The 144179-nt window shown below is 39.7% G+C and overlaps 6 protein-coding genes across 6 annotated transcripts in view; 3 read left to right on the forward strand and 3 right to left on the reverse strand.

Annotated features, from left to right (window-relative positions):
- The first annotated feature begins 6892 nt into the window (after positions 1-6892).
- LOC131257962 (uncharacterized) lies at positions 6893-22715 on the forward strand. The gene is made up of 6 exons (XM_058258949.1): positions 6893-7255; positions 10365-10487; positions 18590-18769; positions 18847-18928; positions 20093-20157; positions 22237-22715. Exons 1-6 carry the CDS (start codon positions 6962-6964, stop codon positions 22534-22536), a joined length of 1044 nt encoding a protein of 347 aa, XP_058114932.1. The 5' UTR covers positions 6893-6961; the 3' UTR covers positions 22537-22715.
- A 3721-nt stretch (positions 22716-26436) lies between these two features.
- Positions 26437-52085, reverse strand: LOC131217335 (protein trichome birefringence-like 19). Its single transcript, XM_058212248.1, has 4 exons — positions 51983-52085; positions 29943-29982; positions 29516-29801; positions 26437-27342 (listed from the first exon to the last, which is right to left on the reverse strand). The coding sequence occupies exons 1-4, from the start codon at positions 52083-52085 to the stop codon at positions 26539-26541; spliced, it is 1233 nt and encodes a 410-aa protein (XP_058068231.1). The 3' UTR covers positions 26437-26538.
- Positions 52086-58286: 6201 nt separating this feature from the next.
- LOC131217336 (protein trichome birefringence-like 19) lies at positions 58287-74376 on the reverse strand. Its single transcript, XM_058212249.1, has 2 exons — positions 73783-74376; positions 58287-59123 (listed from the first exon to the last, which is right to left on the reverse strand). Exons 1-2 carry the CDS (start codon positions 74374-74376, stop codon positions 58359-58361), a joined length of 1359 nt encoding a protein of 452 aa, XP_058068232.1. The 3' UTR covers positions 58287-58358.
- Positions 74377-86806: 12430 nt separating this feature from the next.
- On the forward strand, positions 86807-93344 carry LOC131257346 (protein trichome birefringence-like 19). Its single transcript, XM_058258241.1, has 2 exons — positions 86807-87241; positions 92171-93344. The coding sequence occupies exons 1-2, from the start codon at positions 86831-86833 to the stop codon at positions 92978-92980; spliced, it is 1221 nt and encodes a 406-aa protein (XP_058114224.1). The 5' UTR covers positions 86807-86830; the 3' UTR covers positions 92981-93344.
- A 41121-nt stretch (positions 93345-134465) lies between these two features.
- On the forward strand, positions 134466-139005 carry LOC131257963 (protein CHAPERONE-LIKE PROTEIN OF POR1, chloroplastic). The gene is made up of 5 exons (XM_058258950.1): positions 134466-134647; positions 134897-134979; positions 136399-136781; positions 138540-138616; positions 138708-139005. Exons 1-5 carry the CDS (start codon positions 134586-134588, stop codon positions 138856-138858), a joined length of 756 nt encoding a protein of 251 aa, XP_058114933.1. The 5' UTR covers positions 134466-134585; the 3' UTR covers positions 138859-139005.
- Positions 139006-143007: 4002 nt separating this feature from the next.
- Positions 143008-144179, reverse strand: part of LOC131217337 (tetraspanin-8-like) — an 11569-nt gene continuing 10397 nt past the window's right edge. The window contains exon 2 of the mRNA XM_058212251.1: positions 143008-143459. Coding sequence (XP_058068234.1) covers positions 143145-143459 — 315 coding nt within the window. The 3' untranslated portion in view covers positions 143008-143144. The remainder of the gene's footprint in view (positions 143460-144179) is intronic.

Raw genomic sequence — 144179 nt, forward strand, 5'->3', positions numbered from 1 at the left:
ACAGGTTGGATGGAAAATAAACATCACGGTGGTCCCTAGGACGTTTTCAACGGTAGGAATTGAATCCCCACTGGCCAGGTCCCCTTCGGTAGAACCCAATCCGAGCAGCCAAGCGCTCATTTTATACTCTGGCATTGTATGACGCTTGATATGCAGGCGCTCAGAAATTGTACACGTGGATACATTAAGTGAAATTAAACACTCTAAATTGCGAAAAGTCAACTTACTATCTCAAATCAGATTGGCTGAACGATGCTAACCTCTTAATTAGTGGACACTTGTTAGCTGAAACAGGACCAATGGGTAGTTTTTATTTGAACCGTCCATTCCGACGGCCAGATATAAAACCAGTGTACTTTTTGGTTCCGTAAGTTATTCCTAGGGCCTGTTTGGTCGGTCGAATCCCATGGGATTAGGAGGGATGTGATGAATTTTAAGGTAACGATGAAGGTGTCAGTGTATTGGTTTAAGATCCATAAGATTGCTATATCCCGGGACAACTTCACTGGGTCTGTTTGGCATGCCCCGTATCCCAGGATTTTTGCTTCCAATCCATCCAACCAAGGGATGGGATCAACTTTAAGGTAATGATGGTGATGTCGCTGGATTGTTTTAAGATGCATGAGATTGCTTATATCCTGAGACGAGTTTATCGGGTCTGTTTGGCTCGTCATGCATATCCGGGGATATCTAATACTGTGGGATCCGTCCGGCCAAACAAGCCCCTAGTTGTATTGGTTTGCTTGGACGGTCCAATCGACATATCTGAACCGTCTCTTTAGTTCCTAAAACATTTCTTCTGAGACCAATGAAAAATGGGACTGATCAGATGGTTCCATCATCCTTGCTTTGGGCTTGTACAGCCGTATCCACCGAAGTAGTTGGGACCCCTGACTGTGTGGCTCACAGTGATGTATGTGCCTTAAATCTACACCGTCCAATTATTTTGAAAGATCACTTTACTTCATGAGCCCAAAAATGAAGCTGACCCAAATCTTAGGTGGGCCAAACCACGGGAAACAGTAGTGTTTGAATCCCCACCATTAAAAACTTAATGCATTACACCAGAATGTTAATTTGTAATCCAACTTGTTGATAAGGTCACAAACACCTGGATGAAGAGACTCCACAAATATCATCTTCATCCAAAGTTTCTGTGGCCCACAAGAAGTTTTTAATGGTCAATCGCCACTGTTTCTTGTACTATGGTCCATCTGTGATTTGGAAATGCTGCCTTCTTTTAGATCATGCCCTAAAATGACCTTTCATTATGTATGGACGGTGTGGATTTAGTCACATACATCACAGTGGGCCCCACAGTCAGGGGTCCCACCCACCTTGGTGGATCTAGGGTCTCACCTAATCCGCTCCATTTAGAGATGGGATGGTTGTGATTGCCTATCAAAAGTGATTTTCTGGAATCATAAGCAATCCCCGATTGGCCCCTGCAAATAGACCCTGGACCTATTTTTGTATAAACAATCTTGACCGTCCACGTTGAATGCCGTTTATCAAACGGTTAATATTTTTCAAAATTATGTGATGTTTTCACGGTAGACCATGAAATATATCTTGGACTAATGGACGGTCTGGATCAGTGGATCTTACTGTCTAAGTGTCAACATCTCCATCCATAGAAATTGTTAAACATAACTTGGACAGTTTGATCTGAACTAATTGGATTGGGAGCGGCCCGGCCTCATCCAAGACACTGTGGCCCTTACAGTGGGGCCCACCTTGATGCATGTATTTTATATCGGCGTTGTCCATTCATCACTTTTTCTATATCAATTTAGGGCATGAACCCATAAGTGAAATAGATCTAAGTCTCCAGTGGACCACAATGTTTGTGTCATTCAATCAAAGCCCACGCGTGTTAGCTAGGGTTTGTATTCGGTTAACGTATATGATTAGAAAATTACAGGCTTGCTATTATACTCAATATTTGATTAAACAGCGGTGCCCATGCGGAGATGAATCATTTAAAACTAAATAATAGGATTATAGGAAGCCCACGCGTGTTAGCTAGGGTTTGTATTCGGTTAACGTATATGATTAGAAAATTACAGGCTTGCTATTATACTCAATATTTGATTAAACAGCGGTGCCCATGCGGAGATGAATCATTTAAAACTAAATAATAGGATTATAGGACTCAACCACCCATTCAACTAGATGTTGTAATAGTCCTTTCTTATTTTTTATTTTTTGCCTTGTGTGTTAAAGACTTGTTTTTTTATCAGTAATTACAATCAATGTATTTCTCTTTGGAAGGAAGATGAATTGGTCAAAACAAAAGAGAGGTAAAAAATTATTAATTTTATTAATTTATATATGATGCATGGTACAATTGACAAAGTAACCATTCACCTTGAGATAAATAAATAAATACTAGAGATAAATAGCTGAACAACCCACACGCATAGACGATATAGGTGAGTGGTCAGCAAGATGTCACGGGAATATTTGGTCTTCTAAGTAGGGATTTGGTTGAGATTGACCCTATAACAAAAGGCTATGGATATGCATCCTCCTATGGTACTACAACAGTGATGCTTGATAGTAGCAACCTAATTTAAACCTTAAACGTTATGCAGCATGGCTAGAAAAAGCAAAGGGACTAAACTATATTGAGATAGATTATGTTTTGCGTAGGCCTGAAACTATTCATCGCGTTTTCCTTTTACAACCATTGGAAGGGGAAAAACCTCATTAAGTTTACTTGCTAGACCAGGATTCTTCGTAACCATGACGCTTAATTGTTCTCTTATCATCCCAGCCTACCTAAGAGATATCTTAATATCATTAACTATTTTTAGTTCTTTTGTCAGCGTGGCTGGATCTTTGGAGTTCAATCTCATCCCGATTGGTCACATATGTTTTCATGACTTCTATTGTGACCAGGGAAATATATAGATATGATGAACCAATTCCACTAGGTTCGGATAAAGTCTCGATCTATTGGTTTTCATCAGCTCAGATATGGTTCAATTTTCGAATTTTTGTAATCATCGAGAGAGCTTTGAATGTTTTTGGAAAGATCTTCCATTTTTGAATGGCTGTGAGTGACAATCTTATTAAGCATATATGAATATGCGATATGATCATTGTTTTGGTGAGTCTTTTTATAAACGTGTTGAACACGCTGCTTCGATCAAATGCCACATAAATTAGGGCTACGTGTCATGCTTTGTTTCCTCTCAAAATGTGCATACAATTCATCGCCATTACTTTTGGCAATTGATGGGTCGTAGAAAGATAATGACATAAGATATCCCGAGTGTGATTACTATTATGTTGCTATTAGGTGCATAGTTCCGACACATGTTGGTATCTTGTTGGCCATGATGGTGTGTAAAGAATAAGTGTAAACATATACCATAGGAAACAATGGTGAGTAACTATTAAAATCTTCTCATGAGCTATAAAAGTCTTGGATCAAGCCAATATTTGTTTCTCCCCTTCATCAAGGTTTGTGTGACCTTATTAATGGATTCACTTAAAATAAACATTACCAAAACCTTATGGTTTGCTTTAGGAAATTTATTTTTTTATTTTTTATTTTTTATGATATCGGTCGATCGCCACCATTTCTTATAGTGTTGTTAACCTAAAGGGCTGTTTGATTTTTGAGGGAAAAGGTAATTACCTAGTAAATAAGTAATAATTATATACGATTAATTATTGTATCGTTTTTTGTACCGACCTTGAGGGCTTAACTTTTCAGCATTAAAACTGAGGAAGGTTGCCAAATGAACACAGGGCCCAGTGTGATGCACGTGATGTATCAAAACCATTCATCCTATATGTTAGCCTCATTTAGGCCAAAAATGAGGTAGATCTAAAGCTCTAGTGGACCACACCACAGGAAACAGTGAAAATTGGATGCTTGCCGTATAAAAATTTATGTAGCCCTCTGATGTTTTGGATGAAGCTGATATTCGTGTTTACCCCTTATTAATGTTTTTATGACTTCATGAACAGATTAGATGGCAAATAAACATTAATGTGGGCCCAATAAACAAAATAACTTTCAATGGTGGACGTTTAAGGCTATTGTTTCCTATGTTATGGGCCACTTGAGCATTGCATTTGTCTCAATTTTGGACTTAGGCTCTAAAATCTTTTGATAAAATAGATGGACGTATGAATATGTCATGCACATCACAATGGGGTCCACAAATGTAAGTCAGATTTTTTGGACTAATTTTGGAGAAGTAAATGCATTTGAAAATTCAAATACAGCGAAAAGGTAATAATGAGCTTTTCCAAGGGCATTTCCTTATTCACAAAAACCAACACAACCACTTCATTTTTTTTTAAATGATCGGAAAAAATGGATGGAGGCATGAAACACATACATAGGATGGGCCGACATAGATGTTAAGCTTGGCATTGGAGGGGTCACTACCAAATCCGAATCCTCACCCAAGATGGTGCGCCTCTTAACATGGGGCCTACCTTGATGTAATTATTATACATCCATGCCGTCCATCCATTTTTCCATATCATTTTATAGTATGAGCCCAAGTATATCCAAATCTCAGGTGGACCATACTGTATGAAACAATAATGATTTAATAATTACCATTAAAACTTGCGGGGGCCACAAAAGTTTTGGAACAAGCTGATATTTGTGTTTCCCTTCATCCGGGTTTTTGTGCCCTGATCAACAGGCTGGATAATAAATAAAAATTACAGTGGGCCTTAGAAAGTTTTTAATATTGGGTGTTTAATCACAACCGTTTCCTGTAGTGTGGTCCACTTGAGATTTGGATCTACTTCTGTTTTGGTATCATGCCGTAGGATGGTCGGCTTGAACAAGACACATACATCATGGTGGGAGCCCACATAGCCTTCTCAGCACTGACCGGTACCTACGTTGGTAGAGGAGGGGTCACCGAGGTGGTTGAGATCTGTGGCTGTGGGGTCACCATGATATATGTGCCTTATATCCACACCGTCCATCGGTTTTAAAAAATCATTTTAGAGTATGAATCAGATTAAAATCTCAGGTGGACCATAATGCATGAAACAGTGGTAATTGACCATTAAAAATTCCTCGTGGGCCACAAAAGTTTCGGATCAAGCTGATATGTGTGGGGTCTCTTCATCCTTGTGTTTGTGACCTTATGAGCAGGTTGGATGGCAAATAAACATTCCTTTGGCCCATATGAATTTTTAATGGTGGGGATTCAATCACGACTCCTTCCTGCGTCGTGGTCCACCTAAGATTTGGATCTGTTTCATTTCTAGGATAATGCGGTAAAAGCGAGCTGTCAAAACGGATTGGCTACTCCCCCTCCCACCACCCAATGGCTGGTGGTCGGTGCTCTGTGGGCCCCACCATGATGTATATGTTTCATCCATGCCGTCCATCTGTTTTTCTAGATAATTTTGTGATATGAGACCAAAAATGAGATATTTATCAATCTCAAGTGGACCACATTATAGGAAAAAGTGTTGAATGACGTAGACCATTAAAAACTTTTTGGGGGTCATAAAAGTTTTGGATTAAGCTGATCTTTGTTTTTTCCCTTCATCTGGGTCTGTATGACCAAATCAACAGATTGGATGTTAAATAAACAGTACAGTGGGCCTTAGGAGGATTTTAATGGTGGATATCCAATCGCTATTGTTTTCCTATGGTGTGGTCCACCTGAGATTTATATCCCTCTCATTTTTTAGAATCAAGCCCTAAAATGATCAGTAAAAATGGATGAAACACATACATAATGGTGGGGCCACAGAGCACCGACCATCAACCATCGGGCTGGTGGCAGGGGAGTAGCCAATACGTTTCCTCGGTGTGGGCCCCACAGTTAGGGATCCACTTAGGGCTGTTCACGAGTCAAGCTAGCTCGAAAAGCTCGCTCGACTCCGCTCGAGTCAGCTCGGATTGACTCGGCTTGAATGACTGATTCAAGTCGAGCCAAGCTAATTATTTGAAGCTCGAGTTGAGTTCAAGCCAAGTTCGACCAGGGGACATTTCAACTCGACTCGACTTGAACTCGACTCGACTCGAAGCTCGAACTCGAGCTCGACTCGACTCGATTAATAAATATATTAAATATTTTATATATATATTATGTTAATATAAGTTTTAAGTTTAAACTTAAAAATTAAAAAATAAAAAACAAACCCTAAAGTCTCTACCCGATCGCACGCACCCCCTTCCCTTTCCCTTTCTTCTCTTTCTCTGCCCACTACTAGTTGCACGCCCGTCCCAACCACCATCACCAGTTTTCATTTCAGCTCCACAATTATATGATTTCAATCTCTTGAGATCTACTTCTTAGGCGAGAAACCTAAGAAATTCGAGATGGGTTCTTCTCAGATTTGTTAGAGCTTCAAGGAAATCCAATGATCTGATTAGCTAGAGCTCTTTACTTAGATTTCTGATATGTGTTTTGCTCTGTTTCTTTTCTAGTACTTGGATTTCTACTGGTGGAAGAAGATCAAGAACAGATCGGTTCTTACAGGTTTCCTCATCCGATTTGAAACTTTGTTTGGTTTTTTCATCGGGTTTTGTTTTAATTCTCTTAAGATTTTTGAATTTTTCATCAATGGAAGAGGATTAAGAACAGAATCCATTACTCTCTCACCCAACAAGCTCGAGCTCGACTCGAGGTAAACTTGACTTGACTCGAACCACTAGCTCGACTCGAACTCGACTCGACAACTTTGGCAAACAAGCCAAGCTTCAATGCTGAGCTCGAGCTTGAACTCGAGTACATCATGGACAAGCCAAGCCAAGCTTGGCCCACCTCGACTCGACTCGGCTTGATGCCCACCTTTAATCCACCCAAACCGGCCGGGGCCACACCTAATCCGGTCCCAATTGTATCCTATTCTAAAGTAATTTGTAAGCGCCTGCGTATCATCCTTCCCTCTCTACCAGAGCATAAAAGGAATACCTGTTCTGCTCCCGAGAGAGAGAGAGAGAGGGAGAGAGAGAGAGATGGCTGGTTTGCTTGCCTGGGCTGCAGATGTAGTGGGTGGCGGTGGTCACGACGAGCACGGAGACGGAAAGGATCGACCGTTCCCCGTCGTCGTTTTCACGCCCGAGCAGCAGCAGTACGCCCGAGAACTCGAACAGAGGGCTGCTTCCCTCCGCCGTTCCATCCAAGATCTACGGCTGAGAATCCCTCCCCCTCACATCTCCCAACGTCTGCCCCACCTCCACGCTCACTCCCTCGCTTCCAACGCTGCTCTTGCCCTCCAATTGAATTCTCACTCCACCACCCGCCAACAGGTCAGATCCCACTCTCTTTTCTTCTTCTCCTCAATTTCTGATGGATCCAACGGATGTGATGATCTGAATTCAGATCGGTAATCCCATGGGCCCCACCGTCGACATATGCTAGCTTCCTTGGTTAGTTTGTCACCATTTAAAAATGGTGGTGACTGATCCTCCTCGATCGTGGCACTGATCTAAAGCTATCCAAAGACCATCTAGATTGCGGGTCTCATTGTAGATGGGGTTATTATCTTCAAAATCATGCTGATTAAGCGATCCGAACCGTCCAATTAATGGCTATGAAATGGATGGTTAGAAATAAAATGGTGAGTGGTCCACATTTGAACGAGAGAAAAATAAAAATAAAATTCAGATGGTTAATATTGTCTTCTCAGTGCAAATTTTCATCTATGCACCATCCACAGTTGGGGCAGTGATTTGGATGGTCTGGATTGGCATACAACTATGTCATGTGTCCAGTTGAAGAGTCACCGCCATTTTGTAAATGGTGCAAAACTAACATAGTTGTCTAGTCATTGGAAGATAATGAGTTTTTCACTTCTGATGAATAAGGCCCATGGTTACATAATCTGGACCGTTTGTCTGCTGTGCTGTGTCCAAACGTCGTTTGAGTATGACTAGAAAATGTCCCTGACCCTGACTAGAACGTCGGTATGCTTTCAAACTGAAAATTGGTTCTGATATTGTTGAATGAACAAGCAAAAGCATCGTTGTTCTTCTAATGTGTGTTGATGATATCATTGTTACATGGAGTGAAGTGTCAATACTCTGAATTTTAGAAATATTTGGGTAAATGATTTCTACCAGGGACTGGGTGCACTGGTATTGAAGTGGCAAGGGAGAAGAGGGACTTATGTCACTCAACCAAGGTATTCTATAATGGTAATGGCGATGGCTTTTTGAAAAAAAAAAACTCTTTTACCCCTATGACGGGCTGTTACGAGCCATTTTTCTGTAATGCCCATTACGGCCCCATAACGTGTAATGTTTGCCACTGTTACCAGCCATCACATAACCATTTTTCTATACCTTGTTCTCAACACAAATATGCCATAAGTTTGTGAGAGCAGTTTCTTAGGTGCTAAACTAGTTGATTTTCCTATAGAAGTTATTCATAAGTTAACCCCATGCGAGGGGGAGCCTCTCTAGGATGTAGTGCCTCTCATGTGGAAGTTGTCCATCAGACCCTTCGATATTCAAAGGCCTTATTTAGGCTGTGATGTTCTCTATGTTTCTCATGGTCTTTATTTTATTTTTCATTTTTGCTTATGTTGCCGGTTGTGTTGGGTCAGTTACTCTTCGATTTTTGAAGGCTTATTTAGGCCGTGAAGTTCTCTATGCTCCTCACGGTCATCTTTTCATTTCTGCATATGTTGTTGCTGATTGGGTTGGTTGGTAAGTGGTCAACAATCTGCACAGGGTTATTGCGCTTTTGTTCATGGGAACTTGGTCACTTGGAGAAATAAGAAGCAATTTGTTATGGTTGGATCATCGATAAGAACATGGTAATGCAGATCATATAAACGGATTAGATCATTGATACATGGCCACAGATTCAAACTCTAAAGTCCTAACACAAAGTGAGTAATGCATCGAGATGTTTTGTAGCGAACCTCACTAAAAGTTATCACTTGATTGACGAGATGAGGGAAGTGGTAACGAATGTGATTGAAAGAGTTTCAAGAGGAGATATTGATATGATTAAGAAATAAGGATATATATGAGGGCGCGGTAACAAATGTGAGGACCACTAGTGGAGAGGGCAAATGGGTTTCCAATTACTGTAGGCTTACATTAGGGGCCAATGTTGAGCTTGTATCTTTTTTCATTTGTTATAGACAACAATTTAATGAGTCATTTACAAGAAGAGGGCCCATGGTGCGTGTTGTTTGCAGATGACATAGTTTTGATTGACGAGACAAGGGAGGCGGTAAACGCAAAGCTAGAACTATAGACAAAAGCTTTAGAATCTAAAGATTCTAAAATCAGTTGGACCAAAATAGAGTATATGGAAGGCAATGCTAGTGACAGTTGGAGGGGAAACTTGGAAATAATTAAGATTGTTTTTTTTTTTTTTTTAATGACAATAGGGTGTCCCAGCCCCTTATTAAGGCGAGACTATTCCATGCGGATGCATGCAATCACCCGCATACCATGTGCTTCGGGTAAAAGCACTGAGAGGGGAATTGAACTTGCACCTGTGGGGAATTAATTAAGATTGTTGACCTAGAGGTACCCCAAAATCACCATTTTCAGTATCTTGGTCAATAATTCATGAGAGCAAAGGAATAGAGAAGTATGTTGCTCATAGAATTAGAGCTAGGTGGATAAAGTGGACATGCACCTCTAGAGTTCTATGTGGTTGCCTCACACCAATTAGACCGAAAATGCTTTATGAGACAGAATGTTGTAATTGAAAAGATAGCTATAAAACCAAAAATGCTTTATGGGACAAAATGTTGGTAGGATGGATAAGTGTGGCTGAAATGAGGATGTTGAGGTGGATGAGTGGCAAGACGATGGGGGATAGAATTAGAAATGAATGCTGCTGATGGAATTTAGGAGAAGCACCAATAGGTAATAAGAAGACGGAAAGTACGGAGACGAAGAATTGCATTAGTTAGGAGTGAGTTGGTTCAACTTGAAGGCTTTAGAAAGGGCAAGGGGAAGGCCCAAAATGGTGTGGATGGAGGTAGTAAGAAAAAATTTAATGACCTGTGGTTTAACCGAGTATATGGTCTTTAATAGAGTGGAATGGCGGAAGATGATTCATGCAGCCAGTTCCAATTAGTTGGGATAAAGGCTGAGGTGATGATGATGATGGTCACCCTAACATCTCATCAATAGATGTTTGCTGGATTTGGACCATTAAAATTTGCTAAATTCTTAAATTTGCAATGATTCCATCTTTATGATTTTAATTACCATTGAGAATAGGTTTCTACAAAATACGCCATATTGTAATGAGTGAAACTTTATATGTATTTCATGGTCAAAATATGTTTTGGTCCTGAGGTTGGCTAAAAATTGTGGCTGTGTACCAGTATGCTGTGTTCTTCTCCCTATATACTTAATTGTTGGGTTTTTCCCCCTTTTTTGCTAGGCACAATTAAGAGAGGTCACACTTCAAGAAGAAAATGTCGCATATGAAAAGGCTATATCGAATTGCCAAAAGAAAATTGAGGAGAAGTTGCAGGAAGCAGATCTACTGCAGCATAAGCTAAAGGTATATGGAGATCAAATTGCTCTAAAATTGTTCTATATTCCATAGTTAAAGGTTCTTGTTTATCATTTTTTTGGAACTAAATAATTGTTGAGAGTATGTTATTGCTAACAGTTTCCTTTACACAATTGTCTTACATATATTTATTTATATTTGTTTCCATCTACTTATGGATTTCTATTCTACAATCACATATCGGCATATGACTTTCATCAATTATCCCAGTTAAAATTTACTATTTTTTTTCCAAAAAATTTATTGATGATAGTTTAGAAGCATACTTGCCAATGTTGTCAAAATCGTTATCGTATCGCAAATCGTAATAAGGGTTGAATCGTATTGAATCGCAAATCGTATCGTGAATCGTAAGATTTTTTCAAATTCACAAAAATATATATAAAAGACATATGAAAAGATATATGTAAATCATAATAGATTAAAAACTCATCAATCATCCATTTACTATCAACATGTACCAAAAAAGTTAATGCAGAGGCGTTTCACACCGGGCTCGAGTGGGGTAGCCCATGGGATGCGACGACACACTCGGGGTGGGCGGCCCATGTGATTTGGGGCCCACGAGCTCACGAGGGGGGTTTGGCTGAGGTCCTAATCCATGAAATGTGGGGCCTGAGCTATGACATAAAAAGATTAATTCGCCATACTTTAACAATTCGAGCTTTTAGAGCAAGTAGTTAATTGTCCTGCATCAAATTGGTATCAGAGTGGGAGGTCTCGTGTTCGAGACTCCTCACCGGGGGTGATTAATGTAGGGGCATTTTTACACCGAGCTTGGGTGGGGTCGCCTGTGGGGTGCAGGGGCACACTCGGGGTGGGCGAGGCCTACAGGGGAGGTCTCGTATTCGAGATTCCTCACCGGGGGTGATTAATGTGCATTTCACACCGGGCTCGAGTGAGGTAGCCTGTGGGATGCGGGGGCACACTCGGGGTGGGCGGCCCGTGTGTGGCGGTACCCATGTGATTTGAGGCCCACGAGGGGGGTTCAGTCGAGGTCCTAACCCATGAGATTTGGGGCCTGGGCTATGAGATAAAGGGATTAATTCGCCACGTTGTAACAGTTCGAGCTTTTAGAGCAAGTGGTTAATTGTCTTGCATCAAATTGGTATCAAAGCGGGAGGTCTCGTGTTCGAGACTCCTCACCAGGGGTGATTACTGCAGGGGCATTTCCACATCGGGCTCGAGTGGGGTAGCCCATGGGATGTGGGGACACACTCGGGGTGGGTGACCCATGTGATTTGGGGCTCACGGGGGAGGTCTCATGTTCGAGACTCCTCACCGTGGGTGATTAATGTAGGGGCATTTCACACCGGGCTCGAGTGGGGTATCCCGTGGGATGCGGGGACACACTTAGGGTGGGCAGCCCATGTGATTTGGGACTCACGAGCCCACGAGGGGGGTTCGCCCGAGGTCCTAACCCATGAGATGTGTGACCTAGGCTATGAGATAAAGGGATTAATTCGCCATACTCTAACAGTTTAAGCTTTTAGAGCTAGTGGTTAATTGTCCTGCATCAAAAGTAATACATATCATGATATTATCAATTGAGAAAATGTATATGGTATACACATCATGATAGTAAAGGATCTGTCCTTTTCCTTTGTTTTCTTTTATTGCCTTTGAAAAATTTACCTTTTAAAAAATATAAGTCCTTAAAATTTTGTTTTGTACCTTTCTTAAGTGTAGAATCATGTTAGAAAACATGACATTGAATTCCATTGTGAATAAAAAGATATCTTGATTTCTTGATTTTGAGTTTTTTAATATCAAAATCCCCAAAAGAAAAAAGTAGGACATTTTTAATAGGAGAGAGCCTTTTTCATATTTTATGAGCAAAAGGGTACAAAGAAAAGGAAAATTTGAATAGAACATAATAATAAATTGAATTTTTAAAGTATTTTTTGCGGCCATTTACGTAGTCTACAATTATCTTACGGTTCGTATGATTTGATACGATTATTATACGATTCATACGATTATTTAGGATTTATAATTTGGGTGTATGATTTGATTCGTACACCCATACGATACGATATGAATCGTACGATTTTAATAAACATTGGTACTTGCTGATGAAATTAAATGCTTGAATCACATCTCTCTCTCTCTCTCTCTCTCTCTCTCTCTCTCTCTCTCCACAACTGAGTCTAGCATTAGCATGTTCTTCTCATGGAATAGTTCTCTTTTGGCGAGATGCCTGTAATTTAAGGTTCATCTTTCTCGAACCTATGTTTCCATCTTTTAGAATTGGAAACCTTGTATGACCTGTTGATTTGAACCTCCTCTCGTCATCCAATGTATGTCTTTGCATCTTTTTCAATGTCATAGTACTCTATAATACATTTTAAGCAGATGGGTAGACTAGCAAACTGGAGAACATAGAAGTATGTAGTTCCACGACCATCTTAGAGATAACTATTTTTCCATGCCACAATTCTGGCTATGATGCAAAAGACAATTATAGCAACATGTTTCAAAGAGGGATGCCCAACTTTAGACACCCTTATAGTAATACGAGTACAGACATGGGAATGCTAGGCGTCTGGTTAGTTTCTAGAAAGTTTTTAATGATGAAATAAATATTGCAAAATTGTTAGGAGCAAGGTATTCAATAAAGGCCGTAATAGCCAGCTTTATGGCCACAATGATACGGGCCATAATGCTTTTTGTTAGAATGATCACACATGTGACGTGCTCACACATGCGGACACATGTGACGTGATCACATGTGGTCATCTTGATTGGGTTCGGTCTTTATGTATTGGCGGCATGTGTACATGAGCCTTGGCTCTTTGGTGGTGGTTTTTAATTATTGAGGGTATTATTGTAATTTCACCTTTTCTAAATGAAAGCCCCGATATAATAAAACAAGTGGTGGGACATGTGGGGCTGCTAGAGCATCCCATTCTCTCTCTCTCTCTCTCTCTCTCACGTTTTTCTTATCCTTTTTCTTTCTTTCTTTTTCTCCAAAATCAACATGGTATCAAAGCTATGTTGATCCATTTTTCGTCTTGATCTCTCACTTCTTCATCTTACTTTTTTTTTTTTCCCATTCTCCCTGGTGGGAAACCCTAATGTGTTTGGGTCTGACCTAACCTAATCTCTTCTGGTTGTTGTACCCCCATGCAATGGGTGGTGAAATCATGTTTAACAAGGGTGTGTAAGGCCTGTTTTTGCATTATACCCACGTGGTGGGATAAAGTGGGCCATCTTTCATCCAGTATGCAATCTACGGTTAGTTTTGAAGTATGGAATCAGATTTAAAGGCTGAAAATTCAGAAATTTATGTAAGCCCCTTGTGTATCCCGTATGGAAGTTGTATTCCGCATACTTAAATATTTAAAGGGTGCCCCAGGCCGTGGAACTCTCTACAAAAGAAATGGACACCTTAGAGTGGAAGGATTCTCTGATGCAGACTGGGTTGTATCTCCTTTAGATAGGCGATCGAATTGCATTTGGTCATGTGCAAATTCCCTCCGGTGTTTGATATCAACAAGAAGGTTTATGTGAATCCTGATATCACATATTCCAATGCCAATTGTGTATTGTATAGGATTTCCAGTGGATTTCAAAATCCACTACAATTGTGGGCCCCATGTTGATGTGCGTGTTTTATCCACACCAAGATATTCCGTAATGGTAACGGTGGTCATAACGGTAACCATCGTCACCTTTACGATGCGGGTTGTAATGGCTGTTATGACCCCTGTAACGGTCGTTATGGTCTCTCTCTCTCTCTCTCTCTCTCTCTCTCTCTCTCTCTCTCTCTTTCTCTAAAAAAATCCAAAGAACCTATATCGGACTTGTAATGGACTGTTGCGGGGCCGTCATTGCCTTTACGAGGTGCGTAACGGGCCATTACGGGGGCTGTAATGACCTTTACGAGTCATTTTTTCTGTAACAGCTGTTACAACCTTTATGACCTGTAACATGTGATGGTTTCCATTGTTACCCTTATGTAATGGCCTTTACGACACACCATGATCCACACTGTCTATCCATATGTGCCCTTTACACATGACATTCCAGCTGTATATGCGTACAAGTGACCGACATTAGTTGTGAAATGTGGCCCATTGATTATAATTCCACATTTTCCCAAATGTGGTATGGAATCAAAAGAAGGCATTATACCATGTCGGTAGATGACACAAACATGGGATGGAATAGGATGAATCTCATAGAATGGGAGACAATCCACTACCAGTAGCATTAATTGCAAAAATGCATTTCAATCTATTACAATACATCCTAATCCCGTGCGCCAAATAAAAGAGTTCTAGGCAAGGTATTCAATAATGGTAATAGTGGCCTTAATGGCCACTGTAATTATTGTTAAGATACAGGCCATAATAGCGGTTACAACCATTAAAAAAAAACTGTGTTGGCACTGTAACGGCTGTTACAACCCTGTAATGCATAGTGGTTCCTAGTGTTACCGTTACGTATGGCCGTAAGATAACTATTTTTGAATACCTTGGTTCTGGCCAATGTTCGAAATATCTCCGATATTATCGAAATATCTCCAATATTATCTTTATCTCTAGCTCAGCGATATTGATAACACTGGTAGTGATATCGATAACGTTGGTAGTATTAGAAATTCTAGGTATTAGAAATGTATCGTTAAGTATTGCCAACATATCAATATCGCTAATGTAATTGCCAATATTTTCAACTATGTAAATTCTAGGTGTCGCTTGTATTGCCAATGCATCAATATTGTCAATATTTTCAACTATGTAAATTCTAGGTAATGCTTGTATCATAATTGTATTAACGATATTTTAATAGTAAATTTTTATTTCAATTTTATTTCTTGGACACATGGTTGTATATAGTGTTCAATTCGTAATTGATAATATCTCGATATTATTGATATCGCAACATGCGTGATATTGAGACCACAATCTTTCGTTTCCTTGCCAATTGTTGCTGATTTCTTTATGAAATATCATGTGTTGTTAATATTTTGGAATATACATGGATGGTTGGATGGAGGGTTCGATGGTTAAATAGACCGGATGGGATGGTTGGACTAATTTCTTACAACAATACATGCTTTTAAGGCCCCATTAAATGGAAACTTGTTATGTATGCATTCTTTTTGCAATTTTTTAATTTCTAAATATGCAAATATGTTCATTTTATCATCTCTTGAAGTTTAGCTGAAAATTCCACCGTTTTTCCCATGTTTCCTTGCATTTCTGGTTATCAACGATATTATCGGTTATATCGATATTGTTTCTGTATCACTGGCCAGGGAAACTTGTAGTGATACCGATATTTCGAACACTGGTTTTGGATAGATGCAGTAAACAAAGACTTAATGACCTATGGTCTAATAGAAGTTAAGTGGAATGGCGGAACATGATTCATGTAGCCAATCCCAATTAGTTGGGATAAGTCTTAAATGATGATATTATAATATTTCTCTTCATTTCAAAAGGAACAATTAAGGTTTTCGCCTTGTGCAAGTGTTGTCTAGCTTCTGTTGCAAGTGCTGCCTTTTCTCTCCTGGCCGCAGAAATTTAGAAAAAGAGGCAATAATATATACGTTACTCTGGTTGACTATGAGGGATCACATACATGCGTCTTATGGGTAATGTAACCCAAGTATAGTATAATTTCTCATTAAAGAAGGCGACTTTGTTAACGAGGAATTATTCCATATTCCATCTGAAATAGACCTTTTTAAAGTTTATTTATTTATAAAATATATATTTTTAAATTAATCAAAGTAGATTATTTAATCGATAAATCATATTTCTGAGGGCTTGGTGCATCTGACACTTTCTGCTGTTTCAGATTCCGACACCTGTATCTGTGACCATTCAATATAGTACAAAATAAATAGTGTATGAACAATGGGTTCTCATTTAAACTGTGCCCATGCTGTATCATCCACATATCAGGCATGCATCTGTATTTATCCAATGAATGATGCTACTCAGGGGCTTTTGGTTATCCTTGTATAGATGCCCAATAACAAAGGAAAACTAATAAGCATGCATGAGAATGTCCATTTTATATCTCAAAATACCTTCAATAATGGCACAACTAGTTTGTCAATAACAGTGAGCTTAAGCTTGTTTTTGGCCAGATTAAGTTGGGAGCAATGTTACCTAATTGCCAATCCACTACTTTTTCCCGCAACGGATTATCGGTCATCTATGTTACCAGCCCAAAATTATCTTTTAAACTCTTATCATTGATTAAGTAATTTAAATTTAAATTTATAATTTAGAGGTATGTACTTTGATTTATGTAATATTAGGCATGTCTTTACTATATATAAAGCGAGTAGGTCTTGGAGATTTTTGCCCCTGGCAGTAGTTTTCTTAGATGGAGACCTTGAATATTTTAGGGATGTGGTAAGACATTTTAAATAAAGTTAAGGATATTTTAGGAATTTGAAAATGTGGTTGGTGTCAGTCGGATGGCTGAAATAAATTTTTTTTTTGAACATTAATGATTTTATTAAGATGCCAAAAATTACAAAGCCCGAAAAAGGTTACAACTCAATCCGACTATCCGGAAAATGATCAATCGCCTTTGAAGCTATCTCCCACTCCATCACATGATATTTAGCCCTACTGAAGATCTCCATTTCTTTCCCCTTCCTGTTCCGAAAACATATATCACTCCTTTCTAACCAAAGGAAATGGATACCTGCTAGTAGACACATTTGCCATACTTTTTCCCCAGACTTTCCTTCATTGGCTCCATGCTACATAAAAAAGAAGGAATCAATGGAAACCGGCATCACCCATGCTACACTAAATAATTTGAAGACAATCCAATAACCTTTTAGCAAACAACCAATGGATAAAAAGATGATCCACCGATGCCTCATCCTGAACGCACATAAGGTAGGCGTTTGGAAGAATCATCTTTCTCTTGCGAAGATTATCGACTGTTAGCACCTTTCTCCCCACAAGCTAAGCGAACGCTACTACCTTTGGAGAAACCGATGTCAGACTTCCCTCTTCATTGATCCCTATCCCACTTAACTGGTTGTAGAAGGATTTCACCAACAAGGTACCTGATTTATCTTCTCTCCAAATCAGCGAATCCGACACAGACATTACCGGATGCACCTTAGATAGCAAACCCATCAAATTCAGTAATTCTACGATTTCATCATCCTCGAGTTTTTTTTTTTGGTTAGCTTGTTAGTACACCCCACTGTCAGTTCACACTTCACTGTTAGCCACCCCCACTAGGGATTGATACCAAGACCTCAGTGTTGAAACGAGGTATCTTTCACTCAGCCTACCACTTGAGCTATGGATCAGGGTTTCATCCTCGAGATTTCTTTTACACAACAGAGCCCAAATAACTTCCTCTTTGTGCACTGAGAAGCATCTATCCACTCTTAAATCTACCTCCAAAGCAATCCCCACTAGCTGCAAAAGCCAGCAAATGGTGATGGCTCAGATTTTACCTGCAAAAGCCAGCAAATGGCTTATATTTTACCTGCAAAAAAGCTTGTGTGGCCAACTTCTTCTCTCCCCCACTTGAGCTCAGATATTCTCTCCCCTTATTTCTCTCTTCCTTCATCTCTCTGTGTGAGTTGCATGTCCCAAACCCGCTAGTAGAATATAATACACATGCAAGATTTACAAGAGTAACATTCACCATTCAGTGCAAACCTTCTAAAAAAACTCATTTAGTGGAGAAATTGCAACAAACATAGGAACATGCAACTCACACGAAGACGATATGGTGCTTGATAGAGTGGGAAGGTGGAACAGTATTGTCTAGCCAACACTAAGTAGCTGGTATAATGCTTAGATGATGATGAAGTAAACTTGGTAATATGCCCTGGAGCAACGCACATGATCCTACTGCTAGAGTACAATGTATTGGAGGAAGTAACATACTGCATTCCTGTTCATGTACCATGTACTTGAGTGGCCGACGATTTAGAGAGAGGGTGCAACAGCTTCTTTTAGTTTTTCTGCAGCCACTGAGCCACATGCTCCTAAGCCTATTCCCATTCAAGGGGAAGGGGTTGCCAGTTGAGGTGCTGTTAATGGTCTGCGGAAGTATCTGTCATGTTACTGAATAATGCTTCCTTGCAGGAAATGGACTTGACAGAGAAGTCTTTGAGAGCTGATCTGGAAAGAACACTAGCTACAAAGAAGAACAGTCAGTCTGGTGAATCTGTTGATGATCCCAAAACCAGAGGAGAACCTCACACAGACAGTGAAGCTTCAAAAACCATCTTGCAAGAAGAATTAGACAACAAGAAAAAAGAACTGGTCAGTTTGCATCCTTTGTCGTGTTCATCACATCATTGACTGACAAGAAGGTTGATAATATTCTTTGCTACTTCCAGAGTTCTATGGAAGAGATGGTCCAAGAGTTGGAGGAAAAATGGGGACAGATTCAACAAAGTTCGATGAGGCAGCCTTCACCAGGTAAGTCCACGCATTGATTGGTTCCAAGTTCATTGGTATTGTGACTTTTCTGATAATATCAATCAGATTCATGTTAATCTGTAGTTATTAATACATAAAATTGTACTTTTGGGTCCATTTGGGTGCATTAAATATCATGATATTTCATGATCTTTTGTGCCAAATTCGACTGATTAATCATAAAATATCATGATATTTTGGCGCAACCAAACACACCCTTAGCTTGAAGTTTCGTGCTATATGATCCTCTACAATCGATTCTAGCTCATGATATTATTTTTGAAGAGCTAATTTGGTAAATTGGTAGGTTAGATGTTAATCTGTTAGTCTCATGACAAAATTGGTGGTTTTTTTTTTCTTAAATTATATAAATAGTTAAAATATGGGATTTTTATGACGAAAATCCTCAAGAAGTCTGATTTTCCCAATAACGTCTTTGACTTATTTGAAGTCCTGAAACAAACTTTTGGGGATGAAACGGCCAAAGTTCCCTTGATTCTTTTCCACCTTAAAAATGTAGTTGAGCATTGTGGGGTCCATATGAGTCCAACAGGTGCACCCCACCTTGATGATCAGATGTCTAAAAAGTCCAACAGATCCAATTACAGTTCACATGTTTATTTTGAGGTTTTCAAGTGGTGTGCATTGTTCTTTATACACATGCCAGGTGGGCCAACGTGCTTGACTTCACTTTAGAGAAATAGATGATAGGCATTTGGTCATTTCACCCCCTCAGAAAGTCTTTTTGGGACTTCTAACCGGTCAAGGTCTTTCTTGGGATAATTAGAAGTCTTGAGGATTTTGTAAATCCCAAGAAAACAGCTGATGTTGTTTTCTCCTGATGTTAATTTGATCACGGCGTTGATTATAAGGGCCTGCTGGTAAAATCTACAGGGGAAAAATGTGTAAGATATTGTTTTCGTGTTACTAAATTCTGGTGTCTCATCCATGCGTTCTTTGTGTAGAGATGTAAATATGCACATCCATAGATGTGGTTATTCTCATTCATACTCATAACAAACCCAATCGCCTGTGATGCTTGCTGCTTGCACTGATTTCTGTATGTTTTAAGTTCATTGCATTTCTTTGCCAATCTGAAGGAGAAACAGCTTTGTAAGTGTTGGGTTGTGTATGTTAAGCTTATATGCCAATCTTGTCATGCAGCACAAAGAGAGAAGGTTTTGGATAAACAGCTTCACAGCTTGATTGAGCAACTTGCAGCAAAGCAGGTCAGTTTCATCATGCATGATCTTGAAACCATTGGAAAAAGAAAAAATAAGAATGCTGATGTGATTCATGGGAGAGAGTAGATTGTACAGACATTCTTGACATGTGGTGGAGAACCTTGAACATTCCCTGGCCCAGAAATCAGGCTGGTTCGCTTATCATGTGGGCTACACTTCTTTTCCAAAATGGATGGTTAGAGAAAGAATAACTGACTGTCTATTCTCAATGTACATAAACAGTCACATTCCAGCCTGATTTTTTTTAAGTGCATGTTCAGGATGGAACTACCTGATGAATTGTCCACATGTCACACACATGTGCCAGGTTGGCATGTATACCATGAATTGTGTCTTCAAGATATCTATCTTTGCCGAGGCTTAAGTATCATCCGGAACCAGCCGGATACGTACCGGTATCGTCCAAGGGAGATGTGAACTGCCAGGCCTGTATGCCAGAACCATGCTAGAATCGGTCAGCCTTGTCCTGACTGGTCCGAATTCGCCCAACTTGCTCGATATGGAAGCGTCGTGGCCTTTCTGACTAGGTCCGCTACAAAGGTTCAATAGAAAATTTCACTCTCTTTTTTGCAACTCTCTCAAAAAACCTAGATGTAGGGTTTTCCAACCCTCTGAGTCCGATTTTGACCATGAAATCAACAAAACACACCTACAAATGCAAGATTCAGCCACGAAGAGTGATTTTTCCTCCATTTCTTTGGATTTCTGAAAATCTTTCAAAATTGAGGTAAAAACTTGCAATTGATTAAATGGCACACAGGGTGACCTATTGTTGATGCGATCCGTTCATTCATTCATTCATTCATACAACTAGGAGCAAGCCATGGTGCAAAAGTCATGCAATCAAGTGATCTGAAGCTTCCAATCAATAGCATGAAAATAGACAGTGAAGGTTGACTAGGGACAAAATAGGTCCAATAATCATCTTGAAACATCTAGTAGATCCCACTTTGTAGTTCTTCTGATTCTAAAGTAATAATTTGATTTGACGATTCTAACCATGTGATTTATGGCTCAAAACAATGGACGATTGTAAGAAATTGGCCCCATTCAAAGGTGATTTATGGCTTGTAAACAATGGATGGTTCTAACAAATTGGCCCCATTCAAAGGGTTAGGATCATCCTTCGGCAGGATTCTTGCACCATGGCTTGCTCCCAGTAGTTTGAATGAAGAATGAATGGTTCAGATCAACGATGTGTTGCTCCATGTGCCATTCATAAGGTATGGGGATGTTGCTAACATCCTATGAAAGTGTGGACATTAGTAAAACCCACTCACACGCATGTGCGCATGGAGGGAGGGAGATGCTCACACACCAGTTGGATGTCCAACTAGTTGTCATGTGGGGCCCACCATGGTGTTTGCATGATGAGCTAGCAAGGTTGTCCCATCCTTAAAATGGGATGCCCCAAAAATCAGGCCGATCCAACTATCAGGAGGGTCACACCATAGAAAACCATGGACAACCACCCAAAAAACTCCACATTCACGTGGGGCATCCCGTTTTCCTGGTTGAATCAACCTGATTTTTGGAGCATCCCATTTTCAGGGTAGGACAACCTTGTTAGACGGGCAAGATGTCGTACAAATACCATGGTGTGCCCCACGTACCAACTAGTTGGACATACAACTAGTTGTGTGTGAGCATTTCTCACATGCACGCACGCGTATCATTTCTTCTTTGAAATCATAAAATGTAAATATGAATTTCTTGAAGATGGTATAAAATCATAAAATTCAAAAAATAAAAAAAGAACGAAGATAAAAATGAATTTCTTTGCTTTTTTTATTTTTATTTTTTAATGGCCAAGTATTAGCTAAATTTGCACGTGGAATGTTCATTCTAGGATTTCCTATTCGTTTGGATTTAACATTTTTCCAGATTATTTCCATTTTCTTAAAAAAAAATGGGGCCGATAAGGGTCTGTATGTCCAATACAGGTACACCGCGCGGCGATTGTCAAACCTTGATCTATGTACAAACACCTAGCATTTCTCCAAGTGTGAAAGCTTTTTCATTTTCAGTGCTTTCACACTGAGAGGGATGTTTTCTTCTATGTAGGCACAAGCAGAAGGATTGGTAACTGAAATCCATATTAAGGAGCAAGAGCTGGAGAGATTGAACGGGTTGCGGAGGCAGCTCGAGAACGGCAGTATGGAAGCCAGTGCAGCAAGGAATCGGCTTGGAAGAAATAGTTCGATGGTTGGATCTGCTTCTGCGGACTACATTGTCGAACCCCATGGCAGACCGCATGTCGGAGGCAGGATGCAAAACCAGCAGAAGCTCATGCTCATGAGGTCTTCCTTTGTGCTCTATATATTGATCCTTCATGTGTTGGTCTTCATCAAGCTTTCATTCTAAGCGCTCTCGCTCCGATGATTCATCACTGGTTCTGATTGTACGGTGTTGGTATGTATTAGCTGTGTATATAATTTGAAATCGTTTTGCCATTTTTTTTCGAGCATATGATTCGGCGAACATTCGATTGTTGTTGTGAGGTTGTGCATGAATGACCATTTACGAATGACCATTTATGGTGACCGTCTGTTCTAGAAATCCAAGGGCATCTGTGAGTTTCATGAAATGCCAACCGACCTAAGTCATCTCTACTGCATGTATGGCATGTTTATACAGTCATCGGCAGATCATCGATGCCATTGATAAAATTCATATTGGTGGATTTACCTAATCGTTTGTATGAGGCCTGAAATGGATGGTGATTTTCAACATATAACGAAAGTGACCGATGATGCGCGGCAAAACTAGCAATGATCGGATGGAGTTCTAGTCTGTGTCCATCATCGATGTGGCATGTGTGCTTTGATCATGACCATTTATCAGTAAACCACCTTTCCGTATGCCACATTTCAAAAGTACAGTGGCTAGTGAGACTTTGCGATTCGCTTATGGCATGTTTGGTTGCCAAATTAAAAATGAGTTCATCTCATTTTAGTTTATTTAATTTTTAATTTTATTTATTTATTTTTACACACACACACGGGCACACCCACACACTACAATGGGTACTCAAACCTATGACCTTAAGTCTTGAAACTCTTGCTAGTCTACAACTAAGCTATGAATAAGGACCCAATTCATGTCATCTTTGTTATCATAATAGTTTATATAAATTGTTGGTTATACTTTTAATTGCAGCCCAAAAATTCAATCTCTTAAACTCATTTTTAAGTGGTACCCAAACAGGCCTTGTTAACTGATGAATGGATTCAGTAATTCATTGTTTCTAGTTACACAAGACCCAAAAAACTAACCATCCGAATGGAGAATGTGCATAAGATCCTCACCAGCCATCAAGTGCGGTGCTTCATGATCATCTCGAAAGCTAAAAATTGGGTTGGTCTAGAATTTAGAAGGCCATAGTGTAAGGAGGAGTGGGGATGGGATGCTCACCATTCGTTGAGTATGGGGCTCACCATGGTTTATATATGACATCCAATTCATTCACACATCTCCTCACCAAGATGAAGATACTCGAGAAAAATCACAATATTATGAAATGCAGGTGAACCACACCAAAAAGTTTTAGCAGATTTGGTTCATCCAGCACCAAGTCTACTGGCTTTGTTACATACCTCTCAACATTGTAAAATCCAAAAAAAAAAAACATAAATTCGGTGGGGGTAGAGCTGGGCATCGAGTTGAGTCAGATTGAGTTAGGGCTGACTCGACTCAATCCGGTTTTGAAATAGGCCTGACCTGAACTTGATCTGACTCGATAATGAGTCCAACATGCCTGACTCGATCTGAGTTCGGTCTGACCTAGACTGATCCCGACCTAGTCTGATCTGGTTAGAAGTATCAAGTCGGGTCGAGTTGGCATCGAGTTAGATGAGGGAGGGAGGGAGTGGAAGGAGAGAGAGGAGGAGTGTGATGGTGGTGGGTGGTTGCCGGGCTTGGAAGAGGAAGAGGGAGGGAGGGAGTGGAGAGGAGAGAGAAGAGGAGGAGGAGGACGGTGATGGTGGCGGGTGGTTGCCGGGCTTGGAAGAGGAGGAGGAGGGAGGGAGGGAGGGAGAGAGAGAGAGGTTGGGATCGGGTTGAGGTAGGGTTAGAGAGTCAGGTCGAGTCGGGTTTCAGATAGAGTTGAGTCTAACCGGATTGAGTTTCGAGTCGAGTTACTGGGTAACTTGAATTCGACTCGGTTTGAGTTTGGATCGGGCAAAGTTTACTCGGTTTGGACCAACTCGCCCATTTAGTTCGGGTTGAGTCGAATCGGATCGAGTCGGACGAGTTGAGTTAGCTGGATCGGGTTGTCCCGTGCCCACCTCTAGGTGGGGGTGAGATTTTAACCTCACAGGGGATTTGAAACCATGACCTGGTGTTGAAACTTATGTTCGTATACTACCAAGGCATGAGTAAGGGTAACACACACTAAGGCCTTAGAATTTATTTACATGCATATTCATAGAATGATGGTGAATGTTACAAAGAAAATTGCCTTTAATATTTTAACATGATAAATACCCATAATATTTCATAAAGTATAGTTTTATTGGGAAACGGTTTGGCTACTCCCCTTGCTACCAGCCAATGGCCGGTGGTCGGTGCTCTATGGGCCCCACCATGATGTATGTGTTTCATCAAGGCCGTCCATCTATTTTTATAGATCATTTTATGGTATTACACAAAAAATGAGGTATATCCCAATCTCAAGTGACCACATTATAGGAAACAGTGTTGAATGAACGTCAACCATTAAAAACATTTTGGGGCCCATAAAAGTATTGGATCAAGCTGATCTTTGTTTCTTCCCTTCATCTGGGTCTTTATGACCTAATAAACATATTGGATGTCAAATAAAAATTACAATGGGCCTTAGTAGGATTTAAATGATGGATATCCAATCACTATTGTTTTCCTGTGGTGTGATCCACCTGAGATTTCCATCCCTCTAGTTTTTGGGATAAAGTCCTATAATCATCTTTAAAAACGGATGAACGGAATGGATGAAATACATACATCATGGTGGGGCCCACAGACCACCGACCATCGGCCACGGGGCTGGTGTCAGGGGGAGTAGCCAATCCATTCCCGTTTGATTGAGGGGAGCGGGTTAGGTGTTTTCCAGGTAATACTTTAGAGGGTGTTACCCTTACAGCGTGGGGCCCACCTTGATGAAATTATTGTATATCCACGCCGGCCATCCATTTTTTCAGCTCATCTTAGGACGTTATCCCAAAAATTAAGCAATCCAAATCTCTAGTGGACTATGAAAAGGTGTTGAAAGACTATGAAAAGTTTTTTGTATGCCACAAAAGTTTTGGATCGAGCTAAATCTTTGTATTTTCCCTTCATCAAGGGTTTGGCCTTATAAACAGGTTGGATGGTAAATAAACATTATGGATTTTCTTATAGTGGGCCTTGGGAAGTTTTTAATGGGCTTTCAATCACCACTGTTTCCTGTGGTGTGTTCCACCTGAGATTTGGATCTTCGTAATGTTTAGGATCACATCCTAAAATGGGCTGGAAAAACAAATGGACGGTGTGGATATACAACACATCATCAAGGTGGGTCCCACGGTAAGGGTAACACCTAATTCACTCCATGTACGGAGTAATTAATGTAAGATAGCATTGGCAAAAAAAAAAGAAAAAAAAGATAGTTCCAAGTATAAGGTGGTCCACTAATTTCATATATAAGTAATTACATGGGTAGTCTAAAAATTTCATGATTTTTTAGCTCGTGATAATTCAATGACCATGATTTTATAGAATGCAATTATCTTGGTACAAATGCAAAATGTAAATGAACACGAACACATTATAAATAAAGAAAGGAGAAGATGGTAGTTATAACAATTAGAAAGGTTTCAAAATTTTGGAGTTTGAAGTTAGGATTCCCCATTAGAATTGAAAGACAATGAAAATCCTGATTTTTGATCCACTTTGGAATTGAAATATTAGATTTTTCAGTCAACCAAATGACCCAATATTTGCAAATCCTATATTTCAATTCCCAACTGACCCAACATAAATATGGCATGCATACATGTCAATCCATGCCATCCAAATCGTGGGACACATTATGAATGGACTATATCCTGAAAATCACACTATCAGATAATCCTAACCATCCACTAAGTAGAGGTTAAAACAAAAATAGCCAACGATCCAAATTTATCAGCTGAGATCAGATGGTTACAATGATCCAATCAGAACAATTTTCAATGTATCCTCCATCAAACAATATACCCATAGAATGGAAAATTCAGATCACCACACATGCATGCCACGTGTGCATTAGATGGGACACCAACATTTGAAAATAGATAATCCAAATCTACTGCAAAAAAAATCTCAATGTGCCATCTGATTCACAGATATCTCTTAACTTTGATTGTGATTTCAATCAGAAGATCGTCCACCGTCCATCTTCATTATATGAAGCAAGAAATCATTCCACGCGTCGATCGGGCCCGGCAAGCACCAGTGGACACAATCATGGTATCCATGATCATCAGGGAGGCGTCCATACTTATCAGGATGTCCATCTGGCCTCATCAACATGGCCTTTGTAGTATCAAGCAATCTAAATTTCAATCCATTCCTCCATTTCTTCTTTGCTATTTTAAATTCCATCAACTGGGCCATGTACAGATCTTTATTAGACCATTCTAACTTTGTTTCATGGCTCTTAAGTGGCCTGGTCCACCCACATTTCCCCCCATTATTCCACTCACCGTTCTCGTAGTGGCCCGGCGAGAATGTCCTTAGAAAAACTGTCCGATCAGAGTGATCATGGCCGTTGATCATGCGATCGGAGTGATCATGGCCGTTGATCGCTCGGAATGAGGTCTGGAGCACCTTCCGGTAGCCATAATACATGGTCAGATCAGTGATATTTTTCTGTGCACAGGCGTGGCATCCGACGATGCGGCCGCCTTCGTAGAAGATGAGCGGCCGGAAAAACCAATTTCCAGCTGATATGATCACGTAGTCAAATCGGTCGATCTGGGCTGTCCATTTCTCATCGAATTCATCAAGATGGAGTTTGAGTATACGGTTGGACCAATCGTCGGTGGAATTGGCTTCTGCAGTTTTTACTAGATAGGGTGACCAGAAGGATGCAAGGGTGAAATTGTAGCCGTTGTATAGCAAGTTTTTGAATTTATCATCAGGTGTGTATGAATGGTCCATTGGATATTCTACCTGAAAACATAATGAAAGAAGACTAAGTAATTGAGTCAAGAAAGAAAACACAAGTACATACATGTGCATGTATATATCCACACGTGCAGACACGTGTGCGTTTATCCATACAATCGTGTGTGTTTGTGTGAAATATATAAGATACATGAATGTATGTACGTACCACGTACTCATTCATACATGCATGCCATATACTGCTAACACGTGACATTTATTCTTTTTTTATAACCGTTCAAGAGGTGGGCCCCACGATGAAGGACCCTGGACGTTCAGATCTAGCTGATTGATTGATCATCTTGGCCCCATCATAGAAAACATTTGATACAGACCAGCAATGGATTGGCTAGTTAGACCACTAATATAATATGGAACCTTCCATTTCATATCCATTGATCAAATGACTAGGATCATCATATAATCATGATTTATGGAGAGATAGGCTTGAAAGGTGGGAGACCCAATTATTCATTGACAGTTCAAATCAATGACTTGTTCATTTCTAATATAATCAACGTGAATTTTCCATTTTCATAGCCACTTGTTAGAATAATGCAACCAAAATGACATTTAAAAGGAATGGATAATTAAAAGTAGGTCCCATATAATGGACGGTTCAGATTGTATAATCAACATGTGGAAAATGTATTATACTTATCACATCAAAAAATGAACTATTATTTTCCTGTTATAATTATTTCAAAAGTGCTTTTAAATTACACATATTTTAATTTGAGATACTCACGTGTCTTCAAATCATTCATTCTTTAATATAAAAGCAGCCCACCACCCTGTTATAAGGACAGGCCATTTATCATTGGCCCTTGCCAGGGACAGTGTGGACACCAGGCCTAGATTTCAAGCTGGAGTCGTCAGGAGCCTAACCCTTGGTCCTACAGGGCCAGGTTTGCCACCCTCTAGGACCATTACATCAATGTGTTTGTCTCATGGTTAAATCCACACGTAAAGGTGGTTATGTGATCACGACCCTTCATTTTTAATGCCCTAAGCATGGACCACCGTCCAATAATCTCCTTGGAAAGAATATGTTACTATTGTAGGTAAAATAGGAAGATTGATGTGTGGACAGTTTAATTGCTGGGAGAGAGACTAAGATAATGATGGTGATAGTATAACACGACATGATATTATACCTAAAACCATCCGTTCATCACGGATTTATTGAGTTATGGCCCATCTTCGATAGCAGAGAATATGACGGTTTCAATCATCCATCATCTCTACGTGTATGTCTAGCTCGAGTTCTTTTTAAGTTCCAGGCAAATTCATACATCTAGCCCAAGTTGGTCCCCACACACACACACGTATGGGAAAGGTACTATGCGCTCGACCTCACGATAATCTCCCGTGAGGTCGAGCTGTGTGGGCCCCACCGTGATGCTTGTCGACCATCAACACCGTGCATTTGATGGGTGCCCTCTAAATTACAGGATATGGCAAAAATCATCCGTATATGGAACTCAGGTGGGCCATACCATCTAAAATCATGTGAACACACCGTTAAAACATATAAAAGCACTTGGTGGGGCCCACTGAGTTTTGAATGCTGCTGAAACTTGGTCTGAATCCTCATCCAATTGGGAAACACATAATGGATGGGCTGGATTTGCAAAACACATCTGGTGGACCCAAAAAATGATTATGAATTTTTTAATGGTGCATGGCCCCTCTCCACTTCTGTATGTGGTGTGGCCCACAAAAGTCACGGATTGACTTGATTTTTGAGACCTAGGCCCACGATGGAATGGTACACCTGACTGATGGGGTAGATGCTCTAAATGCATCACGCTGTGGTCCACACAGCTCGACCTCATGGGACGGACTCTTGAGGTCGATCGGATAGTGTGTGTGTCTATCTCTCTCTCTCTCTCTCTCTCTCTCTCTCTCTCTCTCTCTCTCTCTCTCTCTATATATATATATATATATATATATAGATTGCTCATTACCTAAAAAAGAAGACATGATTGGATAATCATATCCATACGAGTGCATGCAAATAGATGGTAACCCTATTTTCTGGCCCTTTTTGGAATGGCTATGATTATGCCCTAATGCACAACACATGAGATAATAGAAACCTATTCAATGGCCCACCTAGATCACAGATGGGCCCACCATGATAGAAAACAAAGCTGCTAACAGAGAACTTAATTACCTTAGATAAGAGGCAGATCAAAGATTGCATATGGTTTCTTGCTACAGAATCACCAACGAAAGCCATGGACTTCCCTCTAACAAGTTCCAGGAAGCGGGCCGGGTCGAAGATCGGTAGATCGCAGCCGTTGGGCTTCCACCTCCATTTCAAGAAATCGGTGTTGGGTCTACCATACTTCAAACAATTCTGCCGATCTGAAATGGCTAAGCAAGTGGTGTTTGTGTAATATGGGGCATCGGGATTCCAGACCCACTCACCCTTAGAAAGATCACACTTCTTATCTAATCTTGTGATCTCAACCGTTGAGTTGTCGATGAGGTCGAATGATGATGGTGGTAATAGTGGAGATGGCAATGATGATGGCGAGGAAGGTGAAGATGACGATGATGATTTTAATCTTATGATTGCTGTTGAGTTATTGATATCATGTAGTAATGATGATGGTGGTGATGATGTTGATGATGGAGCTAAACAAATCCATAAAAATGGAGTTATAGTGAGAAGAAGTAATAAAACAATATTTGGGGTGTTATGTAGAGTGGTTTTCTTTTCAAAGGAAAACTCCTTTGCATGGAGCTTCATTGGAGAGAGAGAGAGAGAGAGAGAGAGAGAGAGAGATTATTACGTGAGTTTCTGAATTCTCCCTCAAAATCTCATTTCTCCCTTTTGTTTCCTTTGAAAGGAGAGAGAGAGAGAGAGAGAGAGAGAGAGAGAGAGAACATGCATGAGAGCGGGCTGAAGTTTCTGTTTATAAGTACAAGTTGAAGTCTTGAAGATGTATAATACAGAGATTTTCTGATTCCACGCGCGCGTGAAATATGTACACATACTTACGCAAGTGAGTGGGTCATAATTGACACGTGTGAAATCTGAACTTTCCAACAGATGCATTAAAAGGTTTAAAAATAAAACTAGTCGATTTCAAATCTCAAGTGGGCCACAACATATCAAAAGGATTTTAACCATCAATTTACTTTGAGTGTCATGGCCCACGTTAGTAGTACATTTTTCTGATACTTTATGTAAAATATCCTATCTTTGTCCCTAACTCTGTGGAAAGCTTAGATCTAAGACAATTATTTCATATTTCCACGTATGCGTGCGTGTGGATGTGTACGGATCTACACGCGCGTGTGAAATTAACGAATTATTTTCAATATAACCTAATGATTCAAAGGTGGCGATTGAATACTATCCACTTGGACGAGTTACGAAACTACCCTTGGTTTTAGAGAAAAGAAAAATACAGGGCCCGCCCCTTGCATTCCTATATCTGGTTTGATTACCGTCGGATTACGTAAAAGGAGGCGGGAAATGGTCAGAAACAACGACTGTATCTGAACATTCACATACGACCACTTCTTTCTGGACAACATGTCATATATAAAACATCCTATCCATTAAAATGATGGAATATGCCATGATAATTACCCATTTTGAAAAATAGGCTGATCCATCAATTGGGTGGACCCTACCTTGAAAATAAATGGAAACCGATGAAAAGGTCTTTATACTGGTGTGGATCACCCAATAATTGGATTGTTCTGATTTTCATAATAGATAATCTTCATAGTGTGGTCCAGCTTTTACACGGACCTGATTTTTTACAAATATGACAAATTGGCAGAAAGAAATGGGTGTATTAGATACAGCCGGTGTATCTAATTATTTCTCAAGGAATGATCAGATGTTAGTGTGAGTGGGTACCAATCAACAGATCGGCCGCCTTTTTCGATGGTTGACTTCAAATCTTACACAGTTTCTACTGAACTGACGGACCAGCACCTTGGATTTCTTCATAACAGTTCGAGTACACGATCCCACATAAGTCTTGTATTTGATGCATCAATCCAAGCCGTTCAATCGATGAGCCACCTTTTAGATGGGTTGTAGGTAGAATGTCACACCAGCCGTCCCTTCCTAACTGCTCGATTAATAGTCTGGTTCCTAACCCTTGATCAGTTGCAAAAAAGAAAACAGATTATCGGCTAAGAGATGTCAAGATTGGATGGCTAGGATCTTCCAATCTTGATATTTTTGACGGTCTGAAATTGGCTCATTAGGTCCATGGGCCCACCAGTGGCGCCTGCCAGATTGGAAAAATCTTTACGGTGGAGATAGTAGTGGGGCCATGCCTGGGATAGGAGATGGGGAGGTGGATGATGTTGAATTTGGACGGTGCATTTTCTTCTAGCCGTCCATTTCTGTCGTACAAGTGTGGTCCGCCTGATCTACGGTCCAATATTATCTTTTGGGCCACGGCACGATCACAATATTCATCATCTGATGAATAGGCTTGGACCTTTGACACGTTTTCCATGTTGTCACGTGTGCCCCCTAGTTCCCAATTTCGGTCGCCACGTCAGATGCATTCCAGATTGGGGGGCGGCTTCGGTGGATGTCTGACTGTAGGGTCCACCCTGATGTATGTGACTTACATCCACGCCGTTCATCCGTTTTTACATCTTATTTTAGGGCATTACCCAAAGAATGAAGCAGATCCAAATCTTAGGTGCACCACACCATAGGAAACAATGGTGATTGAATACCCACCATTAAAAAGTTCCTGGGGGCCACCGGAATATTTATTTGCCATCGAACAGGTTTTTAAGGTCACAAAGACCTGGATGAAGGCGAGACTACATAAATATCATCTTGGTCCAAAACTTTTGTGGCTCATAAGGTTTTTAATGGTCAATCACAACAGTTTCCTGTGGTGTGGTCCACCTGAGATTTGAATCTGCTTCGTTTTGGAGTAATGCCTACAATGAACTGTCAAAACGGATGGACGGCGTGGATGTAAGTCACATACATCATGGTGGGCCCAGAGTCAGGGTTCCACTGGTGAAGCCGTGCCCGCCGATAGGCTGGTAAACATGGAAGCGGATTATCGCGTGCTGCCCCGTTAACCCGCTCGCGCACGCGAAGACGCACCGCGGATGATGCCCATGCTTTTCTTAGCTTTCTTGCTGTCTCTTGCTCTGGCATTGATTTAATTGAAACGCGGTGTTAGCTCAAGGATAATTGCTGGTTTGACTTGGAGACCGGTTAGGAATTATATAATCACTTACGGGCCAAAGAAAGGAATGAGTTAAGCATCCTTTTCCATCCGTGCAATGCACGGCCTCTATTTTAGGAGGCTGTACAATTTTTAAAGAGATTCGGAAGAACTTTCAATGCTACGTAAAAGGCTATATTTCGCAGGCTTTTTAGGGCACGGATAGGCAAAATAGAAAAGAAAAGAAAGCAGTGTAAGTAGGTGTGAATGTGGTAAGTATGTAAAAAATGTGTGGAGTAGAATACAACTTGATTATGAGATATGAGAGGGAAAAAAGAAAACCAAATATCTTTTTGGAGAGAAAAAAAAGAAGATAGATGGACGTCTCAAATTTTGACCATATTTGTTGACTTTAGTATCTTTTTAAGCTTTAACATTGATTGTTAGGGGGAGTGTCGTGAGATGAGTATTTTAATGAGGCCATGGGGTTAGACACGTTCTGCTTTAAAGCTGATGAACGTTGGTTGCCATCCGAGTAGTGTCGGACAGAACCTTCTTACTTCGACCAAATCCCCTAGCCACTTCTATTTTCACTCCCCTCACAAAATCTCTCTCTCTGAATTTTTTTGTTGTCTCTCTGTCTTGCTCCCTCTTTGGACCTCTCTCTTCCCTCCTCTTCTCTCGCTCGCTCCAACTAGTCTCTCCGTGTATTCTCCTCTTTGGTTCGCTCTGATTAGTCCTCTGTGTATTCTCCTCTCTGGTTCATTCCGATTGGTCCTCTCCTTTACTGGGCATTGGGGATTTGCTTAAAAAAGCAACGGGCGCTCCTGCCTCTGGGAGGCAGAGGATCCGCACTCGTTTGGTTGAGGCCTAGGTGTCGACAGAAGGCAGATGGCTAAGATTGGCCCAACCTAGATGCGGTCATGTGTAAACCGCATTCGCAAATGTGGTTTACATATAACTGCATATGTAAAATTGCATCCGCGATGTGAAATGCCCCATGGTTGGCGGATGAAACAAGTCTGGTGCTCACTTGCTTTTTGGGTTTGCTCATGGTTGGCAGGTGAACCCGGGCTGGTACTCCTTCGCATGTCTCATGACCTTTACATTCGAGTCTCAGCCAACACAATCTGGTAGACATTTTTAGGTCATACATTTAGTCATATGCTGCGTTGGTTGGAGGCCATTGAAGTCACTAAATTTTGGTACATTATTAAAAAAAACTAAATTAAATATTTAAAAATTTTATTTTTAAATAAAAAATAAAAACAAGTCAATAGTTGAGTTGGTAGCGAAATTCTTAGTTGAGAGAGAGGTTTAGGGATCGATTCTTGAAGTGGTAAAAATAATTTTTTTATTAAATATCATAAAAAAAAAATTCAAATTCAAGATAAGGAAGGATGTGCTCATCCTATCTTATGAGAATTTTCTTTAAAAGGGATAAGGAAGGTTTCTACATTAAAAAAAAAAAAAAAAAAGAGATAGGAAGCCTAAAGTAAAAGGAAGAGGAAATTCTAAGAAGGCTCGATTAGGTAAGTTCTAATCGTTAGATCTTTTTAACTTTTTATTATGTTGTTAATTTCTTCTTGATCTATACAATGGATGGCGTGGATCATTCACACCATCATTGTATAGGTGTGTAGAGTCAATTTTAATGAAGTGATGATTTTATGATTTCAGTCTAATTAGTAATATTTTAAGAATAAATTAAATGGATGGAATCTGATTGTGCTAAGATAGATCTGTACGGATCATATGATCCTTAAGGCCAAAATATACAAGGGCCATAATTTTTAGATCAATCTAACAATCAAATAGTAGTCAGATTTAAAAGTGTTTAATAAAGGAATCTTAGATTTTTGCGCAAGTGTTGGTATCACTTGGCGTAGAAGGTCGAGATGGGCCATCGGTGTATGTGTGGTTAGATCCACACCATCCATCTAATGTGTAGAGGCAAAACATGATAATACCTCAAGAATCTGGATGATCCAATCATCCGGTGGGCCACCCCGATTAATTATTTGACATTCAATTTCAGGATCTTAAAAAGAAAATCTAAATCTTGATAATTAAATTTACATAAACATATAATTTTAATTATTTGATTATTTTAGATTTGGCCACTTAGAATGTTAATCAAAGGTGGACCCCACCATGTAATACAAATAAATGAATAATAATATCGTTGATATAATTGATAAGACCCCGAAATTCAAATCAACCTAATTACATGGCAGAGTCAATACTACCAAACTCAGGTGAGTAACCCAACTTGTCTCATAATTCATTAAAATTAAAATAAATCATTGTGATTGTTTGATTGATTTACTGGTTTGAATATTTTGATATGATAATTGTACGATAAATTTATATGTGAATATTTTAATCGAGACAACTATGCCAAATATGAAAAATATGCATTTACATATCATCCCTCATTCATTACATTGCATAATGCATGGTCGATCCTAGGGGCCCTCCCTAGAAGAAATGTCGATCCTGGTAGAGCGTTACCAGATGCGGGCTATGCCCAAGCCTACCGAAAGGTGGAAGCCTACCCAACGGGTGGATGCGGGTTGACGACCTCCAACCCAAGCAGATGGACGATCATCCCATCTGATGCATTCATACATCATTTTACATTCATATCATTGTACATGTATTTATGTATTATTTTAATTGCTATGATTATGAACCATACTGGGTTATATCACTAAGCCTGGCTAGCTTACATTTTTATTGATGAAAAAACCGTACAAAGGAGTTATTAACAGATGATGTGACGCAAGAACCGGAAGAATCTACTGTACCTGAACACGACCCACCTGAAACATGGGCATACTTATCTGAAGATGAAGTGGCGGCATTAGACAATTTTTTATTATATGTTTTATTTTGTTAGCATAGTTTGATAATGCATACTAGTATTTATTTTGAGACTTTAAGCAATTATTTAGATTTATTTCTTTGAAATAATGTTAGCATGGAATAAATATCATTATAGTATAATGGTATAATAAGTGAATGATTTTAAGGTTCATTTTATTTTAAGGGTCGTCAAGATTTATATATGTTTAGTTGATTGGTGCTAAGTATTATGTATGTGTGATTGAGATTATGATGGACCTTATATTAAATATAATTATCATCTCTGATTAAACCGATTAAGGAATTAAATTAGTACACTTTGTGTACGAGTTACGAATTGAAACTCGGGTCTGAGGGTGTATACTCTGCTGCCTTGGTTGGAGACCATTGAAGTCGCTAAGTAGGATTCATGAAGGGGCACTGCATGTTCATGTGCTACCAAGTGGTGTATGCAGGACCGCATCCATGGATGCGGTTTACACACCACCGGATCCAAGGTGGGGTGTCTACAGATGCCCCCCCCTCTAGTAGAGGTCAGAGTACAATCAAATGCCAAAGGGAGCGGACACCCCACCTCCTGGATTAGACATAGACGCGATCTGGTCAATTCCTTGTCAGAGTGTTATTGTCGAGAGGCTCGCTTGGTTAAAGTTTAACATGGATGTCTCACGAGGGTTGGAGAAACATTATAATTTGTCCTCACATGTTCTAGGGCTTTACGAGGCATCAAATTGTAACCCTTTCACGCTGTGATCGACATGTGTCAATCAAGGAAGTCAGTGAATTTGGATTGTGGGTGGTTAGAGCCCATGCGCTTTTTATTGCCTTACGAGGATAACACACTTCAATATGAAAATGTAGTTTTCGATGCTGCACAATCCCCTAGGATCGCTTTATAAGACTGGTTGTTTGTAATAGACAGTTGCCCGCAAATTCTATTGCTTTACGAATCTTTCACATTACAATGCTTTAGGCTTACAAGTGTCCTGGACTAGAGCCATCCGGGTTATTCTTTTGGCATTCGAGTTCTCGATTTTGTCACTTTGGTTGTAGTAGACTTTTTTGCAACTGGAGTTGCTGTTGCGCTAATCTAAAAGTAATCATTCTATATTCCGAGACGATCGGGTTGACAATTGTAGTTCAGGTTGGCCACCCTATGTTCTACATATAATCTCGGAGAAAACCGACAAGTCGAAGAGAATCAAAATCAATTATTAGTATTGCGTTGGCACCCACCGGGAAGTATGGAAGAATTCCTAGTGCCTTTGATGCCTTGCGTGTCAATGTTTTTTAAAAATTTTGATTTCTTTATTTTTAAAATTTTTGCAAATGGTCCCCATCTAAAGAACATGGTCTCATGGGTTTTTATTATAAAATATTTTTCTGGGCCATTTATTTTGAAGAAATTCACTCGATCTCGCAGGTGGGCCATTTATTTTAAAGAAATCCGCTCTATCTCATGGGTGGGCTCTCTCGGGAGGACTGCTTCTGAGGGAAAAAGTCATTCAGGGTCAGCTAAAATAAAGATCACTTTATCCTCGAAGACATAATTGACCCTTAGGTGAAAGGTTGATGGTATGACCCTAACCTTGTATAGCTAGGGCCGTCCGGGAAGGAGATTGAATGCTGAAGGGATGTCCAAGACTTAAAATTTGATTGCAGATGTGTCTGGACTAATTTGTTGTTCAATTTCGATGGCTCCTTAGGCCCGTCTTTGAGAATTATCAAATGCTCTGACATTCATGTTACTCAGCCCGAACATGGATGGTTCCAGTCTTAGATATGTGACAGTCCAAAGCAGGCATGCATTCAAGATTGAACTGTTGTTGATAAGTATGAGTGGGATACTACAATCCTTATGACAAATGACTATATTTAATTGCTGCACATAGTTGCAACCCTTTGGTGGCAACTCATCGTTAGAAAAGGTGATGGATTGTGAAGCGAGGAGTTGTCCTATCATATGTGCGACCATTTCAGGTGGTGCTTTTCGAGAGGTATGTGCGTCATTCAGGGTCATGACAAATATTTCTTAGTGGATTTGTGACGTGCAAAAAAGTTCCTAAACCGAGATTTGGACAGGAATATTTTTAAGCTAGGCCTCTACATCATATGCGATTTCAACATTGGATGTCAATCCTGCCAAAGATCCCTTGGGATCTCCTCTAGGCATATCTCTCTGGAAACATCACCAATTTGGGTTTATGATTTCCACTTCTGAGCACTTTGGATAGTGTCATGAGACTGCTTTGCTATCAAGGACTAGCACCGCCCTTCCCTGAAGAACTAGAGGAGGTTGTGATGGTAGAGTTATGGTTGGTAGGAGATGGAGGTCGGGTGATTTGGCAAGGTTGCTAGGCTTGACCCTAAGAGAACGAGAGGATGCGTAGGCGGATTTTTTGGGATAAGAAATGTTTGGGATGATTTGGTTAATTCATGTGGCATGTAGAATGGGAAGGGATATCATTCCTTGTAGGGTGACTGGTGGATGGTTGGTAACGGGCAGTAGCTCTAGGATTTTTCCCATGAGAACAACTAGATGGCGAGTCCAAGACTGGCTGTGACTGGTGACTGGATTGGTTGTTGGGGGATTGTAAATTGGGTGACGGGTTGGTTCAGGGGCTTTTTCTTGAAGGATTAACGGAGTAAGGAGTGGTGCCCCTTGCAAGATGAGAGGGGAAAATTCTTGGCCGGAACTCAGGGCCGAGTTTGCCTAAAAGACATGGGGTGGATAATATCCTTGGAGGGCATTGATGGTGAGGGTTCTCGATGTGCTAGGATCTGCCTGATGTTGCGGTGTTATAGTAAGGGATTTTAGAGTGTGTTGTTGTTGCTTGCGGTGGCAAAGTTAAGGGTTGCGATTGTGATTTTCTTCTGATCGATAAAATTTTGGACCGCATGCTTTAAAGAGAAACATTATTCTATGGTATGACATCTTCCTTCGTGGAATGCACAATATTTATTTTCATTGTAGTTTGGAAGCAGTAGATTTGGCAGAGGCCTAAGCTGGAGAGGAGACAAGGGTTTCCTTTGAATTAAGGTGGCCAGAATATCAGTGTACGATTGGGCCAATGGAGTGAACTGCCCAGGTGCCTGTGCTGCATATGTTTGCCTATTTTGATTTGGATATTGCATGTTACATATAGGTTGCTGTTATTGTCCTTGTTGGGGGGCGATCAGTGCCCCTTCTGCTGAAGCGATGGGATTGTTGGTTTCTATTGGACAAAGAGCGACTATATCTTTGTTTCTGGCTTTGTTCTTTTTTGTCTTTTCTTTAATCTTCGCTTTTTGTGCAAGTGCAGGTTAGGGGGGCCATGGTGCAATTGTGCCAACTCTTATTCTGGCTTCCACCTATTCCTCTGCATAGATTAGCTGGGCGAAGTTGGTATATAGGTATGAAATCAGATATCTTGATATGTTTGGATTGGCCGAGTGGATGATCATGGAGATTTTCTCATCGTCGTCAATGGGCATTTTCATACTTATGGCCATGGCTCACCATCGCCCAACATACGTAGATAATGTCTAGTCGTTTTTTGCCTAAGGGCAGCCAAATCAGCCCTTTGAGGTGTCGCATTCAGATTGTACACAAAACGGTCTATTAATGCTTGGGATAGGTCTTCCCAAGTCCTAATCTCATGATAATTGAGTGATGTGTACCATTCGGGGGCATCATATCTCAAGGAGTTTTGAAATAGTCATATCAAGGAAGGCTCCATTATCCCTTGCCACGGCATCAAGCTCACCACAAGCTTTCAAGTGGGCGGTGGGACATCCCTTGCCATCATATTTTTAAAATTTGGGTACTTCAAATATTTATGGTTACCCTAGAGTATATGAAAAGGAACAAAGATCCTTGAACTTGGTGGAAGGGAGTTCCACCCCATGTTGCTTCTGGAGCTTATTACTCATGGCCCCGAGTTGGTCCTTAAAATGCTATCGGAGTCGATCGATTTCATTTGGTTATTGAGGAAGTGACAATGCCCCTCGCGGAACTTGGCTGGCTTGATTCCTTGTAATGAACGATTTCTTTGGCATTTCTTCGATCCTTGACGAGAGGATTCTGTTGAACGGGGAAAGCTGAATATGGGAGTTGGAGAGAAGTCTTTATCGTGGGGCATTGTTGATTATTAAGATGTACATAGATAAAAAGTAGATGTTAAACTTGATTGGAATTCAAATGCTATGGTTGACCGAAAGATAAACGCTGCTGTTGTTTCGATTGGAATTGAAAAGCGTTCCCATTAGGGGGAGGCTGCTGGAATTGGCTGGACTGAGATTGGCTAGAGTGTGCTTGTTGAGGCATTGGTTAGATCCCAATAGGGGGAGAAAAATGGACAAGTAGGTAACTCCCTGTCAAGCCCTATTGTTGACTCTCGTTAGGGGGATGGTGTGCCAAAAGTTGAGATGTTGTGACTGGAGGATATTGAAAATGAACCCGATTCCCATTAGGGGTAATGGGTTGAGATTAGTTAAGGGTTGGGTTGGAAAGACCCATGTGAATGCTAGGATATTGCACGCTATTTATGGATTGGGTGGCTCTTTCCAAAAGCAGGCGGGTCACTGGATCCTCCAGCCTATGCATGCTGGGGGTGAGGTCGGCCACTGAAAGATCGACAATAGGCTGAGGGTCTCACTACATGGGTGAGTCAGGGATGGGTTCTGGCATGCCCCTTGGACAGACATGGTTGTCTGTGCACGGGTTCAGATAATGATTTGGTATGTGCTTGTTGATTTGGCAGGACGGCGAACCCGCATTGATTTTTGGCACAATGCTTGAAGACCGGCCCAACGTTTCCTGATTTGGTTCATTGTGCAGTCTCTCTCTTCTCTTTTCTTTTTTTTTTTTTCAATTTTTTTGTCCTTGGTTTTTTCGATTTTATATGTTCTTTTATTTTTTCTATTTTTTATAAAGAGCAAACTTGCGAAATGTAAATGTCAGAAAATACAGGAGGACTGGTGCACACTAGAATATATAAATTGAAATGTAAAAGGAATAGTACGAACTGGATTACAGGAAAGTAAACAGACTAGTGGTAACTGAAATGCACGATGCTCATAGGAAAGTAAAGGGACTGATTTGCACTAGAATGCAGAATGCTGGAAGGAAAGTAAACGAACCAGTATAAATTGGATAGTTAGCCGGTTAGTGAATTAGTAGGTTAGCATATGACTAGTATGAATTGGAATGGTGGAAGTCAAAGAACCTCCGAAAAAACTATAAAGTCCCATGTTTCGAGTTAGGCCTTGTCCAGTGGCTAGCAGTTCCCAATAGAGTCGTCATTCTATGAACGTCCTACCGTGCGCGAAGACGCACAACAAAATGATGCCCACACACTTTTCATGGCTTTCTTGCCATCTGACGGCTCTTGGCTTTGATTCAATTGAAATGTGGGGTTGACTCAAGGATAAATGTGTGTTTGACTTAGAGTCACCACTAGCTAAAAAAAGCTCAGAATTTACAGCTGGCTAGAAACTGTAGAATTGCTTAACGGTCGGCAAATCAGAAGATTCCCCAACTCAAGCGACTCTGTTATGAAAAAGGAAGGGATTAGGCATCCTTTTCCGCCCGTGCAACATATAGTCTCTACTTTATGGTGTTGTACAATTTTTAGAGGGATTTGAGAGAATTTTCAATGTTGCGTAAATCAGGCCATACTTCGCAGGCTTTTTAATGCCCGGCTAGGTAGCAGGAGTTCAATCCATCGTGATTAGATGAGGCAAATAGTGCGTTGTAGGAATCCGTGGCGTTTGTGATTGATCGAGGCCTAGGGGTCTGCCAAAGGTAGAGGTTGGGCTAACCTAGATGCGGTCATGTGTAAACCACATCCGCAATTTACATGTGATCGCATCCCGGGATGTAAAATGCCCCCTTGTTGGCAGATGAAACAAGTTTGGTGCTCACTCACTTTGTAGTTTTGCTCATGGTTGGCAAGTGAACTCGAGCTAGTACTCCTTCGCCTGCCTTGCGACTTGTACACTGGGGTCTCAACCAATTCGATCTGGTAGACATTTAGCTGTACAACTTCCTTGGTTGGAGCCCATTGAAGTCATTGAATAGGATTTTTTATCCATGCCGTCCTCAGGATTAAACACCCACCATTAAAAACCTCTTAGGAGTCGCAATATTTAAAAAAAAATATATATCAAGCTAATATTTGTGTTTCCATTCTCCTTGTATAAGTGACCTTGTGAACAAGTTGGATGACAAATAAACATTGTGGTGGGCCTAGGAATGTTTTAATGGTGGGCGTTATTATTGCTTCCTATATTGTGGTCCACTTGAGCCCTAGATATATGTCATTTTTGAGTTCATGCCCTAAAATGATATTGAAAAAATGGATGCATGGGATGGCATGGATAAAACCCATACATCACAACGGGCCCACAGAGCCCCTCTTGGACACAGGCGAGGGCAGGATGCTTTCTTAGGGGAGTACACGAACCGAGCTAGCTCGGTTAGCTGGCTCGACTTAACTCGAAAAAGCTCGATTCGACTCGGTTCGAAGCTGAGTTCAAGCCGAGTCGAGCTGATTTTTTGATCTTGAAAATGAGTTCGAGCTGGCCCCAGCTCGACTCGACTCGGATCAAACCTAGCTCGAATTGAACTCGGATCGAACTAGTTCGGTGATTGGGTCACTTTGATATTGATGTTGCTCACCAAGTGTTTGATGAAATGTCTCAACGGAGTGTGACTGGTTGGAAGGAAGGTATGTATATCAGTGTCACCAGACAATCCTTGTCCTGGCCAGACCCAGCTGCGAATCGGCCAATCACCTCGTTGGAAAATGTCTTACTCTTAAAGTTCAAAGGCCCTCCAGCTATGTACTTTGGACAGTCGGATCTTTAATAATGTAATTTTCAGTACTTTGAGCAGTAAAACTATCAACTTATTAGTAGCGGATGGCAACTCCATTTTTAATATGAGAACTGATTAACTATAGGCAACGGCCAGCACCACTTGTGCTGCTGTAATATCTTTCATGCTGATGTGCTACTTTTGTAGGCCCCACCAAAAAATCACCAACGCACAAAAAACAGGCTGGCCCAACTCAACAGATGGACCACACCATTGAAATCACTGCACAACCGAAGATCCGGACTCACAAACAAATCTGGCCCACCTATGAGAGATGATACAGCACCACAGCTAGGTGATCTGGTCTGTTCTTACTTGGACTTTTCGTACAAGTGGGAAACAATATAGTCTAAAAACGGAATATGGGAATACTTAGAAGGTATCTACAGTATATGAAACATATACCCTTTTTTTCTTGATGTCTATATTGCTTAGAAGGTGTTTGATAAAATACCTGCAAAAACCATTGCTGCTATTTTACACACAATGAGATTTTGAGGGTGCAATCCAGGTGTTTGTGAAAATGCTGCACAGGCGAACTTGGCTGGATCTTGGCTCGAACTCGGCTCGAACTGCCCCGTGCTGCTGACTGAACCGAGCCGAGCTGGCCAGTCAAGCTTGAGGACTGAGCCGAACTAAGTTTGAGCTGAGGCCAGCTCAACTCTGTTCAACTCGATGTACACCCGTATGCTTTCCACTAACAGTAAATATATGTATTTTATACACGTCTTCCATCCGTTTTTCCTGCTCATTTTAGAGAACGGGAGTAAAATTTAAGTACAAATCTCAAGTGGACCACACCAAGGGAGAGTGCAATTAAATGCCGACGTTGAAAATTTCTTGAGAGCCACGGAAATTTTGGATCAAACTGATATTTGTGTTTTCCTTTTATCTATATCTATGTTACCTTAATAACAGGTCAAATGACAAATAAATATTATTGTGGTAGTTAATTAGAAGGGTTTCAGGAGGTCATTATCCCCACTGTTTTCTGTGGTGTGGTCCACTTGAGCTTTGGATATGTTTCAATTTTAAGTTCATGCTTTAAAATGAGCTCTAAAAATATATAGACGGCATAGATATTTAAAACATGCATCATAGTGGGCGGAGAGAGTCTACTCACCATGGTATAGAGATATGAATATAATTCACTACGTACGCAATCCTCATCATCAGTAGCAGCACGTGTGCACATTGAATGTGTACAGTTGGCAAGTATCTATAGAAAATCCATTCATTTCTTATGAAAAGTGATTCACATGATTAGCTGATTTTAAGTGCATTGCCAGTACATAGCGTGGACCGTTAGATTAAGTAGATTAAAATAATTTCATTCACGTGGATTGGTGATAGTTCAAAAGTCATGGAATTCTAATTTAAGGAACCTTAAAAAGGGCATTCGTGGTCAACCCTAATATCCATGTGTGCTTGAACCTGGCCACTTGACATTAATTGAACATGCTTGACCTAAAATAAAAAGCTCTATGAATTTTTTTTTAAAACCAAAATGTGTGATCAAATCACGATCTTATACTTATAACAAGAATAGGGCTTTTTCCACCCATCTCTGACCCCCCTTCTTTATGAATTTAAAAGATCGTTTTGGAGTCACCTCCCCCTATAGTTGGACTATGATATCTCTTCTAAGATGAGAAAAGTGGATTGTGATCTTTTTGTTTAAACAATAATTAAGGAGAATGGATCTAAATAGATCTATTTATTAGGGGTTGTTCTTGCAAAGGATTAGACTAGCGACGTATACAATATTTGAATTATGAATAAAGATGATAATTAGGAAATCTTTTGGTTTATTTATATTCTGAATAATTTTTTTTTTCTTAAAAGGGTTTAGTCCTTTACCGTATACTTGAATTATGAATAAAGATGATAATTAGGAAATCTTTTGGTTTGATTTATATTCTGAATATATATATATATATATATATATATATATATATATATATATATATATATGTATATATATATATATTTTTCTTAAACGGGTTTAGTCCTTTACCCCTTAATGTCGCATTGGAAGAAGAATACACATTCTTGTTATTTATATCCAAAAGCCAATTACATATTAATTAATAATGATCGAATAATTTTTTTTTAATTTTTTTAATTTATTTTTAATTTTATGATTCATCAAAAAATCAATCCATCTAATGGTTTTTTTCTATTCGATGGGAATGGACAAAGAAATGCTATATCATCTCATATCGAATCTAGAATTCTAGTTCTCCTTAGGATTTGTGAAACTTTATGATGAATATAAAGATTAAAACATGGATCATACTAATTAAATTACATATTTTTAATTTGATTGGAAATGAGAACATTAGTGAAGAGTAATATATTTTTCAACATCTTTCTTTGATTCTAATTTATCTAATAGTTTATATCTATATAGGATTTAGATATAAATATTAGATCATGACTTCATGTACCAAATATTTTCATATTGATGCATTAGAAATTTTTGCAAGAAAGGGACTTTCACATATGTATCATGGTATTTAACTAATTTAGTGTGTGTGTGTATATATACACTCACTTGCACACCAATTCTCGCTAGAACTCATGAGAACTTTTTTAGAACTCATCTCCCATGATATGAGCTTAAAATATGAATTGTAAAAGTTGGGCCTCGGTAGTTTCATGGGGTGCTACATCAACTGGATGATTCGGATTTTGGGCTCATATCACGGAAAAGTGATCTCCGAAAAAGCTCTCATGAGTTTGAGAGTTTCAAGGACAAAACCCTAGTTTTGATCCCAAATGATGGTTTTGTGGCCTGTTTGGATGCCACCGGCAATTATCACTTTGGGACTCACCATACGATTTGGACGATAAATACTCAAGACCCCAAGTCGGCAGTCCTCATTCAGCAATCCTTTTGGTCATGGATTGCTGAATGATGACTCATCCGAGTCGTCCCTGAGTTGGACTCGGTCCATACCTGTGAAGGTTGGTAACATGAACCGATACAACCCAATTCAAGCGAGTCGAGTCGATTTACCTCTGACTCAAGTGAGTCTTGACTCGACGTGAACCCAAACGAGGGAGACGAGTCCCCGGGTGAAAGAACCGTGGTTAGGGTTGGCCCTCTTTGAGGGTTGGAATGCAATGGTGCAATATTCGTAACTCTATGGGGTTTGGGTCTAGATAGGATAGCACCAGAGCGAATGACGTGGCAGGTTTACGGCTGTCAACGGTCGTGATCTGAGACAATAAACAGGGGGACCCACTTTTCCCACGTGGCACACGTGTACGGTTATCGATACCGTTAAAATTCTAGGCACATTGATAAATGAAGCATTGCTTGAACATTGCATGGCTTGAGGAATGGGAAAATTAGGAAGCGGATTGCGTCCTTCCCCCTCCTGGATGATAATCCATCTATGCAGGGCTCTGTGGGGCCCAACGTGATGTATGAGTTTTATCCACACCGTCCATCAATTTTTCTAGATCATTTCAGTATATGAACCTAAAAATGAGGTAGATCCAGGGTTCAAGTGGACCACACAGAAGGAAGCATCAGTGATAGTAACACACAGTTGAAACCTTCCTAGGGTCAACCGTAATGGTTAATATCCATCTAACCTGTTCATAAGGTCGCAATATATGGACCTGAATGAAATCAAAGAAAAAAAAAAATTAGCTTGACCCAAAACTTCTGTGACCCCAAAAAGTTTTCAACGGTAAGTGTTTGATCCCTACTGTGTGGTCCACTTCAACCTTACTTACTATGAGGTATGATCCACTACAAACGTTTGTAGGATTAGCTTAATGTAAAAAAAATCAATGTGTGGGGCCCACCATGATATTTATATGACATCCAACCATTCATCATGTATGGCCCTCTATTCTCCCCGTATCCTGAAAATCAGGCCGATACAAGACTCAGGTGGACTACACCGTAGAAAATCATGCCTAAAAACTCTAAAATCTCTGTTGTGGCCGTCTCCAGTTTACGAATGTCTTGCTTCTTGGGGTGTCCATTCATCTTGGTGAGATGCATATTTTCAATGGACTAGATGACATATAAAAAAACACTCCTGGCCCCACACAATTTTTGAAAGGTTTTTGAAGTAGTGTCATCATCCAAACCATAATTCCCTATGGTATGGCCCACTTAAGTTTTAGATCAGCCTTATTTTTGGATTAGCCTGATTTTTGGGTTCACATCAATGGGCTCAAATGATGGATATGATCATGAAAATGTCACGGTGGGCTCCCACATTGACTTATGTTAAGCTTATGGGGAGCTGATTGGCTGGTGTGTATTGACGTCAGCAAGTTCTGTGGGCCCCATCATGAGGTATGTGTTACATCCAAACCATTGGGTCGAAAAATAAGACAGATCTAAAGATCGGTTGGACCACACTGCAAAAAGCAATGGGGGATTGAACGTCTACCATTGAAACCATTTTGGGGTCACAGAAGTTTCGGATCAATGTGAAATTTGGTTTCATCCATATATTTGTGTCCTTATTAACAGATTGGATGGAAAATAAACGTTATGGTGGGCCGTGCAAATTTTTTAACAGTGAAAATCATTATCCTCGCTGCTATTTTTGGTGTGGTCCATTTGACCTTTGGATATGATTTAGTTTTTGTGTAATGCTCTAAAATGATCTCTAAAAATAGAGGAACGGTGTGGATATAATAAAAGCATCATTTTGGGGCCATATAACTTTGATCTCATTTGAACCGTTGGTACAACTTGGAGCTCGAGAGCGTCGGTGCTCGTCTTCGCACAACACGTATCTACGCCAGCTATATAGCTGATGTGTGGTACACCAGCCAATCCGCTTCCTAGCTTACCCTACAAATACTCTTTGCATTGGATCCTGCCTCACTCTAATATCCAATGAATGTTGGGAGTGGGGTCCACCGCAGGATGGCTAGATCGTATTCAAGAGAGATGATTCCCTTCATCTGCTAAACTGCTACGATCTTGCACAAACTTTTTATATTAACACGTGTTGAATATATGTGTTGACTTGATTATGTAATTAGCTTAATCCCCGAAAGAGCATGCGTAGGCATGGGAAACGACTTTAACATGCACGTGATCAACCCTGTTATCATGATTGGATGGTTGTGACGACAGAAGAGGATTGCAAGGTGGTGTGTTGACATCACCAAATCCTGTGGGCCCACCATGATGCATGTGTTATATCTACCGTCCAATCATTTTGTGAGATCATTTTAGGACATGGACCTAAAAATGAATCAGATTCAAATCTCAAGTGGACCACCCCACTGACAGCAGTGGGGACAATGATAGCCACTGTTGAAACCTTCCTAGGGCCCATCATGTTGTTTATTTACCATCCAACCTGTTCGTAAGGCCACAAGACCTGTATGAATGGAAAATTAAAAAGTTAGTTTGATCCAAAACTTATAAAAACCTTTATTTCTTAAAAGGTTTAATCCTTTACCCCTCAATGTCACATTAGAGGAAGATTATACATTTTTATTATTTATATCCAAAAGTCAATTAGAAATTGATTAATAATTATCAAATAATTGATAATAAATATCTTCTTTATCTCACAATTCATCAAAAAATCAATCCATTCAATGGTTTTTTCATTAGATGGAAATGAATAAAGAAATGTTATATCATCCCATATCAATTCTAGAACCCTAGTTTTTCTCAAAATTTATACTACATGCATGTAAGATTGTACCAATCAAATTACTTACTTTCAATTTAAATGGAAATAAAAATATTAATGACTTTCTTTAATTCTAGAAAAAACCTGTTTATATCTATGTAGGATTCAAATATAGATGTCAGATTATGACTTCATGCACCAAATATTTCCATATTGATGCATTCAAAATTTTTGCTCTCCCAATGCAACGGAGATGTGCGCCAGAAAGGAACTCTTTCATTTAAATCTCATATTATTTAATATTTAACTTAGGGATGGACAAAATATCACTATGGATTCTCCTAATTTTAGTTTATATTAGTACAGCATTATATATATGGGAAAATGTTTTATTCCATCGAGCTCATGGGAACTTCCCATGAGATTGAGTTGTGTGGGCCCCACTGTGATGTGCGTCGAACATCTACCCTGTGCATTTGATGGGTCCCCTTTAAATTATGCGATATCCCAAAAATCAGCCGTATACAGAACTCAGGAGGGTCATACCATCTAAAATCATGTGAAGACATGACTAAAACATATAAAATCACTTGAAATTTGGATGTCTGAAACTTGTTATGACCCCTCATCCAAGTGGGACACACATAATGGATGGGCTAGATTTGTGAACCACATCTCAATGGGCCCAAAAAATCATTATAAATGTTTTAATGGGAGGGTAACCCTTCTCAACTTTTTTACGTGGTGTGGCCCACCATGGAATGGTGCATCTGAATGATGGGGTAGATGTTCGACACACATCACGGTGGGGACCACACAACTCAACCTCATGTGAAGTTCCCATGAGCCCGATCGCATAGAACCATTTCCTATATATATATATATATATATATATATATATATATATATATATATATATATATATTAGTGCTCTTTATCTTTTAAATTATTAGTCTGTTTGCTAGCCTTTTTTATTATATTTCTTTCAAATGAATAACTTTTCATGGGTAGATTGAGACTGTTAGCTAGGGTTCACTTATACACTGTAAAAATTCAGTTAACAACAAAACCCTCTCGAGCCCGGTGTGAAAATGCCCTTGCATTAATTTCATGGTAGTGCTTCATATGTCCAGTAAGTCTAATGCAACTTAGTTCGTAGAGTGGATGTGTGGCAAGCAAAGAGAAGAGGGCGGCAAGATGTTACCATTGTTGTTTTTTTATTTTTATTTTATTTTTAAGGACAAATAAATTAAGGAATATGAGTGGGGAGATGAACTTGGACTAGAAGCTTTTGTCCTTTCCGGAGTAAATATTCCTTAATCCTATCATATTTGTTAGGATTTGTGGGGAATCACACGATATGGATCTAGCATAGCAATCCAATGACACCAAGCAAATACAAGAGAATACAAAGATTTAACGTGGAAAATCCTTTCGGAAAAAAATCATGGTACAAAGTGATAGAATTCCACTATGAAAGTATAAATTACAAAGAGAAAGGACTTACCCGATTCAAACAACCTCGAATCTCACCCTTCTAGACCTTTTGAAACCTTAGAACCCCTTCTAAACCCTTAGAATACCTTTAGAATGTCTTAGAATTCTTTAGAATAGCCTTAGGGACTCCTATTTATAGTTTAGGAAACTCTACTTACGCACCTTTCGAAATCGCCTTAAATTTATGCGGTCATGAAGAATCCGTGTACCCTCTGTGTAACCTTCGACTAGTCGAGTCAGGGCTTTGAGGTCGAAGGGCTCGGACATGAAAAACAGGGCTCTTTGGACTTTGAGTCGAACTTGCTTCGACTAGTCAAACTTTTTCAGAACTAATGCCTAAGACATCCTTTTTAGCAACAAAAAGGTAGGTGTCTTTAATTTTCAAACGTGTAGCTTTTTGATCTCTTCACTTATCTCTGCATCACATCAAAGCTTCTCATGAGTTGCCGAACTTGAACTTCTTTGCAAGAATGACCTTGGTGATCATGTCTTCCGGATTCACGCTGGTAGAATCTTCTCCAGTGTTACGCATCCTTCCTCAAGCATCTATCGGATAACATGGACATCCAACTAATTGCTCTAACTGCTACTACAAACGAGTAACCTAAAGTTGATTTTCTGAAATCCACAGCCTGCGTAATCTGAATTCACATACCCAACCAAATTTGTCATTGTCTTCCCAAAAATAAAGACATAGTCTTCTTACATCGAATGTATCGAAGTAATCATCTCACCGCCATCTAATGTTGCTTGCAGGGTATTTGCTCACAACACCGATTGCCTGTGAAATAACCGGCCTAATTCATACCATGGCATGCATTGTCAACCGCATTCGAATATGGCCCATGAGACATATCCCGCTTTTCCTCATCTGTTTTGAGACATGTCCTGAAGAAAACTTGAGGAGAGATGTGTAGGGAATGCTCTTAGCTTTACCAGGTCCATCACATACTTGATCAATATCTATCCAAGGTATTCTACCAGATAACCAAAGCTTACTCCTTTTCCGGTCTTTATGAATATCAATGCCAAAAACTATCTTTGTAGCCCCCGATCATTCATCCTGAATGTCCCACTTAATCAAGTCTTTAGTACATTGATTTCAAACAAGTCATGATTGGCGATGTATATGTCTACAATTCCTGACTAACTATGAAGGAATCAAATTTTATACCACTGTCTAGGCGACAAGTCGTACCACGACCTCCTGCAAAAAATTTTCTCAGCCTCTTTAAACTTCAAACCACTCTGGTTGCTTCATGAAGAACCGCTCTTTCAATTTTTCATGCAGAAGTGCAGTCTCCTCATCCATCTGTTCCAACTCGAGATCACATTGGGTAACCAGCACCAATATGAATCTAATAGATACTTGCTATACCGCTGGTACAAATATCTCCGAGAAGTCGATCCATTCTCTCCGAGTATAACCATTCGCTACTAGCCTTGCTCTGTATTTATGTTGTATCTCCTTAAACATCCACCTACATCCAACTACTTTTCGGCCCACTCGAAGCTCCACCAGCTCTCATGTGTCGGTTTGGTACAACGAGTCCATCACATCGTCCATAGTACTTTCCACTTCTCAAAGACTAGACTCACTAGAGCCATCGAATAGTAAATGCAGATCCCCTCGCAGAACGAGAGCATATACAATATTGGAGTCGTGCATGTACCTTGTCGATATCCTGCGATTATGCTTTGTGATTCTTCTCACAGTGGCCGCTCCACCTGCTTTGTATCTCTATCCACGCGTCTCAACCTTCATGCCCCGCACACTCATGTGGCCTCGCTCATGTGGCACACATGCAGAGGTGGAATCTGCTACATCACTGCAGCTCCACTGTTGAAGTGCTCCCGATAAACCTATAAAGATTACCGAGTCATTGTGCTTTCATGACTACTCGTGCCCCCTTAAATACTTTAAGAGCACCATTAATACCAGTGAACTTGCACCCCATAGCCTCGAGTATACCAAGAGAAATCAGATTATTCTTCAAATCAGGAACGTACGACATCAATCAAGGTACGCTCCATCCCATCAAATATCTTGATGCGCACTGTACCAATAACCACAACATTACAGGCAATGCCATTGTCCATAAACACTTGTCCACCATTGCACTCCTGTAGCTAGTGAACCAACTCCGATGAGAAATCATGTGAAAAGATGCTCCTATGTTTAGAATCCACTCGCCCTTACGATCATCGTATGACCATCTGATCGTAGACACCGACAAAACATCACCATCACATCCACTCGATCCATCCGATATGGTAGCATTGGCCTCCCGTATGAATCCTCATTTCTTCTCTCTTAGATTAAAAATTTTTACAATCATTCTTCATGTGTCCTTCTATCCCACAGTTCAAGACTTTAACTTACCTTTGCCCTTGCCCTTGGATTTGGATCTAAAACTTGAAGATCTTGTACCTTGTTCGAATTCTTGCCCCTTGTAAACAGTGCATCGAAGATGTTCCCATGTTGTCGTTAAGCTTTCTCATAGCATTCTCTTGAAGGGCTGAGACAACGGTGTCGACACTCGGGGTTTTTTTTGTGGTGCACATTGTTTCCTTGAATAACTCTTACGATACCGAAAGAAAATTTGACAACATACATGCTTGTTCCTCATTTTTCATCACTTCCTCCTTATCCACAGAATTTGCAAACCAATTTATTAAAGTTCCTGATGTGAGCCTCAGATCTCCACCCTCCGCCATCTTAAAGTTATACCATTGACGCTTCAAGTGTAGGCGATTCTCGGTTTTTTTTTGCATAGACATCTTCTAATTAACTTCGCCCATAACTTAGCCGCAATTTTCTCCCTCATGACATTGTAAAGAACCTTATCCGTGAGACATAAGCGGATCGAAGATAAGATCTTATGAAGAGTATTCCAATCATCATCGGTCATAATAGACTTTCGCTTTCAAAAGCACCATCTTCGCCTTACTTGATTAAAGAATTGATCATTTTGATCTTCATAACTCAAAGTTAATTTTCCTCGAGTACTTCTCAATATCATACGTAGTGCTTACCATTATTGCTTATCCCTCAAATTCAGATCTCTGCCCTAATGATTACTCTGATACCACTTGTTTGGATCTAGGATGTCAATCCAATGGCACGAAGCAAACACAAGAGAACACAAAGATTTAATATGGAAAACCCTTGCAGGAAAAAACTATGGCACAAAGCGAAAGAATTCCACTATGAAAACGTAAATTACAAAGAGAAGGGACTTAAACAATTCGAACAACCTCAAATCTCACCTCGAATCTCTGCAACCCTAGAACCCCTTCAAGAAACCCTTAGAATACCTTTATAAAGCCTTAGAAATACATGAGAATGGCCCTTGGGACTCCTATTTATAGTTTAGGAAACTCAACTTATGCACCTCTTTGAAAATCGTCTCAAATTTACGTAGTCCGTGCAAAATCTGCACACCGTCTGCGTAACCTTCGAGTCGAGCCTGGGCTTCACCGCCGAAGTCTGCTCTCAACCGCTCAAGACCTCAAAAATTTTAGAAACATTGTTGCTGGACTTCAAGTTGAACTTGCTTCGACTAGTCAAACTTTTTTCAAAACTTTTCAAATTTAAGACATTCTTTTTAACAACAAACCCAACAAAATCGGGTTCTTGATCAAGAGGAGAAGTGAGCCTCCATTCTTGGTTGCTTCTGCACTTAGCGTAATATGCCACCTAAGTATTTTAAAAAAGAAAAAGAAAAAGGTGATGCCATGAAAGGTTTGGGCTGTTTCTTTCAAATGAATAACTTTTCATGGGTAGATTGAGAGTGTTAGCTAGGGTCCACTTATACACGGTCAAAATTCAGTTAACAACAAAACCCTAGTTTTGATCCAACCCGGCGGTTTTGTAGCCTGTTTGGATGCCAACAGGAATCGTCAGTTTGGGACTCAGCTGATGATTTGGACGATAAATAGTCATGACTCCAAATGGGTAATTGCAGGGATTCTACACACTCTGTCAAGGGACCTGGGATTGTGGTCCACCTGAGGGACCCACTTTTCCCATGCGGCACACATGTATGGTTGATACCATTAAAATTGTAGGCACATTGATAAATAAAGCATATATAGCTTGATGATTACATTAATTGATGAATGGAAAAATTACAGGCAAACACCTGTAATTATAGTTATTTACGTATTATTAGTCTAGTTACAGTTATATTTTAATAATTTTATAATACTTTCTTTTATGCACTTAGTAAGAGAAAATTTATTTAATGGCCAAAATATCATTTTAAATAATCCAACTTATCATTTTTATAAACGGAGATTGAAATTATCTACAACATTGATTTTACGCTGCGTTTATAACAGTCAAGTTCTTTGGGGCCCACTTATTATATATGTAAAATCTACATGGTCGATTAGGTTACAACTCTTATCTTCACCATACAAGCAAAAGCTTAGCCTGTTAAAAAAACTAAGATGGACCACCTCCATTGGAACAAATGTAAAATTGCCTCTAAAATCTCTAACTTAAATGTTGGTTCACCATGATGAATGGATTGCCAAAGAATAAACATTTTACTAATATTTTTACATTTTTACTATATTTTAATTTTTACTAGGTTGATCTTTGTTGACTCTTCAACCAAGTGTATAAAAAAATATTGCAAAATTCTTAATATATAAATGTAATTAGATGATTAATATGTGGATATCTATAATTATACCGTAAATATGGGTTTTTTTACTATAATTTTTTCTTAAGGAATACTAGCCATCCAATTACTACCTACAAGATGAATAGTTAAAATAAAATAGTTAGCGGTTCCAATCCAATGACTAAAATCAGATGGTTATTATCATTTGCTCAATGTGACTGCACTGTAAAATAATGCGTAAAACCTTTAAAAATTTTGTTGTGGTCCTCTCCAGTTGAAGAATGCCATGCTTTTTGGAGTGTCCATTCATCTTATTGAGATGCATCTTTTGAATGGATTAGATGATGTAAAAAAGAAATAATAAGAATAAAATCTTGGCCCACATACAATTTGAAAGGTTTTTAATGGGGTGTCTTCATCTCAACTGTTTCCTATGGTGTGGCCCAACTGAGTTTTGGATCAGCTTGTTTTTTGGGCTCACATCAATGGGCTCAAATGATGGATATCATGGTGGGCCCCACACATTGATTTGTAGGTTAAGCTTACCTACAAATCTATGCATTGGATCATGGATCACTCCAATTACGGGCATACCTTGCCATTGTGGTACACGTGTATCATCGGTGACCATCTGATAAGTGGGCTGGCTTAATATTTAGCCAATGAATGCTGGAAGTGGGCTCCACCCTAGGATGGCTAGATCCTATACAAGAGAAACGTTTCCCTTCATCTACTCAATTGCTTGGATCTTGCACAAACTTTTTATATTAACACGTGTTAACACGTGTTGACTTGGATTATTATTATTATTATTATTATTTTTTAAATTCTTGAAAAGCTGGCATAATTGGCTTAGGCATAAGAAACGACTTTAGGTGCCACCCTTACCGTGGGGCCTACCTTGATTTATGTATTCTATATCCATGCCGTCCATCCGTTTTGAAAGATCATTTTAGGTTAAGAGCCAAAAAATTAAGCAGATCCAAATCTCAGGTGGACCATGCTACAGGAAAAAGTGGTGATTGAAGGTCCCACCGTTAAAAACTTCCTAGGACTACTGTAATGTTTCTGTAATTTTTATTTACCATCTAACCTGTTGATAAGGTCAAACAAACCTGGATTAAGGATAAAACAAATATCAGCTCGATCCAAAATGTTTATTGCCCATAAAGTTTTTAATGTTCAATCACCACCATTTCTTTTGGTATGGTCCACCTAAGACTTCGATCTGTTGATTTTTTTATTTTTTATTTTTGGCTCATGTACTAAAATTATCTGAAAAAACGGATGGAAGGTGTGGATACAGAATGCATACACCAAGGTGCCATGACACCATCTTGGGTGAGGCTAGACGGGGCGCACCTAATCTGCTCCATCTAGGACAAACCACCCCATCTCAGTGGTGAAATGACCGGGTGAGATTTGATTGATGGGGCGGCATTGTTTGAGATGAGAGTGGATTAGGTGCGGTCCCAGCCTCACCCAACACTGTATGGCCCTGACCGTGGAGTTCACCTTGATGCATGTGTAAGTATATCCATGCCATCTATCCATTTTTCCAGCTCATATTAGGCATGATCCTAAAAAATAACCTGAATCTCAGATAACTAGTTAGATCTAAATCTCAGGTGGCAACACTGCGAGAAACAATGGTATTTGAACGCCCATGTTAAAAAATTACTAGACTCACTGTAAGTTTTATTTGCCACCCAATCTGGTCATAATGTTACATAGACCATGATGAAAGGAAAAAATAAATATTAGTTTGATCCAAAAACTTTTGTTACCCACAGAAAGTTTTTAATGGTCAATATCGCCACGTTTTACTGTAGTGTGGTCTACATGAGCATTGGATCTGGTTCATTTTTTGTCTCATATCCTAAAATGATCTGAAAAGATAGATGGTTGGCATAGCATAGATATGCTGAACATATATAAATTGTTAGTTATATCTTTTATTGTGGTCCAAAAATTCAATTTCTAATGAATCATCACAAATGAATAGAATGAAATTGAGGTTCACAATTTCAAAAAAACATGAAGTCGTCTATCAATGTAAAAGACGGATGGATGAGATGGATCTCATACACATGAAGTCGTCCATCAATGTCAAGAAGACAAGTTTGTTGGCTTTGTTACATACCTCTACATTGTAAAATTGAAAATAATAAAACTGTCTCCAGAGAAAAACAAACAAAGTTTATTAACTTTAGGAGTCGTTTGAGAGCATGGGTTTGAAACCTTCGGATCTTAATTTTTTATTTGTGTTTGACACTCTAAGTTAAAAAACCGTAGCATTTAAAAATTTTGTTTGACAATCAGAATTTTCACAACTTGACCTCATGGGAGCTTATCATGAGCTCGAGCACATAGTACCTTTTCCCATATATATATATATATATATATATAAATATATAATTCTTCAATTGCTGCACAAATTTCTTGAAAACTAATTATATTTCATTTTATTTAGGCATTGATTTTCGAAATTGTTTTTTGAATGATAACAATTTGTGAGTCCCATTGTGATGTATGTGTATGATCCACGCCGTCCATCCATCTTTCCAACTCATTTTGGGACTTGACCCAAATAATAAGGTATATTATAACTTCATGTGGACCACACAATATGAAAAAAGGTGGATAATGACGTCCACCATTAAAAGTTATGTGTAGAGGTAATCCAACCTATTCATAAGGTCAAATAGAAATGGATAAAGGGAAAACACAAATATCAACTTCATTTTAAAATTTTGTAGCCCTCGAGAAGCTATCAAATGTAGGCATTTAATTCCCCATGTTTCAAGTGATGTGACACACATCACAGTGGACCCTTAGATTTTAGTTCTCATTCATTGAGTTTAACATCAAAAGCTACTAGCTGTGATGTGGTTGGCTGGAGAGAATTTTTTTGAGTAAACAATAAATGTTTATTTACGACCAATATAGAGAAAAATGAAAAATCAAACAGCCCTTTAAAAAATCATTGCATTGAGCACATTATCAGATAGGTTGGCCAAAAAAAATAAAGCAATTTTCAGTATGAGGTGGTCCACAAATTTTATAAGCGATTATATGGCTATGGGAATGCTATACATTTCATGATTTTTTAGCTCATGATAATTGCTTAAGCTTGATTTTGTAGCATCCAATTATTTTAAATTCAAATGCAAGTGAAAAATACTTGACAAAATAAATGAGCATTGAATACATTAAAGAGAGTAAAAGAGCATAATTATGAAAGCTAGAGAGAAGTTAGAAAATTCAGTATTTTGCAAGCTAAGGATCCAGTTAGAAAATCCTGAATTTTGAACTATTTTGAAATTGAAATATTGAATTTTTAAGCAAACCAAATAACCCATGTTGACAAATCTTAGATTTCAATTCCCAATTGTCCAAAATCTATTTTATCAAACACCTTCTAAGCAACATAAAATCAAGAAAAAAGAGGGTGTTGGTTTCATGTACATACCTTCCTTGCCACCAACCACACTTCTTTGAGTCATTTCATCAAACACTTGAAGGCAACTCAATTTCAAAGTAACCGAGTCACCGAACGGCTTGATCCGAGTTCCATTTCATGATTTTTTAGCTCATGATAATTGCTTAAGCTTGATTTTGTAGCATCCAATTATTTTAAATTCAAATGCAAGTGAAAAATACTTGACAAAATAAATGAGCATTGAATACATTAAAGAGAGTAAAAGAGCATAATTATGAAAGCTAGAGAGAAGTTAGAAAATTCAGTATTTTGCAAGCTAAGGATCCAGTTAGAAAATCCTGAATTTTGAACTATTTTGAAATTGAAATATTGAATTTTTAAGCAAACCAAATAACCCATGTTGACAAATCTTAGATTTCAATTCCCAATTGTCCAAAATCTAGGATTTGGGGTGTGCCAAACGATCCCTACCACCTTCCCAAGGCTACCCAAACAACAATGTTCCGTATTCTAATAGTTCACCACTATTTTCATACCAGTGCACTGATCCAGCGTAAATATGGCATGCATACATGCCAATCCAGACCCTCCAAATCGTTGGACACATTATAAACGGACTATATCCTGAAAACCACACTATCAGATAATCCTAACCATCCACTGAATAGAAGTTGAAATGAAAATGATCAACGATCCAAATTTATCAGTTGAGATCAGATTGTTAGGATGATATGATCAGAACAATTTTCAATGCAAATAGGAAGGAAGAATCTGATCACCCAAATACATGCCATGCGTGCACTGGATGACACAACAATTTGAAAATGGACCGAACAAATCTACTGAAAAAAGAATTCTCAACGTGCTATCTGATTCACAGTTCCTCTAACTTTGATTGTGATTCCAATCAGAAGATCATCCACCGTCCATCTTCATCATCTGAAGCAAGAAATCATTCCACGCATCGATCGGGCCCGGCAAGCACCAGTGGACACAATCATGGTATGCATGATCATCAATCGGGTGTCCATACTGATCAGGATGTCCATCTGGTCTCATCAACATGGCCTTTGTAGTATCAATCAATCTAAATTTCAATCCTCTCTTCCTCCATTTCTTCTTTGCTATTTTAAATTCTTTCAACTGGGCCATGTACAGGCCCTTATTGGACCCTTCTAACCTTGTTTCATGGCTCTTAAGTGGTTTGGTCCACCCACATTTCCCTCCTTTATTCCACACACCGTTCTCGTAGTGGGCTGGCGAAAATGTCCTCAGAAAAACCATGCGATCGGAGCGATCATGGCCAATGATCGCTCGGAATGCGGTCCGGAGCGCCTTCCGGTAGCCGTAGGATGTCGTCCTGTCATTGATGTTTTTCTGTGAGCAGGAGTGGCATCCAACAATGTGGCCACCTTCGTACAAAATGAGAGGATGGAAGAACCAATGTCCAGCTGATATGATCACGTAATCGAATTGCTCGATCTCGGCCGTCCATTTCTTATCGAATTTATCAAGGTAAAGGTTGGTGAGACCGGCAGGCTGATTGACGGTGGGATCAGCTTCTTCAGTTCTAACTAGATAGGGTGACCAGAAGGATGCAAGGGTGAAGTTGTAGCTGTTGTATAGCAAGTTCTTGAATTTATCATCAGGTGTGTAGGAATGGTCCTTAGGATATTCCACCTGAAAATATAACGAGAGAGCTAGATAAGTAATTGATTTTTATTTTTTATTTTTAGTTTTTATACTGAAGGTACACACATGTGCATGCGTGTGTGTATGGGAAATGGTACTATATGAGGTAAACCTCACGTGAACTTCTCATGAGGTCAAGCTGTGTGGCCTGATGTGTGTCAAATATCAACATTGTGCATTTGATAGGTCCCCTTTAGGTTTTGTATATGAAACTCAGTAAGCCATACCATCTAAAACTATGTGATGACATGCATAAAACATATAAAAGCACTTGGTGGGCCACTTGAGTTTTGGATGCGGCTGAAACGGTCTGACCCTATCTCCTCACTATATTTCCCCTGGCATTAGAAATACGCAGTATTTGCTTTTAACCTTCGAATTCATAGCCTTTATTTGGATGGTGAGGATTGCGCGATCAGTGTGATTTAGTGATACTCACCATCTACAATGTGCCGCACAATTTCAAAATGATGGGAACCATTATTTTGAGTCTAGCCCTCATCAAATTTATATTTTGAGAGGGGTTGTACATTTATTTCCTAAATCATAGAGAATCATTCCTGAATGGACGATCCAAACCAAACAATCGATGTTATAAAAAAATGATGGTATAGATAAAAGAGAAATATAAAATCTCCAACATGGATTTGATCTCTCTGCCTTTGATGGCCTATCTCTTTGGAAAACACTTTTTTTTTTTCCGGAGAAAGTGGGCTCATTTGAAAAACACTTCGAATGGATAAGTTTTAACCATCCCTCTGATGGAAAGGAAAATGGATGTCCATATTAATTATGATAGAGATTCTATGTTCACTGACTATCAGGACCATCCGTTACGTACGTAGGACCTATATCTAATTATCCATTCCTTTCAAATTTTATTTTGGTTGCAGGATCTCAACCAGTAAATTAGTGGTTATGAAAATGGATAGTTCATGTTGATTATATTAGAAATGATCTAGTGATTGATTTGAAATGTCAGTGAATTGGGTCTCACCTTTCAAGGCCCATCTATGGAAAAATCACGATTCTATGATGCTCCTAGCTATTTGATCACTGGATATGAAATAGGTCCATATTTATTACACTAGAGGAGGCCCTATTAGTGGTCTAACTAGCCAATCAATGGCTGAAAAATGAATTATCCAAACTTATAATATCAAGAAAAAGATATTATTATTCCCAATTACATAGAGTTCACATTTGATCGCTAGTCTCTCTATAAAATTACCTTGATTGAGTGATGGTAACCACGGGATAAATGGATTAGAGATTGATGGCCTGTACCCATCGTGTTTGATCGAGACTCCAGATTTATATTGAAATTTTGATAGAGTTTTCAAAAGACCATGGGAGTCATTTTATACTACAGTACCACTTTTCACCCTAAGATGGATGGCAGACGGAAAGAGTTAACCTAGTTATTTAGAAGATATGCTTTTGCAGGCTTGTGTATTAAATTTCAAGGGAAACTGGGACTAGTATTTGCCTCTTATTGAATCTAAGTATAATAAGAGTTACAAGGAGAGTATTGGGATGGCTTCTTATTAGGCATTATACAGGAGGCCATGCCGATCACCAAGTTGTTGTATAGAAGTCAGAAAAGGGAGTTTGTTATACGTTCCGATTTAGTTTGAATTGTAGTAAAATAAGTTGCCTTAAAAGAAAGAGGATGCATATAGCACAGAGCAGACAAAAGAGCTATTCCGATATCCCTAGTGATAGTTTGGCGGCATCATGGAGAAGATGCATCTTCAGAACGTGAGAAAGTGATGAAAGAAGGTTAAGTGAAAATTCAGAGGACAAAATTTTTGTGAGGGTAGAGTATAATATCCTTCAAAAAAAATTGAGATTTTTTTACTTGCTATTTTAATAAACCTGCTATATATACTTGAACTACTTGTTAGAGATGACAATTATCACTAACATTTATCATGACATAGGACCTGAAAATTAATATGATTAGAAACTAATGTAGTTGGACGATCATAACTCTAAAAACAATTTCTCTTTCCCCTTAGAAGAATATCGACGAATAATGACCGTTGGTATCCCATAATTGTCCATTGCAAGACTACCTTGCATACTCATTGTTATATGCCATAGCAAATTGCACTGTCTACTCCATCACGCTCACGTGATTAGCTCCCTGGAATTCATATAGATCTCACGCCTCTTGCATGGAAGAGACTAGACGTGAGAGAGAGAGAGAGAGAGAGAGAGAGAGAGAGAGAGAGAGTTCCATTGTTTTTTTTTTTTTTTCTCTTCTTTGTATGCCTTTGATTTCATTTCTTATGTTTCCTTTGTTTTGATGCTCTGAAAATGCCACGTTTGGTTGCATCTGGGCCACCCATTTCGAATTCAAATCTGTCCAATCTGGACATTTGGTTGGACATCAAATCTGGACCATTTGGATCAGCGGTTGGATGGCCAGATTGGTCCAAATTCAAAAGGTTAAATAGTACAAAAATCTGTCCAAACAAGACTCAAATTGGACATCACAATCTGTCCATTTTAGCTATTTTTTATGCTCAAAACATGTAATTGCTTATAATCCTGTCCATTATTTTTATAATTTTTAATTTACAAAATCTATATAAAATGTATGGACAGCATGCGGGCTGAAAATTGTCCAACAACACTTCGATCTGTACAGCGTGTGGATTCCAAAAACCTTCTCAAATCTAACCAGAGTGTGGATCCCACGCTGTCCACTTTGAACAGCATGCGTATGGACCAAAATAGGGCCCATCATCAGGACGGTTGTCATTGAATTGAGACTGATTTCGGTCCCCATAAGAGACAGTGAAATCTTGATTTTCTGATGTGATGCGGGCCATCACGGATTTTTCTTGAGAACCTTTGCTCCAACGACATTCCAAGATACATTATTAAATTACTTATCATATGTTGTAAGCTTACAGGCCAGGGATGGATCATGGAAACAGTTACAACTATAGGACAAAGGTGGACCCATATGATAGCGGAGACATTTGAAAGTGAAGGAAGGTGAACACTTCCATAACTATGAGTCATATGAGCTCAGGACCACTGTATTTTTAGAGTAGTTCGAGCTTCAACAAAAATGAATATGAAGATAGTATGAACCAGTTGAGATCCATTAATGTTCCATAAGCATAACCATGTTTCCTAATGAGATTTTGTGAATAAATGGTATTTATCATAAAACATCACTTGTAGGCTTAAGGTTTTAGTTATTTGGGCTTAAGCGACCAAGGAAAATTTTACAAAGCCCACTATCATTCTAGACTTGGAGAAATAAAGTTTACCATTGGCCCAAAAGTGTTAACTTGAAACCTAAGATGTGGTGTAGATAGACTCTGAAAGTAGACTTGAACCCTAAACAACCTATCACTTAAATTGACCTAAAACATGAATGGTCTATATGTGGAAAACAAACCAAACGTATAGAAATGAACTCTTAAGGTCACACCCATGGACTGTCGGTGTATTAGGACAAGCCTAAGCTGAGTTCATAGGGAATATAACCCAAGATATATATCTAAGTGTTAAGATTTTAGGAAAGTTCCAAGTAAAAAAGTTATTTATGGAACGTTCTTGATTTAAATTAAATGGTAAGGAAAATGTTGTTAAGAAAACTAAAATTAACTATATGGAAGAACAAAAAGGGGGATCCCTCTCATAGTTACTATATGAGGGATGCTAATAGACATATACTACACACTCTATGCATGTGGTAATGTTTTCGTAACATATACCACACTCTCTATGCTTGTGGTAATGTTTTGGAAGTGGTTTTAATGTAATTATCTTTTGATTCTTTTGAATATATATATATATATATATATATATATATATATATATATATATATATATATATGTTTTATGTAGACTACCCAGCAGCATGTGAGTTGTGCGATTTTTGAAGGTTCTTTATATTTGTAAAATTCTTCAATTGAAAATGCTATTTTATTTGGAAAGTTTTGTAATAAAAAAATTGCATTTGAAAATTATTGTGAAATGTGATTTTTTTTTTATACTCGTCATGCTTTAATATATTTTTGGCAAGTCTTTTTTTTTTTGAAAAAGTGTTATGTTTGGAAAGTTGTTTTGATACCGAAAATTATCAAAGTGAGGATTGATTTCAATTGAGTGATGGTGATGGTTAATTTCAACAGAGTCATGGTGATAAATTAATAATGATGAGTGTTAACTATAATGAGTGAATTTGCCTTGTGATGGCTAAAATGAGTGACTTGCCTCTTATTGGCTCAGTTGAGTGATTATATATGTCAGGCATCAGCTTTTGTTGAGTGATGACTTGTATTGAGTGAGGAGTGTTGCTGAGTGCACTAATTACTTTGAACCATTTTGACCTAGTTTCCTTTGATAAAAGGAACTTGAGAATTTGTAAATCATTTTCATTATTTACCAAGTTGATTTTGTCATAATTTTATTATATTTTCAAATTGATATACATTGCCTTTCATATAAAAACATTTACACGAGCTATATGCTTAAGTTTTTTTATTGATGAAAATATCGTATATTAACAGATAAGTGGAGATACTTAGGAGCTGGCCAGATGAGTTCAATATCATAAATCATATATTATTCTTTAATGTTGAATTTCAATTTGAAGACATTTAATGTTTTCAATTATTTAACATTTGGTTGGATTTGATGATATAATAGTTGATTGAAAAAAAAATTATTAAAGTTTTAATAGTTGATATTTAAATTTATATGATTGAATGTGATTGTTTGTGAAATAAATGTTAAAATTTCTTGACTTGAGTTATAGCTTTGAACTCGAATGTAGAGTTTATATTAAATGATGGTTTCGAATTTGGGGTCATGATAGATTGCTCATATTAATCTGATACTATTCTGTCACGATCTGAAATAGGAAACCAGAGTTAATACTAGCTTGAGCCTCATGTTTAGAGCAGAGACTCGGGTTAAAAATTTTTTTTAACATTCATACTACTAATCATATTCAACTATATAACGAAATTAAATACAAATCTTACGTGCACCATACCACACAGAAATAGTGTTCATTGCATGCCCACCATTAAAAACTTCCTAGGTGGACTGGGTCCACCGTTATGTGTAATTTTCCATCCAATCTGTTGGTAAGGTCACAGGGACCTTGGATAAAGGGAAAACATAAATAGCAGCTTGATTCAAACATTTAGTTTTTAAAGGTGGGAATTCAATCCCTACTGTGTGGTCCACCTGATATTTTTAGCTTTTAATGGTGGGAAAACACAAATACCAGCTTTAGTTTTAAGATCATGATCTACTGTGAGCTGGCAAAATTGATGGACAGGGTGGATATATAATACATACATTGAGGTGGCCCCACAGTTATAACCACACCACTCGGCTGGATGTGTGGTCGCACCAAATCTGCGTTCATGCACGTGAATATTTCGGTTATCATGCAAGCGCATAAATAGCAAAGAATCCTCTCTAAATCCATACCAAATCTTGGCATTCGGCTATTTTATAGTAGGTTTAACACCGTTTAAATAAGAATCGGATATTGGTAGAATGTGAGACCCACATGATAGCTACCATGAGACATGTGACATGCCCGATAGATCCGGTTCATTCCTTATGGATCTTGAATTTGGACGATTAGTTTTTTTTTAAAAGCGAATCCATATTATTTTTTGGACCACAGCATATTCAGAATATACAGTACTCTATCTGGGAAAACTATTCGGTTCGGCCCATTCATAAGTGCACCCCACCTCGGAGACTTAATGGATAGAAATTCAAAGTTGGACCGTCCATAATTTTAATGGTTTGGATCACTGATCCACCGACCCCACCTTTACAAACTTAACCCACTAAAAGTATAATCACCCACCCAAGCATTGCATAGTACCAACATCAATGGATGGGCAACGCAGCTAATAATGGATTGGAGATACCCAAAAACAGAACTCTGAGATTACAGTATTTGAACCTAAAGATTATTCAAATTTTATAGAGACCATCCATATTCAAAGTAGAAGAATCAAATAATTAGAGGGATGAAATATTCCAATATAATTAGAGGGATTAAATAATTCAATATATAGAGATTTTAGGAAAGTTCCAAGTAAAAAAGTTATTTATGGAAAGTTCTTGATTTAAATTAATTGGTAAGGAAAAGACTGTTAAGAAAATCAAAATTAACTATATCGAAGAACAAAAAGGGGGATCCCTCTTATAGTTACTATATGAGGGATGCCAATAGACATATACTACACACTTTATGCATGTGGTAATGTTTTGGTAACACACACACACACACACACACACACACAAATATATATATATCAATCAATGTTTTATGTTTAAAAAATTGTTATTATGAGTTGTGCTATTTTTGAAGTTGCTTTATATTTGTAAAATTCTTCAATTGAAAATGCTATTTTATTTGGAAAGTTTTGTGATAGAAAAGTTGCATTTTGAAATTATTGTGAAATGAGATATTCTTTGATAATTGTCAAGCTTTAATATATTTTTGGTAATTTTTTTTTTGGAAAAGTGTTATGTTTGGAAAGTTATTTTGATATCGAAAATTATCAAAGTGACGATTGATTTTAATAGAGTGATGGTGAAGATTAATTTCAATAGAGTGATGGTGATAAATTAATAATGATGAGTGCTAACTATAATGAGTGAATTTGCCTTGTGATGACTAAAATGAGTGATTTGCCTCTTATTGGGTAGGTTGAGTGATTATATATGTCAGGCATTAGTCTTTGTTGGGTGATTTATTTATTGACTGATGACTTGTATTTAGTGAGGAGTGTTGCTGAATGAAGTAAGTACTTTTGGCCATTTTGACCTAGTTTCTTTTAGTAAAAGGAACTTGAGAATTTGTAAATCATTTTCATTATTTGTTAAGTTGACTTTGTCTTGATTTTATTATATTGCCAAATTGATATACATTGCCTTTCATATAAAAATATTTACACGAGCTATATGCTTAAGTTTTTTTATTGATGGAAAAATCGTATACTAAAAGACAGGTGAAGATACTTAGGAGTTGGCCAGATGAGTTCAATATCATAAATCATATATTATTCTTAACTATTGAATTTCAATTTGAAGACATTTAATGTTTTGAATTATTTAACATTTGGTTGGGTTTTGTTAATTGGATTTGATGATGTAATAGTTGATTGAAAAAAAATTATTAAAGTTTTAATAGTTGATATTTAAATTTATGTGGTTGAATGTAATTGTCTATGAAATAAATGTTAAAGCTTCTTTGACCTGAGTTTTGGCTTTGAACTCTACCCTAGAGTTTATATTAAACGATGGTTTCGAATGTGGGGTCGTTTCGAACGTGGGGTTATAATAGATTACTCATATTAATTTGATACCATTCTGTCATGACTTGAAATATGAAACCAGAGTTAATACTAGCTTGAGGCTCATGTTTAGAGTTGAGACTCAGGTTAAGGAAAAATTTTAACATTCATACCACTAATCACATTGAACTATATAACGAAATTAAATACAAATCTTATGTGTACCATACCACAGAAAATAGTGTTCATTGCATACCGGGTCCATCGTTATGTTTAATTTTCCATCCAATTTATTGGTAAGGTCACAGGGACCCTAGATAAAGGGAAAACATAAATAGCAGATTGATCCAAACTTTTAGTTTTTAATTGTGGGAATTCAATCCCTACTGTGTGGTCCACCTAAGATTTTTAGTTTTTAATGGTGGAAAAACACAAATAGCAGCTTCAGTTTTGGGATCATGCTCTAGTACTGTGAGCCGGCAAAACTGATGGACGGGGCGGATATATAATGCATACATTGAGGTGGCCCCATAGTTATAACCACACCACTCGGCTGGATCCGTAGTCGCACCAAATCCGCATTCATGCACGTGAATATTTTGGTTGTCATGCAAGAGCATAGATAGCAAAGAATCCTCTCTAAATCCATACCAAATCCTGGCATTCGGCCATTTTATAGTAGGTTTAACACCATTCAAATAAGAATCGAATATTGGTAGAATGTGGGGCCCACATGAGAGCTAACATGAGACACGTGACATGTCCGATAGATCTGGTCCATTCCTTATGGATCTTGAATTTAGATGGTTAGCTTTTTCCTAAAGCGAATCCATATTATTTTTTGGACCACAGCAAATTCAAAGTATATAGTACTCCATCTGAAAGGCTTATTCGGTTCAACCCATTCATAAGTGCACCCTACCTATGAGACTTAATGGCTAAAAATTCAAAGTTGGACCGTCCGTAATTTTAATGGTTTGGATCACTGACCCATCGGCCCCACCTTTACAAACTTAACCCACTAAAAGTATAATCACCCACCTAAGCATTGCATAGTACCAACATTAATGGATGGGCAACGCAGCTGATTATGGATTGAGGATACCCAAAAACAGTACTCTTAGATTACAGTTTTTCAACCTAAAGATTATTCAAATTTTATGGAGACCGTCCATATTCAAAGTAGAAGAATCAAATAATCAGAGAGATTAAATATTTCAATATAATCAGATGGATTAAATATTCCAATATATAGAGATTTTAGAAAAGTTCCAAGTAAAAAAGTTATTTATGAAAAGTTCTTTATTTAAATTAAATGGTAAGGAAAAAGCTGTTAAGAAAACCAAAATTAATTAACTATATCGAAGAACAAAAAGGGGGATCCCCCTTATAGTTACTATATGAGGGATGCCAATAGACATATACTACACACTCTATGCATATGGTAATGTTTTGTAAGTGGTTTTAAATCCAAGATGCACTTTGCTTTCGATAATAAATATATATATATATATATATATATATATATATATATATATATATATATATATATATATATATATATATATATGTTTTATGTTTGAAAATTTGTTATTGTGAGTTGTGCTATTTTTGAAGGTGCTTTATATTTGTAAAATTTCTAAATTGAAAATGTTATTTTATTTGAAAAGTTTTGTGATAGAAAAGTTGCATTTGGAAATTATTGCGAAATGTGATATTCTTTGATAATCGTCATGCTTTAATATATTTTTGGCAAGTTTTTTTTTCTTCGAAAGGTGTTATGTTTGGAAAGTTGTTTTGATACTGAAAATTATCAAAGTGAGGATTGATTTCAATAGAGTGATGGTGGGGATTAATTTCAACAGAGTCATGGTGATAAATTAATAATGATGAGTGTTAACTATAATGAATGAATTTGCCTTGTGATGGATAAAATGAGTGACTTACCTCTTATTAGCTAGGTTGAGTGATTATATATGTCAGGCTTAACTTTTGTTGAGTGATTTATTTGTTGAGTGAGGATTGTTGCTTAGTACACTGAGTACTTTTAGCCATTTTGACCTAGTTTCCTTTGGTAAAAGGAACTTGAGAATTTGTAAATCATTTTCATTATTTGCCAAGTTGATTTTGTTATGATTTTATTATATTACCAAATTGATATACATTGCCTTTCATATAAAAACATTTACACGAGCTATATGCTTAAGTTTTTTTATTGATGGAAAAACCGTATACTAAAAGACAGGTGGAGATACTTAGGAGCTGGCCAGATGAGTTTAATATCATAGATCATATATTATTCTTAACTATTGAATTTCAATTTGAAGATATTTAATGTTTTGAATTATTTAACATTTACTTGGGTTTTATTAATTAGATTTGATGATGTAATAGTTGATTGAAAAAAAATTATTAAAGTTTTATTAGTTGATATTTAAATTTATGTGGTTGAATGTGGTTGTCTGTGAAATAAATATTAAAGTTTCTTTGACCTAAGTTATGGCTTTGAATTCGAACCTAGACTTTATATTGAACGATGGTCTTGAATGTGAGGTCGTTTTGGAATGTGGGGTCGTGATAGATTGCTCATATTAATCTAATACCATTCTGTTACGGCCTGAAATATGAAACCAGAGTTAATACTAGCTTGAGCCTCATGTTTAGAACTCTCAGGTTAAGGAAAAATTTTAACATTCATACCACCAATCACATTCAACTATATAACGAAATTAAATACAAATCTTACGTGTACCATACCACAGGAAATAGTGTTCATAGCATGCCCACCATTAAAAACTTCCTAAGTGGACCGGGTCCACCGTTATGTTTAATTTTCCATCCAATCTGTTGGTAAGGTCATAGGGACTCTGGATAAAGGGAAAACATAAATAGCAACTTGATCCAAACTTTTAGTTTTTAATGGTGGGAATTCAATCCCTACAGTGTGGTTCACCTGAGATTTTAAATTTTTAATGGTGGGAAAACACAAATAGCAGCTTCAGTTTTGGGATCATGCTCTACTGTGAGCTGACAAAACTAATGGACGAGGTGGATATATAATACATACATTGAGGTGGCCCCACAGTTATAACCACACCACTCGGCTGGATCCATGGTCGCACCAAATCCGCGTTCATGCACGTAAATATTTTGGTTGTCATGCAAGCGCATAGATAGCAAAGAATCCTCTCTAAATCCATACCAAATCCTGGCATTCGGCCATTTTATAGTAGGTTTAACACCGTTCAAATAAGAATCAGATATTGGTAGAATGTGGGGCCCACATGACAACTACCATGAGACACGTGACATGTCTGATAGATCTGGTCTATTCCTTATGGATCTTGAATTTGGATGGTTAGTTTTTCCTAAAGTGAATTCATATTATTTTTTGGACCACAACATATTCAGAGTATACAGTATTCCATCTAGGAGGCCTATTCGGTTCGGCCCATTCATAAGTGCACCCCACCTAGGAGATTTAATGGCTAAAAATTCAAAGTTGGACTGTCCATAATTTTAATGGTTTGGATCATTGACCCACTAGCCCACCTTTACAAACTTAACCCACTAAAAGTATAATCACTCACCCAAGTATTGTATAGTACCAACATCAATGGATGGGCAATGCAGCTGATAATGGATTGGGGATACCCAAAAATAGAACTCTCAGATTGCAGTATTTTAACCTAAAAATTATTCAAATTTTATAGAGACCGTCCATATTTGAAGTAGAAGAATCAAATAATCAGAGGGATTAAATATTCCAATATATAGAGATTTTAAGAAAGTTCTAAGTAAAAAAGTTATTTATGAAAAGTTCTTGATTTAAATTAAATGGTAAGGAAAAGGCTATTAAGAAAACCAAAATTAACTATATCGAAGAACAAAAAGGGGGATCCCTCTTATAGTTACTATATGAGGGATGCCAACAGACATATACTACACACTCTATGCATGTGGTAATGTTTAGGTAACATATACCACACTCTCTATGCTTGTGGTAATGTTTTATATGTGGTTTTAAATCCAAGATGCACTTTGCTTTCGAGAATATATATATATATATATATATATATATATATATATATATATATATATATATATATATATATATATATATATATATATATATATATATATATATATATCAATGTTTTAAATAGAGTTCTTAACGTATGCTATTTTTGAATGTGTTTTATATTTGTAAAATTCCTCAATTGAAAATGCTATTTTATTTGGAAAGTTTTGTGATAGAAAAGTTGCATTTGGAAATTATTGTGAAATGTAATATTTTTGATATTCATTGTGCTTTAATATATTTTTGGTAAGTTTTTTTTTTTTTTTTTGGAAAAGTATTATGTTTGGAAAGTTGTTTTGATACCGAAAGTTATCAAAGTGAGGATTGATTTCAATAGAGTGATGGTGAGGAGTAATTTCCAAAGAGTCATTGTGATAAATTAATAATGATGAGTATTAACTATAATGAATGAATTTGCCTTGTTATGGTTAAAATAAGTGACTTGCCTCTTATTGGCTAGGTTGAGTGATTATATATATCAGGCATTAGCTTTTGTTGAGTGATGACTTGTATTGAGTGAGGAGTGTTGCTGAGTGCACTAAGTACTTTTGGTCATTTTGACCTAGTTTCCTTTAGTAAAAGGAACTTGAGAATTTTTAAATCATTTTCATTATTTGCCAAGTTGATTCTCTCATGATTTTATTATATTGCCAAATTGATATACATTGTCTTTCATATAAAAACATTTACATGAGCTATATGCTTAAGTTTTTTTATTGATGGAAAAACTTATACTAAAAGACAGGTGGAGATACTTAGGAGATGACCAGATGAGTTCAATATCATTGATCATATATTATTCTTAAATGTTGAATTTCAATTTGAAGACCTTTAATGTTTTGAATTATTTAACATTTGGTTGGATTTTGTTAATTGGATTTGATGATGTAATATTTGATTGAAAAAAAAAAATTTATTAAAGTTTTAATAGTTGATATTTAAATTTATGTGGTTGAATGTGATTGTCTGTGAAATAAATATTAAAGTTTCTTTGACCTGAGTTATGGCTTTGAACTCGAACCTAGAATTTATATTAAACGATGGTTTCGAATGTGGGGTCAATTCGAACGTGGGGTCATGATAGATAGCTCATATTAATCTGATACCATTCTGTCACGTCCTGAAATATGAAAGCAGAGTTAATAGTAGCTTGAACCTCATGTTTAGAGCTGAGACTCAGGTTAAAGAAAAATTTTAACATTCATACCACTAATCACATTCAACTATATAACGAAATTAAATACAAATCTTATGTGTACCATACCACATAAAATAGTGTTCATTGCATGCCCACCATTAAAAACTTCCTAGGTGGACTGGGTCCACCATTATGTTTAATTTTCCATCCAATCTGTTGGTAAGGTCACAGGGATCCTGGATAAAGGGAAAACATAAATAGCAGCTTGATTCAAACTTTTAGTTTTTAAAGGTTGGAATTTAATCCCTACTGTGTGGTCTACCTGAGATTTTTAGTTTTTAATGGTAGGAAAATACAAATAGCAGCTTCAGTTTTGGGATCATGCTCTACTGTGAGCTGGCAAAACTGATGGACGGGGTGGATATATAATACATACATTGAGATGGCCCCACAGTTATAACCACACCACTCTGCTGGATCCGTGGTCACACCAAATTCGCGTTCATGCACGTGAATATTTTGGTTGTCATGCAAGCGCATAGATAGCAAAGACTCCTCTCTAAATCCACACCAAATCCTGGCATTTGGCCATTTTATAGTAAGTTTAACATCATTCAAATAAGAATCGGATATTTGTAGAATGTGGGGCCCACATGACAGCTACCATGAGACACGTGACATGTCGATAGATCTGGTCCATTCCTTATGGATCTTGAATTTGGACGGTTAGTTTTTTCTAAACTGAATCCATATTATTTTTAGGACTAGGGCAAATTCAGAGCATACAGTACTCCATCTGGGAGCCCTATTCGGTTTGGCCCATTTATAAGTGCACCGCACCTAGGAGACTTAATGGATAGAAATTCAAAGTTGGACCGTCCATAATTTTAACGGTTTGGATCACTGTCCCACCAGCCCCACCTTTACAAACTTAACCCATTAAAAGTATAATTACCTAACCAAGCATTGCATAGTACCAACATCAATGGATGGGCCACGAAGCTGATAATGGATTGAGGATATCCAAAAATAGAACTCTGTGATTACAATATTTCAACCTAAATATTATTTAAATTTTATAGAGACCATCCATTTTCAAAGTAGAAGAATCAAATGATCAGACGGAATAAATATCCCAGTATAAGAGATTTCTTTTGCATTGAACCATAGTAGGTGAGTCTAATCATATAAACGGTTCGGATCATTGAAAAATCACACCAGATCAAAAGGATGTAGTCCTAATGTTTCGTAATAGAATAGATCGGGATGTATTCCAGCAAACATCGTGCTCACTGCATGAGTAAATGGAAGGCGTGTTTCCACAATCCTACTAACGGCACAGATGCAAACATGTCATCCACGAAGATGATCTGTACCGTTGATCATGTGTATGCGGCCTTGTTTGAATGTCCATGATTATTTGATCAATGCAATACGAGGCCATAATGCCCAACGCATTCCGGAAGCGGATTGGCTGGTGTACCACACATCACCAACCTGGTTGATGTGGGTACGTGTCGTGCGAAGACGAGCAATGACGCTCCTCGAACTTCGAGTTGTACCAACGGTTCAAAGGAGATTAAAGTTACATGACCCCAAAATGATGTATTTATTATATTCACACCGTTCATACATTTGAAAAGATCATCTTAGAGCATGAGCCAAAAAATAAATCATCCCCAACTCTCAAATGGACCACACCACAAATGGTAACGGGGACAATGATTTTCAACGTTAAAACATACGTAGGGCCTACCATAACGTTTATTTTCCATCCAATCTGTTCATAAAGTCAAAAAGCTCTGGATGAAGTGGAAATACAAATATCATATTGGTCTAAAACTTCTGTGACCCATAAAAGGGTTTCAATGATAGATTTTCAATCCTCCACTGCTTTTTACAGTGTGGTCCACTTGATCTTTGGATCAATCTTATTTTTCGGCTCAAGACTTAAGACGAGTTCTCCAAATGGATGGACAGTTTGGATATAACACATACCTCATGATGGGACCCACAGCACTTGGTGAAGTCAACACACCAGCCAATCCGAAGACCCCTACTCACTGGCCCACCTTGATCACAATGGGCTACCATCATAGAAAAAAAAGTTGAAAATTGAGAACTGACCGTAGATAAGAGGCAGATCAAGGATTGCATTTGGTTTCTTGCTACAGAGTCACCAACAAAAGCCATGGACTTTCCTCTAACGAGTTCCAAGAAGTGGGCCGGGTTGAAGATGGGAAGATCGCAGCCGTTGGGCTTCCACCTCCATTTCAAGAAATCAGTGTCGGGTCGACCATACTTCAAACAATTCTGCCGATCTGAAATGGCGAAGCAAGTTGTGTTTGTGTAATATGGGGCGTTGGGATTCCGGACCCACTCGCCTTTAAAAATGTTGCATTTGTTATCTGATCTTGCAATCGCTGCCGTTGAGTTGTTGTTGCCATTGAATAAGGATGGTGGCAGTGGTGAAGGCGATAAAGATTTTGGCGATGAAGGTGAAGATGATGATGATGATGATGCTAATTTTATAATCGATGTTGAATTATAATTATCGATATCATCTAATGGTGATGATGGTGATGGTGATGATAGAAGAAAACCATTCCATAGAAATTGAGTTAGATGAATATAATAGAGAGGGATGATAGTGAGAAGAAGTAGGAAAACTATCTTTGGGGTGTTTTGTAGAGTGGTTTTCTTTTCAAAGGGAAACTCCATGGTATGAAGCTTCATTGGGAAGAGAGAGAGAGAGAGAGAGAGAGAGAGAGAGAGAGAGAGAGAGAGATTTTTGTGTGTAAATAAAACCACTTTAAAATCTATTTTTACGAAAGACCGTTATCTCAAATTTCTCTCCTTTTGCTGAAAGTTGGTTTGGTAGCAGGAGGGCAAGATCATCCATCATTCCAAGAACAAAGAGGTGAGTTCCATTTCTTTCTTATCTTATCTTGTCTTATGTGTTTAGAGATGAGAGAGAGAGAGAGAGAGAGAGAGAGAGAGAGAGAGAGAGAGAGAGAGATTGGCATGCAACAAAACGCTATGTGGGGTCCACTGTGTTGTGTTGTATGACATCCAAACCATCCATTGTTTGCCCTAGCTTATGTTAGGTTGTCACTCCAAAAAGTTGGGTTGGTGACTCCTACCATTAAAACCTTCTTGGGCCAACTTATGAACGGTCAGATGGCATTTAAACATTACAGTGAGCCCAGGGAGGTTTCCCCATCTCCACTTTTCCATGTGATGTGACCAAGCTAGGTGGTGTTGGGCGCTGTCGGGCCCACCATGATGTATGTGTTTTATATCCACACCGTCCATCCGTTATGCGAACTGAATTTAGGTCGTGACCCAAAAATGAAGAGATCCGAAGCTCAGGTAGACTGCAGCATAGGAAACCAATGGGATAATGATACCTGCTGTTGGAACCTTCCTAGGGCCCACCGTAATGTTCATTTGCCATCCAAACTGTTGAGAACGTCACACAGACCTTGACGAAGGCAAAACACATATATCAGCTTGATCGAAAACTTTTGTGGTCGCCACGACGTTTTTAATGGTTGGCGTTTAATATCTATCGTCTGCTACAGTGTGGTCCACTCAAGCTTTTGACCTTCTTGATTTTTGGGTTCATGCGTTAAAATGAGCTGGAAAAACCGATAGACGGCATAGATGAAACATAAAAATCATGGCGAGCCTACGGTGGGTCACCACCCAATCCGCTCCAACATGGTCTAGCGCAAAGATGGGTGATATATCGACAGATTTTTGTTGCGCATGCTTGCTAATTCATATTAATATTTTTTGATACATCCCATTCGTACTGTCCATCGATGGACAGGAAACGGATTGGCTGGTGTACCACACACGAGCTATAGCTGGTGTAGATACGTGCTGTGCGAAGACAAGCGCCGACGCTCGTCGAGCTCCGAGTTGTACGGACGGTTCAAATGAGATCAAAGTTACATGGCCTACAACGATTTATTTATTATATCCATACCGTCCATCCATTTTCTAAGATCATTTTAGAGCATTAGACAAAAAAATGAATTATGTCCAAATCTCAAATGGATTACACCAAAAATAGCAGTGATGGATACCGTCCATCCATTTTCTAAGATCATTTTAGAGCATTAGACAAAAAAATGAATTATGTCCAAATCTCAAATGGATTACACCAAAAATAGCAGTGATGGAAATGATTTTCACCATTTAAAAATTCTTACGCCCACGGTAACGTTTATTTTCCATCCAATCTATTAATAAGATAAAAAATACTTGGACGAAGAGGAAAGACAAATTTCATATTGATTCAAAACTTCTGTGAGCCCAAAAGGATTTCAATGGTAGATGTTCAACTCCCCACTGTTTTTTTCAGTGTGGTCCGCTTGATCTTTTTATCTGTCTTATTTTTCTGTTCAAGCTTTAATAGCCAAATGGATGGACGGTTTGGATATAACAAATACCACGAGATGGCATCCACATAACTTGCTGACGTCAATTCACCAGCTATATAGAGGTGGCGTGTAGTACACCAGCCAATCCGCTTCCTCGATGGACCATCTCTTGGATGGAAATTAGCTATTCAAATCCTCACTTTCTAACCGTCCGATGAAAGTTGATCGCTCATTTCATATTTTGAGCGTTTTTTATGGTAGGAACAGATTGATTGCTTTTTCAGATTTGTTTGACAGGGAAGCGGATTGCGTACTGAGTAACTCTGTACGCGCTAAGGTACTGAGTAAACTCTGTGGGCTTCACTGTAATTTATACATTGTATCCATTCCGTCCATATGTTTTCCCACATAATTTTAGGGCTTTATACCAAAAATGGAGTATATAAAATCTCAATTGGACCACACTTCTGGAAACAGTGTGAATTGAACATCTACCATTGAAAAATTCTTGGACGCAACCGAAGTTTCTGATATTTGTTTTTTCCCTTCATCTATGTCTGTCTGATCTTACTAACAGTTTGGATGACATATAAACATCACTGGGGGCCTTAGAAAGTTTTCAACGGTGGAAATCAATACTTCCACTTTTTCCTGTGGTATGATCCACTTGAGCTTTGTATATGCATCAATTTTGGGTTGAACCCCTAAAATGATCTGGAAAAATGAATGGACGGTGTGGATAAACCACATGCATTCTCAGAGGGCCAACAGAGTTTACTCAGTACGATAAGAGCGTACTGGGTATCTCAGTACGCAATCCAATTTCGTTGGACAGATGAAAGCGTTCATGTACTCGTAGATTTGGTTTAAAATTTCTATTCAATAAAGAAAATCTTTACACACAGTATGCGAGTAGGATATGCACTGAGTCAGCCATTACACGCAACGCATCATGTGCCAAATGTCAAACAACTACAAGATCCACCCCATAAATCAGAATTTCCCAGATAAGTAGATATCCTGGCCCAAATATTAGATGGGTTCACTTATCAAGTGGGCCACATTTTATACATCAAATATACGGCTAAAAAAGGCTTAGTCAAATTTTCTTTATATTTTTAGCCAACCAGTTTATTTTCAAGCAAGGAAACGTTCAAACCATCGAACCCACTTAATAGACGGCTTGTATATTGCACCGATGACACATGCTTCGTAATGCTCTACATGCACGTGTGCTTAAGCAAAGCTTGAAAGTATACATTCAGAAGAAGAGAGACGCATGCATGTGTATATTTTGGTTGTCACGTGGGAGCATGGATTGCCTAGAATCCTCAACAAATCCATCCCACGTACTAATAATATTAGTTCATTTACAGGAGGATTATCACTGTTCTAATAAAAATTGGGTTTTGATAGAATGCGGGGTCCACATGACAGCTATCATGACACATGCACACAGTTCCACACCTCTGATCGATCTAGTCCATTCATTACCGAGTTGGCACTGTGACGATGCCATAAACCAAAATTGAGGTACATTCAACGAGAAACATGTGGAATCTTGAATTTGGACGGTTGGGATTGTTTTTCTAAAGCGAACCAATATTATTTTGTTCCACCGCATGTTCATGGTGGACACTACATGATAAATAATCTCCATTCACATATGGAACTATCTTTTTGGACTCATTTGGATGGTTAGTTATTTTGCTTGGACCCGGTTTGGCCAGCTACGCCGCCACTAGCCGGTCGGTGCCCTGTGGGCCCCACCATGATCTATGTATTTTATCCATGCCATCCATCCATTTTCACAGATTATTTTAGGGCTTCATCCAAAAGATGAGGCAGATCTTAATCTCTGATGGACCACACTACAGAAAAATTGTAGTGATTGAATGTCCACCATTTAAAACCTCCTAGGTTCCACTGTAATGCTTATTACGCATCCGATGTTGATTAGGTCATGCGAACCCGGATGAAGGGAAAAAACAAATATCAGCTTTATATAAAATTTTGGTGGCCCCCAAGAAATTGATTTTTAATGGCGAGCGTTCAATAAACAATATTTCTTGTGATTTTTTTCACTTGAGATTCGGATCTATATCATTTTAGGGCTCATATCAAGAAATGTGATTTGGAATGGACGGTGTGGATGAAACACATAAATAATGATGAAGCCCACGGAAGACCACCAGGGTCACTAGCCAAACCACGTCCATTTTGATGCTTAAGCTGCCCATGGTAAGTAACTCATTCTGGTTTCTACTTACTGGGAAGATAAATATGTTTTAAAGTTTGTTTTGTTTTAATGTTATATATTTAATATCTAAATCTAATCCACGAAGGTCTCTCTTCTTTCTCTCCTCTTCCAAAATTTATTAATCTCTTTATTAAAATTTCTTTCAACTTTTACTTATTTATGTGGAGTCTATCTTTAATATCTACCATTGATCATATGTGACCAACCTTTGACATGGCCCATTCATTATGTTGAGCCCACTTTAAACCTTTTTTAAGATAAACTATCTATTGTATTGCCCTATGTTCACCCTAATCCAACTTGTAACAAGAGGATTATGACCAGTTTCATGGGAATGCGCAAGGACATAAATACAAACATTAAAGTTTGCTTTTTATTATACTTGCATTCGTTTTTCGATGCATTGTTGTATTTTTCTTTTAAAATTGGTCTTAAAGTCTACATTAACGTTTATGTTCGTTTCTAACATAATGCGATCTCACTAAACGATTATAACTCTGTTGTTACAAGTTAGATTAAGATGATTTTACACTCATTAGAAAGATAATTTGACAAGCTTTTAAATGAGATTTAAACTATCTCATTCGGACAACATTTGACCTTTTAAAATTAGATGCAAAGCTTAATTTGCAAATAGAACTTTGAAGAGAGAAGAAAAGCTTATATTTCGAAAGTTAAAATTTTTACAATATTTTTTTATCTTAGTTTTTCTCATTTTCTTCCAAAACAAGCTTAAAACTCATTATTTAGAAGTAGGGGTTTCTTTTGAAGAAAGTAGTCGAAAAACATGATTAATGATGAATAGTCATAAATTATGAAAAATCACTAGATTGCAGTGGTAAAAGAAAAGTTAGTTGGAAAGTAGAGATAAATACAAAATAGGAGCCTTTATAGACACAAAAAGTACAAAGAAAGACATTTTCAGCCCAACAAAATTTTAGAAGGCATTCATAACATTGAAAAATAAAGACTTCAAATAATGGTTATTTAGGGGCTCTCATGGGGATATATAGCTAAAAACCCTTAATTTTTTTGGCACACATGTATCATCTTTCATCTTTAAATAAAATTTTCATAAAAGCCTCCTTTTTTTACACAACATATTTTAAAACAAAGGACGATTTTTTGAGATACTATAGTTAAAAAACAATAGAAAACATGTAACGTCCTAGAGTTTCGCTATTTTGGATTTCCAAAATAATAAAAAAAAAAATCTTTGAAATTTTTTTTGATATAACTAGCATTGTCATTTACTGACCTTTAATGCTCGAGGTGAGCATATACGCGGGTGATACTGAGTAAGAACCATATAAATTCGATTATTCAACCATAAGAAGCCAATGAATCCGCCCAATGATTTAAACATCGAGTTTAGCCTCGTGATTTGTACACATATAGTCCAAATCTAGCCAACCTATCATTAACTAATTGAGACATACCGTAACTAAATAAAGACCTACCTAAAGCCGAGACAACTACAGGTCGGATCTTAATTAACAAACCAAATCAACCTAGTTACTCATTTAGCCTAAGAAACAATGTTTTGGAGTGATCATGACCAAATCGTCATTTTCACTAATTTCTAATAGGCTACATTATGAGCATAGTTAATCCAGATCTAATCATTATGTACAAGAAATCTCCTTATCCAATTCATTACAGAAATGCCCCGATTATCTGAACAAGCTTTAGACCGCTCATTAGTGAGTTACTAAACCTAAGGCTATAGAAAGACGTTCGTCTTATTGGGCTTGACGTCTGTTGTAGGTGGCGTACCAAGAAAGTGCCTAGAACTGCTCAACTTGGGCTAGAGGCCAAGTGCTTGGAATACGCGAATGTTGTATGCTGAAATTTGAAACTTTAGAGAAATAGACCATTCTCTTTCGCGAAGTTGTGACTTTTTGACTGTTAGATCGCAATCAAACTCGAGATATGAGTGAAGGATATTCCTCAGCTCATATCTATATAGTCGCGGCCTCGATCGAGCACCAATGACCGTTAATCGTAAGTGGGCCCCCATGGTTAATCAATGCGTCTGATTATCGCCCGATTGTGACAAACAATAGATCCCATGGTGAGACACCTACCTCTTGGTACGGATATGCCAACGGGCCCCCAAAGAGGCCCTAAAGGCCGAAAACAGCCCCTCCAAGGTAAGTCTAAGAGAAAAGGGGGTCCTGGGGCTATTTGGGCAAGCCCCTGACACTATAAAAGGGCCTATTTCTCACCTCCTTCACTCCTATACGAAATTTTAATTGCAAAAGGGAGAGGAAGTGAGGTAAGGAGGAGGAAGAGGTATGAGGGAGTGATAACTTAGGAGGATTTCCCGCCGCCACTAGCTGCAACATAGCCCATGACTGCGCCGCGCTATAAAAAACAACCAGGCAACAAGAGAGAGGTAACTACCGAACCCATCTCGTGATTTGGGCCTTAAAGGCTATTTGCATGTGCCCTTGCAAACTAATCTCATTGGCGCAAGGCACCGATACGTCGATTTACAGACCCAAAGTTCGACTAACCACTTCTAAGTGAGGACCATTATCCTCAGGTTGCCAATTATTGAGCCCATGTCACAATTAATGGTTTATGTAGTGAATGGATGATCGCATGCTAAACAGTGTGTACTCATTTGATTGATTGCACTTCGTAAATTTCAATTTTTATGTAATGTAACCTGAACATATGATTACATACTAGAATAGAGTGAAATTACTGAAATTTTATGTTCATGCTTTGTATTATTCTCCTACAAATGTACCTAATTTTGCCTTAGTATATGTAAATTGTAATGATTTGGGTAGTCCGCCCGCATGTTTGATAAAATGCCCAAATCAAGTAGAATTTTTTTGATTCGTTGTTTTGTACTATTTACTGTAGTTGCGATAATTAATTTATTAAGTATATTGATTGATTGAGGCTATTTAGTTAATCAAGTTTGCCAACAAACTATAAATTTACGAGGGCAGCCCTATTTGGGTTGGTCATCCCAGACTAGTTCGATTGATTCGTGCCGAACGCGGATAACCGATAATAGTCGGACTACACGGGATGCTTGCCCTAATGCCGATTACACCGATGTTCACCTGAGTCAACCGAACTAGCCTAATTAGTCAACCAATCATGTGTGTCCATCATGTATATATGATCACGCCTGCCTGAATTTGAAGCACCCTATACCCATAAGAGGCCTACTAATAACCATTAGTAATATGATCATCGAATCTCAAGAGTTGGGCATAGTGGTATGGGATATTGTGTCTATGTTGTCAGCCTACGTTGAGGTGACGAGTTTTCTCATAGTGACCAATGAGCAACCAATAAAGCTATGTGTCTAATACATCAAAATATAATGATACCACAACCGCTTCACAATTGCGATTGGATGACGATCCTTATATCATTTATGGGCGTCCTACACCTGTCTATGGGCGACCTAACCCTGTGCGTACGAGCTGTGTCATCCGAGTCCTGAGTGATCAGTTGGGCTAGTTCGTCAGGCCAGTATTAGCCTCCCATTAATTGGGGAGTTATCATCTGAGTAGTAAACCCTAACACGGATCATGGATTGCAGGCACAAAGCCACTATGGTCGCCCTAAGCCTAGCAATCTGGATGAGGCTATTGACTAAATAGAGGTGTTCCGGATTTTTTAATTTTGCTAGATGAACGAACTTAATTAATTTACTCAGCTAACATGAACACTCATCGCATCGCATTAGTATAGGTTGAGGCGACTTGGGAGTTGTGGTCGCGTGTTAAGGGAGTGTTGGTATTTGTGAATGTGATGTTGGAGTTGCTTATGAGGGAGTGTTGGATTGTAAGAGCATATATCATCTCATGACAGCATGCATGTGCATTAATAAGAGCATTTAAGAACTAGATGCTTAAGTTGCTTTATCATTATTTATGCTAATGCAATTAATAACATGCATAACTTAGAGCTAATAGAACTACTGAGTGATCACTCATTCCCACTATAGGATGATGTTTTAAAATACTAATTAGACCCTATCATAGATGCAAGTACCATAGAGTTTGATGCGTTGGAGGAGGTGCACGTGGGCTCAGAGGAGCTTTCATACTTTCAGTTGTTGGGCTGGCTGATGTAAGACACCTGCAGGACGTCGATGAGATTTTAGAGCAGACACATTTTGTATTTTTGGAACTATAAATTTTTCTCATTTGTAGTCTCATACTCTAGATAGACATATTTTACTTATAAGCTGATTTACTTATTTTAAAATTTACATTTATTTCAGGGTACATCGCATAGTCTATTTTAATTCTATGAATTGCTCAGATGTCAGGTGAAACGAACTGTCGAATCCCACTTCCACAAAGCATAAGAGGCACTCGGAATATCGGGAGTCGAGTATTTACTTGGCTCCTAAAATCTAGGGCACCATAAAACAACTTTTCATCTCTTACTATTTTTCTAAAAATGATAGACTCCCAAAAACATTATTTTTCCTTTTATGAATTCAAACAGGCCCTTAAAAGTTAAAAATTATAAAAATTATGGAATTCAGTCACTTTCCATAAATAGATGGCTCAACAATCTAAGCCTCTATTCCTTTAGATGCCTGTTTTTTGAAATATGACTAACAGAATTAATTATTTTTGTTTTTCATTTTTAGTTGTCCAATAAATATCCACCAATGCCAACGTTGGAGGGTCAAATAATCTTAGGGGGCATTTGGTGCATGGTATTAGATGGGATTAGGTGTGATTGAATTGTATTTGGTCTTACTTCAAATTCCATCGAGTGTTTGAGGAGGATGGGAGAGGTCAGGAGTAGGTGGGATGGAATTGCGGCTATCAAGAATTTGTTGGTACTTTCTTCTTCAACCTTGTATTTAAACTCAGGGGTGGTTCAAATTCTTTTTTCATACGACATTTGTGTGTACAGATTGTATAGTCGGTCAGAGAGCACGTTCAGTATGTGTCCACGGCACAGGAGTTCATCTTCAGCTCGTTTATTGCATGCATCAATCTGTTCAGGTGAGTCCTCGTCGATTGCTTCTAACAATGGCTGCGGATTTGGATCTAAGATGTTGCTGATCTTCAGGGTTGTCAGGAAAATTTTTATCTTGTCTTGCCACCTTGTAAAATTGGTTCCATTGAACCGATCAAAATGAATCAGATCCTGATTCATCAACTTGATGGAAGATACGCATTTGATTTCCATTGGGATAATGCTTTAAGATTTTTAGCACAAATTACAAATTTATAATTCTTAAAAAATATTGAAGAAACCGAAAAAATAAATGACAGGCTGAAGCACGTGTAATCATCCTGTCTTTAAAGCATTATTTGCCCCTTCTTAAAGTGTTGAAAATGCTGATAGGTTGTAAGCAAATAACTTTTAAGATACGACGAGCCTATTTGTGGTTCTACATTCAGCAAACACGACGAACCACAAATGGAACTCTGTGTACACAAATTTATTTATAGTAGATAAAATAAATAAAATCCCAAATCATAGAGAAAATTAGAGGATTTTGTTGCTAGTTCAGACCATAGCTTTGGTATATTTCTTGAGGACTAGTGGCTATGGTTTGTATTGAACCTGGCTGGCTTGATCTTGCTTTTCTTCTCGGGTTGTATGTGAGAGTGGTTCGTGTTGTTGGTGATGGTCAATGAACCACCCAGACACTATTTATATAGGCCAAGGGTGCTGACCATTTTGGTTTATGGCTGTTGGTGAGAAACTACTCAATATTGGCAGTTTCTAACCGTTATACATGTGGGACAACCGGTTGTTGTATGCTAGCCGTTTTATGATCGTTAGGCTAGCAGCTGTATGTGCAATTAAACCTCTCTCAAACGACTAGTTTTAGCATCTTATATAAGGTACATTGGTTTCATTCAAACCACTCGCCCACTTGACCCATATTCTCTATCGTTGTATGCCCATGCCCAAGCCCATGCATGCGGGTGTTCCAGTACTGCACGCAAATCCTGATATTCCATGGATTAACCAAGCAAATAATAAGGTACTCCACACCCTATATATAAACAAAATATTTTATTATTTCCTTTCCTATATAATACTATTCCCAAAACACCAAAAAAATCCAAGTTTTTCTGAACGAAAATTCTTTTACCATATATATATAAAAGCCAAATTAAGGTTTATTTAAGCCAAGTCAAACTCCACGCTACTCGACATCAGTTCATTTTCAAAACAAACTGATAACACGAAACTTGCTTGGCCCCAGGTCATCGTTCAAGTTGAGTTAAACCCATCTAAATCGAGGTAAGCCGCAAGCTCGTGGAGGTACGATGGTATGATTGAGATGCATCTGACGTAGCAACCGAAACCTTTTGGAACACACGTGCCAACATAGATAACGTGTCAAAAATCCAGGCCTTTTCATCAGGTGGGGAAATTGTGAAAGTGCCTTGACCCAAATATATATATATATATATATATATATATATATATATATTGGACGGTAGATCAGGAGGACCACACTTGTACCAGACAAATGGACGGTTAGGAGAAAATGCTCAATTGTCTAAATTCAACACCATCCAACTCCCCATCTCCTATCCAAGGCATGGCCCCACTACCATCTCCCACCGGAAGGATTTTCTGATCTGGCAAGTGCCACCATGGACCTAATGATCCAAATTTGGATCGTCAAAAATACCAAGATTGGAAGATCCTAGCCTTCCAATCTTGACATCCCTTAGCCAATAATCGGTTCTTTTTTAACCGATCAAGGGTTAGGAACCAGACTATGATCAGGCAATTAGGAACAGATGGTTGGTGTGACATTCTACCTACAGCCCTATTCAACGGGTGTTTGAAAAATGTGTTGGAAATACCGTTATCCTTAAAGCGTGTTTACAGTATTTTGTGGTGGACAGAGGATCTAATGGATGAGGAGAGATTTATTGAAGAGGCATTAGATACTGTTCCATTGCTAAGTGGCCAATATCAATAATTCAAAATGTTTAAAAACTATTGTTGATCATTGATCATTAATTTGAGCCCTTTTTGGTCGCTGAATTATTATGGCCATCCTAGTGCCATTACAAACACATTGTCCACACGCCCATAGGCCTCAAATCTCCAAAACTCGAGCATAATACTGCACACATCTTCACGTATAAACCACCATTTTTCTATTTTCAGGTGGGACAAAAGCACACACCTCAATTTTCATTTAAAAATTTTCAAAAAAGCATTTTGACAACAAAACGAGAATCTCTAAATTTTTGAATATTTTTGTTTTTTCCAAAAATCACAAATTTCAACAAAAGGTAGCTCATTGATTGAGCGGTTGGGATTGATGCATCTAATATAAAACTTCTACGGTGACATTTTACCTACAGCCCCATCCAAAAGGTAGCTCATTGATTGAACGATTGGGATTGATGCATCAAATATAAAACTTCTATAGTGACATTCTACCTACAGCGCCGGCCGTAAGGGACGCTGGCTTTCGTAGGAAGTTCTTGCGCTGGAAACCTAGGTAGGGCCACCATGATGTTTGTGAGAAATCCACCCTGCACATCCGTTTTTTGAGGTCGTGTTAGGACATGATAGATGGCATTTAAACATCACAGTCGAACCCAGGGAGGTTTCGACTTTCGACTGTAGGAATTTCCCTGTCCACCTATTCCTTTAGTGCGGCCCACTTGAGTCTTGGATCCTGTTCACTTTTTATCTCAGGTCGTAAAATTAGCTCAAAAAACGGATGGAGGGGTGGATTTCTCACAAACATCAGGGCGTCCATCCAAAAGGTAGCACATTGATTGAACGGTTGGGATCGATGCATCAAATATAAAACTTCTACGGTATCGTGTACTCCAACTATCATGGAAGAGTCGACGGGGTTGGTCAGTCATTTCCGAAGGTGGATTAGCTGCAACCCATCCTAACAGGTGGGTGCGACCCTGACTGAGGGGCCACCTCGATGTATAAATTGTATATCCACGCCGTCCATCCATTTTTTCAGATTATTTTAGTGAGTGGTCTAAAAAATGAAGTAGATTATTATGGCCCATTCAGTCACGTGTGTAAATGTACAGCTCCCACGCGCGTGTGGAATCAGCAAACCTTGCTATTCATATTCAACACTGATCAACGTCCATATAGACAGAAGCTTCAGCTCTCTCTCTCTCTCTCTCTCTCTCTCTCTCTCTCACACACACACACACCTTTCTAAGGAGAAATGAGATTTTGAGTGAAACTGCATGCAGAAAGTCACGAAATCATCCGTGCTGTTTTCTCCTCTCTCTCTCTCTCTCTCTCTCTCTCTCAGCTTCATGCCATGGAGCTTCCCTTCGGACAGAAAACCACTCTCCAAAACACCCCAAGAATAGTTCTACTACTACTTCTCACTGTCATCCCTCTCTATTTCTATTACACTTTGCTAACTCCATTTAGTCCATCTCCATCATCATCGCTGCCATTGTCCGTCTCATCTCCATCGTTGCCGTCCCTATCACTGTTACCGCCGCCCGCGTCATCTCTGCCATCATCATCACCACCATTACCATTTCCATCACCAATGTCATCTCCATTATCATCATCGGTATCATCTCCCTCGGTGTCACCACCACCACCACCACCATTACCATCATCATCATCATCATCATCAAATGATGTGAACAATTCAACGGTGGCGATCACAAGATCAGATAAAAAATGTGATATTTTTAAGGGCGAATGGGTACCGAATCCCGACGCCCCATATTACACTAACACAACTTGTGGGTTCATCCCTGACCAACAAAATTGTATGAAATTTGGGCGGCCCGACACCGCCTTCTTGAAATGGAGGTGGAAGCCCAACGGCTGCGATCTACCGATCTTCAACCCAGCCCACTTCTTGGATCTTGTTAGAGGGAAGTCCATGGCTTTTGTTGGTGACTCCGTGGGAAGAAACCAAATGCAGTCCTTGATTTGCCTCTTATCAAGGGTATACTTCTCTTTTAACTTCTTTATTTTCTATTATTTCTATTCACAGCTTAACACAATCATTAAGGGCGCGTTTGGTTGCACCAAATATCATGAAATCATGATATTTGGTGCAACCAAACACGCCCTAAAGTAACTGTAAATATGATTATCTTCTTATTTTTACAAGAAATATGATACAGTAGGAACTGACAATTATACCTAAGTGGGCTAAATCTGACAAAATTCAACCATTGGATAAGAGGGGTCCGCAATCAATTAGCCATAGACTCTATATATCCAATGGACTCTTTTATCATAGGTGGGACCCACTTGGGTCCTTTTGTAATTTGGTAACCTAATTAATGTAAGAATTCATACTCATTGTTTCTTTTAAAAGAATTCTAATTGTGCTGTTTGGTTGCCACTTTAAAATGATTTAATCTCATTTTAGCTAACACTAATTATATATTAGAGATCATAAGCTATTTAAGGTATGGATTATCATAATGCATGATGAAGCATGACCAGATAGAGTTTGTTGAACTCCTGGTGAAATCTGGTTGAGTGAGTCAACTCGACCGAGTTCAGTCGAGTTTTTTTTTCGAATTTTTAAACTAGATATGATAAAAACCATCCATTTTCTCTGCTATTGCAGATGGGCCACAGCCAAAAACTCACATTGAATGGATAATCCTGGCCGTCCTATCACATCATCATCACCGTAGAGTTTCTCCCAACAGCTCTAAGTTAGCCTTTACATGGTAGAAAGTTTCATAATTAGCTGTCCATTAGGAGTCTATCTCCCTCTTTTACTCGTAATCTTATAGAAACCGGCCATCAATGGCAATGATTATTGGCCCATACACAGAAGATGGACGGTGCTGATCATCTTACCATCTCTACATGTAGGCCTCATGAGACACAAGCACTCCACCGACAGTCTTTCTAGCTTACGTCAGATTCTAATAGCTCTCTAGACAGGACAAAACTACCTAATCTACCTCATCACCATCATCTGGTGGGCCACCATCATCATCATGTGGCCCACCAGATGATGATGGAGGACTAGATTACATAATAATTTCTCCTCTCAAGAGAGCTTTGATTCTGAAATATTTATTATAGGAATTGCCAGCTCAGGTCTTGGCACATAGTATTTGGCATTTTGGACACAAATTATTAGATATTTGGATCCATTTAATTTAGATTTTTTTGGGTGGTTGTCATTTGTTTTCTTGGTGTGGCCCACCTAATCATTGTAGAGGCCTGGTTTTTTTAGCATCATCTGGTGGGTCCCACGCAAGTATAAGTAGGTCATGCATGTGAATAATTTTTACAAGTAGGTGCGTGACATCATTTGTAAATAAGCTTATTCTACAATTACTTGTAGAGGTGGATACTTCTAATCCACTACAAAGCTAGGTAGGTTAAAGGTTGACCTAAAATGGGATGTGTGGACCCCACCTGATGTGTGCATGATATCCAATCTATTATATCCATCTTGTGAGCTCCTCATCTTCTCTTGGCGTCCAAGAATCAAGCAGATCCAAAATCCAGGTGGGCCACACCATATATTAAATCAATTTAAACTGGCCAAATTGTGGAATCTACGGTTAATATATCGTTTCCAACTGCCTGCGTATCAAGCATCAAAAGCAGCCGGAGCATCAAATCACTCCCCTAAAAATCCATACAAGAATAGAAAGAATAATATTGGCCAATGGCCCAGATTCAATATACGCTAATCGGCCGTTTAAGTTTAAGTCTCCCTTAATGGACGGCTTAAATATCGCGTTAGTTTGGCATGTTGGCAGTTGGCACAGGTGGAGATGTGTACGATGGATGGCTGTATACGAGATAATACGGTAAAGCCGGTTTGAATACGGTGGATCTGATCCCTGTGGGGCCCACCTTGATATATGTGCCTTATATCCACGCCGTCCATCCGTTTTGAAAACTCATTTTAGGGTATTATTGAAAAAATAAGCAGATGAAAATCTTAGGTGGACCATAATATAGGAAACACTGGTAATTGACAATTAAAAACTTCTCGTGGGTCACGAAAGTTTTGGATCAAGCTGATATTTGTATGGTCTCTTCATCCAGATCTTTGTAACCTTATCAACAGCTTGGATGGAAAATAAACATTCAGGTGGTCCCAAGAAGTTTTTAATGATGAGGATTCAATCCTGACTGTTTCTGTGGTGCGGTCCTCCTAAAATTTGATCTGCTTCATTATTGTATCATGCCCTAAAATGAGCTTTCAAAATGTGTGGATTTAAGAAATATTCTTCACAGTGGGCCCCACAGTTAGGGATCCAACCAAACCGCGCCCATCTAACTCTCGGTTCTCTTGGGAGCGGACGTTGCAGATTGACACATTTGGACCGTCCAGATCGATTTATTCAACCATGATTAAGACTCAGCGACTTGGATTCACTCGTGTAGACTATGACTCGGCCGATTCACCTGCTATTTTGGATTCTGACTCACATTGTCCGAGTCAACTCAGGAGACTCGTCCGAGTCTTAAAACCTTTGATGCAATTTCTTTGAACATTTTTTGTAAGACGTGTAAAATGCCACGTGGGTGCATCTCACTCCAACTATACACGACACATACATTCACACATGTAAACTGTCACGTGCATCATACACACGTGCGTACCTCCATTTGATTCTGCGTCTTTTAAAACATTCCCATTTACGTGTATGACCAAACAAGCACGAAGAAATCCATGCAAACACGCTTTCTTGTGCGTGGAAACATGCACCACCTAAGAAATGGAGGAAGCGGACTGCGTGCTGTCCCCGTCTGGACGGACTCGGTCCGGGCAGGGGATCAGTGGGGCCCACCGTAATATATTGGTTTTATCCACGTCATCCATCATTTTTTTTAGATCATTTTAGGGTGGCAGCCCAAAAATGAGGTCGATCCAAGGCTCAATGGACCACATTGTGGGGATTGAACGCCCACCGTTAAAAGCAACTTGTGAGCTGCAGAAGTTTTGATCAAGATGATATTTGTGTTTTTCCATCATGCAGGTCCATGTGACCTTCTGAAGAGGCTGGATGGCAAATAAACATCGCAGTAGGCCCTAAGAATGTTTCAACGGTAGGCGTCATTATCACCAATGCTTCCTGTGATGTGGTCCACTTGAGTCTTGGATCTGCCTCATTTCTAGGTTCATACCTAAAATCATATGAAAAAAATGGATGGACGGCGTGGATAAACCCATAAATCATTGTGGGGCCCACAGATCCCCTGCCTGGACGGGCAGGACGCAATCCGCTTCCGTGGACTCTGTATTGAGAACTGTCCATGCACCTAGTCGCATTTGGACACGTAGATCTTCCCCATCATCAATCTGGACCTTCCATTTTCCCGACCCTCTGTTCAAAGGCTTTCTTGAAAAATCATATTGATCAGCAGATCAAAACCATCTTATCAGTGGCAGGAAATGGAAAAAATCGTTCATAGAAGATAGGTCCAGCCACGGATGTTTAGGACCATTGGATTTCCGTGGTTTTTTCAGAGTAATGAAATGAGATTAAACTGGATCTAATCATCGGCCTAGATAGGAAATATGGATGCCACCGAATCCACGCAATCATCGGCCAAGATAGGTGAATGCATGTATATATGCGTACATGCACATGCATTGTCGATCTCGTATATACGGCGGGCCACTGATTCGATGGCCCTCGATTTTAGGGCATTCAATCTTCGTGGGGGGGCGCACCTGATGCACGGTTTGGATGCCATACACACGTTACAGTACGGTAGGGCCCACACACAAATTCACGTGGAGTCGACTCCACTGGATGATCAGATACGTTCGAATGTATGGTAATTATCATGTGTTCGAGCTATGTGGGGCCCTCCTGATGTATGAGTGCTATCCAACCCGTCCATTTGATGCACCTCTCTCTACAAATCCCAAAATCTAGTTTCATCGATAACTCAGGTGTGTCACACCGACACTGACACCATTACAAAACTTAGATGGGCCCAACAAGTGAATATGTAGGTTTTAGGCCTGATTATGCATTCTCCCACTGGTGTGTCCCACATGGGTTTTGGATTAGGATGATTCTTGGTACGTATGGTGAAGATGAGGAGTCCCACCCGATGGACGGTTTAAATTCTATATAAGCATTGCTAATGGCCCCCGCATAGCTCAAACGCGTGACAATTATCCTACATTCATACACACGTAATCATGTCCCATGCATGTACTCGTTTCACGATAAATGGACGTGTACGTAGAACTGTACACAAGTTGAGTTAGCTCTGTCAGTTAGCTCGACACGACTCAGCTTGAAATTAGATTTGAACTGAGTTAAGCTGGTATTTGGAGCTTGAAAAAATTTCATTCGAACTAAGTTAAGCTGGTTTTTGGAGCTAGAAAAAATTTCAAACCAAGTCTGGGCTTGTCTCAGCTCAGCTCAAATTGAAACTCAACTCGAATCAACTCAAATCAAAACAGCTCGGTGACTTGGTTATTTTGATATTAATGTTGCTTGCAAGTATTCGGTGATGAAATGACTAAATAATTAAAGTGTGGCTGCTCTCATATTTGGATTTTGATGTTGCTTGCTGGGTATTTGGAAAAATACCTGTAAAGTGTTATTATTGTTTCGCATTTTGTGAAAAAATTACAATGAATTCTGCGTGTTTGAAAAAATGTTGTACAGATTCAAACTTGGCTTGAACTAACCCAAACTGCTGATTGAACTGATCAGCAAGTTGGCCAGACAAGCTCGAGGACCGAGCTGAGCTGAGTTTGAGCTGGGGTTAGCTACGGGCGAGTTGAGCCAGGCTGTGCCAAGCTCAACTCGATTCGAGTCGTGTACAGCCGTCACACGTGCAAAAGACACATGTATACGTGTGCATAGATGTGTGCTTTTTGTAATCTAACCACATCTCTCTCTCATTACATCTTCAGGTGGACCATCCAATAGACATTTCCAACACAACAGATGACAGATTCAAAACCTGGCTATACGCAAATTACAACTTTACCCTTGCATCTTTCTGGTCACCATTTCTAGTAAAAACCAAAGAACCTGATCCAAACAACAATCACCCCGTGGGCCTCCTCAATCTCTACCTCGACGAATTTGATGAGAAATGGACGGCCCAGATCGACCGATTCAACTACGTGATCATCTCAGCCGGACACTGGTTCTTCCGTCCAGTCATGTTCTACGAGGGTGGGCACGTCGTCGGATGCAGCATCTGCCAACACAAGAATATAACCGACCTGACCACGTATTATGGATCCCGCAAAGCGTTCCAGACCGCATTCCGAGCAATCAACGGCCACGATCGCTTCAATGGGACTACGTTTTTAAGGACGTTCTCACCGGCCCACTTTGAAAATGGGCCATGGAATCGAGGAGGGTATTGTATGAGAACAAGGCCATTCAGGAGCAATGAAAGTAGGCAGGAATGGTTTTACAGGGAGCTGTACAAGACCCAAGTGGAGGAATTTAGGATAGCAAAAGAAGAAGGGAGGAAGAGAGATGTGCGGTTCAGATTGCTTGATAGTACTGAAGCTATGTCCATGAGGCCAGATGGACATCCCAATCGGTACGGACACTCGCAACATGTGCGTGTAGGCAATGACTGTGTGCACTGGTGCTTGCCGGGTCCGATTGACACGTGGAATGATATGTTGCTTGAGATGATGAGGATGGACGGTGGGAGATCTTCTGATGAGAAGTATAGTAGTAGAGAGCTAAGAACTAGATAGTGTAGAGATTTCTTTCTTGTTTCAGCAGATTGTATTGAGTGGCGGGCTGGAGGTACCATGACCTGAAGCGTGACATCCAATCCGTCCATTAGGTTTGCTTGTGGATGTTGTCTTGGATACAAAATTCAGTATACGATCCAACTTACAAGTGGGCCATACTACATGAAACAGTAGAAATGGAGACACACCGTCGGAAACCTACGAGATGATGTTTGAGTATTTTATAGACCACGGAGAATGGATTGGTTCACATGTATGGTGAGAATAAGGGTTTCTTTGGTAGTTTGTATTTGGTATGATTTGGAATCTAAATTAGAATTATTATAGAATTTATGTGAATTGGAGTCAGTTGTTGTATTTGATAGTTTTTAATTGAAATTTTTTAATTTTAAAAAACTGTGTTTTACAGCGAGTAATGTGTTGATGCAAAAATCCGGTACACCCTCTTCCGTCCTCTCACCTGCACAAGGAGATAAAGGAGACCCTATCTAGAGCCGAGAATCCTCCGATGCTGAAGTCAGGAATAAGATCGTATAAGGAGGTTTTTGTGGGAGTTTTTGCGTACCTTTCACCCTGGAGATCTCCTGTGTTTATAGGAAGGGAGGATCCCATCGTGCCAGGACTCTCTTCCTGATATCTTAGAGATTCGGCATTAATCCGTTTTAGGACTCCAGTCGATCATGAGATCTTTGGGATCGGGGATCTTTTTACTAGATTTTCGGAAAGTTATCTTGAGAAGGTATTTTACTTTACACCGTTTTTACCTTACTCAGATCGAGTCGGGCCGACTCTACTGATGAGTGAGTCGCGGCCGGTCATAAATGGTAGAGCTACTTGCCTTCAGTTGGATGAGATGATACTGATTCGTACTTAGTGTACTCTCTTAATCCGATAGTCAACTCTGTAACTGACCTAAAGATAGGTCGGTTTTATGGTCGATCGGGTGACATTTGAGCTTTGGGCCTTAATTGGCCTCTTTGGATGTTGTTGCCTCGTTTGTTGAGTCAACTTTATGCATCTAGTATACTTTGCCTTAAGGCTCTGGACTTTGTAAAGTCTCTCTTTTAGGCATTTGGCATGCTTTCTTCAGTTGGGCCCGTTGTCTCGGATTCCCATGCATTGTCAATAGAGTTGGTCCATTCCATAACCGAGTCTCTTGACTCATCCCATTTTTCCACAACAGTAAGCCCCCCTACTCCTTGCATCAACTACGTTTGACACTAAGGAGTAGAGAGTTGTTGAGTCAGCTTGAGCTAGGACTGACTTTATGATGGAACATTTAATGCTTGCAAGAGTCCTGCGTTGTCCATAACGCACGACGGTTCGTTGATCGAGACCGCACGAGCGGGAAGCCGTCAGAACATTTTTCCAGCTTACGAGAGCCGGACACGTGGTGAAGGTGGCGCTCGCATCATCCGAAGTGCGCCACGTGTCGGGCGGGGGAGTCGAAGTAGCCGTCGACTCGACTCCCCCTTAAATGCCCTTACCACGTGGCAGGGCTATAAAAGAAGGAGCGAGACACATTCCCTCCATTTTTGCACGTACGCCCCCCCCCCCCGATTTTCATTTTCGCTATTTTCGCCATTTTCGCCTTCCGTTTCCAATTTCTGCTTCCACGTCCGCCTCTTTCTCGGTCATTCTCGCTGTCTCCGGTGAGTTTTTAACTCTTCCTCCAATTTGCTTTCAATTTCAATAGCAATGTAAGGTTCCCAAAGCCCCCGGGAGGGAGCTTCCGGTGACGAGGGTGAAACGAGACGTCTCTGGGACATTTCGGAATCACCTTCGTTGCTGGCAGAGATGACTGCAAGCAGCGATGTAGCTTTCCAGCATTCCAAAAGGGTGACTGAAATTTTGGCGGAGCGCCCTGTTTCGGCAGGTTCCTCTCGTAGAGGGGCATCGTTAGCGACTGCCCCTAGCAGACCTAATCCTCTTGGGGAGGAAACGGAGGAAGAGTATGAGGCAGCCGAAGGAGCCAGTGAATCAGTCCCTGCCTGGAGGTCGGCAAATGCCTCTGAGTCGACAGCCGAGGGAGGGGAGGCTGGAGATGAGCAGAAGGGTCCCGTTCCCTTGGTTTTAATCGAGGCGGATCTGGACAGGATCAGGGCCGGGTACCATGTCCCGGACTCGGTCATTATCCGCCTCCCTCTTCCGAGTGAGTTACCCAACTGACCTCTTGCTGGGATGGTCGTTATTTTTCATGTCGCTTTACAATGCAGCTTGCATATGCCCCTTAAGGGGATAGCTCGAGATCTGCTTTCCCGACTCCGGATAGCGCCTGGACAGATAGTTCCGAATAGGTGGAGGAACTTGTTTGAATGCTCGGTGTTGTGGGCTGAGATGGAGCAGCCCCCACTGACTATCGACGAATTTCTCTATTTATTTCAAGTACGGCCGAACTCGCAGTAGCCCGGCTGGTACTTTTTGTGTGCCTGGCATAATAAGGGCGGACCTTTGATAACCGACTCTCCTACCTCCAATAAGCATTGAAGAGATGGTTCTGGGCATGTGGCCGCTAGGAGACTACCAAGCTAGGTCCCATCGAGTCTCGTGTTCCTCAGGTGTTTTCCCAAGCAGGTGACTTGGCACTTGCCCTTTTCTCCATCTTCTCAAACTATTACATCTTTAAATCTGACTGAATGTGGCTGAATGTATTTTGTAGATATCCCCGAGCCAAGACTGAAACTCGGAGTCGGCACTTTAGCTCGGATCAAGGATCTGAAGGCGCTGAGTCCGAAGCAGCAGTCTTGGAAGAGACTTCTCCAACTAGAGCATTTTTTTTACTCGGGTTTGGATCAACCTTAACAAGTATTTTCTGGCTGTCCTGTCACATTCCCTTTGAATTTTATTTAATTCGCCTTACTTTTGATGCAGAGATGGCTGAGGCCCGGCCTTTCCTCCGTCCGCCTTCCAAGATGAAGGTCCCTCTGAGGTAAGAGCCTTAGCCTCCAAAGAAGCCGAAGACGGTCTCGAAGGCTAAGGGGCAAGCTGCCCCGACCATCCCGACCGTGATAGTCCCCAACTCAAAGGATGGGGTGAAAGTGGCGGACGCGGTGGCTCCCGAGTCCCAGAGAGTTCTTGAGCCAGGACCTATCGCCGAGCAGATTCCGGAGCAGAGGAGGGGGAGTCCTCAGGAGGAAAGACAACTCAACAGGAGATGTCGGTCTTCCAACGGACCGTGAAGGACATGGTCTCCTGAGCGATTTTCTATGGGGGCAAAAAGGACTTCGCTACCCTCTTCAAAGCTCCCTCGAGGCGGACTCTCTCTCATATGGCGAAGATGCTCCTCGAGGTAAGAATTGAACTTTGCACTTGTTCTATTAATTTCCTCAAACTTAATTTGACCTTCCGTCTTTCTTTTGCAGTTCGCCCCTTATGCGCTCAGGGTTGGCTTGGATCTGACCGATGCTCAGAAACGGACAGGGGAGGCGAAAGCACAACTCGCTACTACCATGACTCGGCTCAACCTAATGACTGGCGACTTGGGGCTTGCCAAGAAGGCTGCTAAGAAAGCCAAGGCCGAGAGTGCTCGTTTGGCCTCGCAATTGCAAGAGGCCCAGAAGGAGAGTCGGCGAAGTCGTCAGGCTCTTACTTCTTCCGAAGAGAAGTTATCTTGACTCAAGACCGAGACTAAAGCTATCATCGAGGAAGCCAAGGTCCAAGCCGTAAAGGCCTTTCTCGAGTCCTGAGAGTATTTGGAGGAGGGGGGGTCGCTTGTATCAGGACGGTTACATCAAATGCATAGACCTGATGAAGTAGTCCTTTCTCAACCTTGATCTTTCGGGATTTGACAAAAGTGGCTCTGGGTCTAAAGGTTCGTAAGCCGAGGCAGCTGGGTCTGCTGATGTGGCGGCTGATCTTGAGGTTGCTCTTGAGGCGACGTCAGAGATTGCTCCAAGTGGCAGAAGCAGCTGAGTCGGTGCCACCTCCTGTGTTAGCTCTTGATGAACCCTGGAGATAAGCATGTCAGGCACTACAAGCACACCAAGTTTTTAGCACTTCAAGGACACCAAGCTTCAAGCCGGGTTTGAGAGCATCCGCTACCGAGAGGGGGCATCGCGTGTCTGGACCGAATCTTTTTGCTTTCGTCCTTGTCATTTTGTCAATATAATTCCATAGTGGAAACTAATGTAATCCGATGTAAAACTCATACTGGTGAATGAATATATTCAATTTTCTCATTCATTTGACTCAATTTACATATTTTGCATTCTTCGCTTGATCGAGTTTTTCCGATTGCTTGATGGCCTACTTAGGGATAATAGATTTTTAGATGCTCGGCATTCCAAGGATAGGGAAGTAGTTGTCCAGTTAGATCTTCCAGCCGATACATTCCAGGTCGGATGGTGCTCGAGACAACATAGGGTCCTTCCCAATTGGGTCCCAGTGTGCCCGCACCAACTTTCTTAGTGTTCATGAATATTTTTCGAAGGACCATGTCTCCTACCCGAAAGCGTCTAACCTTGACTTAGGCATTGTAGAACCGAGCTACTTGTCGTTGCCGAGCCATCGTTCGTAGTCGAGCCCTTTCCCTTTGTTCATCTAAGAGTTCGAGTCCGAGGGCTAGCAATTCTTCATTGTCTCGTTCATTGAACGAGCTGACCTGAGCTGAAGGTAGTCCGATCTCGATCGGGATGACGGCTTCCGATTCATATACAAGGGAGAATGGGGTTTCTCCCATGGCCGTTCGAGCGGTAGTTCTATATGCCTATAGTATTTTAGGAGGTTCTTCGGCCCATGCTCCCTTAACTCGATTGAGTTTGGTTTGGAGATATTGTTTAATGATCTTGTTGACTGTCTCGACCTGTCCATTCATCTAAGGATGATGGGGGACGAGTAGACATTTCTAATTACGAGATTATTGCACATCTCTTGATACTGTCTGTTGTCGAACTGTTTCCCGTTATCGGTAACAATGGTCTGAGGTATCCCAAATCGGTAAACGATATTTTTCCAGACAAAATTCGTGATCTTTTGTTTGGTTATCCTAGCTAATAGCTCGGCTTTGGCCCACTTTGTGAAGTAATCTACCGCAACAACGGCGAACTTGGTCTGGCCTTTCCCCAAAGGGAGCGGTCCGATGATGTAGATTTCCCATTGCGCGAAGGGCCAAGGACCGGCCATAGGGGTCAGCTCCTTGGGTGGCTGTCTCGGAACAGCTGTGAATCGTTGGCATTTGTCACAACTTCAGACGAGCTTGCATACATCGTGCTGAATAGTTGGCCAGTAATACCCTTGTCGTAAGACCTTATGTGCGAGCGATCGTCTTCCCGAGTGATTTCTTCAAATTTCTTCATGGATCTCCCCCAGTACATAATTCACCTCATCATAATTTAGGCAATGTAGCAAAGGAGTAAAAAATTCTTTCTTATACAGTACCCCGTTGAGTATGGTGTAATGAGAGGCTTGGATCTTCAACCGTCGGGCCTCGGCACGATCCTTAAGCAACTTTCCACTGTCGAGATTTTGAACGATCGAGTCGAGCCAAGTAGGTTCTGAATCAATTGAGTATACGGTTGAGCTAAGCGGGTCGTCGATACTCGGCTTTGCGACGTATTCGATTGGAACGAAACCGGGTATATCGTCTTCATCAGTAGAGGCAAGTTTCGTCAATAAGTCGGCTTTAGCATTTTCTGTTCGAGGGATCTGAGTGACACTACATAGTTGAAAACTGTCGATCAACTTTTAGCTTTCTTCATGTATGCTTTCAGTTACTCTTTACGTGTTTGATACACACTAGTGACCTGATTGATGATCAACTGCGAGTCGCTAAATACGTTGAGATAAGTAACACCCAGACTGGCTGCTAATCGGAGGCTGAGTAACAAGACTTCGTATTCTGTTGTATTGTTCAAGGCTTGACATTCAAGTCCTAAGGCATATTGCATGTGGTTTGATCGGGAGTTTTCAGGATGACTCCTGCCCCGCCCGTCTTAGAGTTGGATGAGCCATCGACATAAAGCTTCCAGAGGGTTGGGTTGGGCAATGACTTGGGAGAAGCAGTTGTCGACTAGTTGGCTGGCTCATCTACAAGCTCGGTAGATGAATCGGCTTGTGGGGTAACTTCAGCTATGAAGTCGGCCACAGTCTGTCCTTTAACTACTACCATCGGCATATATTGGATGTCGAATTCACTGAGCTCGATCGCCCACTTCGTTAGTCGGCCAAAAGCTTCTTGTTTCTGAAGGATCTGACGGAGTGGGAGGTCGTTTACGATGACAATAGTATGAGCTTGAAAATATGGACGAAGTCGTCGTGAGGAGACCACTAGGACTAGAGCCACGTTCTCCAGAGGCAGATATCTGGCTTTCGCTGGTAGTAATGCTTTGCTTACGTAATACACCGGCAATTGCTTTACTTCAAGCTCGCGTATCAAAGCCGAGCTTATGGCTGCGTCGGAGACTGCCAGTTACAACAAAAAGGCTTCTCCAGGCTTGGGTTTTGATAAGAGAAGTGGAGATTTGAGATATTCCATCCAATATACCGCTTGTCGTCCCTTCAGTTGTTTGAAGAACGGGAGGCACTTATCGGTAGCTTAGAAGAGGAAGCGGTTGAGTGCGGCTACTCGTCCAGTCAGCCTTTATATATCTTTGATCGTTTTCAGGGATTCCATATCGAGCAATGCTTTAATTTTCTCTGGATTCGCTTCGATCCCTCACTGGCTGACCGAGAATCCGAGAAATTTACCCGAGCTTACCCCAAAGGCACACTTGCTCAACTTCATCTGGTATTTGCGAATGATAAGAAACATTTCTTCTAAGTCGGCAATATGATCGGCCGCATGTATGCTTTTGACGAGCATGTCATCAATGTATACTTCCATGGTCCGGCCGATCTGCCGAGCAAACATTTTGTTTACTAATCGTTGGTAAGTCGCTCCTACATTCTTTAGACCAAATGGCATCACACGGTAACAGTAAAGTCCTTTGTCAGTGACAAAGGTACTCTTACATTTATCTGATTGATGCATTATAATTTGATTGTATCCAGAATAAGCATCCATAAAACTAAGAAGTTCATGTCCTGTCGTGCTGTCCACCAGCTAATCGATCCTCGGAAGAGGATAGCTGTCCTCTAGACAAGTTTTGTTTAAGTCGGTATAATCAATACAGACTTGCTACTTCCCGTTGACTTTTTTAATGAGTACGACATTTGCTACCCATTCCTGATAGTATATCTCCTCGATAAATTTAACCTTGAGGAGCTTGCTAACCTCTTCTTCAATGATGGCATACCTTTCGGGGCTGAGCAGTTGTTGCTTCTGTCGGATCAGTCGGTAGGTCGGATCGATGTTGAGACGATGAGTCATCACCAAGGGATCGATACTAGTCATATCTTCATGGCTCCATGTGAATACATCGGCATATCGTCGGAGTAGGGACATCAGCTTATCTTTCAAGGGTGCTTGCAGGGACAAGCCAATTCGAACTTTCTTAGATTCATCTGTTTCAACCAAAGGTATTGGGGTAAGGTCTTCTACTAGTTGTCTTCGCTCGTAGGTCTCGGCCCGAGGGTCCAACGATTCAATCGTGATTTGTTGAGGGTCAAATATTGCATATCAGACCCAGTTATTGCTTGGATTTATGAACATGGTACCGTTGAATAGCCCATTTTAATCATGTTTGTGTTGCAAGGTGGAATTGCGAGCTGAGACTGGATCGGGATGCTAAAAGCACGGATTTAACGTTCAGAATGCACCAAGGCAAGGGACGGACTCCAAGGGACCAAGATCAATGGAATTACACACCAGGGATCCGCGAAAATTGAGAAACTGAAGCTCAAGCGGCCTGAAAGTCAACCAGAATGCAAGATCACTGGGTTTCCATCATCTGTTTGGCTCGAAACTTTATATATGGCTCGATGACCAAAAACTAACCGTACACGTCAAATTTCAGCCATTGGATCCTTGTGAAAGTGGCAGAACTAATAGATCAGTCCATAAAACCCTGATTTGGGGCCCACCCGCTGTCCAGATACGTTTTAACTTCGGCCCCCACGGCTCAAATGAAATGGGGAACAAGATGGATGGTGTGGATTTCTCATAATCATCATACAGTGTACATACTATACTTTTTGCACTAAACTTGCATGGGAACACAGGAATCCTGCCACTGTGAGCGCGAACAGATAGTGGGCCACTACCTTCGATCACACGGTCAATCCGGACCGTCCAGTCACTCCAGAAGATCGAACCGACCGTACAAAAGGAGTTTCTTCGAACCCATGCACATATATATGCGTAGGTTTCGGTTTAAATGCAGGACGGACGGCTGAATGAAAGCATCCATGGACCACACCAATTTGGATCCAAAAACAGTGATTTCCGGCTAGTTTTTCGAGCAGAACACAGTGGACGAAGTGGATTTCCCAAAACAGAAGCTATGTGAGCCCCACCAAGTCACAGCGAAAGCCTTTCGCAGGCTCTGTTTTAGCGCCGGATGTCGTCCGACTTTCGCGGCGTGTTGTGCGATCATGGCGGTGATCGGACCCGCGATCTGAACCGTCCATAAGCTTTAAAAGGCAGGACTATCCCCATCCATGAAGGCCAAACAGACGATGAGGACGACCAGCTATCCCAAAATCCATCCAAACACAAGTCGTTTTGCGTTTTTTCTACGCATACGAACTCAGCTGCGTAAACGGAGGAGAAACCAACTCCGACTCCCGGACGGATGGCAGCACACCTCTCCAGGGCCTGCCTACCTATAAGAAAAGGAAAGAAAGAAAGAAGGAGGGGGCCAAGACGTGAGAAAAGAGGGAAGAAACAAGAAGCCAGGGAGCCTTGGCTGCTGCTGAGCCGTGGGAAGCAGCAGGTGGGTTTTCGGCTGCTGGAAAGAAGGAGGGCTGGTTTTTAGTGGGGCAAGGAGACGTGACTGAAGACAGTGCTCGGTTGAAGGAAGAGAAACGGAGAAGGAAAGGAAGCTGGAGAGGTTGGCTGCACGTCTTGGGCAGGGGAGAGTGAGAGAGAGAGGCAGCATTCAAAGGGAGAGAAGCTTGGGAACGTGGATTGGTTTTGGTGTTGCTGTGCACAAGAGTGCGGCTGCTGTTTCTCTTGGTCAGGGAGCTGAGGCATCGTGTGAAGGACGGTGAGATCAACAGAGTTTGGTTTTGAAGGAAGGAAGGAAAGGAAGAAAAAGAAGAACAGAAAAGGACTACGGCTGGCTTGGGATTTGGGCTGGCACGCGAGCTAAGCCTGTTTTTTTTTCCTTCTTCTCCTTTATATTTCCTTTACTTTTTTTTTATGATCAGCCTAATCATGAGCGGCTAAACCTCTTAGCTAGGACTAAGAGGTGAAGCCTGTAGCGAGATGGGAGAGTTTATTCTATGAATTTAAAATTTCTGAACTTTATGTGATTGATAATTCAAGGAATATTTTCTCAGTATTTAATGGTCTGTTGTGACTGAAATTACAATGGATTTGCAATGGCTTTGAATATTTCCCTTTCTCTTTTAATGTTTATGACGTCAGGAGGTCCTGTTGTTCACCATCGTCTCCTGGGCATGGTAGGATGACCGTACCCTTCCTGATTTTCACACATTGTTGATTGGTTGGTAATTAGTTTAATCCTGTTGTTTACTTTGTCTCCTGGGCATGGTTAGATGATGGAATCCATTCTAATTCATCTACCTTTCATCTCTTGAAACCTATATCAATGGCAGTTCAGTGAATTTCCATAATTTGTGATACTGGCATAAAATCTCCCTGATCTCTACAAGTGGATCCTCTGAATCCCTAGTTCCCTTTCTCTGAATTCCTTAAAGTTTTAAATAGTTATTCCACAATTATTTCCTAAATTCTATTTGGCTTAGATCACATCTTAGTCTAGTTCTAGTTCTACTTGGTTTCAGATAACGTACAGGTATCAGTCCCTGTGGATTCGACCTCGGACTTACCGAGTTTATTACTACATCACAACCCTGCACTTGGGGTGTGAACAAGTTTTTGGCGCCGTTGCCGGGGACTGACGGTTACGTTTCTTGGGATTAATTAGTTTTAGAATTAGGTTAAGATTTGAATTTTACTAACTTTAGGTTAAAGTTTTTTGTTTATTTTATTTTTAGAAACTAACATGTTTTCTTGTCTTGTAGGATCTGACATAAACTTCTAAACTGGTAATCCCTTTCTAAATTCCTCTACTTTTTCTATTTTTTTTTTTTTTTTAGGATTTGAGTCTTGAAAATTTTCTATTTTCTAGTATTTTTTTTATTATTATTTTTTTTTATTATTTATTTTTAGGAACTAGTTTATTTTTAAACTTTCATCTTTTGTTTTTAGAAACTAGGTTAATTATTGCCCTTTTTAGAAATTCTTTCTAATTGTAGAAACTAACTCATCTTTCATTTATTTTATTTTCTAGGCTTCGATTTTCTATTTTAGAAACTTTCTAATTCTAGGTCTTCTTTTTAGAAACTAACTTTCTATTGTTTTCTTTTACAGGATCTTAACATAGGAACTTCTCATTTGGTACCTTCTTTCTAACTTCTCCTCATCTTACTTTCTATACTTCTGTAGGATTTTTCTTTCTTCTAGGATTAGACTCAGAGTTAGGGTTCTACCATGGAAGCGTGGGTACATGCATATGCCGAGATGGATAAGAGATATTGGGGAATGCCTGAGGGTTGTGGAATTCAATGTATACCTCAAGATTTTTCTCCATCAAGAGCAGACATTGAGAACCGACTAGAACATTATGTTCCATCTGTTAATAGGGCCGTATATGATCGTAATTATGGAAACGAGGATTATTATCAACCATCATATTCTCCCATGTATGATCAATATGACTATTACCAGGGGAAACATCAAAATTTGGAAGATGAACCAACTATATGTTATAATGATTATCCTCTTGGATACCCTACCATTGATATCCAACCAGAAACAATCCAAGAGGACTCAGCGTAGCCTGGCCTATCTCACGGAAATGAGAAAATCTTTGGAAGCGCTTAATTCGCGCCTTGATAAGATAGAGGAGGCTCGGTTATCTCAACCACAATTCATTCCAGAAATACAATGCGAGAAAAGTGATCCTAACTTGCTTTGGAAGAACTCTGGAATTACAAATGAGGAGTTGGATTCTATCAATAAGCATATGGTTCAATTTCCCGATGAGTTGATCTCAATGACTATTCAAAGGAATGGTCAAGATGCGTGTGTATCTTTCAAATACAGTGATGATGACACACTTTCCTCACATGACACACAGGATCTCAATGATGACGAAGAGGTTAGTTTTTTCAAACCTCAACCGAACTTAGGTGTAGAATGTGAGGAAAGCGACCCCATCCCAAGTGTGTACTGCACGGAATTAGACAATGATGCTTATTGGGTTGATGATCATGAATATACAGTCCAAAGTCCCCTAGAATCAATCTCAAGTTTGGTTCAGGTCAATGATCAAGATGTACATGAAGTGGTCGGTCATAATGAGTCACCCTCAGCTGAATGTACCAAATCTTTTGATGATTGTTTGGCACACTTTGCAGATTCAAATGATCCCATAATAAGAGACATAGTGAATGCCTTGCAAGACAACATCTCGGTAGTCATTACTAACCAAGAGAACCCTTACTCTGAAGCACCTTCTTCCACAGACCCTAAATGTTTACCATTAGGGGAGGAGGAGCTGAAAATTGAACTGAAGTTTGCTACTTTGGAATGTGTTGAGACTACACCACTTCCTGAAAATTTTTCTCAATTTGATCTACCTGTAGTCTCTGATTCACCATGGGATACTAACTTTGCAACTTTTTCTGACACAGGTGAATCATATATATTTTGGATACCTCAAGCGAATCAACAGCAAAACTTTAACGAGGTACATAAGTTTCTATGGAAGGTCATGGTCCAAGGCGTCCAAGCCTATTGTAAAAAGGGCTTTTGGATGATCCTATTGAGGAACTTACTGAGAAACTTATCAAGATACTGGCCGAAAGAGGAACCTTGCGGCTTGACTCAGTAGTTTTTCCTTGCTTTCTTAGGACTGGGATAGTTGCTTTATTTGTCTGGCTGAAGACGGTAAACTTAGCGCTCCTGGGAGGCAACCTAGCTCTTCATTTCATTTCGTTTTTATCATTAGTTAGTTCAATGTTTGTGGGTAACATTACTGCAAACCCTCACGAGACTACAACTCGTCCACTAGGGGCAACCTAGGGGTTTAAAGGCTTGTTGCATATGCTAAATGCAATCGAGAGCACCTGCGAATGTGGTATAGGTAGGATTTTGTCTTTACTGTTGTTGGTTTCTCTCTTGTACTGACCACCTTTTACGTAAATAGCTATGGAAAGCCTCTTGATTTTTTCAGGTATTATCTTCCTATCACTTCTCATTTACTTATTTTGTCCCATGTGCATTGCATGTTTATTTCTTTTACATTGAGGACAATGTAGATTTTTGGTTGGGGGTGGGAGATTAGGTTTCCTAATCAGTATTTCTTGGTCTTGAGCAAAAGTTGTGAAAATTTTTAAAAAGTTATGAAAATTTTTAATTTTTCAGGCTTTATGATGAATTCGAAGTGATTTTGACGGCCATCTAGGGCACTTAGAATTTCAAGATGCGTGATGTTGGTACTTCATGACTCTTGGATTCAGTCATCTATTAAATTTCACAGCTAAGTTTGAATTGTTAATCCATTATTAGAATTTGTAAACATTGATTGAGTCATGAATTCGCAGGACACATCTCACTTGCATATTAAGGTTTCAGTTTGATATTAACGGATTAACTTGGTAATCACTAAACATGAAAGGAACCAACTTGAGAAATTGAATGGATTGGGCGAACAGTCTTTACCATAGGTTTGCTCCCTATAGGTGAGGATTCGATTCCCCATAAATAATATGTGAAATAGTTGGGTGTACAGTCTTTACCTTAGGTTTGCTCCCTATAGGTGAGGATCTGCTCCCTCTTCTTGGCGTTACTTCTAATGAAAAAAAAAAAAATCAAAAATAAAAGAATAAAAAGATAATGTGTAAGCCAAGTTGGGTTATCGTGAATTCTCTTAGTTGTTAACAATGATATCCTTAAATATCGAGGTAAAACTTAATGTTGACAAGTCGAGATTAGACTATACATCCATGGAATTCAATATTTAGCATTGTTCTAATTAATGGATTAATATTTGAGCTTGATTATGAAGTACCGTGAGTTTGATTCTTTGAGAAAGTAATGCCAACATTCATAAATCTTAGAATTCGAATATCTGAATTGTTTTTCATAAATCTCTCGAGTTTGTAGAAATTGTTCTGTAATTCTCAACTTACTTTTCGCATACTTTGCTCGGGACTAGCAAAATGCTGGTTGGGGGTTGTGTTGAGGGTCAAATATTGCATATCAGACCCAGTTATTGCTTGGATTTATGAACATGGTACCGTTGAATAGCCCATTTTAATCATGTTTGTGTTGCAAGGTGGAATTGCGAGCTGAGACTGGATCGGGATGCTAAAAGCACGGATTTAACGTTCAGAATGCACCAAGGCAAGGGACGGACTCCAAGGGACCAAGATCAATGGAATTACACACCAGGGATCCGCGAAAATTGAGAAACTGAAGCTCAAGCGGCCTGAAAGTCAACCAGAATGCAAGATCACTGGGTTTCCATCATCTGTTTGGCTCGAAACTTTATATATGGCTCGATGACCAAAAACTAACCGTACACGTCAAATTTCAGCCATTGGATCCTTGTGAAAGTGGCAGAACTAATAGATCAGTCCATAAAACCCTGATTTGGGGCCCACCCGCTGTCCAGATACGTTTTAACTTCGGCCCCCACGGCTCAAATGAAATGGGGAACAAGATGGATGGTGTGGATTTCTCATAATCATCATACAGTGTACATACTATACTTTTTGCACTAAACTTGCATGGGAACACAGGAATCCTGCCACTGTGAGCGCGAACAGATAGTGGGCCACTACCTTCGATCACACGGTCAATCCGGACCGTCCAGTCACTCCAGAAGATCGAACCGACCGTACAAAAGGAGTTTCTTCGAACCCATGCACATATATATGCGTAGGTTTCGGTTTAAATGCAGGACGGACGGCTGAATGAAAGCATCCATGGACCACACCAATTTGGATCCAAAAACAGTGATTTCCGGCTAGTTTTTCGAGCAGAACACAGTGGACGAAGTGGATTTCCCAAAACAGAAGCTATGTGAGCCCCACCAAGTCACAGCGAAAGCCTTTCGCAGGCTCTGTTTTAGCGCCGGATGTCGTCCGACTTTCGCGGCGTGTTGTGCGATCATGGCGGTGATCGGACCCGCGATCTGAACCGTCCATAAGCTCTAAAAGGCGGGACTATCCCCATCCATGAAGGCCAAATAGACGGTGAGGACGACTAGCTGTCCCAAAATCCATCCAAATGCAAGTCGTTTTGCGTTTTTTCTACGCATATGAACTCAGCTGCGTAAACGGAGGAGAAACCAACTCCGACTCCCGGCCGGATGGCAACACACCTCTCTAGGGCCTGCCTACCTATAAGAAAAGGAAAGAAAGAAAGAAGGAGGGGGCCAAGACGTGAGAAAAGAGGGAAGAAACAAGAAGCCAGGGAGCCTTGGCTGCTGCTGAGCCGTGGGAAGCAGCAGGTGGGTTTTCGGCTGCTGGAAAGAAGGAGGGCTGGTTTTTAGTGGGGCAAGGAGACGTGACTGAAGACAGTGCTCGGTTGAAGGAAGAGAAACGGAGAAGGAAAGGAAGCTGGAGAGGTTGGCTGCACGTCTTGGGCAGGGGAGAGTGAGAGAGAGAGGCAGCATTCAAAGGGAGAGAAGCTTGGGAACGTGGATTGGTTTTGGTGTTGCTGTGCACAAGAGTGCGGCTGCTGTTTCTCTTGGTCAGGGAGCTGAGGCATCGTGTGAAGGACGGTGAGATCAACAGAGTTTGGTTTTGAAGGAAGGAAGGAAAGGAAGAAAAAGAAGAACAGAAAAGGACTACGGCTGGCTTGGGATTTGGGCTGGCACGCGAGCTAAGCCTGTTTTTTTTTCCTTCTTCTCCTTTATATTTCCTTTACTTTTTTTTTATGATCAGCCTAATCATGAGCGGCTAAACCTCTTAGCTAGGACTAAGAGGTGAAGCCTGTAGCGAGATGGGAGAGTTTATTCTATGAATTTAAAATTTCTGAACTTTATGTGATTGATAATTCAAGGAATATTTTCTCAGTATTTAATGGTCTGTTGTGACTGAAATTACAATGGATTTGCAATGGCTTTGAATATTTCCCTTTCTCTTTTAATGTTTATGACGTCAGGAGGTCCTGTTGTTCACCATCGTCTCCTGGGCATGGTAGGATGACCGTACCCTTCCTGATTTTCACACATTGTTGATTGGTTGGTAATTAGTTTAATCCTGTTGTTTACTTTGTCTCCTGGGCATGGTTAGATGATGGAATCCATTCTAATTCATCTACCTTTCATCTCTTGAAACCTATATCAATGGCAGTTCAGTGAATTTCCATAATTTGTGATACTGGCATAAAATCTCCCTGATCTCTACAAGTGGATCCTCTGAATCCCTAGTTCCCTTTCTCTGAATTCCTTAAAGTTTTAAATAGTTATTCCACAATTATTTCCTAAATTCTATTTGGCTTAGATCACATCTTAGTCTAGTTCTAGTTCTACTTGGTTTCAGATAACGTACAGGTATCAGTCCCTGTGGATTCGACCTCGGACTTACCGAGTTTATTACTACATCACAACCCTGCACTTGGGGTGTGAACATGATTACCTCAGCTGGAGCTTTTACGACCATTGCATAGCAGCGCCTTGCGTCCTGTTGGTCACCTTTGACGACTCCTACTCCTAACTCGGTCAAAAATTTCATAGAGACATGATACGTCGATATTACAGCTTGGAGAAGGCATAGAGAGGGTCAACCGAGTATGGCATTGTAGACTGGTGGTTGGTCGACTATCAGAAAATCGACCATCATTGTCGCCTGATGTGGAGAAATTTTGGCAGTGAGCGGAAGCAAGATCACTCCTTCAGGAAGGATTTTTCCACCCAAGAATTGGATCAATGAGGTGTGAACTGGCCATAGTGCCGATCGTTCAGGGCCCATTTTATCGAATGTATGAGCAAACAGTACATCTGCAGATGATCCTGTAACAACGAGAATACGGAATACCTTGCGGTTTGCTATAGTGAGGGTGACGACTAATGCATCATCATGCGGATGGTGAATACCCCGAGCATCTTCATCGGTAAATGATATATAATACTTCTCCTTTTTCTTTTCTTTTGAAGGTCAGGCTAAGATTAAGATCTTGAACTTAGGTCAACTGATGCTCATGGCATGATTTTTTGAAGCGTTGTTTACGTCGCCCCCGCCTTAGGGACCATCAACAATAGTTCAGATTTCTTCTGTGGGTCGGTTGTCGCCCGAGCGTTCTTCTATTGTCCCTGTTCTCTCGACATGTTCTCTAAAACGGCCTTCTCTGATGAGTCTCTTGATTTCTTCTTTCAGGTGATAGCAGTCACTCATATTGTGTCCATGATCATGATGATAGTGATAGTATTTGTTCTTGCTCCGTCGGTTAGGGTTGCTTCGGAGTCTATCTGGCCAATTGACGAACCCTTCGTCATTGATTTCCATCAATACCTACTCCTGTGGTTCATTGAGCGGGCTATACTTCAAAAATTTGAGGTCAGGTCACTTACCCGACCTGCGCTCATTACGGGTCCGAACATCCTTGCGCTTCTTTCCACTAGCTGAGTCAACTTCCTTTTTTACTGACTCTTTAGCTGGGGCTTTTGCATTTTGGGTGGCTTCAGGCATGATCCGGGTTTCTTCGGCATATGCGTATTTATCCGATTGGGCCATGAATTCAGTGTTCACTCCCCAAGTATAGGGTTGTGATGTAGTAATAAACTCGGTGAGACCAAGGTCGAATTTCAAGGGACTGAAACCTGTACGTAATCTGAAACTAAATAGAATTAGGACTAGACTAAGATGTAATCTAAATCAAGCGAATATGAGGAAATAATTGTGAATAGATTAATTAAAAACTAATAAAAATAAAGGTGGGAATTAGGGTGCCAAGGATCCACTTGTAGCAATTGAGAAGTTACCTTGTATTGATTCAAGGACAACTGGAATCAGAGTCCCATCCTATCCAGTTGGTAAGAAGAGATTTATCCGATCTCGGAATGTCTCATGGATCTAATCATCAACAGATACGATTGGTGTAGATTTGGAAGTGATCCTATCACCTAACCATACTTAGGAAATTATGGCAAACAACATCAATTTACCAAACCCATAGCCAATCACAAGAGAATTGTGAAGTTAGGAAGGGGTTCTGTCACCCAACCATGCCAAGAAAACAATTGTGAACAACAGGGCCTCCTAAGTTCACAATCTCATAAAGAAAAGAACATACTCAAAGCTATTGCAGATTTACTATAATTTGAGTCACAATAAACCATTAAAAACTAAAAGTATTCCTTAATAATCAAACTAAAATCCATAAGAGTTCAATAACCATGAATCAAAGCAAAGCTAACAACCCAATCACACTACAAGTTTCACCTCTTAGCCCTAGCTAAGAGGTTTAGCCTAGCAACATGATTAGGCTAAGTCCCTTAAACAAAAATAAAATAAACAAAAGAAAAAGCAAAAGAGAAACAACTCTACTGTCTCTCCCTCTTCTGTGCTTCACGTCCAGCCCCAGATGCCCCACTCTCTCTCTCTATTCTCTTTCTTTTATAGGCAGGGAGGTTGGTCTGCAAGCCTTCTTTACGCAGCTGGAGTCGGTTGGAGGGGTCGGTCATGTGCGCAACTCCTTACGCAATAACGTCTTGCGTATCGCAATAACAGAGCCTCTTTCGGATGAAGATCTCGTCCACCTTGGAGTTCATCTTTACCTTTAATAGGTCAAGTCTAAGACAGTTTTGTCCGGGCTTCCTGATGGACAGTGTGGATCGGAGAGATAACTCGTGATGGTGGCCCACAGACGCCCGTAAAATGCGGACAACTTCCGGTTTCCACGAAAAGAGCCGCAAGAAACAGAATTTCTGTTTTCATGGCTGAGGGCAGTGGGGTCCACACACTCCGTCGAATGAGAAATCCACCCCGTCCACCGGATTCTTCTTGAAAAACCATTTGGGTATGATCTATTTTAGTTCAGATTCGGTGTGGCCCATATGGTTTTCTGCTCTGCCATCCGTCTTATGTTTGGATGGTTGAGATTCGATATCTGCTGTCTTTTGAAATTACGCCACCTAGGCCTGAGTGAGAGGGGACGTGTGAGTCTCATAGACGGTCCGGATCTGACCGTTGATGCACGGTGGTGGCCCACAAAGATCCGTCCGCAAGTCCCTGTGCGGACGCTGGAAGGAAAACGGAATTTCCATTTTTAGGAAGGAGTCTCGGTCAAGAGACAGTTTGACCATCTCTTTGTTGTTGTGCACGGCTAGTGCACTTGTGCACTATGCACACCCAACTCAAGTGGGGTCCAGTGTGCTACTTGTAAGAGATCTAATCTGTCCATCCATTTTATCATCTCATTTAAGCTGTCGAGGTCCAGTTTGAAGAATATCTAGATCTCAGGTGGGCTCAAAATCAATGGTTTATGGTCTGATCTGTCCGTTGAGCCACTTCCACAAGGATTCAATGGGTAAAATTTGACATGTACGGTTAATTGATGGTCCTTAGGCCATATACGAAGTTTTGAGCCAAACGGATGGTGGGAACCCTACAATCTTGTATTCTGGACTACTTTCAGGCCACTTGAACTTCAATTTCTCGATTTTCTCGAATCTCCGGCATGTAAATCCGTTGGTCTTAGTCCCCTGTAGTCCGTCCCTTGCTTGGTGATTCATGAGCATTAAATCTATGCTTTTAGCATCCTAATTCAATCCAAGCTCGTAAATACACCCTGCATCACAAACACGATTAAATCGGGCCATTAAACAGTACCATGTTCATAAATACAGGCAATAATTGGGGTTTGATATGCCATATTTGACCCTCAACATTCAGCTAGAGTAGTAGGTGGGTTCTTGTCCAAGGATGCTAGAAACGGCTTATCTCTAACGCCTTGCATGATCGAGTTAAGTGTTGTTTCATTCGAATGTTTTCGGACTTGGAGCAACTCGAAGTTGTTTGATATAATCCTTTAACAGCTCTCCCTCCTGGGGAAGGCATCGCTGAGCTCGGCGAATGAGCTAATGGACTTTGGTTTCAATTGTTTGAACCAAAGTCGAGCTACGTCAACTAAAGTGAGGGAGAAAGCTCGGCACATCATGGTGCCCGAGGCATCGTGCAGTTCCATATACGTCCGAAAGGATTCGATATGCTTGGTTGGATCAGTTTTACCAGTGAAGGGCGTAATCTGCGGAAGACGAAACCATTCTGGTAGCCGAGCTTGCATAATCTCTTCTATGAATGGGGATGCCTTTGTTTCGAGCCTTGTCTGATGTATATCATGGCCTTGCTTCATGTCTGCGATCTCTTCCCGTACTTCTCTCCCGAAGTCCTGGAAGTCGGCTTTCCAGGGTTCGTCACTATCTGTCGTTCCCTCAACCGGAAGCCTACTGTGCCTTCTCCAATCTATTTCATGTCGAAGATCGGTGGCAGGCAGCGGGGCGGTCATGGAATGAGAAGGTACAGGCTCGGCCAGACCTTGGTGCTCACTTTGCTGAGGGATAGATCGTGGAGCAACAAGATGAGGATCAGCGAATTGCTGTGGGGCATTCGTCGCCCGACCATCGTCACGCTGGGTGTTTACTCCCCAAGTATAGGGTTGTGATGTAGTAATAAACTCGGTGAGACCAAGGTCGAATCCCAAGGGACTGATACCTGTATGTTATCTAAAACTAAGTAGAACTAGAACTAGATTAAGATAAAATCTAAATCAAATGTAATTTGATGAATAATTATGAAATAATTATCTAACATTTAAAGAATTCAGGGAAAGGAAACTAGGGATTCAGAGAATCCACTTGTAGAGATCAGGGAGATCTTATGCCTGCATCAAAATCTCAACTAGACTTAGAATCCATCTTCATCCAGTTGAAGGGTGTAATCATGAAGATCAAAACTGAACTTCCTTTGATATAGTTTTCAAGGGATGAAACATATATGAATTAGAATGGATTCCATCACCAAACCATGCCCAGGAGACAAAGTAAACAACAAAATTAAACTAATTACCAACCAATCAACAATGTATGAAGGTTAGGAAGGGTACCGTCATCCGACCATGCCCAGGAGATGATGGTGAACAATAGGGCTTCCTGACGTCATACACATAAAAGGAAAGGAACATGCTCAAAGTCATCGTAAACCTATTGTAATTTTAGTAACAACAGACCATTAAAAATTAAAAACATTCCCTTAATTAAACCAAAATCAACATCAATTCAGTCTAAACAAAAGGCATAGCAAAAAATCTCTCATCATGCTACAGGCTTCACCTCTTAGCCCTAGCTAAGAGGTTTAGCCACTCATAAACATGATTAGACTAAACATCTTTAAAAGAAAACAATTTAAACTAAAGAAAACAGGGAAGAAATGGAACTAGCCGGCCGAAACTCTCTCTCTCCTTCTTGCTCTTCTTGTCTTCCCACGTCTCCAGCCCCCCTCCTCTTTCTTCCTCTCTCTTTTATAGACTACTGATGGAGGCGGTGAAGATGCACTGGCTGGAGTCGGTTGTAGAAGTCGGTGATGTTGCATGGCTTTTACGCAGCCAGTTACGCAACCAAGAACCCATATGAAGAAAAGATACCACTTTCCTTTCTTCCTTTCCAAAAAGATAACATCACCTGGAATGTTTTTGGACGACCTACACAACGGACGGGTTAGATCTTCTCATTGGCCAGCCGTGGTGGCCCACCTGGATTGTCAGATCCCTGCGCAAAACAGGGCTCGCACACGAGGCTGCGTTGATGATTTGTGGGGCCCATGATCAGGATTCTTTGAGAATTCCAGTCCATCCATCAAATGAGGCTCGAAAAACTAGTCGGGAATGACGTGTTTCAACTCAGGTTCGGTGTGGCCCACGAAAGCTTTCCTTGCACCGTCTATCTTCCGTTTGGACGATTGGAAATCGTTCTCTGCTGCCTTCTTGGATTCTGTCACCTAGGCTCTGATAATAGGATCGGTGAAATTTCAATGGATGGTCTAGATCGGACCTTCGATGCACGGTGGTGGCCCACAAGATTTCTCCGCAAGCTTTATTGTGAAACAGAGCTTACGGACGTGGCTGTGATGATTGGTTGGCCCCTTTATTGGCTTCTAAGGAGAAATCCACTCCGTTCATTATGATACTCTAGAAAAACCAGTAAGAAATGGCTAATTTTGGATTAGATTATATGTGGCCCACTGATGTTTTGCTTCCGTCGTCCACCCTGTGTTTAACGATGATTTATGCATGTCCACGTACATGGAAGAAAAAGGTAAGCTTTCCAAAGGTTTTGGCCACCTCCCTGAGTGAGTGGACGGTTCAGATCATACATTTGGATGATGTGTGGGGCCCATTAGCCAAAAAATGGTCGGACAGTGTTGGACGTTGTCTCCATGAGGAAGAAGGTCGGGTCAGCCGACTTTGACCAAAAATTCTAGTCTGGTGCACGGCTTGAGCACCCACGCTGTACACGTGCAATGCACATGTGAGTCCCACGTTGATGTATATGAGAGATCAGCTCCGTCCAACCTGGTTACCATATAATTTAAATGGTTGACACAAAAATTGAAGTATTTCAAGATATCAGGCGGCCCCAGATTGATGATTGTGGGCTGATCTATCCGTTGGGCCATTTTCGCCAAGATCTAATGGCTGATTTTCAACATGTATGGTTAATTTATGGTTCTCAGGCCATATATAAAGTTTTAAGCTGAACGGATGGTGGAAACCCTGTGATTTTGCATTCTGGACGGTTTTCAGGCCCGTTTAATGTGAGCGGCTTGATTTTCTCGGATGTTTGACATGTAAATCCTTCGTTCTCGGTCCCTTGGAGTCTTTCCCTTGCCTTGGTGACTTCAGAGCGTTAATTCCATGCTTTTAGTGCCCCTTTTCAGTCCAGGCTCTTAAATACACCCTGCATTACAAACATGATTAAAATAAGGAATTAAACAGTATCATGCTTGTAAATCTAGGCAATAACTGGGGTCTGACATGCAATATTTGACCTTCAACATTGGGGCAGCTGAACTTGCTGGCAATGGATCTGTTCTAGCATTTGCTTCATGAAATTTATATTAGTCCTGAGTTCCTTGACGTTCCTGTCTAACCATTCGTTTCCTCGGTTCCTTTGAGTGTGCCTGGTTGAAATAAAGGTTGTTGGATGGGCCGCAAAACCTTGTCAGTCATCGGGTCGGTTCTAAGCCCCTTGGGCTCCGTTCGTACCCGGTGGGCCTTCTGTTGTTGGCGGTCCAGTGACAGCAACCTCATTAGGCCGTTTTGAGTGGTTCTTCTAGTTCTCGCCATTGCAGATTTGTTATAGAGCTTAGAGAATGACTTTTTGTATCGTTTTCCACAGACGGCGCCAAACTGTTGATGCAAAAATCCGATACGCCCTCTTCCATCCTCTCACCTGCACAAGAAGGAGACAAAGGAGACCTTGGCTAGAGCCGGGAACCCTCCGATGCTAAAGTCAAGAATAGGATCGTATAAGGAGGTTTTTGTGGGAGTTTTTGCGTACCTTTCACCCTGGAGATCTCCTGTGTTTATAGGAAGGGAGGATCCCATCGTGCCAGGATTCTCTTCCTGATATCTTAGAGATTTGTCATTAATCCGTTTTAGGACTCCAGCTGATCTCGAGATCTTCAGGATCAGAGATCCTTTTACTAGATTTTTGGGAAGTTATCTTGAGAAGGTATTTTACTTTACATCGTTTTTACTTACTCAGATCGGGCCGGGCCGACTCTACTGATGAGTGAGTCTCGGCCGATCATAAAGGGTAGAGCTACTTGCCTTCAGTCGAATGAGATGAGATTGATTCGTACTTAGTGTACTCTTTTAATCCGATAGCCAACTCTATAACTGACTTAAAGATGGGTCGGTTTTATGGTCGATCGGGTGGCTTCTGAGCTTTGGGCCTTTATGCATCTAGTATACCTTGCCTTAAGGCTCTGGACTTTATAAAGTCTCTCCTTTAGGCATTTGACATGCTTTCTTCAGTTGGGCCCATTGTCTCGGATTCCCAGGCGCTATCAATAGAGTTGGTCCATTCCATAACCGAGTCCCTTGACTTGTCCTAATTTTCCCCAACATAATGAAATATATTAAAATTTTATAGTTTATTTATAAAAATATAATTTTAATTAAAGTAAATCAACTTTAACACTCTAAATTAGTGTGTATATGTGACTTCATTCAACATATGATTATAATAAGCCCATAGAAATATATGCTTTGGCCAAAAATAAAGAATTTTTGAGCTCTGGGTAAGCCATAAAAGTGGGCCCACTATTTGTAGAGACAAATGGCATGAGTACACTTAGGTTATTATTAATTCCAACAATATGAGATTTTACGGATTCTCAAACATGCCAACCATGATGTTTATGTCAAATCTACCTCATTACCATGTGCATCATCCTATGTTAGGCCTAAGACTAAAATTCAGCTTATCTATGATTCAAGTGAACTAGACAGTTAAAAACAGTGTAAAGGGGTAACAGTCACCCTTAAGATTATTTCCCTTTGTGATAGCCCACGTGAATCACGATTGGGCCTAATTTTTTTTTTTTGTCTCCGGGCATAAATTTTAGTTTGACATCTATTGGTTAGAGTAGAATTCATATAATTACTATAGTGGCCCTGAAAATATCAAGGGTGGATGTCTCCCTTCCAACTGTTTAATTTGGTATAACCCACCTGAAGCCAAAAGTCAGCTGGATTATTTAGCCCTAGACCTAAGTTAAGATGACGCATCAATGGTTAAAGTCACATAAACATCACATTGAGCTATGAAAAAACCAAGGGAGGGCATACCTCTCTCAATTATTTCCCGTTGTATGGCCCACCTAAATCATGAAATGGATTGATTTTTATTTTTTTATTTTTTATTTTTTTTTATTTTTTGTGACGTGGGTCTAACATGGATTGACACATATAGTGGTTAAGGTCAATTTCACATAAACATCATGGTGTGGTCCAGCCGAGCTTAGGCCTCATTCTTGCATCACCAATGTGTAGGTATTTAAAAAATCTCCTCTTCAACGGTAAGATTTTGGATCATTGGAGGAGTCACTAGTAAAAGATTTCAAAAGCATTGATTAAGTGGTAATTAGATTTCAATTCACAACTCTTGAATGGCTTACCTTTTTGTAATTCACACCAAAATGCACATATCCAACAACCTCTACTGGATGGAGTAGATTTTTCAAACACAATAACATTGACCTAACTTAGACCCCATAAAGCTTAGGCGGTGGAGAATTTGAATAGTTACAAATAGGGCTTGTGGGAAAATAGGGTTAGGGTTTCCAGTCTTTCTTTTCTCTACTTTAAAAAAAAAAAGAAAAAGAAAAAAAAAACAGTATGGTAGCCTAAGAGACCACCATAGAAATACCATAGAAAAGGTACACCATATCGACACTCCCCCTCAAGCTAAAGCATAAACATTGATTACATTTAGCTTGGATAAAATGTCAAATATACGAGAATTAGAGACAAGCTTTTACGTCAAAGTGGCAATCAATTTCAATATCTTCATGCATTCATAAAAGTCGTGTGTCATGCCCCAAAATTCATTACTGAGTACAGGGACTCTGATCTCGAGTTCGAGAGTGTGAGATAAATAATGAACGAATGCTTAATATTATTCATCGCTTTTATGTCTAACTTCACATTCATATATATATATATATTCACATTAATCAATTACTTATATTAAGAAACTAAGCTATATTGAATCATCATTCACATAAATTGATTAAGTTTAAATCATCAATGTCATATACTAATCTACTAATCAAATCTTTAATCATCAAATCTAATGATCAACTATAGAAATCAAATAACATAAAAAGATAATCTACGAATTAATTCTCTAATATTCTTCTTAAAACTTATCCTTTAATTCACCACATAAAATTGTTTATCCTCAATAAAGGAGTGAGCTACAAAAGCCCAGTGAGATAGCATTGTACGGTTTATCATATGTAATTAGAGTTTAAAACAAATAAAAAAATTTCATATAATACAAGTAATCGAGTATTTAGATCTAAAAGAACATTATAACCCATGCATGCAATGCATATATATATATATATATATATATATATATATATATATATATATATATATATATATATATATATATATATATATATATATATATATATATATATATATATATATGCAAGTATGCGTCAACTGTCTCAGTACGATTATCAGTAAAACACGCAGGGCCAATTTAATTCGGTCAAGCCTACACTGATAAACAAATCTTCGTCGATCTACATAGCTAGTCTCTTTCATCACAATTGTTCTCACCCAACTGGTCACAACCAATGTCGTTGGTTTAAACAGACGGTCTCTTGCACACACCTGGGTGCTCACCAAACTGATCACGACCAATGCTGTTAGTCTGCATAACTAGTTTTTTGCAAACACTTGGATGCTCACCCAACCGACCACAAACGATAGAACATCCATTGATTGATGAATCATCGTCGACCTGTATTGCGATCTCTTGCATACACCTGGGTGCTCACCCAACTAGACACAATCGACACGGCATCCACCAGACTTGATAGTTAATCTATTACATACAATTGGGCACTTGACCAAAGGAATTCACAGGGACTATTGCACATACTTGGGTGCTCACCCAAAGGTATCCACTGGAGTTCTTATTTGTGGAACGCATGAATTATACGAATCCTTTCCCAAAGCCTTTCAAAAACCAAACACTTTTCTTTTCAGTCTTTTCCTTAGCATTAAAACACAATTAATCACGAGATTCCATAATAGGAACATTATAAACAATTTTTACACAAAATCACTGAAATCATCTTAAAGTACCACATTTGGAAGATAATTTCAAATTTTAACATCATACCTTGATTTCTAAGAATTAAATCATGATTAAACAAAAAATTGGAATTCCATCCAATAATCTATGGATTCAAACAATCTGAGAAACACTATTATATACAATTCAAAATCCAAGTTGCAAACATTGTTTAGAACTAGAAATTGTATAAAAATAAACATAGAATTGAAATTACGATGTGAGAAAAGGTATGAGACAACTCACCTGTGATTGTTGACCTGAACTTGGCTTCATTTCAACCCAACTCGGCCCTAACTAGGCTTTACTCAAACCAATGAGTCGACTAAGTGAGTCAACTGATCAGGTTTCTCTCTTTCTCTCTCAATTTATCTCTTGAATTATTGTTATTGTTTCTCTCAATCTCTAGGGTTCTGGTATGTAATTTTTATGCTTCTCGAAGGTTCTAGAATCATAATAACAACAAGAGATAGAGTCGGATTTGCATCGAGTTAACGCACAGAGAGTTCTAGTGAACGTTTCTTCCATTGTATTTGTATAACCTATTATTTCTAACTGTCAATGGGATCTTGGTTGTTACGGAGTGATTACACACTAATATGATGGCCCACTTAATGGTCGGATTCAATCTTGAAATAGATAATCACATTAGACGATACAATTATGGTTTCTAGCTAGAAAAGATGAATGACTCTAATGGTGATTCGTCATCCGGTATAAATCTCGATGTTCTAAAGATTTTGGATGGCTTAGACTAAAATATGTTGTGTTTTTTAAAATAAAAAATAAAATTTTATTTTAATAAGTAAATAAATATATTAATAATTAAAACTTTTAATAAATAGAGTGTGTAGTCATATGGTAAGAGAATGAGTTTTTTACTTCTGCAACCTTGGGCACTTTATTAGGCGCACTTCGCATGTGCGCAACTGTTTTTGTCTGAAAGGGTACCGAAATAGTTGACATAAGACAGAGTATGTCTTTTCATGAAAGACAATTATTTGCTCTGAATGGGTATGGAGTTCTTAAAGAGGCACATTAGCATCTCTGCAGGAATAACTCCATGATCCTTCAATTGCTATAAATCCTGGATATTATAATCCATAAAATACACTCTTCATTCTTAAGTAATATCATCTTCTATGCAAGTATTCTCGATCTAACCTCTTGCTAAGTTTTTTTTTCTGAACGTATTACCATGGGATAAGCCTAATTCCATGTTATGTTTGTGTCACAGTAGCATTCACTCTTTGGTTTGTTGTACATTGAATAGATATACCCACCATCATTTGGAACCATTAAGAATAACATATACGTGTTATATTCATACCGTTCATTTGTTTTGCAACCTCATTTTATGGTATGGGCCTAAAAATGAGATAGATCCAGAGCTTGCATGGACTATAACACAAAAATTAGTGGGAATCACCATTGAAATCTTCTTAGGGTCCACCGTGATATTTATTTGCCATCCAAATTATTCATAAGGTCAAAAAGACTTGGATGAAGGGAAAACACAAATATCATGTCATGCCCTGAACTTAGAAACCGGGCTCACAAAATTTTCAATCGCCGAATTTAGCGCCGACAGCCTCCTTAGTACCCCATTCTCGGCTCCCTGCATCTATACACCAGGTTCCGATCCTGGGATCCTACACGGAGGATTTCAAGTATGATTTTGATTTAGTATAAACATAACAATAAGCATGACCCACAAACAATAACCACAAGAACACCATCACAAAATTCACTATGATAAAAAACTTTGAATATAGTGCGTATAAAGGGAAATACAAGATAATGATAATAACAGAAACTCCAAAAGCTCGGCTGCACACTCCAACTGCGGCAAGGCTATGGCTGCGTCCTGGCATCACCTGCACGCATCAATCGTGCATAAGCTTATAAAAAGCTTAGAGGGTAGTGTAAGTGTGTGCGCAATATAAGCGTGCTCAGAATGCAAGGTCAGAGAAATGCGGAATCATGTTGATGAGTACATGAATGCAATCAGCCGTACCAAGGCTATGCAGTGCAAGATATGAATGCTATCTGCCATGTCAAGCCCATGCGATGCAAGATACAGTTCAAGCATGCTAATCCTCATCATATATCAGTACAGTTTTCATTCTAGATAATCACTGGGGTTTAGTACACTCCAAATGGCACTGCCGCTCTCCTAGCCGCACAATCAAAGTGAGCATAAGAAATCTCACTATCCGCCTGGCCAATAGTTTGTCAATACCTATCCGGCACATCGATAATGGACCCATTCACGAGCTGGTCAAATTCAGCCTAGTATTGCCCCTACTCTCGAGTGAGTAAGGCCACACCCCTTTCCAACCGACCATGACATAGTGGGAGACGCGGCCTCCTGGTATTTGGCCCTCGCACGCTCATATATCCATTTGGTCTTGACATTGGAGTCATCCTCTGGTACTATCGGGTTTAGTAATTTCACCTAGGAACATCTATGGCGCCCCGATGCATAGTAACAATATTTTCGATATCCGATCCTGCCATCCACAATGTGTCTGTGGAGGTCATAATCCTGATGTCGCTAGGGCATATAGTAATCATGTCATACAAATGTGAAGTACATGAATCACACTACCAGTCATGAAACAGTTCTGCGGGTACCGCGCGCTCATGAAGGGCAACTTCGCCTATCAGGGAGCCCATAAATAATCTGTCCAAAGGCATATGCTATGACCAGTCACTCCTCATATCAAGCATACATATGATGCGTATGAGCATGAATCATAGATCTATACTAAACAAGTTATATGGTGTTGGGCTCTGTTTATAATGCAGATGGGCGTAGACGGCCTACACATTACAAGTATGGGCTTATCAATGGGCCCTAGGAAGAGTGATAATGCGGATATTTAACCAACATTATCCATACAATGTGGACGTCAAACCATCATTGCTCCCAAGGCGTAGCCCACCATCGAGATCATTGTATAAACCATGGTGGAAACACATTACAATGGGTCTTATGTGTATCCCATTGGGCCTCCAATGTGTCAAATGAGCCTCATACCATGGGTCTCATATATATCAAAGTGGGCCGCAACAACAAGCCACAAATATATCGAGATGGGCCGATCACATGGGCCTCATATGTATTAAAGTGGGCCTCAACAACGGGCCACAACTACATCAAGATGGGCCTAATCACATGGGCCTCATATGTATATATATCAAAGGATCAACTGGACCACACTCCAAATAACAGTGGTGACCATGATTTCCACCATGAAAATTCTTAAGGCCCACCATAACATTTATTTTCTATCCAATCTAGTCGTGAGGTCACACAGACTTAGATAAAGAGGAAAACAAATTTCCTAATGATCCAAACTCTTGTGACAACAAGGAGTTTCAATGGCAGAAGCTCAATCCCCACTGCCTTTTGCTGGGTGGTCCACTTGATCCTAGATCCGTCTCAGTCTTTAGCTCATGCCATAAAATGAACTTTCAAAATGGTTGGACAGCTTGGATGCAACCCATGCATCATGGTGGGGTCCACTGACTGTCCAGCACCTAGCTAAATGGCTGGACGGCAGTGATAAAACACACACACACACACACATATATATATTATTTTTTTTGGGTTCCACGGTCCACGGTCAATGGACGGTGTGAATAAAACACATACAACACTGTGGGTCCCACGTGGGGCCCACCATAATGCTTATTTGCAATCCAACCTGTTGGTAAGGTCACATGGACCTGGATGAAAAGGAAAAACAATTTTCATATGATCCAAAATTTTTGCCCACCCAATAAGGGTTTTAATGGCAGTCGTTTCATCACCGCTGTTTCTTATGATATGGGCCACCTGAGCTTCAGATAGGGCTGATTTTTGGGGGGTCCACTCTCCCAAAAGGGACCTACCAAATGCATGGAGTGGATGTTCCACACACATCATGGTGGGGCCCACGGCTGGGACCGTGGGTCCCTGCCAGTCCGTTCGCACGTCAGCACACAGGGCAGCAGCATCAACTGCTGCACATGCATTTTTTTTTGTTTTCTTATGGTTTTTCACAGGTGGGGCCCATATCAAGGAAATCCGGCCCAACCATTTAATTATATGGCTCAATACAAACCCATCAAGCCCAATATGCATCATGTTTTTGGCGAATAAAAGCATCAAGACGGGTTTTAACGTAAACACTACCATATCCTATAGGTATAGCCCGCTTGATTATCGAATTGGCCTCATTTTTTGGCTCAACGCCTAAAATGGGCTGGGAAACGGGTTAGACGGCGTGGATTATATACATACATCAAGGTGGGGCCTGCATGAGTGGCCCACCCCCATATTTAGTACACCCCAACATCACTTCACACTTCTCTGTAAGCCACACCCCACGCCCCACGGCGGCTAGGCACTTTTAGCGTCCCTGGATGCTGGAATACAACACAGGCATCATGGTGGGTCCCACGTGTACGTGGCCCACCATGCATGTATATATATATATATATATATATATATATATATATATATATATATATATAATATGAATATAATATATTATATATTATGTGACCTAGCATGTGGGACTTCCTACTGTCCCAACAGAGGACGGTGGATTTCGCCTAAAATGTGGTGGGCCACACCGTTTGATGGATGGAGTGGATTTAACATAAATCGGTCGGGCCCACATCATTCTAGGGGTAGGATAAAGAGAGAGAGAGAGAGAGAGAGAGAGAGAGAGAGAGAGAGAGAGAAACGGTGATGGAAAGGAGGGACCCTGCCACTATGGGCCCTTCGTTTCTTACATACATACTTCAAACGAGTCCCACCACATGTGGCCCAAAAAAATGAGAAATAACAGTGGATCACCCACCTATCTTCCTTCTTCTTGCTCCTCTAGCCTCCTTTGCTCCTTGCCTTCAAGCTTGATGGAGGTAGATGATGGATGAATGGTTGAGATGTGAGATGAGAGAGTGAGAAAGTGGGCCACACTTGTTGTTGTGGAAGGGAGCTTGGACATATGGAATTCTTGCTTGAGAGAGTGTTTGAGAAAATGAAAGAAAGAGAATAATAAGAGGGATGGATGGAATGGTAGTTGTACGGAAGGGTGATGGGAAGGCATGGATTTAGTTTGAAATTTTGTAAAGAGGGATGGGTTTGTTTGAAAACTTGAAAAAGAGGAGTGGTGAGGGGAGAGAGAGGGTTGACTTGTGGGAAAAGAGAAAGTGGCCACTTGTATTTGTTGTTGGGTGAGGTGGCATGGAGGTAAGGTGGTGTACTTGACTTGATTTGATGTGACATGTCGTAGAGATTCCCTCGAAGTTCGCAACACGGGACGTTTCTTCGAAATGAACGTAGGCCCACATCTCCTGGCCTGGGTATTAGATCGGTACGCGAGTCATGGCGTTGGAACTGCGGTGATGGCGCGGTCGCTAAGATACAAGTTTTGGTTCGAGCCGACTTCGGTATGCAGGACCCGGCTTAGGATCGCGCGCAAATGTCGGATACAGGTCGAGAGTTGCCGGAATTCGACCGGGAGAATCGTGGAAGCCTATGGAACAGTACGGACTAGGATACAGGTCTTACATATCAGCTTGACCCAAAACTTATGTGGCCCCAAAGAAGTTTTCAATGGTAGGTGTTCAATCCTCGCTACTTTCTGTAATACCCGGCCCATCCAGAACAGTGTCCTGAGGCGTCTACGTGGGAACTGCCACAGGACCGCACGATTCGACTGCTCGTGTGAGGGATATCACCAACAAATTAACTCGAGTTATGCCACTAATGCGGTCAAGTCTGATTATGTTTGGACCAAGCATGGGCCGTAAAGCCGGTCTGCCTGTCTAAACTTGACAACTGCCTGTACGGGCCGTGCAACGCCCAAGGGAGGGCAGAAAAATCTAAAATTTGGGGAGGTCATAGGCCTCACTGGGCTTGCGGTCCATTACAGACTACGAACTTAGATGACGCCTGGAAACGAAAAATTTGTGCTGTCCAGTCGGCACTTGTCAAGTGCGACTCACCCCAGCCTTAGCCTAAAGTTTAAAATTTTAAATCAATGACCCTTTGCTTGAAACAGAAAAATGAGACATTTTAGCCGTTAGATCTTTTCTAAATTTACATTGAATGCTGAAAACATTTCTCTGTACCCATCCATAAAATCTAAACCCCAATCGTAGAACGGTGACCGTTGATTGCAAATTGGACCCTTACGATAAAACCCCGCATTCATTTGTTGTCAAACTTTGCACAGCTTTTCATCGGGCCGTGGGGCACCTATCTTACAAATTTCATGGCCAGGGGGCCATTAGGGCAGCCCCGACAGCCAAAAAGGGGGTCCCACAAGGCCATTTGAAGGGATTAATAGAACTTAGGGCCATCTGGCCCAAATCCAGGGTATAAAACCCTTTAACTCTCTCCCTCACTCACTCCCACAACAGATTCCAACATTAAGAGAGAGAGAGAGAGAAGAGAGAAAGAAGAGAGAAAGAAGAGAGAGAAGGATAGTGTAGTAGGAGGTGGGGCCCAAGGGACTTGGAACCTTGGAGAATTTCCTCCTTCCCCAAAGAATCTCACATCCACAACCACAAAAGTAAATTCCAGCTGATTGGGAGGTAATCACCCATTTTTCTCCAAGGATTTATTTTATTAGGCTAGACCCTTGCATGTGCCTTAACATGTGGGTTCAATTGACTCAGGACCTCGGCAAATCGACCTGCGAGTTCAGCTCCCCTAGGACGACTCCACAAGCTCTCAGTGAACATTAGGTGTGGACTATGCTTAGGTGGTCAATCACCAATTCTAGGATAAAGTTAATGATTATGGATACTAAATTGTTGTGCATGTGCGATTTGTAGGAAAAATTTGTCTAGGAACTCTTCTAATAGTTAGCTTAACTTGCATGCAATGATAAATTGAAGTTAGATCAGTCCCCAAAGTTTGATTGGACCTGGAAACTATGCTGCATGTTCATCCTTGCATCTAATTTTATCTGAATACTCTTCCTTGTTACTTGCATAATTGAATTTTCCTGCAGTTGAGTGACTTGTGATCTTCTTAGTTTCTTAGGAAATCCAACATTGTTGCTCGCATAATTGAATTTTCTTGCAGTGTGAGTGACTTGTGATCTTCTTAGTTTCTTAGGAAATCCAACAATGTATGCTCGCATGTCTAATTTTCGCTACTAAGAGTAGTTTGCATTCATTTGATATCCTGAAATCTATGTCTTGATTGAATGTATGTTTATTTTCATTTGTAATGAAGGATAAATAATGACTATCTGGAAATGTTAAGGAATGTAGCCCATTCTCTAGGTTAGTTAGGGATCTACAAATTATGAGGGTGGCCTCATCGGTTGGGCCATCCTATGACTAAACTAACCGATTTAGGCAAACGCGAATGGACGACAGTAGTGGGACTACGTGGGATGCTTGCACCAGATGTCGTGTGTTACGTGCTCGCCTGAATTTAGACCGATTGTTAACCATGTTTGCTCATGCCTATTTGGAACCTGGAACACCCTACGCCCATGGACACCCACTGAAAAAAACAAATATCAGCGTGATCCAAAACTTCTATGGGCCTAATATTTTTCAATGATAAGCATTCAATTGCCAATGCTTCTTGTGATGCGGTCCGCTTGAGCTTTCGATCTGTCTCATTTTCACGAATGTGCCCTAAAATAAACTTGGCAAATGGATGGACGGTCTGGATATAACACATTCATCATGGTGGGTCTAATAGCAACACACCGCTAAGGTCGCACCACGCAATCCAATGCTTGATCTCCTTCTTCGTGGGCAAGTAAAATGCTCCACCGGTTTCGCCGGTTTCCTTTTCATTAGAAGTTATTATCCAAGTAGTATATTTTTCAAATTTATCATCCAATGATGGAAAACAAGACACGACTCGACCGTATGTTAGGGTTTCATACGCTCGATTGTGTATATGTGTGTGTGTGTGTGTGTGTATATATATATATATATAAAGTTATCCCAAAAACACGGTTATTACAACCTGATTCGAAGCAATGTGAATGTTTGCCTATTTGCCGCAAAATAATAGAACACGTAAGGAAATATCTACCCCAAGATCAATAAGGAGGGAATGGAGTTACGAAATTTGACTGATGTCATAACCTATGGAATGATATTAAACCAACAATAGAATGTTTCTTACAAAAATTTAATGTAGAGCAATAATTTTTAGTTGAGGATGCCTAGTCACCATCACAGTAGGCATGTATACCAAGATAACAATGAGAAGCATAAAAATATATTTACCAAGGCAAACTTATATTGAAAATTAAAAGAAAACACATATAAATCATTAGTTTACCAAGGCGTATATACATGAGGAAGAAGCTGGTGATCTTCCTCCTGATGATATTAACATGGATGATATTTTTAAAGAGCTTGAGTCTGATTCTACAAATGATCCAGATTATGAACCTTCTTCATTTGATGCTCGTCTGAGTGCATTGGAAGATAAAGTTGAGAATCTAAATGTTAAGATAGAAAACATGTCTGTTGCCCATGATTTACAGTTTATATATATGCGCAAATATCTTAGGCGCTTGAACAAAGGCATGCATCAACCGGATCCTTCCATTCCTGCTCCTTCATCTGGGTCAGATTAGTATTTTTATGATTACTGGTCTGTAATAACTTTATTACTCCTAACCATTTTTGAGTTTGTCACTCTCTTTAACTTAACTCAGTTTATGAATTATGTGTATTGCTTATGCTATGTTAACTCTCATAGTTCTCATTGATTATTTCTCCTCTGCCATCTATTTTGTGCTTCCTTTGTCCTATTGTGACAAAAAGAGGGAGTGTGGATATGTTATAGACATGTATATATGGATTTTGTCATGAGGAGGGAGTAGCATTATTTTACATTATTTTGTATGATGTTTTATGAGTATGTTACTCAGGGGGAGTATGTGCAGTGTTGTGCAAAGGTGGACTGAATATTGATTTATAAGTCTGCAGGATGTTGGTTGATAATAACTAGTGCATGATTCTTTAATCAGATATTCTGTATTATGAAACATATCTTGAAAGTGTGTTTTGTCACTAATTTAACAAAGGGGGAGATTGTAAGTGCCATAGTTTATAGCCCCGTGTGTTGTTAAATTTGTGGTGCCAAAGACACTACTATGAAGCTTGCATATATGAAGAACAATGCTTTATCAAGATCAATTTCGATTAACAATCACTGTTCACAAGTCAAGACTCGAGAAAGTGAGATTGTTATCAAGATCTCAAGATGCATTCAAGTTCTACCTCAAGATCTCAAGAAGCTTTCAAGTTTGAACTCCATCAAGACTTCAAAGGTCACATGTCTTTTATGTTCAATGTCCTTACTTCACTCCTGAGGTATGACTGACCTTAGGTTGACCTTTAGAGTAGGTCATTTTGGATATATAATTCATATGTTTTCTATAAGTGAGTTTTAGTCTGTTCTAAGACTAGTCTTGGACTTTGTTCGACTAGTCCTAGTACTGCTTCGACCTGTCTAAGAAATTCCTGGATCAGTCGTAAGTTTGTTACAAAAATTAAAAATTTTCTGTTAGGTTTCAACTAGTCATGAGGACTGTTCGACCAGTCTTAGGAACAATGTCGACTGTATCTTTAACCAGTCGTAGACCTACGACTTAAAGAACAACATTGAAATTCGGCCACTTACGACCAGTCAAAGGGAGCCTACGACCAGTCGTAGACCACCTAAGACCAGTCGTAGACCACCTAAGACCAGTCATAAAACTGTCAAATCTTATCGCGCCTGAATTTTTCAAATATTTATTGGTTCTATAATCAGTCGTAGAGGTCCTTAGACCAGTCGAAGGTGTGATTTGCTCACCTATAAATAGAGCACGAATCTCAAAATAAAAGATGAACTTTAAGCTAAATTAATTCAGTCTTTTGAGAGATAAGTCGGTGCTCCATATAAGCTAAGTGTGCAATTTAATATTGTCTTTCTTTAGCTTTCTTAATTGATTTTGTTTCTTGCATTCCAATCTAATCTGAAAAGAGGAATTGTTGTTTTCCTTTTTTTGGAATCAAAATCAATTAGAGCTAGCCCTTTTGTTTTAATTTAAAATCTATTAAAACCTAGAACCATTATAAAGTGAGTATTGGACATTGAACTTTAACATTCAAATCTCTACTCCGACTTGGTTCTTCTGGTTTGCTATAACAAAGGAGAAAATCAGGTATTTTACAATTTGTGTAATTTACATTGTTTGGTTTTGTTTGAGGTTAAGCCAGAAAAATCTCAAAGTTGTTGGTTATCTGAGGAGAGCCAGAAAACTCAGGAGTGAGGGTTTTTGAATTGTATAAGCCCTTTGAAAAAGACACAATTGTGAAGGTTTTGTGTGAACCTGTGAAAACCTATTTGATAGTGAACGTTAATATCCCCTGTGTGAGGATATTAGGAGTGAAGTAGCATTCTATGTGGCTGTTGTTTAATAGTTGGTGAACACACAGGCGAACCACTATATTTCTTTGTGTTGTGGATGTGTGATTTATAGTTCCTATCTTTTATCATTCAGAATTGTAGAATATATGTGTGAATGTGAATGTTATAATCATTTCATTTCAAGCACAGTGGGGAATGTTGTAATAATTTAGATTTACATTTCAGCATTGTATTTTTGCTATCTCTTTATTATTACGTTGAGCTTCAGTTTCTCTATTTATTCTAGAAATAAGGTTGTCCTACCATAAACTTTGGTTTTTGGTGTAAGGTTGTCTTTAAAACAATTTGTGTTTCTATTTCTCTATTTTAGGTTGCTTTCCATTCTTATTCTGTGATTGCTATCTATTCTCTATTTCATATTTCGCTGTATTTATTTTTAATTTGGCATAGTCCTATTCACCCCCCCTTTAGGACATATAGCTTGGCTATTTCAAAAATAAGTTCTTGCATTTCTTAAGCTATATTGTGCTCATTTTAAATTCTCTTTAATAGCTTTATGTATTTGATTTTGTGTTCCCCATTCAACTCTAATTCTTTAAAGAAGGGAATTGTGATTTTACCCTCTTTGAGATCAAAATCAAATCAAGCTAGCCTAGGCTGAATTAATCTAAAAATTATTTAGGTTTAGAACCTTTCATTTGTGAGACTAGACATTGAACATTTTTGTTTACATCGGATTGGTTTTACTGAGCTTCTTCAGATGGAGAATTTCTAAATAAGTATTATTTACATTTTGTATATCTTTTGTGGTTTGTGAGGTTGTACTAGGAAAATCTCATTTTTGGCTTTGTCTGAGGTAATCCAGAAAATCTTAGAGTGTGGGGTTTTTGTAAATGTGTAAGCCCTTTTAAAGACACAATTGTGAAGGTTTTAAGGTGAACCTTGGAAAACCTTTTTCATATTGAACGCTAATATCCCAAGGGAGTGGATATTAGGAGTGGAGTAGTTGTGTGACTGTTTTTTTAATAGTTTGTGTACACATAAACGAACCACTATAATTCCTAGAGTTATGATGGATGTTTGGATTTGCTTATGTGTGTGAATGTTGTAATTTACTTTGAGCATTTGTGGTGGATGGTGTAATTTATTTTATGCACTTGTGGTGAATGTTGTAATAACTTAGTTTATTTCCTTTGCCTCTTTATTGGTTTGAGTTTTTGATACTTACAAATATTCTAGTAAGGTTGTCCTGCCATAAGCCTTTGGTTTTTGGTGTTAGGTTGTCTTTAGAACTAAGTTTGTATCAACCTCTCAAGACTAGTACATTTGAGGTTGCTATTTACTTGTGCTCATTTATTATTTGATTTTGTTATCTATCATCCCCCCCTCCCCCAGGACATTAAGCTCCGCCTTTTTAGAAACAACACAAGTTGCCATTTTATGCAATCGAGGGATGAATTTCTTCTACTAATGATTCACTACAATGGACAAAAGAATTCATATTAAAGTAAGCTTGGAAAATGTAGAGACATTGGAAGCCTCACCCACACAAAACGTTGATTAAATCACGTTTGGTAGCCCCCAAACACATTAGAAATCTAAACGAGTCAAATCGAAAGGATCCTTGATACAATCATCGGATCCGATTAACTAATATTACTCTAGTGAAGAATAAAATCAAGGCCACTCACCTTGAACCCTTGAAACCTTGAAACTCTCTGTACACAGTGAATATCATGTTATATATATATATATATATATATATATATATATAAAACAAAGGCAAAATAGACAAATGGCCTTTTAAGGGTTGGTTGTTTAAAAGAACCGTCTTTTGGCGTGAGGCATCATTACCTATCTAGTAAAGCCAAAACAAAAAGTAAAAAGGGCATAACCTACAATCAACTCTTGAAGGGCCTGTTGTCTAAGTCAATACAATCAACACAATAGTGAGCCCTATGGCAGAGGCACCATAGGGTCATTTAAGGGGGCAGGTTTAATGCATTGTAGGTTCCGCATGCTAATTTTTTCTAAGGTTTAAAAAGGCTCAGAAAATGCCTGGCTATGATGACACATTGCTCAACTTAGAAGATGAGAGAAAAGAACATTCTTAACAGTAGAAGCCATTGAAATTAGGATTAGGGTTGGGATTTGGGATATGTAACTATCCCTTTGTAAAAAAATGGGTGTCTGATCTCCATTTTTCTTCTCATATCTCAAACCAATCTACATTATATTTCACATATTCTAATAACATCAGCTGCACATACTCACTTTTATCTGACTATCGTCGTTCTCCTCCCTATCGACATTCTTTCTTTCTTTCTTTTGACTTTGTTGGGGTCTTAAATCATACGAAGTAAGCTTGTGCTAGTTATTTTCAATTTGCCTACTCGATGTCTTAAACCCTATTAAGTAAAGCAAGGTGCTGCTTATTTTCAGTTTGCATGCTCGGAGTCTCAAACTTTATGAAGCACATCCAAATATAATAATACTAAAATTCCATCAAATGCTCCAAAAATTGTTAAATCCTATTAAATAAAGATCACACGTAGTGCGTGCAAAAAAGGATGCCTAATCCATTTCTTTTTTGTCACAAAGCCCCTTATTTAGAATATACGATCCCAGACCAATCACCGGTGTCACTCGAGTTGAGGAGTTCTTGAAATACATATATCAACTTCGAAATCGATCCCACACTCCTAACCAATAATAGGCTCTAAAGCTTATTTTAGCTTATGTCAACTCCAATCAAACCTAGCACATTAGGATCGCCACCTATACAATATCAAAACAAGAAACAAAAAAGCAAAAGAAGTGGGCTTACGTGCACTTTGCATGCAAAAGCATCCATAGATACTATATAGAACAATAGGGTTAGGTTTCCTCATGCCCTCTTCTTTATTTATAAGAATGAGAACAATATGATAGTCTTAGATACCACTATATATAAAAAAAAGGTGGACTCAACCGACGCTTCTCTTTATCGAACAACAAAAGAAGAGAAGATAATAAGTGCGATCATAAGTTACATTGTCCGAAAACATAGACTATTTTAGCTTATCTATAGATCTGGCATTTTTGTCATTTCAATTATTTTATGAAAGTGGCCAACTCTCACATATTCTCCTCACCTTTAGGAGTAGTTTAGTATTATTGGAGTATGTGCCTGAAAAACTAATAAGCCATCGTTTACTAGTTATATAGATGGGATGAAACTAATTTCGACCATAAATCATGATGACCATGAGACTCTGGTAGATACTTTAATATACTCCGGTGCTTTTGGTGTCACCTTGAACTTACATCCATTAGGATTATTTGAGAATTAAGTCCTTGGATAGTTCTTGCAACTTGACAACCATTGCCTGGGAAATTTGTGATTCATGTATCTCAGTACTTTGTTTGTATTATGATTGTAGCCCGACAATAGTTTTTAATGGACTTTGTTTATACTATAATTGTGAGCCAAGAGTCGTTTTTAATAGTCAATCACCACTGTTTTTTGTGGTGTGGTCCACCTTAGTTTTGGATTTACTTCATTTTGGCATCAAAGTTTTGGGGAGTTATTTGATACTCTAGCTGGGTATGATGCTTCATACACAGGCACTCAGAATTCGCATACATTGCACATAATAACTCAAATCAAACTGACAAAATTATGTAACACACTATCTATAAGTCACATGCTTAAAATCAGATGGTTTGAAATATCCTAACCTCTGATTTGTGGGCGCTTGTTTGTTGAAATAGGATCATTGGATATATTTCAGTTTTAATCACCAGAAAAAGTTTCCCAGTCTGATCTTTAGATCATCAAGTAATCTTAACTAGAAAAAAAATGACTTGAAAGCTTTAATATGAATTAAGGGGTCGTTTGGCACCATGGATTGGAGGGAATTGGAGGGGATTTGAGGGGTTTCAAATCCCCTAATTGTTTAGCACCATAAAATAAATGGGGGTTTCAAATCCCCTCCATGAGGGTTTGTAATCCACCGTTAGATATTGGATTACACCTAAAATCATTTCAATAGTTGTAGGTATAACATGTGTGTCACTATACACTATCATTTTACTGGGCACATAACCCACTAATAATGATCAGCACTGTCCAAACATTATCCATGTAAATCAGTACCGTCCAAATATTGTCTATATAAATCAACAATTAAAAATTATTGGTTATTCACTCAGACATGATCTTGCTCTTGGGGCTCATCCGAGACATGAGATTTCATTATTTTCAAGCAAAGCATATATTTCAATGGGCTTATCACAACCATTATATCAAAAATTACATATCTCACTAATTAGACATGTTAAAGTTGATATAGTTATTAAATTCAAACCCCCATGAATATACCATACATAAGTACTTTGGATTAAAATTGATTGGGCCGGCATGGGAGGATTTCAAACCGAAGGGGTTTCCAATCGATTGGCTAGTGCAGCACACACCACCTATATAGCTATGTAGGTACGATGATGTTGCGCAAAGACTAGCACTGGGGCTCCTTGAGATCCAGAGTTGTACTAGCTGTTCAAAGGAGATCAAAGTTTCATAACCCCACTGTGATGTATTTATCATATCTACACTGTTCATCTATTTTTAGAGATCATTTTAGAGTATATGCAAAAAATAATCATATCCAAAGATCATATGGACTACACCATCCAATCTGTTCATAAGGTTACAATGACCTTAATGAAGAGGAAAAACAAATTTCATATTGATCCAAAACTTCTCCAAAACTTATGTGACCCCAGAAAGGATTTCAATGGTAGATATTCAATCCCCCACTGCATTTTGCAGTGTGGTCCACTTGATAGTTAGATTTGTCTTATTTTTCGCCTCTCCCAAAATGAATGGATGGTTTGGATATAACACATAACTCATATGATCAGACCTACAGAACTTGCTGACGTCAATCCAGCAACTATACAGCTGGTGTGAGGTACACCAGCCAATCCGCTTCCTACCAATCACGGGGGTTCCGAATCAGGGTGCGATATCCAAGTAATTTCGAAGAGCCTGCGTATCATCTCCCACTCCGCCAGAGTATCACAGTTGTGCCTCCAATCTTCTACGCTGAACGCACCATCCATATAAAGCTCGGAAGCCGTCGACAGAACTACCTCCCTCTCGCATCATCCGCTGCAGTAAAGCCCATCTCTCTCTCATTTCAATCGAAAATGGCGTGTTGAAGGAGGAGGAGGAGGAGAGTTGGGGTTATCTATCAAAAATATGGATGCTCTTTTGCTTTCAAACCCTAAATTCTCTCGCCACAACTTCCCCGCTATAAAACCGTACTCTCTCTCTCTCTCTCTCTCTCTCTCTCTCTCTCTCTCTAGCCGTTTTGCTGTTATTGGGAAATTCTTGATTTTTTTTCAGTATGCGTTTGGTTGCACCGACTATCATCAAATTCCATGATTTATCAGTCGAGTTTGGTGCAAATTTTCATGATGTTTCAAGAAATTGGGTGCAACCAAAGGTGCCCTAAATATTTTGAATTCTTGCAAGATTATTTAATTTTTACTTTTTTTATTTTTTGGAAGAAATGGAGTGAAGGGACGGATGTATGGATTGGTTATCAGAAGCCCAAGATGTGCAATGGATACGGCCTTTGGCGGCAACTTAGGTAAGATTTTGTGACTATTGCTCTCTCTCTCTCTCTCTCTCTCTCTCTCTCTCTCTCTCTCTCTCTCTCTATATATATATATATATATATATATATATATTAAGACGGCCTTTTAAATAGTTTTAAAAAAAAGAAAAATCATTAAAAATGAAATCGTTGATTTTTTTTTTCTTTCACTAATTTTGGGGGGTCCATTATGCAGCCCGCGATAATCATACTATTTGTGAGGTTTGATATGAAATTGCACAATTCATACGAGAATCATATGATTCATGTGGATTTGCGTTTTGGGGCTGTGATTTGCAAACCTTGTACTATACTATATGCATCATCGATGAATGTGGACTGTCCAATTGGTGGGTTCTACTATGGGCATGAAGACTATGCAATTGAATTCGGAAAGTTGCTCTCTGTGATGTTGTGTATGTTGTGCACGTATGACATAGTTTTGACTGGTGAGATGAGGGAGGGGCTAAATGCAAAGCTAGAGCTATGTTGGGGATGCTTTAGAATCTAAATGTTTTACAATTAGTCGGACTAAAACAGAGTATATAGCATGCAATTTTAGTAACAATAAAAGTGGTAAAGAGGAATTACTTAAGATTGTTGACTAAGAAGTACCACAAAATGACCATTTTCTTTAACTTGGGTCGATAATGCACGACTACAGAGAGATTGAGATGGATGTTACTCATAGAATTGAAGATGGGTGGAAGAGGTGGTGACATGCCTCTGGAGTTCTATGTGATCCATTCAAGCTAAAGAGGGAATTTTATAGGATGGCTATAAGACCAGCCATGCTTTACAGCACAAAATGTTGGCCAGTTAAATCAATGTTCATAGGATGATTGTAGCTGAAATGAGGATGTTGAGATGGATGAATGGCAAGATGAGGAAGGATAGAATTAGAAATGAGTTCATTCAAGGGAACTTAGAAATAGCATCAATAGATAATAAGATGAGGGAAGCTATACTTAGATGGTTTGGCCGTATACAAATCATGAGAATAACTTGACCATAAATTGCTTGGACCAGGGTATGATGATAATGATTGTTATTTGTGTAGCTGACTCCAAATAGTTGTGACGATGCTTTGATGATGATGATCATGATGTTTTTTTCAACCTTACTGAATTTGGGTTAGAGCCCGTAGCTCAATGGTAGTCAAGGTGCGTTTCAACGTTGAGGTCTCGGGCTCGAGCCCAGATAACCCAATAAAAAAAACGTGAAATAGTAAAAAATCATCTTATATTTTCTGCTTTCCAAACACTTTCACCTCAATGGAACCCTTGTCAATTACAATGTAGATGGCGCATTTATTAGAACTAGAGTTGCTTTGATTGCTAGCTTCCATTTGATGCTGATTTCTTCTCAGTCCTCTGTTTTTGTTATAAGAAACTCAAAGAAATTTTTATGCAGGCAACCTTCCAAAGTTCCCTCGGGTGAATATATGGGATCCTTACAGGCGCTTGGGTGTAAGCTCCGATGCTTCCGAAGAAGAAATACGAGGTGCACGCAACTTTCTCTTGCAACAATATGCTGGGCATGAGAGAAGTGTTGAATCTATCGAAGCAGCTTATGAGAAAATATTAATGGCCAGCTTCAGAGCAAGAAAGAAATCAAAAATCAACTTGAAGAGCAGGTTGAAGAAGAAAGTAGAGGAGTCCCCGCCTTGGGTAAAAAGATTGCTTGATTTCGTGGAACTTCCTCCAACCGAAGTGATTCTTAGAAGAATGTTCCTCTTTGCTTTCATGGGAGCCTGGAGTGTAATGAACTCTGCTGAGGCTGGGCCTGCTTTTCAGGTATGTCTGCAGTATTCTGCATGTATATGTTAGTCAAATTGAATATGAATATGTCCACCTAGACAGAATTTTTATATTAATTAAAAAAAGGATAGACCGTGTTACTTGCAATGCCATGATTCTGAATTTTTCTCATCTGAACAATACATCTTCTATAAACAATAACAAAGAAGACTTAAAACATCATGATTAGAGGTATGTTTGGGTGGTTCTGTTTCCCAGGTTGATGGGATGCCCCTATGTGTACATATCACCTTTGAGATGACAGTGTAAAGTAGAATAACCAAAGCACCTATAACATGGGTTTCATTTCTCTGCCACACCGAACAACAAGAGTTGTAGCTTCTGTTTTCTATGATACACTGAACAACAAGAGCCATGTGTCTTATGTTTTCCATGGGTACACACCCAAATGCACCTTTAAGACATGGTTTCTGCAAAATTGCAGTTTCTTTGCTCAAAAAGACTGTTAGGGTTCATGTAAATGAAGGATAAGCTATCTGTGTGAATTACAATCTATGTGATAAGGACACTACTGTTTGTAATACAGACATGTCAGATATGTGTTTCACCTATGTTTATCAAGGATTTATATAGTATCCCTCGCTCAATCTGTACAAATGGTCTTGTGGTTCAGTGATCCAGATTCCAGATCATTGATCCGATAGACCCAATGTATAAACCATGTCCAAAAAAAAAAAAAAAAAAAAACTCCAATGCTGGAAGATCCTAGCTATTCAATCTTTGGCCTTTTCCCCACTGGAAGTGGACTGACTATTTATAGGCCATTGTTTGAAGGATCAGGATTCTCCCTCTGGGAGATTTTTGGTGCATGGTCCATTCATGGTGGAGAGAATTAGATCAACAGTCTGTAACTAGGCCTGGCAATGGGTTGGTTTCAGTCAGGGTCAGGATTAACCCAAGCCTGACCCATTTAAGAAACAGGCCAAGACATCTGGCCACCCATTACACTATGACTGAGAAGACCCACTTAAAATTTCTCTAGTCCGAGCCCGACCCAACCTAACCCATTTAATTGTAAACAGGTCGGGCTCAACCAACCCACCCAACCTGACCTAGGAAACAAGTGCAATCACCTGCAATTTATTATAACGTCCTTATGCCTAAAACAATGTCGTTCCTCCTCTTTCATTGGTCCGTCGTTCGTACTCATTGATCTTGCCTTGGTGATATTCATTGGTTGATAGATTCTCTTGATTTAGAAGGGATCAAAACTACAATATGGGTATTATGTGGGGTTATGGGTCTGCTCAGGTTGGTCATTTGGCCCGGCGCATTGATGCACGATATAATTATGGGCGGGTCGGGTCGGGTCGGGTTGGGGTAAACCCGAGCCTGACCCATTTATCTAACTAGGTTTATTTTTTGGCCAAGCCTGACCTGCAACTTGACAGGACTTGTCCTGAACCTGGCTTAGAAGCCGATTGGGCCTATTGACCCATGGGTCGACCTGGCCCATTGCCACCCCTATCTGCAACACCTAAACATGGACCCCACTTGTAGACTGAAAACCTAGGGATTCCATACATATCCTCAGGGCGTGAAACGTCTAGTATCACTTAATGAAGAGATTGTATGCTATTTGATGGCTGAAGCTTTTGATATGATATATCTGTGGCTGTGGTGCCTTTTGTCACCATTTTTTTAAAGGTTCCTTTTTTGTCGCCATCTTTTAAAATGTCAGTATGTGGTTATGAATGGCTCATCTTTTTAACTTGGTTTTTGGTTGTTGTTTAGGTCGCACTTTCGTTGGCAGCATGCATTTACTTCCTCAATGACAAGACGAAGAGCCTAGCCCGAGCATCCATTCTTGGGTAAGTCAGAAACTGAGAGTCAGGATACTAAAACTCTGAAGGAAAAATATGGTTCTCTTTATTTATTTATTTATTTTGTATTTGCTTCCAGATTTGGTGCTCTTGTGATTGGTTGGGTGTGTGGATCATTCCTAGTACCGATGATTCCTGCATTCCTACTTCAACCAACTTGGACGCTTGAACTTCTCACTTCTCTTGTAGCGTATGTTTTCTTATTTCTTGCCTGTACTTTTTTGAAGTGAAATTCTTCCTTCCCCCCTCTGCTTTTAGGTGAAATCAAGCATATTGTTAAACAGTTTTGATTACGTCATTGATGTTACAATGAAATCATGAGATGGGTGCTCTTCCTTTCTGGTACTAATGATTATATCAATTGGTTTTCCTCACAAGCTGTTTGTGGTCCTTTTTATTTCCCTTTTGCATTGTAAGTAAAAGGTTCAAATCCAAAACGTATACCTGTTTTGCTGCTGCTGTCTTAGTTAGTTTGGTTGGAGAGATCATTGCTTTCTATTTTATAGCCTGCAGAAGTAGAATAGATATTATGTTGGTTTCTTCATTGGTGGTTGCAAGCCATTTGGTTGTGAGAAGGATCTGGATGTATGATTTACCATTGGAATGTTGTTTTCCAACTTTGCAGCTCCACCGATGAGGAAAAGAGTATATACTTTTTTTGTTGTCATGAAATTAAGAATCCAAGTCACTCTTGATTGTTGTCTATTTGTTTCCTTGTGTATGGTAATTGGTAAGTCAGCGGATTCATACCCAACCTATGGCTGTTGCTGCTGCTTTGGTAGGATAATCGGAGCTTGCTATTTTAGAGCCTGCAGAACAGATGGCTATGTTGGTCTACTTCAATGTAGGTTGCAAGCCATTCAGTTGCGACAAGGATCTGCATGTACAATTTTTTGTTGGGATGATGTTTTCCAGCCTCTGAGCTTTCTTTCTTTCCTTATTTGGGGTAGCTTGGACATTTAACACTTCAATAGGATGTGCGTGAACAAGATCTCATCAGCTGGTGGCATTCAGAGGAAGATCTACCACATGATTATCAATTGGGTGCTTGCAAATGAGTCTTAGGGGCTGCCCAAAGCCAGCTCTGTTGGGCAATTAGGGGAGCTTAAAGCTGCCTAGAGTTGCTTTGCACTGGCTTAACTATCATCATGGTCAGGCATTCATGTTTATGTGCAGTGGAATTATGAGGTTCTGTGCCTCAAGAAGTGAATGGCTATGTGAGTGATGGTTTGCCGAGGCATCCAGTTTGGTATATGGAGGCACATGATTTGGTGATTCAGGATTTGGAGGGATCTGCTGCAGTTATTGGAATAGGATGTCTCAAACATCGGAAGGCCTGACGTTGTTTTGATCTTTGTCCCTTTTTCAGTTGAATGTGGACCATGACTGTATTTTTATACTGGACTGTCTGTGTATTGATTGACCAGTTTGGATATTCCTATCTGAAAGAATTTTGGTGAGCCCTACATAATGGATGTCAACATAGTGGGCCTGGGCAGTGCGAGAAAGCGTGCTTGCAGGTCTTGGCCTTTCTTCAGCAAAGCAAGTAAATTGGTGACCATACTTGGTTGGAGAACTAACAAGTGAATGATTATTTATCTTGGTCTCCCGCTTGGGCTAATCTTGTGTCGACTGAGATTTGGGATGTGGTGGTAGCAAGGTATTCGGCGATGGTAACAGTGGGTAGGACATGTAAAAATGGGTACATAACAGCCATTAACCTGTTGTCGCTGTTACATAATGGTAATGGTGATCGCCATTATGCGTTATGGGCTTATATTGGTTTCTTTTTCCTGAGGGAGGGAGGGGCTTTTTTTTTTTTTTTTTTCCAGATAGGGCATTACAGCCCTGTATCGCATAACAAGTCCCAGCATTTCTGACAATAATTCCTTTAGGGAACAGCATAATGCTACTTCTCTTGGGAAGATGCAAAGAGATTTTCTTTAGCAAGGGAGAGGAACAATACTTGGACATATATCCAATAGAGGAGTTAGGCATTGGGAGTATTGGGGATTATAGCTTAATTGGTGGTGGAGATTTGGGAGGGAGAAGAATGCACTTCGGTGACAGGTATTTTGTAAGACAACGAGAAAAGGTGTGAGGTGGATTTCAAAAGGAATATGATTGTACTATTAAAAAAGGGGGATATGGTTGCGTGAAATATGTCGTTTAGAGGAAGATTTGCAAGATGGATTAGATGAAATATGGTGTCCGGGATGACTGTGAGATGAAAAAGGCTTAGGGCCCATTTGGATGTACCCTCAGAAAGAGCTTTTGATGCTAAAGTGCCATTTTGATCTGAACAGCAGTTGTTGTTGTGCATTCAGATGCAGTATGCAAACCCCTGACTCATATCTGTCTCAACAAAATAGGCGCTAAACCAAAGTGCGGGCTTGAAATCCCTTTTTAACGAAACCATTTTTGGAGGAAGTGCATTGAAACGGCCCCTTGGGGGCTGTTTGGACTTACCCTTAAAAGAGGTGTTTGACACCTTAATGGCGTTTTGAGCCAAATTCTAGTTTACATTGTGTGTTCGGATGCACTTTTGTAAACCCTGTCTCATCCCCCGCTGGGCAAAATAGGCATTAAAAAGCCAACTCGACTGTTGAGTCAACTGAAAAGGTATGCGTGGAAACCCAGTTTTGTGGAAGTGCTCCAAACAGGCCTTGTGGAAGTTCGTCCAAATGGGCCCTTATTCAAGTTTGTTTTCTTGGCTCCTTTGTGGAGTTGGAGGCTCTAACTGAGAGACATCGGAAATGCTAAAGTTGGGCCTTCTTTCAAGAAAGAAAAAAAAAGGCTCTTGGATCTCTTGGTAATCTTGTTTTGGAAGGAGGTTCCAAGGGTGGTATTTCTTGGGCTAATGGTTCCTCACAGGCCCCCTAGAAGCCATCTTTTTATATAAATGAAATTAGGAAGGCTTATTGATCCTGCTTTCCTGTTTCTTTTTCACGAGTTCCTAGAGAAGATGTAGTGAAAATGATCTGGTTAAGAGTGGTAGGGCCACACTTCTCCTGGTTGGTGACACTTATCCATTGCCTTAATGGATAGAATGCCCTTTTGTTGCTTATTAAAAAAATGAAAAGAAAAAGAAAAAGATGGAAGATGTTACAGTCTCACGGAGAAGCTTGGAAGAATATTCCTGGAAGGAATCTGCTTCAATGTCAGAAATGTATCCATCTTTCCCTAAAGAAAAAATGTCAGGAATGTATCTGAGGTAAGGTTTAAGGGTGATAATTGGCAGCGAGGGACTTCCATGTTTGTTTAGTGTAGCTGTTAATAGATAAGCAGTGGCTAGAGTTATGAGTTTTTTGTTTGTAAAGTTGGGTTGGAGTGGCCTCGTTATAAGGATCTTGAAGGATGTTGAAATGGTAGAATTTCAGAGGCTGTTGGGACTTCTAGAGAAGGTGGTTATTGTTATTAATAGAGATGCAGAAGATGAAAGAACTAGGAATTGGTCGCCAAAAGTAAGATTTTTGGTTAGCTCTTTCTTCTCTGCCCTAATGCAAACAGGTAAACTGGTTCCCTCCCCAAGCCCCCAACCTGAGCCCAATCCCTACCCAAATCAAGCCAAACTTTTTTATGCTGGGCCTTGCCTTATAAAAAATTCCTGAAGCCCAAACTCAGCCTGTTAAGTGATTCATACACACTTATTAATGGTATGGTACATATATATATGTAAAGACTAATAACCTCTCTCTCTCTCAAAAAAAAAAAAAAAAAAACAACAACAACAACTAATATGTATAGTTACCATATCGCCTGGGTCCAACCCACCCCGATGGACCGGTGAGGTTGAACTGCCAGCAACCCGATTACTCATCGGACCTGAACTTCTGGACTAACCCCTGAGGGACCAGGCCGAACTGAAGGACCCAATGGGCTGGGGTGACCCTTTGACACCCATATGCTACATCCATGGTGGAGCCCATTAGAGCAAAAGAGCACTGGCCCTGCATGAAGAATCAAGCACCGTGGGAAGCCATAGGCTCTGATGGACCACTTTGGACCTGTTGATTCCACTTGTTTGCAGTTCTGCTTGTTGATGGGATGAATAATCATGTTAAGCAACATTAAAGCACCAAAATGACGTAATCCCCAAGTCAGTGTGAGAGAAGGTGGCAAGGTAAGGATCATGGTTATTTACTCTGGGACACGTCCCGAGTTGGGGTTCAAGTCAAGTTGCAACTCGCCCGAGTTGGGGGTGAAATGTCGGGTCTGACTCAGATGATTCGGCGATCCATGTGCTATTGTAAGGGTGTGAGGACAATATGTAGTCTGCAAAGCCCGGCAGGATTCAGATTTGCAGGTCCATGAATTCCATGTATTCAGCGACAATCTTAAGATCATCAATCAGGGGGTTTCTTCAATCATTTGGCGGCATGACGATTGAGTTAATTGCATGAGAAATGATCACAAGCAGTACAGAAAGAGGCAGTAATGGATATACAATATTGAGTCATTTTTGTCCTCGATAGAAGTGAAAATTCCATTGAGCTGTGAATCCCTGACTCTGTGACTAATGGTAATACGGTCTGTATGGCTGGTAACTGTCCATTCTATTATTTCTAAAAGCACAGCAACCGATGGAGTAGATGATATTGAGGAAGAGGAGGGCAAAGAAATTCATGATGGCGAGTTTCCTCCAGCTGATCTTCAGGTTGGCAAGGACGCCTGCCTTGCATGAATTACAGTCGTAGCATAGTCTATCCTGGTCGTTGCTCCATACCTGACAATCACTGTCGTGGGAGTCCACGCCGTGTTTTGGTACGGTCCAATAAGTAGCATTATTGTATATGAAACCACAGGAGGTAGGTGGCTTGCAGCAACCCGACTGAAATTAATAACAAAATATTCAAATGACTTAAATTAGTAACAACATATTCAAACATAAAATCAGGAAGGATTAGAAAATGATCATGAAAGTGAGGGAGAAAGTTTTTGTGCGCACAATGTGCACTGAGAACCTGTGTGCACATCTCTCTCCATCTGTAGTGGTGGGTGGGAATCTTAACATGTATTTTGGATTGTGCTTTTGGGAATTTGGCATTTCAAAATGCTTCCTAGATTCCCTACATCTTTAATTTGTGGGAGGCATGTGCACCATATCTCTCAGCATGTCATATGTGCTTAGAAGTGGCCCCAAAATTAATAATTAATGAAAAAAAGAAGCTGCCTAAAAGAGAGTAAAAATAAAATAAAATAAGAGATTAGAGATGGATTCAGTTATCAGCAGGTCATGCCACCACACTATCAAAGTCAAAGGATGGCAGACGATATGACTCAATGCTCACCTGCACAGGTTTGCCCACCTAATGAATGGATTGGCCTGGTTTTCAAGACAGGTGATCTTCATGGTGAGGCCCACCATATAAATGGCACGGATTCCCTACACAAGTGACACTTTGGCAGAGTGCTAAGTTGGCATACATTGGGCTTTAGGTGACCACTTTTTTTTTTTTTTGCCTTATTCCTATATATTTTTTTTTAAAAATTGCTTTCAGTGGATGCACTTGATACAACATGGACCAATGCATCGGAGTAGGAAACGTCC

Source organism: Magnolia sinica, chromosome 10 (assembly GCF_029962835.1).
Source record: "Magnolia sinica isolate HGM2019 chromosome 10, MsV1, whole genome shotgun sequence".
Classification (NCBI taxonomy): Eukaryota; Viridiplantae; Streptophyta; class Magnoliopsida; order Magnoliales; family Magnoliaceae; genus Magnolia; species Magnolia sinica.

What these genes read in the sequence shown, in the direction of transcription:
- LOC131257963 (XM_058258950.1), top strand. Translation starts at nt 134,586, where the DNA reads ATGGATGCTCTTTTGCTTTCAAACCCTAAATTCTCTCGCCACAACTTC. An exon ending in AACTTCCCCGCTATAAAACC is followed by an intron (nt 134,648 to 134,896) that starts GTACTCTCTCTC and finishes ATTTTTTGGAAG; the next exon opens with AAATGGAGTGAAGGGACGGA. An exon ending in GCCCGAGCATCCATTCTTGG is followed by an intron (nt 138,617 to 138,707) that starts GTAAGTCAGAAA and finishes ATTTGCTTCCAG; the next exon opens with ATTTGGTGCTCTTGTGATTG.
- LOC131217336 (XM_058212249.1), bottom strand. Translation starts at nt 74,376, where the DNA reads ATGGAGTTTCCCTTTGAAAAGAAAACCACTCTACAAAACACCCCAAAG. An exon ending in TGATCTGCCTCTTATCTACG is followed by an intron (nt 59,124 to 73,782) that starts GTCAGTTCTCAA and finishes TTATATTTTCAG; the next exon opens with GTGGAATATCCTAAGGACCA.
- LOC131217335 (XM_058212248.1), bottom strand. Translation starts at nt 52,085, where the DNA reads ATGGCGGAGGGTGGAGATCTGAGGCTCACATCAGGAACTTTAATAAAT. An exon ending in GAAAAATGAGGAACAAGCAT is followed by an intron (nt 29,983 to 51,982) that starts GTATGTTGTCAA and finishes GGATTTGTTTAG; the next exon opens with CTCCATCATCAACATCATCA. An exon ending in CCACCATCATCATTACTACA is followed by an intron (nt 29,802 to 29,942) that starts TGATATCAATAA and finishes TGAGATCACAAG; the next exon opens with ATTAGATAAGAAGTGTGATC.
- LOC131257962 (XM_058258949.1), top strand. Translation starts at nt 6,962, where the DNA reads ATGGCTGGTTTGCTTGCCTGGGCTGCAGATGTAGTGGGTGGCGGTGGT. An exon ending in ACTCCACCACCCGCCAACAG is followed by an intron (nt 7,256 to 10,364) that starts GTCAGATCCCAC and finishes CTTTTTTGCTAG; the next exon opens with GCACAATTAAGAGAGGTCAC. An exon ending in TACTGCAGCATAAGCTAAAG is followed by an intron (nt 10,488 to 18,589) that starts GTATATGGAGAT and finishes GCTTCCTTGCAG; the next exon opens with GAAATGGACTTGACAGAGAA.
- LOC131257346 (XM_058258241.1), top strand. Translation starts at nt 86,831, where the DNA reads ATGTCATCTCCATTATCATCATCGGTATCATCTCCCTCGGTGTCACCA. An exon ending in TGATTTGCCTCTTATCAAGG is followed by an intron (nt 87,242 to 92,170) that starts GTATACTTCTCT and finishes TTACATCTTCAG; the next exon opens with GTGGACCATCCAATAGACAT.